The sequence below is a fragment of the Myxocyprinus asiaticus genome, chromosome 22 (assembly GCF_019703515.2).
Source record: "Myxocyprinus asiaticus isolate MX2 ecotype Aquarium Trade chromosome 22, UBuf_Myxa_2, whole genome shotgun sequence".
In the NCBI taxonomy this organism is placed as follows: domain Eukaryota; kingdom Metazoa; phylum Chordata; class Actinopteri; order Cypriniformes; family Catostomidae; genus Myxocyprinus; species Myxocyprinus asiaticus.
The window spans coordinates 26,360,212-26,504,390 of record NC_059365.1 but is presented as its reverse complement, the minus strand read 5'-3'; the positions used below and the strand labels follow the sequence as shown (position 1 = coordinate 26,504,390).

The window sequence follows — 144,179 nt, the reverse complement described above, 5'->3', positions numbered from 1 at the left end:
GAGATTTGTATTTAATTTTTTTGGGGGGGTTACGTTTGTTTTGTTGAGTGATCTGAACTAGTAATTCAGTCCCGCTGTTACGAGCGGTTACCCTCAATTAAATTGCATGCACTTTTCCTCTCTCTCTCTCGCTCTCATTCTCTCTCTCTCTCACTGATATTCACTGAGTGAGTGGCGCCGCGGTTTATGTTTGACTCAGGCTGGTGAACCAGATTCTCCCGCCTGTTTCATCAGTTCCTTTGTGTGTCAGCTCATTTCCACCCTCACGTGGTATCAGCTCCATTTTGGATCTAACCCTCCATTTTGAACCTGATCCTCCATTTTGATTCCTTTGTTACTGCATCTGGACACACACACACACACACACACACACACACACACACACACACACACACACACACACTCATACACACACACACACACACACACACACACAACACACACACACACTAGCATATAGCTCCACTGTTAGTTTAGGATTTCCTTGATATTTTTTTGGATTATATTCAGCTAGTATTTAGATTACTATTAGATTTGTATAGCAATAATTTAACTAGTTTTTCCCCTTTTTTGATTATTTTGATTAACAATTAAGATACTCAACCTTCAGGGTAGATTTTGTTTTTATGAGACTCAATCAGTAACTTGCTATCATTTTTCTCTTGTCAAAGAGTAGTGCCCCGAGAATAGAATTTAATGAGTTAAATTCTATTATTTAATTGTTATTTAATTATTCAATAATTAATAACAATTAATTATTGATTATTTCTGATAGTGAAATTGATTTAAACAACCAGTAGCAGTTGTTATGAGTAGACTAGATATGAGTCTGGTAGATTGAATTCCTCTGTTATATTTTGGAATTTGTGTGTTTCTCAGTTTCACATGAATTAAAAGTTCATGTTCAGTTTGCGACACCTGGCCATTAAAGCACCAAGCGGCCACTGTCCTTATGCATAGCAACAGCTCCAGTACCCACACAGGCACAAGAGTTTTCCAATTTAGGCTTATAAAATCTTAAGAAAAACACTTTTATGTGATATATTTCTACATTATGTATAATATTTTTGTCATGTGTAAATAAAGCATTTCATGGTTTTTAACCGTGGATTCTAAATTCTTGTGGTTAAATTAACTGTGATATTTTTAATCGTGGTTAATAGTAAAAGTGTATTATCACGTCATCCCTAATTTAATGCATGCTCTTAAATATTTATACACTGTGAGAGTCACTATGCGAGGGTTGGACGTGTGAATGGCGAGCTCTGCGCACTTTGCTAGTTTTTAATACTTTTGTGTCATAAACCGGTGAGATTTGATATACTCTGTTTCATAACTGTTCTATGCAGACAATATATCAAAGAATTCAAAATCCTCGGGCTCTGGAGACATTAAAAGACACGTACATGCTCAAGCTGATACCCCTGGCAGGGCATCAGACCGGGAAATCATTTTGGACGGTGCGGTGAGAGAGATACAGCGTCAACTGTCGAGCATGTCGGCAATGCTGGCAAAGGTCGTTGCTGTCTTGGAGGATCTTGCTGTAATACGTTGATCGATCACTGTCATCGAGACGATGAGTTGGTTATAAGAGTGGGGGATTTCGAGAAACTGATCAGTTATCTGGAGTCATCAGAGAGGGAATTAGCTGCTAATCTGCTAGTGACCAAGGTGGACTTGGAACGTATTTGGGAAAAGTTGGAAGACCTTGAGAATCATAACCGGTGAAACAATGTCCGAATTGTTGGAATTCCTGAGAACGAAGAAGACAGAGATATGGTGAAATTCTTAAATGAGATCTTCCTGAGTCTGCGTGACATAACAGGCCATAAGCTGGAAATTGAGCGAGCTCACAGAGTTCTGGCACAGAGATCCGCAGAGGGTGAAAAGCCCCGATAAATTCTGGCCAAATTTCTGAGACTATCCGATAAAGATCTTATGTTACGCGAGGCAAGGAGTAAAGGAAGGCTTTCTTGGAAGAACCACAGCATTTTATTGTTCCCCGACTTTGCAAATTCAACAACAGAGAAACGTGATCGATTCAAGGAATGCATGAAACTCTTACATCAACAGAAGGTCACTATTGCACTGATGTTCCTGGCCAGATTGAGAATAGATAATAAGGATGGCCGCAAAATATTTACATGCCCACAGCAAGCGATGTCCTTTATAAAGTCAAGGAGTACGTCATTGTGTGATGCTCTCGATGCAGCCGAGTGGACCTGACTCACTGAACATTCACTTGATCGTCCAAGAAAACTGGGCGCCTTCTCTGTTTCTTTTTGTGTTGGTTCCGACTAGCGGCTGGAGTTTGTTTTGTGGAATAAAATTCCTTCGGGACAGTTTGTGGATGAATTTGCATGTTCTTTGTGTTTATACATCCTCTTGGATGGAGTTTGTTTTATGGAATATTTCTTGCAAATCATTAGAGTGATTAGGGCATCTGTTCCACTCATGTAACGGCCGAACGGGCCGGCTCACTGAACATTTGTTTGACTGCCCGAGGAAACTAAACTGCCTTTTTTTTTTTTTTTTTGTGTGTGTGTGTGCTGGTTCAGCTAGTGGCTGGAGCTTGTTTGTGGAGAAACACACCTTCAGGACAGTTATGTGGATGAATCTAAACATTCTTTGTGCTTATGTTTATGGAGTTTGTTTTATAGATTATTTTCTGTTGTGTAAGTCTGTTTCACAAAATTTGTATGGAAACACCAGAATCGAGCAATCCAATGGCAAAATTGTTGCGGGGGCTCTCGTAGGCATTTTTTTCTGGGGAAGTTTGGGGTTTGTTTGTTGCTCTAATGTTGGAATGTGGTCTTCATAATTTTGTTTTTGACACAATCTATTTTTTGTAATATCAATGTCAAATGTTAATATGAGTGGATTGTCTCTCTCCATGTGTAATGTGAATGGGTTGGAGCACCCCATAAAAAGAAGGAAGGTTATTTATTTTCTTAAACATAAGAAATATGATATAGTGTTTCTTCAAGAAACATCGTTCCCCACAGGAAGCTGAAAAATTTGGGAAGATATGAGGTGGACATATTTTCTTTAATGTTAGATCAAGTTAGAGCAGGGGAGTCATTACATTGAAATAAATTCAAATGTCTCAAACAGAATAAAGATAAATTAGGAAGAGTCATTATTGTTTTAGCTGAAATTCAGGGGCAAAGGTTGATTTTGGCTAATATTTACGCACCTAATGCTGATGATCAGGGCTTTTTTATAGATCTTGAAGGGATGTTGCAAGCCACTGGCACCCCTCATGATATAATATTGGGAGGAGACTTTAATCTTTTTATGAACTCAGTCCTTGATTATAGTGAAGCAAAAGTGTGTAAGCCCACTAGAGCAACATTGACTCTTCACAGGATGTGTAAAAATCTTGGTCTTACAGATATTTGGAGACTTTTGAACCATTCTGGTAGGGACTATACATTTTATTCAGCAGTCCATAAGATTTATTCTAGAATAGATTAGTTCTATAGTATATATATATATATATATATATATATATATATATATATATATATATATATATATATATATACACACACACACAGTATATATCTAAGTCCCTCATTTCATCTGTTGTTAATTGCTGATTTGGAAACATTTTAGTCTCAGATCATGCCCTGGTGAGTTTAGAGGTGTTGCCACATATGGAGAAAAGGAAATCATATAGTTGGCACTTTAATGTATCCCTTTTGTAAAATCCTGAATTCCAACAAATGCTGAAGGCTGAAATCAATGTCTATATAGAGACCAACTGGACCTAAGTATCCTTTGTGGGTGTGGCTTGGGAGGCACTTAAGGCAGTTCTTAGTGGTCGGATCATACAGCATGCCTCATTCATCAAAAAATCCAAAGCACGGAAATCATGGATTTGAAAGGGAATATTAAAAGTGCAGAGGCAGAGCTGAAGTGCCGAATGTCGTCTGATGGCCTCAGAGAACTGACCCGATTGAAATACAGATATAATACTATTTTGTTACGGAAGGTGGAGTTTTGGCTATTCAGGGCAAGACAGTCATATTTTGATTCGGGGGACAAAGCAGGGAAGCTTTTGGCTAGATATATAAAGCAGAGAGAGTCTTTTTCTCATATTCCCTCAGTGAAATCTGCTGGTGGTGAAATTTTCACCTCAGCCATTGATATTAATAATGCTTTTAAAGAATTCTATCTTGATCTCTATAGTTCTACATCTTCATCTACTGATGAAGATATTAGAAACTTTGTGGAACCATTAGAACTCCCTAAATTGATGAATGAGCAAAAAAATTCTCTTGATTCTGAGATAACCTTGGTGGAGCTTGACAAGGTAATTAAGGCCTTACCTACAGGCCTGATGGTTTTGCTGCTGAATTTTTTAGATCTTTTGCTACAGAACTGGCTCCACTTTTGTTAGAAGTTTATATGGAATCACTAAAGAATGGAAAGCTTCTGCTAACACAAGCCCAGATCAGTCTGATTCTTCAAAAGGACAAAGATCCAATTTCCCTGATCCAGCTAGATGTAAAAATATTGTCAAATATTCTGGCTAACCAATTAAGTAAAGTTATGACATCTCTTATACATATAGATCAGGTGGTGTTTATTAGTCAATTGGTCTAAATCCGAAGTTTTGGCTCTGACAGCATACTGTCCAGTAATGGCTTCCAGACGGGCGCCTTCCAGTGGCCCAAACAGGGCATTAAGTATTTGGGCATTTTATTCCCAGCAAATTTGTAAGATTTAGTTTTTAATTTTGACCCCTTAATAAAACGGTTTTCAGGTGATGTGGGCAGGTGGGCTTCATTACAGTTATCTATGATTGGGAACGTTAATGTTATTAAAATTAATTGTACTAAAAAATTTATCTACCTGTTACAATCTCTCCCTATAGATGTCCCCCTCTCTTATTTCAAGCAATTTGATAGCATAGCGAAGTCCTTCATTTGGAATGGTAAGCGTCCTAGATTACATTTTAATAAGTTACATAGGCTGATTGACAAAGGTGGGCTAGGCCTACCCAAGATTTTGTTTTATTATTATGCATTCGGTCTCAGATATTTGGCTCATTGGTGGCTTCCACCTGAAAGAGCCCCTCCCTGGTTTTGTATTGAGCAGGAAATTCTTGCCCCTATTTTAATATTGGAAAGCCTTTCTATCAAACTAATCGGAGAAGTTAAGTTACACCCCGTTATCTCGCATTAGCACTCAGTATGGACAAAAGTGTCCAGAGTGTTTAATTCAAACATTTATTTAAATGTTGCCTCAAGCATATGGCTGAACCCTAAATTATGTATTAATAAGTCCCCTTTCTGCTGGTCAGAATGGATTGTGAGGGGCGTTACTGCACTCTATGAACTGTATGAGAGTGAAGTGTTGAGATCTTTTGAAAATTTGGTTCAACATTTTGGGATTCCCAGATCTCAGTTCTGTAGAATTTACAGCTGTGCCACCTGCTCTGTATTGCTTTTGGAAGTAGCACACACACCCCTAAAGCAGCAGATACTCTGGGAGAGGTGATTACTGCTTTTGGAAAAGGTCATGAGGCATCAATGTATTACTCCCTGCTAATTCAGAGTCTGGGGAACGGAGCTTCAACTTCTCTCAAGAGATTATGGGAGAAAGATTTAAATTTGGTATTGGAGGAGGGAGGGTGGGCTAGGATTCTAAAAAATGTCAAGTCTGCATCTAGAAATGCAAGGGTTCACCTTATGCAATTCAAGATTTTACATAGATTCTGTTGGATCCCCTCTAGATTGTATAGGTTTGGTCTTAAAGACACACCCACCTGCTGGCGATGCCAATCAGAAGATGTAGACACAACCCATGTTTTTGGGGGGTGTGTTAAGATCCAGACTTTGCCCCAGACTCTGTATTTTTGGTGATGGGGCGGTCATAAATTTGGGGGATAAACATATATAAAATTGGGTTCTGACCAGTATCATGATTGGCAGACAAATTATTTTAAGGGGATGGAAGTCGGATGGAGAGCCATCATTTCCGGAGTGGTGTGCGGAGATGGGGAGGGTGGCAGCTTTTGAGGAGGTGGCAAATAGAAGGCTGAGGTTTGGGGACTTGTTTGTTAGGAAATGGGATAATTATTTAGTGTTTTTGGGGGAATCTCGGAGAGGGGATGGGGAGAGAGACATTTTGTGTGTGTGTGTGTGTGTGTGTGTGTGTGTGTGTGTGTTATTTTATGTGACCATAGGGGTGTTCGTTGGGGGTCAGGGTGGGGTTGGTGATTGGAGAGGGATATTAGTGGGGGTTAAATGTTAAATGTTAATTCGATGTGTATGTGTTGTGTTTTTATCTGTTGTGTATTTTTGAATCAATAAAAAAAATGTTATTGAAAAAAAAATGTATACACTGTATCATATCAAACATTCAGAAAAAGCATTAGGGTAAATGTTTCAGAATTTTTTTTACCTTTTCAGAAAATTATAATTCTTATCTGCTTATCTGAAATGCTTTCTGCTTTCCTCACCATGAAAAACAACTGATCATTTCTATGGACGCTTTTAACATATTCACTGACTCCACATATGACTCATGTGATATATTTCATGTTATCTAAATTTATACAAAAGTTTTGTGTGGGTAACAGACTTACAGACCGAAATTGCACATTGTCAGCCACTGACTGTCTTGGGTGTTTTTATTCCTGCAAGTGCCCCGCTTGACACTATGAACACGAATCCTCCATGCATCCGCATTTAAATCTAAGAGCGCTTTATATCCATTTGGAGACATTTTACACTGAATAGTTATTTTAATAAAAACAAATAATTGCAAGGATTCGTACCTGTGAATGAAAATCTGCCTCAGCATTATCTATAAAAGCATCTAAAAAAATCCTCATCCAGTAATAATAAATGACTGTGAGTTCATGCATCTTGGCCAGCGCTGAGAAAAGTAACAGGTACCACATGAAACCGCCATCTGTTTGGCTGATACCAACTCGTACAACGGAGAGGGGACTTCAGTTTTTTGTCTCAATATGACAGACTCACAGCCAAGCAATTGCAAGGTATCTCATACGAAATTATATTCAGCATTGATAAAAATATATAAACTAGGACAGATGCATGATTGGGGGGGACGTGTGCCCCCCGTCTCCCCAATTCTATGCCAGTGTCTGCCTAAATACTCTTGCAAGCTTTACTGGCTCATCGGAAAGCGCCCTCATAGACAGGGCTGAGTTTGACTGATGACTGTGCATGATTCAGTGGAGAGGGAAGTCTCCATGTGACAGCAAGGCTGCAAAGTAACTGGTTAAGAAGCAACAGGCATTACCTGCAGATAATACATTATCAGAGACATCACAGCACTTACTGGCAGAGCAGAGTCTGTCTATCTCTCTCTCTGGTTCAAGATTCTGGAGGGGAAGGATGCAGTGATACAGCAGTACTACATGAGTTCTCAGAGGCAGGCAATGACTGGATATCTTTAAGTGACTGTGGTTGAGAGTCTGCTTGCAGTCAAACAATACCCAATATCCTATTTGAAATGTCACTGAGGATATTGCAGAAATGGTGTTGCCTGTCAAATTTTAAGAGAAGAAAGGTGATGATGCTTAATTATGATTTTGTTCCTGAGCAACAACACTGACTAAAATATACACATTGCACACATCCACAGGCTTTTCAGCTGAACTGTGACACTAAATCAGTGTGTCTTGCCAACAAATATTCTTAAAGGGATAGTTAACTGAAAAAGGAAAATTCTGTTTTATTTAAGCTTGTCGCTATAACTGCATTTTAGGTATGCATCACAAAATGAACACTAGAGGCACTAAAGAACAAATACTTTTATTCCCTTTCACACAAATCACATATAAAAGGGCAGATTATCTGTTCATAAACACTTACTTTTTGCCCTGTTCCTCACATATTGCTATTTTACGACATCTAAACACTATTTACTATAGCGCATGACTTTTTAGGTAGATTTTAATGAATTACATAACCAACAACATTTATAAGCTTGTCCTGGCACAATCAAATTAAGCATATGATAGAGCATTGAGGATTGGCATGTAAGTTGAAAGTGTCATAGAAGCACCACAAAATAACATGGTTACTTCAGCAATCTTGTTTTTCATGCTTTGTATGACACTAAATGTTAGGTTTAAGGTTTAGGGTAGGGAGGTGGGTTTTGTTGATTTAAAACTCCATAGAGCATTAAGCCTCAAAAACTCATCTTTATAGGAGAATATTTAACTCGCTTTTAGCGCCACACAGTGGACATTTCTCTTTGGAACTGCCACAATATGTGTAAGGCCTAGCATACATGGTGCAAGTCGTGTGAGCTCCCGATCGATTCTTTCCTGTAAGGAAAAATCGTGTGAAAATCGTTGGTGCTCGTGTGGTCATGGCTCGCATCATGTGAGTGGTATTACAAGTGGAGCCGAGCGGCTTATAACTTCCTGATCATTTATAAACATGTCGAAAAAATTCGGGCACCGTCAGCTTGAATTCGTGAGGTGTGTGATGAGCCGATTTGAAAATCTACCTGAAAATGACCAATCAGAAGGCAACAAAAACCACAGAAGAGCGAATTAAAGCTAGCAATACAAACAGCTGTTGCTGTTTGTATTCTGGTAATTGCTAACACAGTGGATAATGTCATATACAGTAAATTATGTCATAATGATTGATGGTGAAATGTATGTGATCAAGTCTTGTCATGTACCTCTGTGTCTGTACGATTAGCAGATAAGCTGACTCATAGCGTGTGCAGGTGCTCACGTCCTCCCGAGTCTCAGAACTCACACGTGTACGCCCGGCCTATGGAATCACATAATATTTTGCAAAAAATATTGCCTCAGCTGTGTAATTTTAATGAGATCAGGCTGGTTTTATTTACTTATCCTTATGTAATTCAAACCTGTATGGCTTTCTTTCAATGCAAGAAAAAAAAAAAAGAAAGAAAAATACTATAGGCAGAATGTTAGGAACTGAGAGCTTTAGTCACCATTCACTATCATTGTATGGAAAATGTCCCAAAAATTCTGCTTATCATCTCATTTTGTGTTCAACAGAAGAGAGAAAACCATACTGGTTTGGAACAACATGAGAGGCATGATGAGAGAATTTCATTTATAGGAGAACCATCCCTTTAAATATTTTATAACTAATCATCACAGTAAATAAATCGTACCTCTCTTTGATCATCTTGAGAAAAATAAAACTTCCTACATGAGTTACTGTCAAGCCATGGAAATAAATCAGAATAGTGCTACATTAAAAAAAAAAAGAATATGACCTTGGTTTTTATAGGTGGCAGTCAGCCCTAAGCATATATTCTCAAAAAACCCTGTTTTGGATTTTGATGTGGGTGAGAGTGCTTTTGAACACAGTCAGTGAGGGGAAAGGAATACTCCATTACAAATGGGTTGATTAAGTGCCCTCTGCAGAGCAGCATAAGTGGCCATGTGCTAATACAGATCTTAGACCTCCATCTCTCTCACCCACCCATTCTGTGAATGCTCCCAAAGACATTTGTCTCTACTCTCATTTTCAGAGGAGAAATTATTTCTTTCTCTCTTTCCCTCAGTCCTTTATTCGTATCTCAGCCCTAGAGTTGCAACGGTATGAGATTTTCACTGAACGATAACCGTCTCGGAAAATATCATGGTTTCACGGTATCACGGTATACAGTATTACACAATAATTATTATCAGTTACAATGACCTTAAAGGAGTGAAAACAAAAGTTTTTTTTTTGTTGTTGTTGTTGTTTGGTTGAACAAACACTATTATAATTGAAACTTGAAACCATTTTTTTTTTTAAATGGAAGTATGTGTAAAAAAAAAAGGTCTCCCTTTTGAAAATAAATAGAATAAATAAGAAAGCTAACAGAATTATAATAATAAACCGAATTATAAACATGATACAAAAAATAGCATGTAACTATAAAATGTTATATAACTAAATCATGTTAGTTTACATGTTATGATAGCATGTTAAATTAACTCCTAAATGAAAAATAAAATCAGCTGTGTGAGCTTTTAAAGTAATGTCCTATGATTATTAACAATTAACGTACTGTAGGAGCGTGACAGCGCAGCCAGACTACTCCTGTCTGTACCTTTAACTCAGTGGTTCTCAACTGGTTTTGCTTCAGGACCCAGATTTTACATTGGAAATCAAGTGCCGCCCACCATAGTAAAAACGTAACCTGTATGTAATGTATCCTGGGTCGCATTCCTTTTATGTTGCATAGTTTTGTTCATGGTTTTCAAGTATAAGGGTATGCATCAAGCAACATTATTTTTGTTGTTGACGTCAACAACAAAAGCTACAGGAAGTTTTCTCTCCCCCTTTTAAAAACTGAAGAGCATATTTACTTATATGAGCCCATCCCGTTTGTTTCCTAATTTCAAACATAATTCAAACAGAATATACATATTACACAGGAGGAAAGGCTCCTCATTACCATGGTTAGGTCAGTGTAGCTAGTCTTGAATAATAGTAATAATAATAACAAATTATAATTTTTATGAAAAAATAAATACTAGCTGAAACACATCTTGAAACTTTAACTACAACTGCCACTGTTGATATAAAATGAGGTCTAATAGATTATACCTTTAGATTATTTCATATGAAACTATAACATTTTGTCAAAATATAAGTTACTTTTACTCATGTAAAATCGTGAAACAATTTTGTAAAGGTGATGATGTGTAATGATTTTATTTTATTTTTTGGCGCATAGTACAGTGTTGCTCTTTTCCTCCTCAGTGCTGTTAAAAAAAAAAAAAAAAACTGTAAAGTCTTTCTACGGTATTGTGGCATGTACCAGCTTAATTTGGTGCCTGTGCAATTTCACTGACAGGCAGCTGCTGTCAAATGCTCAAAAGTATATCTGCAGCATGCTCTGCAATGAATGCCTGCACCCTGCTGTAAAAATGCTACAGGTAGCCTACATGTAATATTTTAAATTGAATTTGTTAATACGTTTGTTAGTATTTAACATTTTAAATAACAGAGTATGTGCAGTAGCATAAGTTTTTGTTGTGGTGTCAAAATTGGAATCAAGTGTGAAATTGAATTGGCATCAGTATCAACAACTGGAAATTTGTTATCGTGATTCATGACAACCCTAATTGCACCTATAAACATATAAGGGTAATTTTAGATGAATGGAAATTACTATCTAAAAGTGTTCCTAATGTACACATTGTTAAATTTCCCAGCCCTAGTATTTTTACAAAAATAACAGTTAATTTCTGCAAATAATAGTTGACTGTTTAACGTGTTAAAAAAAATCAATAAAAAGAAGTAAATGAAAACAATTAATGCAATTTTTTTTTTTTTTTTTTTTTTTTTCACTTCCTGAAACTTCACTAATGTTTTTCCCCACTTACTGTAGATAAATTGACATATTGACATATATAAAATTCCTGGAGGTACACACTCGACTCGAAGCCATGTTCTAGCACAGAAACTGATTGTGTGGAGCAGTGCATGCTTACACTGCAAAAAAAAAAAAATAAAATTAAAAAAAAAAAAAAAAAAAAAAATATATATATATATATATATATATATATATATATATATATATATATATATATATTAGTATAACATTTTGGACATTTTATGCTTAAAATAAGAACAAAATAATAATAATCTGCCAATGGGGTAAGAAAAATAAACTTGTTTTCCCTTTTAATTAAGTTTATTTTTCTTACCCTATCGTCAAATCGTTTTTTTCTTCTTTTAAGCAGAAACCTCACTAAATTTAGTTAGATTTCTCTGAAAACAAGACGAACTATTTAATGCCTTTTTTCTTGTCAAATATATGTATCTTGTTTTAAGAATGTTTAGATATTTTAACTAGAAAGCAAGACAAAAATACTGATCAAGAAAATTATTTTTTGCAGTGTATTCAATATGCACAACGAATGTTTCGGGTAGGATAAACACGGGACCGGATTTACTGTACAGAGAATGGGGACTTCAACCGCAAGCTGTGAGCCAGGTGTGGAAGAGATATGGGCAAGCTGACATATCTCTTCGCATCCCTGAAAGCGCTCACTCACTGTCACTGTCATCTCACTCACTGTCATCAATGTGCAAAACCGCACAAGAGACCCAGCTTGTGCACGGAAGAGACTGAATGGCAGCTAGAGAAAATAATAGTTTTGAGCTTTTCAACTTCAGCAAATTAAACTTCAGCATTCAATTTGGTTTGTCTCTGTATGAATAGTGTCTAACACTTGTTTTCCACCGCACACTGAAGCAGGACAGAAGCAGTGTGTATTTTTTCAGCATCCATGTTAACAAATGAGTGTATTTACATTGGAAGCAGAAGCAGCGCGTCAGAGCGTAGCAGAAGCAACGCTGAATTAATGTGCAAGTGCATTGTTTATGGACATCATGAAGATAAGCTGACACAAAAAAAAGTAGACATTGCTTGTAGGAAAAATTCAATGACACAAAAACAAAATTTTATTATTTTAATTGTTTAGCTTAAGCAGACAACCTATTTTATAATATAAAACTGGTGAAGATGGTGAGTTAACATGGAAGTGTGTCCTTTTTGTGAGGAAAGTACTCAACACTTAAAAGTGTTGGCTGTTGTTTGAACAAAAAGATATCGTTATTCAATAATTGTGCATAAGTACTTTTTCTGACTATATTATTAAGCTATATTATTAAATGTGATCGAGCCAAAACCGAGTGATCAAACCATCCTGTTGTACAAAACAACATTTAGGCTCATCGTCCTCCCCTTCCACTAAATAATGATGTTTAAAAATGACCAGACCTTATTGTGTTGGCTGTCATAACATGAAATAATTCTACAAGACTGCATAAGATAACACCAGCATCATGTAAATAAGATTTCATGATGATCAAACTTATCAATTGCTCACTCCTTATAACCATTTTAGAACTTAATATTCTGTATCGAGTGCAGCAGTTTCTGCAGCAGAAACGCTGCTGGTGTAAAAGCATTGTATGCTGCAAAATTGTCATGATGCACTGCTTCGGCGTGCAATGTAAAACAGGCATAATGATGCATTGGCAATGTAAACTACGTTTATCTTGCCTATAAAGATTGATATGAATTGAATCTGCCCATTTGATCCTATAATTAATAAAGTCCATTGGAAAACGGCAGAAGATTTTGCCAAACTTTTAATTAAAGCATGTCCACGGATTTTAGGGCATCTATACATATACTTTTATCAGAGATTTATTCCTCTAAAAATGTGTCTAATTAACTCTAAAACAGAACATTTTAACCAATTGTTTTTGTTGTCACAAAGATTTGAATGTGACAATTTATAAGAATGGTGTATGAACAGTTTACACATACATTTGTTCTGCTGTTATTTAATTAAATAGGTCCACTGTTTTAAATGGGAACTATTTTGGAACAGATACCAAATTCAATTAAACATTTAGATAATTGATTAGAAACTACGTTTACTTTTAATTATGTTTGCGTGCCTATGCATTTAACATGAAATCTAAATCTTCTGCCTTATAGGGTGCCTTCGCTGGTAACATCCATTACAGGCTGGAGTGATTACTGTCTAGCCATCTTTAAAAGAACATAACTAGTATGCATCTTTTCTTCATTTCAGCCCAGCACTGTGAGATTTCCACCAAAAAGAAAATTCTCATTTCAGTCCTAGAGCTTAGTTGCTCTGTTAATAGCTGTCACTTTAAAATTAATGTGGATATTAGTGCAACAGCTGTAAGGCTGCAGCAAATGGAAATCGGAATCGTTACAGAGCCAGACAATGACCTAATAAAAACACAGCTTCGCTAAAAGAGTCACCCAATAAAATCCCCTCCAATCAAAAAGTGTTTATTTCTCCCAGCTTCACCAGTCTCCCTCCCCTTTGTGTTTGTGCATTCGTTCAATGAAAGTCAAGCCATAGATTACGACATTAGTCGAGAATCTCTTGTGCAATCACATATATCACATTTCAGCTATGCAGCCATGAATCTTGTTCAACATTTTCATCTCAAATGCAAATACACACCTGTGATTGTTCATCAGGCAACCGTCTCCAAATGCTTACTGCTCCCGTCCACAGCATTAATATTTCATCTCGTGAACAAGTCTCACTTAAGAGGTAACACATTTTCATTCTGCTGGTTATCTCGCACTGTGCTAGAATCAAAAACACAGCTCTTAAAACCGAACCTCAATTGCACTCTTTATTCATTTGGCCAGTCAAAGCTATTTTGTGATGCAATAATCCACACTTCACTTTTTACCGACTGCGTTCTATTAGGCAGCGTTATGCGGTTGGATGTCTTCACTCTGTGAGTCTGCATATTCCCCAGGCATTTGCATTTAAACTGCTCAAAAACTTTTTGAAACAACTAGATAGAAAGTTTAAAATTGTTTGAAAGCACAAAATAGTAACTTTTTATCATGAGCAAAGCTTTTTATATATTTACACACTTTTAATATTTTAATATTGTATGCCTACAGGATCAGTCTGATTTAAAATTACAATCCCAAAAATACTGGAGAACAATAAAAACATCAAGAATATATATTCACCTATTGTACATGTATATTGAGCTAGCTTACACAAATATCTTAGTATAATGAATGAAAAGTAATTAAATTCCTGCTCTTAATCTTAGAGCACCAAACACTCTCTGGAGGTTTATACATTGCTTGTAAAGAACCATGGAGTAATTGAATGCACCTGCTTTTATTGACAGGCTGCACTATTACCATCTGATCATCTTAAAGCTGCATAGCTTCAGTTACAATAATGCATGCAACCTCTCACAGCATTTACAGTACATGAGTCCTGACCCAAGAGACATCGCCTGTCTATGAAGCAGGTGTTTGCTTGTGGAGTAATTTAGAGTGCTACACCAAGACGCAGCTTCAGCGGGCTGTCATCACACTGATCAGCACAGCATTAACACCCCACGGTAACATAGGGCAGAAACTGCCAATTGTGCACATTGTAGAGCCCCCATTCGGGCCCATAACTCATTTAGCAGGATGGCTGACAATTTGCAAAGAAGCCAAGTATGGTAGAGTGGAAATAGGTAGCCTGCGAATGAAAATGAAGTAAATCATCAAAAACACACCTGATCAGTGGGTTTGACAAGATGTTTGTATGGAATTTGTGTAGGCTACATACATGGAGTGAATTTAGCCACCTCATCCCATACAACATTTTCATACGTACATTTTTGCAAAATTATTTTAAAATGGCTTGTTGTACATATCACAGCAGTTTTCTGGTGAAATGAACACTAGAGGCACTAAAAAAAACAATAACTTTTATTCCATTTCACACAAATCACGAGTAAAAGGGTGGATTATCAGTTCACAAAACACTTACGTTTCACCCTGTTTCTCACACAATGCTATCTTATGACATCTAAACACTTTTACTATAGTGCATGACTTGTAAGACGACATATTTGCATTACATAATCAAAGTCCCTTTCAAGGCAAGTCATCTACAATAACACCATCTATAACATCATCCAAAACAGTCAGAAATCTAGGGGTAACCATCGACAACCAACTAAATTTCACCAACCACATCTCAAAAACAGCCTGATCATGTAGATTTGCACTCTACAACATCAGGAAGATAAGACCCTTCCTCCCTAATCATGCCACACAACTCCTTGTTCAGTCTCTTGTCATATCTCGACTGGACTACTGTAATTCTCTTTAAGCCGGCCTTCCTGCATGCGCAATTAGGCCTCTGTAAATGATCCAGAATGCAGCAGCACGGCTGGCCTTCAACGAACCCAAGAGAGTGCATGTTACACCCCTCCTTGTCTCTGTACTTTGGATGTGGCATAACTGTACCTCGATTATAGGCATCAATGTATGTAGGGATGATAGGGACATGTCCCAACTAACATTTGGCCAATTTTACCACACAGAAAATACTTTAACTTTATACTTTGTTTTTATATTAATTTTAACAATTATTAAAGGTCCTTAGTATAATTATTAATGTGTAAATTATTGTCCTACCTCTTCTGAAGCGGTGCATAAATGGTGTTTTCATGTGGCACCTGTTAGTTTTCATTTTGTAAGATTTTTTTATTTATTATAAATGATATATATATATGCTAAGCCTAAAGCCTACTTTGTCTTTAGAAATTATAAAAAAAAATGTTTTTAAAAAGGCTAACATAATATATGTTGTATAATTTAATTTTGAACATTAGACTTGTTATATGAGGTAATCATGTTATTTTAACTTAACATCTTCATGTTGGGAAAAAATACCTTTGGACATGTTATAAGTCATCTATTGAGCTATAAAATATAATGCATCTTTTTTAGTGCTTTCTTTCTAAATCTGCTCATCACATTTGGTTCTAAAGATGTTTTAAAGTAACGACAGTTTTCACACCAGGTGGGCGATTTTCATGATTTCACCTAAAGCCCACAAACCCACGGGCTGGCCCTGCCCATCCGCCTCAAGGTTTGATGAGTTGTGCATTCTGAGATGCTATTCTGCTCACTACAATTGTACAGAGTGGTTATTTTAGTTACTGTAGCCTTTCTGTCAGCTCGAAACAGTCTGGCCGTTCTCCGTTGACCTCTCTCATCAACAAGGTGTTTACGTCCGCAAAACTGCCTCTCACTGGTTGTTTTGTTTTTGGCATCATTCTGAGTAAACTCTAGAGATTGTTGTGTGTGAAAATCCCAGAAGATCAGCAGTTACAGAAATACTCAAACCAGCCTGACTGGCACCAACACTCACAATTTCACATCACATTTTTAACCCATTCTGATGGTTGATGTGAACTTGAACTGAAGCTGTATTTGCATACTTTTATGCATTGCACTGCTGCCTGCTGCCACACTAGTGGCTGATTAGATAATCGCATGAATAAGTAGCTGTCCTTTTCTGCATTTCGCTGCCCCCTTCCGCGTATCGCGGCGCCATTTTGTGGCGCGTTCTGCATAACACAGTGGCCCATGCGGCCCCATTTCGTGGCCGGCCCACCAGGAAAAGTCCCGGTTCTCCCAATGGCCAATCCGCCACTGGCAGAGATCTTTGCAAATAGGATGGTTAAGACTTGCTCATATTTTCACTCCATGCAAGTTTTTTGCGCCTTCATATCGGCAGTGTTTACTTCTCTAGCCGATTATTCTTTAGAAAACGTGAAAAGCCATAATGATTTGACAAGCACTGTTTCTGCTATCCTTTACACAAAATAAGCCTCAAAGACTCAAATAGCCACAAAGCTTTATTCTTCATAACTTATTTCCTGCGTTTCTGTCAGGTTTGTGCATTATTCAGCAAGATGTGTGATCTGTGTCTAATAATACTGTGAAAAGAAGCCATGCTCTAGTTCCAAGCAGTGCTTTGCGTTATTAATAAATTATGCAGATTAGTGTGTACTGCTTAACTTCACTTCTTGCCGATTTTGGATGTACTGCTGTTATTTTATTTGTTGTAACTTTCAGTTATTTGTCTTTTCGTGATTACTTAGAGCTTTATACTTAATATGTTGTTTTTAGTTTTCACTGTCATTGTGATTTATACGTTAAATGATAAGGTCAACACGCATTACACACTCTTCTGAGTATGTGTGCGTGAAAAACCATTAGACTGAGGAGAATTTCAAAATAAAAGTCATCAACTATTCTCAATCAAATGTCTTGTTCATTTACTTTGCACGTTTTCCTGGGGGCCCCACCAGGCACATAGGGGCCCTAGGTGGCCGCCTGTATCGCCTGTAGGATGGGGCAGCCCTGCGGATGGGCTACAACAGCAGAAGATCACGTCAGCATTTTATTAGGACCATAGTGTTCCTAATAAAGTGTTCAGTGAGTGTATGTCCTGACCAATTTTCAAACCAAACCTATGCCCTTGACCTCGATGGTGGAACGAGCTTCCCAACTTCATCTGTGAAGCAGACTTCTTCTCTGTCTTCAAAAAATTGCTAAATACACAACTTTTTCATGAGCTCTTGACCATACACTCAAAGAAAAAAAAAAGAAAAAGAAAATTAAAAACATTATTGTTGCACTCAAATCTCTGTCTTGTCTCTGTCCAGAAGAGCACGCATGTTGACGGTTGAGTTGAAAGTCTCTTAAAAGTACCGCAAACTGACGTGGTTGCTTCAGCAGTTGCGTTGTTCATCTCACATTTGCTTTTTATGACACTATCGTTTAGGTTTAGGTTTAAAGGTGTCATGAATTGGATTTTATTTTATAATGTTCCTTGAGGTCCACTTATAATGTACGTGTGATTTTTTCATTAAAAGTAGTCATAATTTAGGAATAATTGGTCATTTTCTATCCAGTTTTTGTGCCTCTGATTCAAATGCTCCGTATTTTGGGGCATGTCCTTGAAGACTTCAGTGTAAATGTCCACTGCTGTGATTGGGTAACATCTTTGCATGTGGATAAGTGTAAACGCCCCCACCATTACGCATGTGTGGGGTTGTTTTGAAAACTTCGGATGGTAAAAAAAATGACAACCGGAGGAAATCATCCATACATGTTTGAGCCAGAGTCTGATCCCGAATTAACCCCCTCCACAAACACCACGGTACTGCAGTCTGTGACAGCATGGTAAGTAATCACTGTAATTTACTTGTCTATATGTGTAATAGGTATTACATTTATTGTTGTTTAAACCAAGACTCGACACCACGGTGTGTATCTTGTTACATAGTTGGAGCATTTTCCAATGGTGAAACATTTCCGTGTTTTACAAATGCCGAGTAACGCATGACAGTACCAAATAAAGTGTAAATACATGGTGCTATCATGTTTATAACTGTGAAAGGATACACTTACTGTACAATATGTAAACGTATACAGGATACATTCAATGGTGTTTGTCGCACTGTTGTTCGTCATATAATCATCTTTCGTCATAAATTCAGTGTAGTGACAAACGCATACGTTGTTCATTACAATGAGTCATGTTTTCATTAAAAAGGAAATAGATTGTCTAAACATATTGATATTAATACTCTTTAGGTGCATCTGTGGCAATTGTGCCATCATGCCAACAGAACAAGAAAATATATGCTGCTTAGAGATCCCTGTGCATTAAAACTAATACACGAGTGTCTAAAATCAAATCAAATACTCAGTACACATCTAACAGTCTGTAACATCCGAAGCAAAACAATTAATATGGATACTCACACTTGTTTGTTGCGACATCACTTTCGGGTCCAGTATAGTTGGCACTGCATCAACTTTTAATTTAAGTCTCTCTGCAAAGGCTGCTTCGAACTGTGTCTTGTTTGTGAAAGAATTATCGGTAAAATGAAGCAAGCAAACAAAAACGTTCTTACCGACACGATCCGGGACTTCATTAAAAATAAACGTCAGCCACTCTTTCTTAATGTTGGGATCCTTGTGAAGCAAATGCAAGAAATCTAGTTTCCCACTACCTGGCACTGCATCATCTTGATATCTTCGTGGCCATTGTGACACCTCCTGTTGCTCCAAAAATAATCTCACTGCTCTACTCTAACTGCAAGACCGGTGGGCGGGCCTAAGCAGTGTCGACCATAAAGTAGGCATTGATCTGTTGATGCAGAGGCTGGCCTCTGCTTATGTAATACCTCACTATGACGTATTAGTGAGGAGGAAGTAGAGAACAAGCCATTTTGGCACCTTGGATTCAATAAAGCCTTATTTTGAACTAACAAAGTTTTCGGTTCTGAAATGTACAGTATGTTTTTATAGTGCTATGAACTCTTATATGTCAAGATATCATGAGAAGTTTGATTTTCCAATTCATAACCCCTTTAAGGATTAGAGCGGGGGTAGGTTTTTGCTAATTTAAAACTTGATAGAGAATTAACCTTAAAAACCTCATCTTTTTGGGAAAAAACTGAACTTGCTTTTAATGGCACTCAGTTGACATTTTACCTTGGAACTGTTGCGATATTTGTAAGCAACCATGAAATATCATTTTGCTAAAATTTTAGAATTTTCCCAAGTAAAAAACGGTTTAATATTGCTGCCCCTTCTCTTGTTTATTACATGTATTGCCAGCCAAAATCCAACAGCAGAGGTAGAAGGAGCTCCTTTACAACATATTTTTTTATATATATAGAGTAAAGAGAGTGTGGAAATTAATGATAGGCTACTGCCCAACTCTCTTCTCAGAGTCAATGATCTCCCTTCAGAATGCAGACACCTGGCCCAGTAATGAACCGCAGCCCAGAAGGGATGAGCTTAACTGGAGCAGAGACTTACAGTGGAGCCTAGCGAGAAACTGTGTCATCCATTGTGTTACTATAGTGAGGAAGCACTGTTATATCTGTATCTTTGTCTGTATTTCAAGTGTTCCTTACTAGGAAGCCAAATCTCTTTTCTTTTTTCCTCACATTTCTTCTCCTGATTATTTTACTGTGTGAATAATATCTAATCAGCCGGTAAAAAACTGTAAGAGTAATATTGCAATTTATCAGTGCATAAAGTAGATCAGGTTTGGGGGTCAACTAAATATTCAAATTGCATCTCTTTTAATTCACTGCGCCTAATCTGATAATTGAACTCCAATTGTGATTTCACAGTATCACCGCATTATATCTCTTTGCCAGAGTCTATTAATGAAGTAGAATAAGCCAAGTTGTTTCACACATATCATGCATACAAATCTACACAGATTTAAACTCATCAGAGCTCCACATTACAATTCAACGGCACTTGCGTATTATATGCATTTCATTACAAATGGGGAGCATTAAACAGCACCATCCAACGGCTGCTTGTTTAATGTACTGGAACCTTACGTTACACTTCAGCTAATTATAGAACAGTCAGCGGGAGCAGTCCAAGGTGACATGGGGGATTTGGAAGGAAGAGGGGGTGTCAGTTCCTCATTTGAGCAGCAGTTAATTAGTAAGTCACATACTATAAGTGTCCTCAGTGTCATTCCTCTTAATTGATGATTGAAAAGGAATTTTGAAAGGAAGCATATCCTCCTTAATGAAGACTGCCACCTGTTATATCTTCAGGGATTTAAACCCCATGCCTGTGGCCTCCAAGAAGGTCATGCAGCTCTTATATGTGGCAATTAGTAAAGATGACATAAGGTCAACCCCTCAAGCCTGGATCTTATCTTCTGAAGAAAGCCCTGCAGTGGAAAAATGGCTATCAACTCAGCTCACTTCTGTGTAATTTCTCAAGTCTTTGACTTCATAGCCACTGGTTTAATGGTGGTTGTGTCAAGCAACAGGCTTTGAACTGTGGAGGAAGCTAATCAGTCATGCAGTGGATGTTTCAGAGCTCCTGAACTCCAGCCATTGAATAAAATCGCTAAGGTAAGGAAAATTATTTAGTGCCCTCTGCAGCATTATAATAAATATCAGGTTTTGGAACAATTGCTATCCTGCTTGCACATGCGCAAATCCACATAAATACAAGAACACACATTCGCTCCACTGCAAATATTCCAGCAGCCAGACATAAATCCTACTAAACTCCTAATGACAGATTAAAGCTCACACACCCAAATGGAGCACAGTGCTTTCACTAGACAGAGGGTGTTAATCAAGGCCAGGCTGGGGCTTGCTCTCATCGGCTTTTGTTCCGGACAGGATTGGCCTAAGCCAATCAAAGAAGAGACAAGGAATAATAATTTGCTTGCATTGGATTGGCTAGCCCGAAAGGGTTAAACATGTGTGGATTAGAAAGCTACCAGACATTGGTTTCCATACTGTAATCCTCTTAGTTCCCACTCCTAATGTGTTTTTATATCTTTCCTATCGCTCACCGAGGTGAAATATCAGATTAGTTACCCAGCTTTGAGTATATCATATTACGTTCTTATCTAACAGTGACACACAAGCAAAATAAAAGGATATACAATGTATAGACCACCAGTCATTGAGAAATACCTGAAAACAAGCCCCTCCCACAAGCCTTTCCCTCTATAGCTCTGTTACTCTTCTCTTTTTTAGAATTTTATGGGAGTTAATCTCTAAAATAGGTGATTTACTTATGATCCCTCAGATTTACTGGCAGATTATGCTCCCCTGCTCCTTTGTTTACAAGCACTGGCAAAGATCACCCATGCCTTCAGAGAGGTGCCGGTGTGAAACACCCAGGGATTTTTTGTATATCTGTCTGAACGTGCAAGAGTGTGTATTTTCTCTGATGTTCTCCATAGGAAAAGATTTGCCGAGGAAATTCAGTCCTTGTCTCTTTTCCTGGGAGCCCACCCTGAGGGCAGAGAAAATCAGCCAGTCTGGAGCATGCAGCACAAGGAGATTAGTCAAAGCATTTACTGCAGCTCAAAGCCAGATTTAAAACGCAGCTATCACAAACACCACCATTTCAGTAAACAATAGGAAATGTTGCTGGCCTTTTGCACCCATGGTGGGAAATGACTACTGTTATGGCCTTTTTGATCAAATCCTGAAATCTCTTTAGTCTCAGTAAGGGAGTAAGACTGAAAAGAAATAGTTACAGTTGATGTCATGGCAGAAAGACTACAGCACTAAAACACTTATGCTAAAATTATGTTCCCCTTAGCTCTGTTATGCGATTTTGAATTTTCAACTTTGAACAGGTAAATGTACTGTATATAGTGCACAGTATGTGTGTGTAAATAGATAAAACATTTTATCACCCTGAAAAGGTTCTGAGAAATCAAATTCATCTTCATCTCCGCAAACTCACATTTGTGCAAACGCCCACACATATATTCACAGTAGCGGAAAGGTCATCTGTTCAACCACTGCTTCCCTTCCTACTCAAACTATAAGCTTATGGAGCTGATCCTGTTGACTCGTGCACTCATACACTTTCAACAACTACCAGTAGGTAAGTGCCTTGAGAAAACACACAAATTACAAAAAAGTCAGGGATGTGTCCTCAAAGTGGACACTCAGTGGGTGGCAGCACTTTTAGGAGAGATCATTATCAGTATTTAACAGTATTTAACTGATAATGATTTTATAATAATCATCAAAATATTAGTAACTACAGTCTTGACCAACACAAAATAGGAGTTGTTTGAATTCTTAGAAGCTCTACTTTACAATGCATGTAGGCATTATGACCAAAACTGAACAAGTGCTTTGAAATTTGCAGATAAATCAGAAGTGTTCCATTTTGATAATTTATGAAAAATGTTGCACTGTACATATTATTGTAATCAGTAAAAACGTCAAAATCATCAAACAGCCATGTGTCATATGTTTTTGGAAAGCACTCAAAGAGAAAAATACTATATTTGTTAAGATATAGTGAGTAATAGCTAAGAATATGTCTTTGACATTTATGTTTCATGTGAACAGGTGTTGCTTAACTGCTTATAATTTCACCAAAAAAAAAAAAAAAAAAAACAGGACATAAAATATCACAAACCATTACTTAGAGGAGGCTATTATTTGTCAAACAAGCCTCCAAACAAGGTAATCGGATGCATAGATCATTAGATAATTGGCACAAAGCACAATGTGCACAGTGCACACAGCATCTGGCTATTTGTCATCTAGCAATCTGGCTGAAAACACGTTAGCTTTCTTGGATCAGATGATGTCATCAGAAATGATGTAGCATCATGGAATGTTAAACCAATCGGATTGGGTTCAGATCCGTGAAAAAATCATCCATATTTGGGAAGAAAAACATGTGACTGGTTACTGTTACATATGGCCACCAGGAGATGGCACCAAGTACATGATACGTGAATTTGTATTACTAAAATTATGTCTACATGCTATGCATACCTTTAGTCATTGTTGTGTTTGCATGTGTAATTACTTCTTATGTACAATTATTATGTTTTATTTGTTTGGAGAGGCTTCTGGCCATTTGGAGACATTTTTGTCACTAGCATAAATCATTTTCACAATGCTATACATTTTTATTGCTTTGATGAATCAACACAAAATTTTATTCAGTTACAGTTGACATGATTGGGAACAAAATAAAAGCAGTTTTTCAGAGCCACCATATTTACACCCAGAAATATATAATGTCAAATCAGAAAAATAAGAAAGTACATTTTTAGCTCTTTTTTTTTTTTTCAGCAATTTCTTAGGCTGAGAGTATCAGACTTTATCATAATCTATTTAATTAAAATATTAGAAAATATTTCTTTACAATGATACCAAACTTTAATTTTGGGTATGCCACTGAAACAGGAGATCTTTAAAAACACCGTCAGAGCTTAAAGTGTTAAACAATCAATAGTACTACTCTGTGTTACTATTCCTATATTAAAAGTCTTAAAAGGAGTTAAATGTGTGTTTTATGATAGACTACCAAGAAAGGCATAGACATCAAGGATTCCTAGGGTGCACTGTCTAGAAGGGAATAACAGTTAGAGAATGTTTTTGTAAACTCCAGCGATACATTTGATGAAATGTCTTGTATATTTGCAGTATATTTCTTGATGTAAATTTCTTGACAAAAAAAGACTTTAGGAAACATAAAGCATCTTTTTCTTAGGGAGCTGCTTTTGGCATCTTTTCACAATGGGCTGTAAATAACATTTTTCATTGGGTTGTATGTTCTGAAAGATTCTGTTGCTGTCAAATAGGCATGGTGCTCGAAAGACAGCCCAAATTTCTCTCTTTTTTATATTGTGTTGGTGTGTGTTCCATTAGACTCTAGTTTTGGGAAAATTACATATGAACAAAACAAATGTTGACATTGAGGGAATTCTCATTCCTCTACACAACCCACACATTGGGACCTGGGGTCTTGAAATCCTGTGATCCTCTCTTGTCCCTGAGGGATGAGTAAACATTGGCTGCCACTGATAGTGAAGGAATTCCCATAACCTGAGGCCATACCACCCATCCGTACACACTAATTCCTGTAACCTGCAAATAAAGATAATGAAGCTAGCAGCCATCTCCAGCACAATTATTGCAGACCAAAACCTAGGGAGAGGCAGTGTTTTATTTATTTATTTATTTTTATTTTTTTATGTACTTTGCCCAGAGGATTTGCCTGGGTGGGGTGGCCAAGATAAAAATAAAAAGATCAATCAAGTATAGCCAACCCACAGTAAAATTTTGACCTATTCTCAGTGCACAAATGCACAATGGGAATTCCTACCCTTTTAAGGAGCAAATATATTCATACATGCTGTATCTGCTTGCATTATCAGGTCAAGCAGTAAGCTACTGGTGTTTGTGTGTGCAGCTACAACTGATCAAAGCTTAATAAGAATCTCATACAAAGTGGTGGAAAAGATATTGCAGAGAGGAAAATAGAGAGAAGGAGAGGGGTAGAGAGAAAATGGAAAATACGCACAAAACCACAATCAGCTAAGAACAGACTTTTCAATACTGGATGTGCAATTAGCGCACGCTAAACAGCATGCCATGCCTCTCAGAAGCTATTTCCTTAATCCTTACAGCAGGGAGGAGAATGATCCTCCCAAGGAATGGAATCTCTATATATCCCTCCGTTTGCCGTAAAGCAGCTATCTGCATTGGAAACTGCCACCTTTTCAGTGCCCCTTAAAGTACCTTAATCGCCCGAGGCATTATACAGGCTAATTTCCATTACAGTATTTCTTCTCCTCATTTCTAGACTGGTGCGAGCCTCATCCAACGGCAGGAGGGCATATATATACTGAATAGCGGGATACATGTGTGGAATCAAGAGAGTCAGTCAAGACACACATAAACAACACAGAAGTCATTTATAAGTAACTCTCCTTTGGGTCGGGGGAATTGAATTGACAGTAGTCCCAATGGACTGCTACCTTTATTGATATTGCTGTCCAGACAGAAAGAAACTGTAATTCCCTGTCACATTGCCTGGACAGGGAGTCTGATGGGGTCAGGTTGACAAAACCTACCCGGTTATGGCACATTAAATATTATGTCTGGTCTCTCTCATGGGTATGTTGTCGTCTTCTTATAGAGAATGAACTTTATGAGATCTGGAGCAAAAAGATGATGAAAGGGAAAATTTATATGTAAGTGTGTGTGTTTGGGTGGGTATTAGAGTGTGTAACACATCACTTGTCTAGTATTATTTGGTATATCAATGTTTGCTGCTGTGACAGCAGTCTGCCCTGATTGTAGCATTTAATGCATAATTAACGGCCTCTTTGTTGAAAAGACAAAATGTAGGTTTAGGTTTATACCATTCAAACCGAACTGGTTCAAGCTCAGAGCTGCGTAATCGCTATGGGACACTGTCTGAGTGTCACGCGGTCTGAAGCCCTTATACAATCATGCCAATTTATTGGCTGATGGCATTTAAGTGACGCCCCTAGGGAGCTACGTCACAGGCTCCATAAAGGCGCTCGCTTTCGCGCCATTGAGTCCGATTTTCTGTTCTTCGGTGCATGATCTCGTCTGGCCCATGTTGTTCTAGCGACTCACGTCAAAGCGAGGATCATTATTATTATTATTCTCCATTTTGAGTGGCAACACAGGATGGAATTTAAGAAGTGCACGTGGTTTATCGTAGGAGAAGATTCCCACGACATGTGCATTGCCTGTCTGGGGTTTTGCCACGCGGAGGCTGCGTTGGAGGTTTCGGATTGCCCGCAGTGTGATTTAATGAACATCAGGATGCTCCACGAAAGGCTTGCCTCCTTGGGAAATTCGGTCAAGCCGCGTGCTGGCGCAGGCCTCGTGCCTGCAAGCGCCACGCAGACACTTGACCGGTGGGAGGCCGGTGCAGACGCAGAGGAGATGGGAGCTGAGCAGCTGACCTACAGTTCTCTCTGTCACTTTCCCCGGATTCAGCTCAACATTCTCCCGTGGAATTTACATACAGGTACTTGTGTCCTAGCCCTGAGGCCCCCACAGTGGTTTGCTTCGGTGCTAAGGATGAGAACGGCATGTCTATGGTGGCATCGGATACCAAAGATTTCACCAGTGGCCAGGCTGAAGCCTTGCTTCTTAGCGGTCAGATTTCCAGACCTTCGGTAACTTATACGGAGTTGGTGGAGGTTATTACACATGCAGTGGAGAAATTGTACCTGCACTGGCCAGATGAAAAGCAGTCGGAGGACCGTAACTAATTTTTTTTCTCCCCTTTTTCTCCCCAATTTGGAATGCCCAATTCCCAATGCGCTCTAACTTCTCATGGTGGCGTGGTGACTCACTGCCTCCGCGTCTGAGACCATCAATCTGCACATCTTATCACATGGCTTGTTGAGCGTGTTACCGCGGAGACATAGCATGTGTGGAGGCTTCACGCACAACTCACCACACGCCCCACCGAGAGCGAACTACATTATAGCGACCACGAGGAGGTTACACCATGTGCATGTCCTTGTTGAGCAAGGCCTACCAGGCTTTGGGTCATTTGGTATTGTACATTGCTCATGCTGTTGGTCGGAATATGGCGGGCCTCGTGGCAGTGGAACGCCATCTGTGGCTAACGCTCATGGATATTCATGACAAGGACAAGGCCTTTCTAATGAACACCCCTGTGTCACAATCCGGACTGTTTGGCGATGCAGTCCAGTTGGTGGTGGAAAAAGTTGCGCTGTGAAACAGCAGACTGCCACGTTCCAGCAGATGCTTCCTCGCAGAGAGAGTGAAAAGCCCACTACAGCTCTGGTGCGTTCACGTTCTGTATCCTCGCAACGTCCCACCAGAGAGCCGCATAAGGCACCGGACATGAGTTTTGCACCCCCTCAGAAGGATTGGGGTCCTTGTTCATTCCCGCCATCACAGGCGCATCTGCGTAGACATTTTGATGTTGGCCCGGCCACTTTTAAATGGCCGGCAGGACACCAGAAGCGAGCCTGATGGACTTGCAGTGAAACAAAGGGCAAGCCCCAATTCAGTGAATGAAACCGGACCATACAAACATATCCATGTCATTCCTGTTTGCCCTTTGGACAGTAACGGGTTCAGTTCGCCATTTTACATGCCTCGAACACCCGACAGCCAGAATATGGTTCAGTTTCCCCCTGCAGTTTGCGCTGGGGAGCGATCATTAAAAAACCCGCATCCCGAATTCAGCCTCTGTCTCCATGACCAAAGGTCTTGACCACAAGTGGCACCACAAGTTGCCCCCCCCCCCCCCAATAAAGAATGCTGGGGCCATTCCCCACAATGTTTATATGCTTTTCCCCTTTCAAAATACCAGGGAAAAGGTTTATTCTGTCAGCTTCCCTGCTGATACATTTCATGGTGCTCATCATTTATGCCTAAATACAATAAAGGCAAAAATATTATCAAATTCCCTTCAACCAGCCATAGTATAGGAGAAGGGAAGGCTTCCCTCCACTGTGCCACTGGTTCTTGGACAGTCGCCAAAAGTAAGCCAATTGTGCCATCTAGTGGTTACAGGTAGCGCTGTAGGTAAGAGCCATGCATTAATCTCTCTCTCTGCCCACCTGTCAGCTTAGCAGCAGCTGAAGGGCATTTCGAACTGGACATTTCGAAAGATAAAGCATGGTTATGTAATTCAATTCAGGTGTATTCAGATATTTAATGGGGTTGTTCCAACAGAAGTTTCTGTTCGGGAAGCCCCATTTTTGATTCGGGAAATTCACTCTCTCATAGAAAAAGGGACAATAGAAGAGATTCCCCTTTCTCAGAAAGAATGTGGCTTTTACAGCCATTATTTTCTAGTCCAGAAAAAAGATGGTGGCTTGCATCCCATTCTGGAGATAACATGTTTGAATGTCACTTTAATGAAATGTCAGTTCAGAATGCTGATGCAGAAACGCTTCGAGCGAGATGTCGCACTGTCCCCTCTGGTTTTCCCTCTCGCCCCCGGCACTGCTGGGCATCGATGCGTTAGCACATCAGTAGCCAACAGTGCATTTTAATCATTTCCACCGATCAGTCTGCTGTATGCAGTTCTGCAAAGAGTTTGGGAGGATTGGGTTTGGCTTCTAATATTGGTGCCATTTTGGCCATCTCAAGTATAGTTTTCGACACTGGTCTCTCTCCTGGAGAAAGTGCCTTGGGAGATTCCAGTCAGAACAGACATGTTGTCTCAGGCTCGGGGCAGCATTTGGCACCCCCACAACTTGTGAAAGTTATGAGTATGGCCCCTCAATGGGGTGATACCATTCTAAATGCTAGAGTTCCATCAACTAGAAGGCTTTATATGTTCAAGTGGTGTATTTTTGCTTCTTGGTGTACAGCACGAGGTTAAAATCCAGTTTACTGCCCTGTCGGAACAGTGCTGAAATTTTTGCAGAGCTTTTCGGGGCCAGGGTTGCCCTGGCAGTGCTTAAAGTCTGTGTTGCCACTATAGCAGCTGAGCACGCACTTATTGATGGAGTCTCTGTTGGTAGACGTTCTCTTGTCTCTCGTTTAATGCGTGCGGTATGCAGGCTTATCGGCTTATCAGTGATTTGCATGCCTTGTCGATCAATCCCTTATGTATGGATTTGGCGTCAGGGTGTTCAAGGGTCATGTTGAGACCTCATTTGGGCTACTTGCCCAAGGTTATTTTGACGTCATTTCGCTCGCAGACCATTAATTTTCAGGCTTTCTATCCTCCACCATTTGAGTCGGAGGGGCATGAAAGGTTACATATGCTTTGCCCAGTTCGGATGATGTGAGTTTATGTTAACCGTACTAGCCAGTGCCTTAAGTCAGAGCAGCTGTTTGTGTGCTTTGGTGGCTGTAACAGGGGTGTTTCGGTGTCCAGGCAAAGACTGTCTCATTGGCTTATTGATGCAATTTAAAGTGCGTATGATGCGCACAGTTTACCTTTGCCTTTGGGTATTCAAGCCCTTTCTATGAGGAGTATGGCATCCTCATGGGCTTTGGCTAGAGGTGTGTCCTTGGAGGACATTTGCATGGTGGTAGGGTGGTCCTCCCGCATACATTTGTTAGATTTTATAATCTGGATGAGGATTTGACTCCTGCTTCCCAGGTTCTCTCTATTGGAACAGGAGTAAAACCATAATTCCTTCTTTTCATTCAGATGCTTTATCTCGCTTGTGCACCGCTATATGCTTGCCACACGGGCTTAGACAGTTGGCAGCTACTGTTCGCATGGCGTGAATTTATATCGTTCCCATAGCAATTACGCAGCTCATGTTCCTACGAAAGGGAATTTCTCGGTTACGTGGAATGTAACCATGGTTCCCTGAGTGGGAACGAGATGCTGCGTAGCTGGCCATACTCTCTAGCAGCTGCATAGGCTCGTGCCTTCCTGCAGAAAATCTGACTCGATGGCATGAAAGCAAGCACCTTTATGGAGCCCATTACGTAGCTCCCTAGGGGTTTCGCTTAAGCACCATCAGCCAATAAATTGCCTTCATATCATGTGACATTCAGATGGTGTCCCATAGCAATTACGCAGCATCTTGTTCCCACTCAGGGAACCAAGACGTTGATTCTTCATGACCTGTAAGAGCAAAAAAAGATGCTTTGTTCCATTCAGAATGATGACGGAAACTCTAGTAAATACATATTTTTCTGTGGATTAAGCTAACAGTTGACTGAAGAGGCTTAAAGAGATTTGTAGTAATATGAGGGATAAAGCTGGCCCAGCCACTCAATATAGATATATATTTAGATATTAGATTAGACAGCCAGATTGAGAGAAGGAAAATAAACAACAGCAATATGGTATTCACTGTTAATCCCTTGTGAATAAATAAACTTCAAGTCACATATGTTCTCTTTGCATACTGTCAAGCTGCGCCCGACACCAACTCAAGTCTGTGCCCTGTTTTCTATTACACGTCTAATGGCATTAATTTACCTGGAATGAGCTAAACCGAACACAGACATTGATTCACATGCACACACAAGCACACCAACCTTTACAAACACACAAAAAGTATCTGAAGTGGCCTAATGGCTTATATTCTCTTAATTTGTCTTGACTAGAGAACAGCTGTAAACACACACCCAGGGGGACAAAGGCTGATACACTTCCCATCCTGCTGATGGTATCAGACAAAGAACTGCTCCACCCAGATTTGTACATTTTTAGCCTACATGTTGTGACATCCATCAGATCCATGAAAAAAGCCCATGAAAACATCATACTAATTGACCAGGTGATTCTGAACACAACAAGAATATACCATGCTACTTTTGAGTGGTTATGATTTTGTGAGGTGGTCTTTACATTTGCGCTGACTACTAAACAAAGGCCACTGATTTCTGTATTATAGGGGTAATCAGGTTGGAATTCCAGTCTCTAGTGGTGTATTGAACACATGATTGTGCTCATTGTATGAGTGGCATGAGGTGAGGAAGGAATGTTAAACAATACTACTCAAATGGAAAAATTATGTACTGCAGAACTGGACCTTTCAGATTGCTTATCAGTTATTACTAAAAGCCAGTAAAAGTGTCGCTTCTATGACACTTTCATCTCACGTGTCTCACTTTATCATATGAGCTACAACAGATGTTAATTACACTGGAAAAAGTGTCTAGCAGTGTCTGAGTAATAGTGTGAAAAATACGTGTTTATAAAGTCATAATCAGTCATTGTACTCATGATTTTTGTGAAAGTGAATAAAAAGCAGTGTTGTTGTAGTGCTTCTAGTGTTCATTTCATAAGGAAACTGCAATGAAAAGTAGAATGTGGCACTTAAAAGTCAGTTTGCAAAGACTGTGTTATAATAACCTTAATTCAATGAGACTAGGTTGAAAAATATAATAAAACTGTAACAGGACCTTAGTTCGGGGCAATAGAGGAGTCAGGAGACAATGAAGCAGGTTCAAGGTCAGTCCTTTTATTGACCTTCCACACACACAATCGACAGTAACCATCGATAACCAAGGAATGATACTTTTATAACTGAAAGCACTCTAAAACATAAACAAACACGCTCTCGCTCATGCTCTCTCTCTCTCTCTCTCTCTCTCTCAGTTTTTCAGTTTTTTCAGTTTTAAAGTACTTTATTGGCATGAATGTGTTTGCATACAATATTGCCAAAGCATTAATACACAAAACAGATAATGACAAGACAACTAATAATAATAAAACAGTAACAAATAACAATAAAAATTGAATTAAAATAAGGTGCCAGGTAATGAATAAAATAAAATAAAAACTATAATAACGGTATACACTATACAATATCAAATAAAATAAGCATTTAACAACACATTATGAACATAAGGAAATAAAAATACTGTGATGACTGAAGTACATTAAGGCGTGAAGTACATGATTAGTGTCTGAGGGTGTGCATCTCAAAAATGAATTTAGCTGCAACTGATGCATGATTGTTGTCCCCCAGTAACACCTGCATTTGATCTGTTTCTGCTGAACTGGAAAACTGTGGCATTTGAGAGTTTGTCGAAGTATTTCTCTCTCACCTCTGTAAATTTCTCACAGTGAAGGAGAAAGTGTGTCTCTGTCTCGACCTCACCAGTGTCACAGTGAGCACAGACTCGTTCTTCCTTTGGAAGCCATGTTTGTCTGTGTCTGCCTTTTTCTATGGACAGACTGTGATCACTGAGCCTGTATTTGGTGAGGATCCGTCTCTGTTTTGGATCTGTAGAGATATTCTGCTAGATTATATGTTCTGTTTAGGGTTCGATAACAGTTCCAATTTGGCTTTGGTTTTTACTTTCATTTTCCCAATGGTCCAAATATGAATTTTTGCTTTCTTTTATGATTTGGTTTATTCTGATTTGGGTTTTGTTCAGCAGTGCTGGTCTGAAACTGGTGTTTGTTAGTTGTTAGTGGGTTTGTGAATTTCAGAGCCAGCTGACAAAGGGGACTGGTTTTAGGCTTTAACTCTTGGGTTTTAAGGGCTTCGTGTTGCAGTGTGTTAGGGGAACTTTAATTTAGGTGTGTCCAAAATTTGAGGGATCATTTTTCAATATGTATAATTAGGGGGTATCTGCCTAGTTCGGCCCGGCATGCATTAGTAGGTGCTCTTCTCTGAACTCTTAGAAAGTTTCTACAGAATTCTGCATGCATGGATTCTATGGGGTGTTTGTCCCATCTAGAGTAATCTGCCAGACAGAGTGGACCCCAAACCTCACATCCGTACAGAGCGATTGGCATAATAATACTATCAAAGATTTTACTCCAAATTGTTACAGGAATGTCTGTTTGGGTAAATTTGCCCTTAATAGCATAGAATGCTCTTCTAGCTTTCTCTTTTAGTGCATTCACTGCCAGACCAAAACTAGCACTGATTTTTATACCAAGGTTTCCCAGAGTGAATGTGTATCTGGTTTCCTGCAATCTGGCTTTTTTCTGGAAGATCATAATTTTAGTTTTTTTCAAATTGACTCTCAGGGCCCACTTCTGACAGTAGTTCTCTAGCAGGTCCAGGTGTTGCTGTAGCCCTTGTGCAGTAGCTGACAGCAGCACTAGATCATCTGCATAAGAAGTTAGAAAGTTACAAGGAGTTATTCTCTGCGTAAGAAATTTCTGAGAAGAAATTTAACTTCAGAATTATTTAGATTAAGACCGGGTGTTGCAGATTGTTCCAGTAGCACTGCTAACTCATTAATGTAAAAGTTGAACAGAGTTGGACTCAAACTGCAGCCCTGTCTCACTCCACGCCTTGAGTGAAGAATTCTGTTCTTTTATTGCCAATTTCAACTCTGCACCTGTTGTCCGAATACATAGATTTGATAGTGTCATACATTTTACCCCCAATGCCAGCTTGCAGCATTGTATAATACAGACCATCATGCCAAATGGAATCAAATGCTTTTTTTTTAAATCAACAAAACATGCATAAATTTTGCTTTTGCTTTTTTGATGAACATGCTGGTTGACTACCATGTGTATAGCATTATACACTAGCGTGTGAATGTGGTCAGTGGTGCGGTGGTTTGGTAAGAATCCAATCTGACTCTTACTTAAGACATTGTGCTTGGTAAGGAAGGCCTGTATCTGGGCGTTCAGGATACAGCAGAAAGTCTTCCCCAGATTACTGCTCACACTAATGCCTTGGTAGTTATTGGGGTCAAATCTGTCTCCACTCTTATATAATGGGTGTATTAAGCCCATACTCCAGGTATCAGGAAAGTAGCCAGTTTGCAGAACCAGATTGAACAGTTTTAGCAAGGCCTCCTGCATTACTGCAGGGCTGTGCTTCAGCATTTCTGTTCTAATATTGTCTAAACCACATGCCTTTCTGGGTTTTAGTTTCTTAAGTGCATCTGTCAATTCTTCTCTGCTAATCTGATAGTCTAAAGGGTTTTGGTTATTTTTTATTAACTCCGCTTATTTTGCATGTTTTTCTGGTCAGGTGTGAGATTTTCTGGAGAAATTTCTTTTAATAAGTTTTTTAAATAGCCTTTCCATAATTCTCCATTTTTTATGGCTATGTCCTGGCTATGCTATTTATTCAGACTGTTCCATTTTTCCCAGAGCTGATTATTATTAATTGAGTCTTCAGTTTCATTAAGAGTGTGGTTAAGGTGTTGTTGCTTTTTGTGGCGTATTGTAATTTTATAATCCCTGAGTGCTTCACAATAATTTTGTCTGGTTTCAGCTTTTTGTGGCTCTCTGTGTTTTTGGTTAGAGAGCTGTCTGAGTAGTTTTCTTTTAATTTTACATTCTTTATCAAACCAAATTTCATCCCCAGTTTTTAGTTTAGTTTTCTTGTTTGTATGGAGTAGGTTTGCTTTGATTGAGCAGCTTTGATATATATAATTTATTTGTTGTACTGCGGAATTTACGTCAATCTTGTTAGCCATAAACTGTGTTATTTGAAATCTATTGATTAGATTGGACATTTATTTGGAGCTAATTGCACTAAGGAATTCAGACACTTATTTTGGGGACCATTTGTATGTTGGGTTTAGTTTGAACAGGTTGCTGGGTCCTTGGTCTGTTCTATGGTGTTAGATTTTCTTCAGGAACACATTAATTTGACAGTGGTCTGATAAGGAAGACTGTGGTCTGACAGTGAATGCACATATGCAGGAGGGGTCCAGGTCTGTAATGGCACAGTTGACTACACTAGCCCCAAGAGCAGAGCAGTATGTGAATCGACCTAAAGAGTCCCCTCAGGTCCTACCATTAAGCATATACAGACCCAGGCCTCGACAGAGACACACCAACTCCTTACCATTTTTGTTGACTGTACTGTCCGGATTGTTCCTTTGTAGGGCTTTGCTGGTTGTTTAGATCAGTGTTACTATCAGAAATAATTAATAATTATTTCTGTAGTTATTAATTAATATTTAAATTAATCAATTGAATCTAACTCATTAAAACCTCATATGGGGCTCCAGTAAATGTAGTGTGCTACGTTTAGGAGCAAGTTTGGTTATTAGCAATAATTAATAATTATCAAAGATAATTATTAATGATTAAAATCAATAGAACATTGATGAGAATCAATGTTAGCTTTTTTTAATCCTTTAAATCAACAATAATCAAAGATAATCGTTAATTGTTAACATCGATGAAAAATTAAAATTAACACTAGCTTATTGATCATTCAAATTCAACAATCAAAGATAATTATCAATTATCAAAAATCAATAGAATATTAATAAGGATTAACATTGACAGGGCACCACCCTGGAATCAGGGACTAACAACCAGATAGTAAAACAGTCTCAATATTAGATTGTTTTCTTAGGAAAATCGACATCCGAAGAATATCGATTTTCGGGAAAAAAACAATGAATGAAGGTTTGAATCCGAGCACTGACATCCAGTCAGCATGACACAGGCGTATGCAAAACAAACCAAAACACTTCTCTTTGTAATATAAACAAAGTTTATTTATGCAGTAATATCAATTAATAATTAATACAATGCAGTCAATAAACTTCCGACTTACAACTACAAACTAAACAGTGATATGATTAGATATGGAAATAAAATAATCCTATAACACATAAGGTGTGTGTGTGACAGTGTGTGTGTGTGTCAGTGTGGTTATTACGAGAGAGAGAGAGAGAGAGATAGAGAGAGAGAGAAGTGACAGCCCTAAAGCCGATTTCGCGATAGTGGGATAGAAAGCAGCTCTCAGTTTATCACTCAGACACGCGGTTTTACGAGCAGGGCTCGTAAAAGTCCCGCGTTATTTGACTCTTTAATGGATGAACTCAGTTGCTGTCTCACCCGTGATGGCGAAATTGCACAACAATCCAATTTGGTTGGACCACAATACAGCAAAACAAATTTGTGATAATTAATACCCTGAGTATTAATAATGAGCGGACATGGCGGTCCGTAAACTGTACAAGCAAAAACCTTGAAACACAAGAATAACACACTATAATATTCTATCTCTGCCCAGATGTAAACCTCTTACTTGAATCGCATTAGGACACAGGTAGAATGTGTTTTCCTCCGTCCTTTAACTCTGACCCGGTTCCTTGAGGCTCGGGTGATGACGGGAGGCCATTTCCTCGCTCTGTTGGCGGGCGGTATGGCTGTTGATTCTCGGCGGGCTGGCGGAGAACTCAGAAATGTCGACTTGATTGAAGATGGAAGAGAAATCTTTAATCTCTTCACTTCTGTAGGCAAACGGATGAAGATGCGAATTGCTCGGTGGTCTCCTTCGGATCCATTAGAGTGTTCAGTTGAACACAGAGTAATTTCAACTCGTCCGGCGAGATGGAGATTGTATGGCTACAGTTTCAAGTCGGACGTTACTTCCTTGTGCCACGAGGTTGCACCGGAGAGCAGCGAAGAGCTGCGTCCACACGCTGCAAACAAAGTCACTGGAAGCGAATTCTGGAAGCATTTCAGAGGTATTTCAACTCCTGATGATGTCATGTTTGAGGGACGTTCTGTTGTGTGCCTCATCCAATAGGAGTTGAGAGTTCGATCCTTTAGTGAGCAAGGCTTCATGGATTTGTAGTCTGTTTTGGACTCCCTTTGTTTGATTGTGGTGCGATTTTTATCAGTAAGATTTACGACTTGGAAGGTGGGGGCTTGAGTTATGTTTTTACGACTGTATTAGGCCTGCCTTTGTCTTCTATCTGAATACATGAGGTCCAACATTCCCCCCTTTGTTCTGAAGAGTTGGTTGTTGTCCAGCATCTTTAGAGCAACTGAAGGGCCGAACAGTTCTTGTCGGTTCACAGTAACCTGTGGGTAACGCCATCCATGTATTCCTGATAGGAAAGAGAAATGGTTGCACAGTCCATACAGTTCATTAGAGTTCACAGAGGCTTTATCGTCTGGACAGAGATTGAGGCACATCTGGGCATAGTACTTCTAGCTAATTCTAAAACTACATTCATCACACATAAACATTTCAAGTTATTGGAAGGCACAGCATTAACCATAACACAATCCTTTGTTGTTCTTTGGTCATAACACAAAATCAAAGTAGAACCTGACATTGGTTACTAGGAACAAAATGTTAGAGGAAAGGAGGGTTAAAGGTTAAAAGGCTTATCCTTGGAAATGATGGGGTTAACCTGTGGGATGGGCTCAGACTGGTGTGTAAAATGTGGCTGTATTAGAAGTGAGTCCAGTCTGGCCTGTAGGTGTTGAATGTACCTGTACATGGTGTGTACAATAATTGCAATGATGATCCAACCACTAAGGAGGAGCCAGAGGGCAACCAAACTGATAGGGTGTTCTCGGTAAGATGACGATCTGCTTATGTGACTATGAAATATAGTTGTCAAGCCAGTCGGTTTGAGACTGAACTTCACTAATTTCATCCCTTCAGCCTGAGGCTGCTGTTGAAGGGTGTCATCAACGGTGAGGTTGTGATCTCTAAATGCGTCCATGATCTCAATTTCTGCGTCATTTTTGTCGACGTTGAGATGATGGAGGACAATATCGTCAATGTGCACGGTGGCTCTTTGGGGAACCGTTAAGAACACCGGTTGGTTTGGTAGCCTTAGTTTAGTGGCTGTATCATTGCAGTCGTATGACATTGGGACTTCGATGGCTGGTGTGTTAACGAGCCAGTGATTGCCTGCTCGCTCTACCTTTGTCTCTGTTCCTTCATCTTTGATGGACATGCTACCATGACACTTGTTCAGGGAGATAGTTAGTCACCTCTCTAACACGTTTTGACAAACCCAATAAATGTTCTTTGTCTTGGTACACATGTTTAGGTTAGAGATAAGGTAGAGCGAGGGGTCCTCATCATGGTCGGCGAGTGTTGGTGGTGTTTTGAGGTGAATGTGTGCATTACTTCTCTCTGAAAACCAACATTAAATACAGATTTTAGTCTATATATATTCTGCCTATGATGGTAGATTGAGGATAAATCCTATTTTGAGGTTCTGAGGATTTACATGGATTTGAATTTCAATGCCAAAAGTATATGCCATGTGTATCTGTGAAGGTTGCACAACGGAGATAGTAGCAGATCTAAGGATTTGTTCGACAAGGTCTAGGGAGACCAGGTAAGCTGGAATCCTTCCACCACTCAGACTGTTGACTGAGGAGCTAATTTCCCTGAGGTCCTGCATTAGATCTCTAACGATACACGCATAAGTTGTTTTCTCTAACAAAGTCCCTGAAGCATGCAAAGTATTATTGATAAGAACGGATTGCAAATTTACAGTGTCTATAGTACACTGAAGGGTTTTACCCAGGCCCTGTAATTGTTCTTATTGGAGTCGTCGTCTCTGCTGGATTTTTGACGATGGCAACGTGTGTATCTGAAGCTGGCGAACTGTTTTCTGGACCAAGTGGTCTCGGTATGTCAACCTGAGCCCACATGTGTCCACGACGGCAGTCAATGAGCGTAGCCAATCGGTTCAGTAGGTCCTGGCCAAATAACAGTGGTTCGGTATTAATGGGACATATGTAAACAGGGTCTATTAGCATCATCCTTTGAAAGGTGTCAATCCAGGCCCGTTTTGTGATTAGACGACCTATCTTGCCTGTAGCTTGTGATGCTTATGTTGCAGGTCTCTGTCTATAACAGTTTGCCAAGGGAGAGCTTTGCTTTAGCCACCTCTGCGAAGGTGTTGGAACCCATTAGACTATTTCAGAACCGGTGTAGAGTAGTGTGTGGGAGCTGAATGACCCATGTGTCAGGCGTTGCCCTTACGGTACAGATCGCCCAAGAAGGTCAGAAAAGGAGGGTGTGGCATATTAGGAGTGACTGTTTTGGGGAGCAACTTGGACACTGTTCCCCTTTTCCCGACCTACAAAGTAAACTTTGGCGTTAATGGGAGGGGGTACATCGTCTAGTCATACTGACGGGGTTTCAGTGCCGTGTTCCTTTGAGGAGGTCGCCGGACCTGGTGAACAACGGAGCACGTCAAGCTTAATTACTAACTCAGTCAAGCGTCTCCTTATATCCTCCATTTCCTCTCTCAAATCTTGTTCTCTGAGGGGATTTGAAACCTTTTCTACCCACTCACCTTCTTGTTTGGGTTTTCGTTCGAACCACGCATTTCCTTTCGGCCAGAGAACGTTTTGTCGTTTAGGCCTGCCGTGACCCTGGGGGTGTGTCTGGTCAGCACCCCCCTGGTTCTGTTGCTTACCCTGCTGGCGGGGTGATCGGCGCCTTTGGGGTCCTGTTCTAGCATTCACCTTAACGCGACACATTTTGTTGCCTTCAAGCGCTAGGTCTGCATATTCTGAGGCTTGGATCCCCAGGGCTCTGGCGTCGCCTTTGTGCCCTCGGGCAGGGCGCATGTATGTCTCCCATGCCAGTTGCGCGTACTTTCTGATTTCCTGCATGGTGGGGTTGCCCATTCTGCAGTGCATCGTGACGTCATATCGCACGCACTCGTGGAGGTTGTGAAGGAAAAGAGACTTGAAAGCTCGTTCCTCCTCCAGACCTGGTTCGTTACTTCCTTGGAAATACGTGGTTCTCAGGCGTCTATAATACTCACGCGGAGGCTCGTGCCTTCTGGGTGATGGCGAAAGCAGCTATGGTAGTGGAGGCTTCGTCAATATACAGCGAATACTCCTCGTGTAGCGCTTTACACAGAGCTGAGTAGCGGTTTCGTGTACCAGTCGGTAGCGTTTCCATGAACGCATGGACACTCCTTACCGTGGTCTTCCATATAAGCTTGAGTTTTTCACGCGACGAAGCGTAAGGCAAATCAATCAGGCAGTGCTCAATTTCCCTAAGACAATTGTCGATGTTTGAATCTCGATTACTTGGGTCAAAGCGTTCTATGTCCCCTGCGAGGGACTCGAGTTGTCGGATGCGCAAGCGTTGGTGTCGGTATGACCATGGGTCGTCCGATTCATCCGAAACATCATAGTCACTCGGATCGCTATAGCAATGAGGACGACTTTCTCCCCTTCGTGGTGGGGAAGGAGTCCAGTCGACACGTGGGGGTGGACCCCGGGTTGCATACAGCTCCCTGGCTAATGGGATCTTTGAGCCGCTTACACCACTCTGAGCTTGAAAATAATTGTCCCCCCTTCGTGGTGTGGAATCAATCGGTTTGAAACGCAAGGTGGCGTGACTGAAAACTGACTGGGGGGGCAACTATAAGGAGGGGCACCTGCATCCAACCAGCGGGCCGCTGGAGGATTTTGAAAGGTGTCTTGGAGGACGAAGTCAGAGACTGTACCACTAGGGGCAGCTCGGCTCCTAGCGTGTGTTCCTGGGTTTCTCAGGGGCACATTTCTACGTGTAGTGCTAAAAAGGGGGCCCTCTTCTATGTCAGATGTTGTGCTGTGTGTTTCAGCTGCATTTACCTGATCTGACTCTACTTTTAGCTGGGCAGCTTGAAGCTGCCTGCGCAGGGTTTTGTTTTCCTCCTGCATCCGGGTATTATCTTCCTGTGCCTGGACTTTCTCAGCTTGAGTGCACCTAACGTCTTGGTGCAGGCTGAGATTTTCCTTCTGCACCGCTTGGTAGCTGCTCTGCAGCTGGGCGAGCTGGGCCTGGTGCTCTGCGGTTTGCAGTTGGGTTTTGCGGTTTATAAATTTAATAAACATTAATTAATAATTATCTTTGATGATTGAATTTGAATGATCAATACGCTAGTGTTCATTTTAATTAATGTTTCATCGATGTTAACAATTAACGATTATCTTTGATAATTGTTGATTTAAAGGATTTTAAAAAGCTAACATTGATTCTCATCAATGTTCTATTGATTTTAATAATTAATAATTATCTTTGATAATTATTAATTATTGCTAATAACCAAACTTGCTCCTAAACGTAGCACACTACATTTACTGGAGCCCCATATGAGGTTTTAAAGAGTTAGATCCAATTAATTAATTTAAATATTAATTAATAACTACAGAAATAATTATTAATTATTTCTGATAGTAACACTGATCTAAACAACCAGTAAAGCCCTACACCTTGTTGTAGTGGTGGGGGTTAGATGTGTGTTGGCTTTCAGTATGTGGTTATTCTCATGGGTATCTATAATGTCCGATTCTGAATCTGTCCTTGCATTTAGGTCCCCACATAACATCACATTCCCCTGGGTCTGAAAATGGCTGGTTTCTGTCTGAAGCTGATCAAAATAATTGTCCTTGTAGTATGGAGACTCTGATGGAGGTATGTAGGCTGCACAGGTGTAAAGGTCCTTATCACAGTCTATGATGCCTTTTTTGAGTTTAAGCCAAACATGTGTTGAGTCTTTTTTCATGATTGATCGGTTGTTTTTTTAAAGTCTCTTTGTACCAAATGATGACACCACATCTTCAGTCTCTTCCGTGTTTCACGTTACAGTTTTTAAGTGATGGCAGTACAATTTCCCTGTATCCTAATGGGCAGTGACTGTCCACATCTGATCTGCACCATGTTTCTTGCAGAATAATGATGTCCTGGTTATAAATGTTTTTCAGAAACTCTGTTTTTAAAGTCTTGGCCCCTAAGATTGTGGAGTAAAGGCCTTGAATATTCCAAGAGCTTACAATGAAAGAAGTCATTGTGAAATAAATTGAGGTGTTTTGGTGGTCCAGATGGCTTATCCCAGTATTCTACAGATGAGATGTAGAAGATGTCTCACCTCTGTAATGTCTGAGGAGTCAGTGTGTATTTTGCCCTTCACTACGTCAGCATAAGTGAGCTGCTGTGAATGCGGGAAGGGCTGTGCTGTTCTGTCAGGTGCCTCCTGTTGTTGTGTGTGAGGGTTAATGTTTGTAGGTTGACTGGAGCTGGGCAGAGAGGTGTTTGGTTGGGTTTCAGTGTGTTGTGGTCTGGTTGGTTGCTCTCTTCTTACTGGAGTGTGTCTGGTTTGTGGGCCCCTTTGTGTGGTTGAAAGTTGGTTACTGCGATGACTGTTGTGAGGGTGCAGATTGGGAATTTCTGCAGAGTGATAAATCTTATAGGTTTTTAGCAAAGACTCTTACACTCTCCTGGCTTAGGTGCACATGGTCATATAAATCCTCAGTCATTAGACTTGGGTGGTGGGCAATGTTGATGGCTGTAAGGCTGGAACATGCAGTTGTTATCCTCTGGTTGATGCTATTGATCAGGTCAGCAGGGTAGTCCTTCCTGTGTAGCAGGGTTGAGATGGTGATGTTGGCCTGCGGGAATTCCCTGCGAGCCTTCTTAGCCACTCTTACGACACAATCTGCAATTCTTTCCCTCTGGGTATAGAGGTCGTTGGTTCCTGTGTGGATGATGATGTTCTGTGGGTTGTGCAAAGTGGACTGACAGAGGATTTGGAATGCGCTCTTTGTTGTGGGGCACCAGAATTTTCAAACTGTGTGTTTAGGGAAGAGCATTCAGTGGTGCAAAAACTTACCATTTGAGTCTATAAGAATTGCTGTTTTTGGTGGTTGTAGTTTCTGGACTTGAGGTTTCCAAGAGTGCTTTGGGGTATGGTGAGGGGTTTGAAGGTTTTGTGTTTGAGGAGGACTGTGCTGAGCTGCTGTGTGACAGTGCTGTCTCTGGTCTCCTGACTGTTCTCTGTAGCAGGTTGCTCATTGTCTGTCTGTGAGTTGGTGGATGAGCAACTGAAATGCACTTTAACTGTGGTTCTGCTTACATTTTCCAGTTTTTCATTAATGCTATGAATAAGTGTGTCTTTTTCCATCAGGTCTTTTCTCAGTTCTGACATGTGTTCATTTAAATTATTGTTGTCTTTTAGGAGATTTTTTATTTTCATCTCCAGCAGTCCTATTGTGGTGCTGTATTCTTCTTTGAAAGCCTTTAACTCCTCTCTTAGATGTTGAGAAGTGTCAGTTTCTTGGAGTTTGCTTTCTTTGAATTCAGTGATTTCCATTTCCAGTTGATAAAGGCACTCCTGAATGCACTGAATAGAAACTGTTGATCTGGGCATGTGTGGGTAGAGAGGGGCAGTTTGTGTGCATGACAGTGAAGCTGTGACCTCCTCTGCTGCTGTTGTTGGGGGGAGAGAAGACTTTTCCTTCTCAGCTAGGACACAGCAAAGTCTCTCTCAAATTGCTCAAGTCTGTCCTCTGAGCCCTGGACCATTACAGTGCCATTGTGATACAGGTTGATGTTGAACTTTGGCGTAGTGTCCAGATACAGTTGTCTCATGTCTCTTTTTCCATCCATTTTTAGATCTTTAACACTTTGGAGTGCTGAGTGCCAGGCATTTGGGTACTCTGTATAAAAGAGCAGGTCTGTTTTTACTCTTCTCTCATTTATTTCCATGAAATCTGCTCTGAGAGTTTCTGGGAATTCTCTGATTAAATTAATTTTAAATTTCTTTCTTGCAGTCTCGCTGGTTACATCGTCAGGATATGTGATGGCCAGAATGCTGAGGTCGCACCCTTCTGATGAGGCATATCTATCCATTGCCACCTTGATTGCTTTAGGCCTTTGAAATTTAGATAGGTGTGAGGCTATCCAGACATCAGAATTTGTGATTGGATTAGCTGTTCTCAGACTATTGGCCTCTCAGTGTGACATTCAGCCCTTTGTTTGACTTGGATGCTTATACACCTTCCACTTTGCACCTCTAGAAAAAATCTTGGGTTGATGTTGAGCAGGTAGGCAGGCAGACCTAGGTTAACTCTCACTTTGTTTAATTTTATGTATTAAACTTAGCTATTTGTTTCCCTTAAATTTCCAATATTTCAGACTTTTAAAGGTACTCACTGCACACTGATACCATCAGATTGTCCATGTAGCTTCTCTGTTGGCTGATGCTTTGTTTCTTGTGTGGTCTGTGGAGTCCTTAAAATGCTGAGATTTCCAGAGTGTTTGTTCCAAAATTCCAAGTTTGTTTAAAAGTAATTTAAATCCAAATTATACTGATGCAAATCAGTGTAAATATAATCCAATATGATCTAGCAATAAAATCCAATAAAATCCTGGTTGATCTAGCAAATGTAAAACATTTTTTTTTTTTTTTTTTTTTTTGTAAATAGCAGGAGCTCAGGAGTAGCAGAAGCTCTCTCTCTCACACACACACACACACACACACCTCTCTCTCGGTTCGGGCTGTCGTGCTTGACGAACACTCTCTCTCTCCTTCTGATGCTTCGGCATGCCTTTTAAGTCTCCCTCCGCCAACACTATAATGAGAGACAGGTGTTAGAAATAATTATGAGCCAGGTCATGAGCCTTACCGCTCTCTCTCTTCTGCAAACTGACACATGACCACGCCCCCCATGTCACAAAAAATATTGGTTTAAAGTTGTTGCTTATATGTATAGAAACAATACATTTTAAAATATATACAAAAATAGTCCAATCACTTCTTCTGGAATGCATATTAAAAAGCCTTTACTTTAATTGGCTTGTCACACTGACAATAAAAGTTAAAAATCAGTTGCTGCACACTGATGCATTTTGGCCAACAGACCCATCCTCAGAGTGTATCAGTCACTTTAATGTGCCCTTGAGGGTGTTTGTGTGCCGAGTTTAAATATAGTCTTTATTGTTATTCAATTATTTCAGCTTTCTAAACTAGCGATCAAAGAGGGATGTATTGTAAACCATTAAAGCAATTAGAGAGGCATGAGTCTTACAGGGATTAAATTTGCCATAAAGATAGTGGAACTACATGTATTAATTGCCATCTAAATGCTGAAATATTCAAATTAATCGTGCATACATAGAGCACAGTGCTCTTAAACACATCATACAGAAGGCAAATGGGATGTTGGGTTACTAATTATTAGTCTCAATTGCAGCCGTCATAAATTCCACAATGAAGTGTGAATACAGCTCAATCTTGTTTGGGCCTAGAGTGGAGTGAAATCTAATTGGTTGCAGCTGTGCCAAGTGCCAGTTACAGTGATGAATCCTATGATGTGACTGGTGCCACTGTGTACATTTCATCCCTCGAGTATTCCCTCTCTAGTTCTTGCTGTTAGCATATCTCTGACATTAACAGGCCAAGGAGGCCATGTTATTTTAGATGTAATGACTGTCTTAAAAAGTAGTATCAGTCTAATATCATTGCAGATATTGCTAATCTAAATCCAGCCTGATCTCATGAAAATTGGCAACAAAACTTACCCCCATCCTAAACTTTAAAGGGGTAGTTCACCAAAAAATGAAAATTCTCTCATCATTTACTCACCCGCATGCCATCCCAGATGTGTATGACATTCTTTCTTCTGCAGAACATAAACAAAGATTTTTAGAAGAATATCTCAGCTCACATAAGGCCACATAAAAGTAATCCATGCGACTCCAGTTGTTAACTCCATGTCTTCAGAAGCTGATTGGTGTGGGTGAGAAACATATCAATATTTCATTCCTTTTTTTTTTTTTTTTAACCATATATCTCAACTTTCACTTTCAAAATAAGAAAGAATGTGAAAGTGAATGTGGAGATTTATAGTAAAAAAGGACTTAAATATTTATATGTTTCTCACCCACATCTATCATATCACTTCTGAAGACTGGATTTAGCCACTTGAGTCTTATGGATTACTTTTATGCTGCCTTTATGTTATTTTTGGAGCTTCAAAGGTCTGGTCACCATTCACTTGGATTGCAAGGACAAACAGAGCTGAGATATTCTTCTAAAAATATTTGTGTTCTGCAGAAGGAAGAAAGTCATACACATCTGGGATGGCATGAGGGTGAGTAAATGTTGAGATTATTATTTTTGGGTGAACTATCCCTTTAAACCCAAACCTAATCGATAAAAAGCAAATGTGATATATATATATATATATTGATATATATATATATATATATATATATATATACTTTTGCTGAAGCAACCATGTCATTCTGTGGTGCTTCTATGGCACTTTTGTTCTCGTACCCCGATCCTTTTCATCGCAAGTGCAATACTATCAGTTGAGCTTCTAAGTGCTTGTAAGCTTGTAAATGTAGTTGGTTATGTTAAAATGCATCACATTAAAGTTCAAGGGCTATAGTAAAAGTGTTTTACAGTATGTCATAAGATAGCAATATGTGAGGAACAGGGTGAAAAGTATGTGTTTATGAACTGATAATCTGCCCTTTTACTTATGATTTGTGTGAAAGGGAATAAAAGTAAATGTTTTTGTAGCACTTCTAGTGTTCATTTCACAAAGAAAGCTGTGCGATATACAACGAGCCACATAAAAAATCATATTCCAAAAATGTCGGTATAGATACGTGATTCTGTGAGACCAGGTTGTGTAAATCCATGCTACACCAGTTTTTGTTTTGCTATAGTTATTTTATGTTACACTTTTGCATTTAATTCTCTATAAAAAGAACCATTTTCAGTATAAAAATATCTGTAAATGCATGACACAATATGCACTCATAATTGATAAATGATGACTAAAGCAAATGTTTGTTTTTTTGGTTTTGTGCCATACTTTACTCAGGCTGTGTCCACAGTTGCCAACAACAGTTAACAGCAGTTTCAATTCGCACTAAGAACAGTTTTTTTTCTTCCTAATGCAATCTTAAATATAGCCATCGCTAAAACCTTTCAGCACCTTATAATAGCTTTCAGAGGTTCCAGTGTAAACAGTTGTTGTATTTAAAGCAATTTGCCATTACACGTTAATATCGTGTATCCAAGGGCATAGATATGGCTTGAATATGGGGGGGGGGGGGGGGGGTTGCAGTGTGAAGCATGATATCATGTATCAATTGTTAAATTGTTTTCCATCAGTCTGTACAGCCTAGCTACATTAAAATGAAAAGGCAAGGCTAACAATGAAACTCTAGTTGGAGATTGTCCCTGTGTATATTTTACTGTCAATTAAACATTTAAAGATGCATGTTAAGGTCCTCATCCAGACTGACCTCAAAGTAAAATAGTAATGCAAGGTAGTTCGGCTCCAAAGACCAAATCTTTCACCATGACCTCTGCTTAGAAATGTGTACTTACCACCAGACGCAGTGAGGGGGCAAAGTATAGTTGTTAGTGAGTTACTGGAAGTGACACGCTCATTCTTTATGTGATTTGTTAGAGAAATATACTGTATGCATATAATACAAATGTTAAATATTCAGATACATTCACAAACAACATATTGGAAATGTTGTTTGTAATTCAAATCTTTTCTCAGAGTAAATAAAAACCGCCCCACTTCATTTTACAGAGAGACAAACAACAAGCATTTCGATAATGAGAGCTCCATCACTGATGCAACACTGCCCTCCCAGCTTACCAGGGGGGCTCAGATGTAGAGAGTATGGTTTTGCACAGTGTATCAAGGCACAGATAGCAGGGCAAGGAATTATTGAAGATGGGCCTGTGGATTTGGCTGTCTGTCATCCTGCTGTCTGCTTCCAGTAATGCACAATCTTTAGAGGAAATCAAACTCCTGAAATACACTACAAATAAAGACCATCATAAAATTATTCTCTTTGTAGCCAAATCCAGCCAAAGAAAGAGCCGCTATTCCAGCTAACACCTGTAATCTTAGGCCTTGTTCAGACTGCCACTAAAAATCAGATTTTTTGCGTATCCAGATTGTATCCATATGAGTTTTTGATAGTCTGGACAGCAAAAAAACACATAAAATCGTTTTTTTTTCCGAATCTGATTCAAACCACATCAGGAGGTGGTTTCAAATGCGATTGAAATCTGATTTTTTCAGATGCGTCTCAGTCCGGACACTCTGGCTGCTCAAATCGGATTTCAAATGGTCTTTTGCGTCACTCTTAACGCGACACACAACGATGACGTCAAAAATCGGAGACTGCAGCACGGAACATCACAATATTTACCAGTCTCCTCCGTCGCTGAGTTTTTCTTGTGCGACGGAGGAGTTCTGCACTGCGACTGGACAGGGCGCTTATTTGGAGAGCGAGATGATGCACCACCATTTTTCCCTCAACTGTTTTGAAAGCATCATCACGTGGGTACGCCTACGTCATTACCAAAGCAACCCATGCAAATAGGTTTGTTATATCTGAACGCGCAAATCTGATTCTCACTTGCAATTAATAGTGCGGACAGTCTGCCTGAAAAGATCTGATATGAGAAAAAATCTGATTTGCCTGCGGTCTGAACATAGCCTTAGTGAGCAATGAGCACCCATGCTATCCAGCAGAAGCAAGGCTGCAGCACATTAAGGGTAATAAGGCAGCAACATATCAGGCAAGCTCAGACACAGATATTCCTTTAAAAGTGAGCAGAGGGGACTGGCTACAGAAGTGTGCCATGCTTTAGCAGCAAAATATTGCATCAAATCAGTTATTCTCTATGTACTGTGGAAAGTGTTGGCTCAAGGCTTTGAGCAAAAAAGTGTCTTAAAGAAGTTCAAAACCACTGCATGACTGAGTGGCTACTGCTGCACAAAGTAGCTTGGGCTGCAGCCTCTGTACACCTTTGAGCTGCTTTACTTAGCAATTCATACAAAGAGTGCTAGCAGTCAGAGGGGCACAGGGCTAAGAACACTGCAGCCACAGTACAAAATAGTATTTTTCACACAGCACCAAAGTATTTTTATAGAAGATATAAAAAGTAATATGTATAAATACATTAAGTGTGTCAATAGGAAATACCAATTTTAGATTCCCAAACATTCCTTTTGCAAATAGAATAGAGTAGAAGTAGCTAGATCAAGGAGTCCTGCACACAGAAGCAATTGAGACACCCTATATATTTAGAGCTGTGGCAAGTTTTCCAAGATGCTTGGAACAACCTATCACCCAACAGCCTTGAAAAACTGTGCATACAGTAAGTGTGTACCCAGTAGAATTGGTGCTGGCATATAGATAGATAGATAGATAGATAGATAGATAGATAGATAGAAATGGACGGACGGAGAGATAGACAGATTTTTTTATTTATTTTTTTACCCTACTTATGTTTTACTTTCACAGAACTTCAAAGCATTTGTTTGATATCCTGTGTGTGTTATTATTTATTTGAGAGCCATCGCTGCTGTTTTGTGTTCTGATGCAGCAGCCATTTTACACTGTCTCTCACTGCTGGGTTGAATTCACTCTGGCTTTGATGATAATTTCTCTTCCATTACAATGAACGGAACACAGTAAGATTAAAACCTTCAACCATATGCATCACTTACTATTGCAGAATCAATACCAACCTTCTCCATGAGAGAAAACAAATGGTGCCATAATATCACCGAGGAAGCTAAACAAAAATGAAAGCAAAAGATACTGTTGAATATCAGAGAAATACTGCACAATAATAATTAACAAATTTAAACAATATCAGAAAGGCTTGTAAGTTTAATTTCTTAATCGCATATTTAAAATAGCAATGCATCAACAAAAGCAAAAAGCAATGCATGCAAGACCCAAGAAAAGTCAGTTTGAAGAGTAATGTATTCTGGTGTGTGCTAGCATTTGGCAAAACAGCTACATCTATTAACCTTGATGTCAAAGTGCATTTGCATGTCAAAACATGCAAGCTTGACTTCTGAGAGAAAACAGTAAAGACAAACAGCTTGTCACATACAGTACAACATTCAGATTTTTATTGGTGTAAATCACCACATGCTATATTTAAACATGAATTAAAAAAGGCTGAGTGGACAGACAAAAAATAAATAAATAAATAAATAAACATTTTTCATCTTTCCACCCCATTACAATTAATTATGATTAGCCATGGAACAACCAGTACCCTGCTATTTCGTCTGAAGCTGGTTAAGTTTACACAGTCAACAGAACAACAGGTTGATAGCTTTCCCTAAAGCAGTACAAGCTGGAATCAAACATAAACTAGAATTCTTAAAGATGATGACATTTGTGTTTGTTTATAAATATGACGGCTAGAGACCTTGCAAGGCAGTATGGCAAACAAAGTGCATCGTGTACATTGCATATGCCTCTGTGGTTACTTAGTCAACCACCTAAGATTTGACATGCCAACTGTGCATGCTGTCACACCTCAGACTGATACACACTACACACATATATATATATGTGTGTGTGTGTGTGTGTGTGTGTGTGTGTGTGTGTGTGTGTGTGTGTGTGTGTGTGTGTGTGTGTGTGTAATTTATTTGAGAACCATCATTGCTTTTTTTGTGTTCTGATGCAGCAGCTATTTTACATTGTCTTCACTCTGGCTTTGATGGTCATTTCTCTTCCATTACAATGAATGGAACACAGTGAATCAAACATAAACACAAGAATTCTTGCATGCATTGCTTTTTGTTTTGTTTTTGTATTGCTATTTTAAATATGTGATTAAGAAATTAAACTTACAAGCCTGTCTATATACTGTATATACTAGCATTCAGCACACTGTCTTGGTCAACACCTTGGCAACTCCTGTGTATCTTGCACATTTGATCCATTATATTGTTTGTAGGCTACTTTCTTTTTATACTGTAAATCATACATTATGTATAGGCTATATTGTGCATACTGTATATTGTAATTATTTACATAGTATATAATCTTTCTATATTTATATATTGCAATGTGTGGACCACCCAAGTTTTTCACTCATCATTACAGTTATGCAAATGATGAAGTGACAATAAAAATTATTTGATTTGAGTTCTTCAGGTATTTTAAGAGTGAAACGTGTGCTATGAAACAAGCAATGCTGATGTAAAATCTAATGGGATCCAGTTTTCCTGGAATTATAACACTGATTATATGTATCAATAAGGTGTCAGCCGCTAGGTGTCAGCCTTGTGACTTTAAACACGATATACCCTCAACATATTCGTTGTTGTTTTCATGTGTGCAGGTTTCTTACTCTTTGTGCGTGTTCATCAGTCAGATACTGAGGAATTAAAGTTTTTAAATGTTTTATTGGCTTACCTGTGTGTTACGAAGCAGGCTACCATACTGTCAGATAATTCAACATATTGATTTGCACATATTAAAATAGATGAAATAAAAGAGGTTAAAAGAGAATTATAACATAACATTTACCCCCAAAAACTCCTTAATATTCAAACGCATGAACATGTAGCCTATATAAATAAATACATACATAAAGGTTACGGATTATGCACAAGCTCAGACAAAACTAAACTATTTTCATCATCCTTGGCGTAATATTGAATTATACTGACAGATTATGGTGAATATATTTTTCTCTCTCAGATTTAAGCCCTCGACATTTCATAGTAGGCAATGTTACACCCGAGCGCGCTAGAGTGTTCGTGTGTTTGAGATATTCATTCATTGATACATTGTGATCGTCATCATTGATGATCATGGGGACGAGGGACAGCTCCCTAAAAGATTCGGAATTAGCGCAGATCAAAAAGCTGTCATTTCCAGCACGACTAGGAACAGCAGTGTTGATATTGTGCTCCCATTCATATGCATGCATGACATTACTATTTATTAACACGACTGCTGCCAGTGCTAAGTGAAAATTTCATCACTGAGGGCTCGCGGCGCAACATGTATCACCTTTACACGATTTAATGTCAAAACAGACGAGTAAATAACATTTGCCAGCAGTAAACATAATCGGTTCGCATGTTTTATGATGTGGATAATGATCTGACCGGGTTGCATTAGCAGCCTTCCCATTTCTAATATCTAAGAATAAAAATCGGCTGTTTTGTATGCGACATATCCTCTTCTTCAAACGGATGAAAAGGCTACGCCCATAAATCCACTTTAGTTCAAGAGAAGAGTTATTTAATTAATGTCGAATATATGGATTAAAAGCCTTTTGTTTACACCTAGCCTACTGTAGCAAGAGCCATTTACTTACTCGCGCGTAATGCCAGGATATTTAATCAGCAAATTTCAATTTGAATGGACATGGCCGTAAATCGTCCTGTCATTTCATTATCCGTTTCTAAATATGGCAAACTTAGAGCTAGACATTATTAACTGTAGCTATGCCCAGACACAACTAGTGCGGATAACATGTTACACTGCTGCATGAACTAAAGCTAGTTGGCCGAGTTTTTCATAGCTGTAGTTTTGCCCCACCCACCAGCAAATCCAACTCGCCAGTGTAACCTCTGATTGGCTGTAGGGATTGCGGGTCCTGAGACTGAGCGCGAGACACTGAGCTGTGCATTCGACAGTATGCGCTGAAGATGCGTGTGGTGCGTTTACCTCAGTGAGCCACATTTAAGAACTATATCAAGAATTATATTTCACTTCATCCACAGGCTGGATATTTTTGATCGGACGCTTTAATAACGGCGAGGCGAGTCCAGTTGCCCTTACAGAAGCTAGAATATGTTTCATTGATCTTTCTCTGAGCTTTTATGTGGATTTGTTTAATTCATTCTGGACTAAGACCAGCTGAAATACCTTCATATAAGAAATTTACGCCGTTGAGAGAAATCTCCAGGATCTTCAGTGGACAAGACACCCAATTTTTGCTGGACTGGGAATATCACTGAATTGCGGACTGGACTGGTACTTAATTAATTTAACTGAAATTGGAATCTGTGTGGTTTCATTTGGATATATTTATGGACATAAATGCGGATCAAGGTGGAGACAACCTAACTTCAGCTCATTACATGCATTGATTGGGCACAAACTCAAATGTATTTCAAGTGAACGAATGTTTGTCATGTATCATTCTAGCCAGACCATTTATTTTTGACTTGGATGCTTTCTTATAATTTCTTTCTTTCATTCACAAGTTGAGGACCTTTCAATTTATATTGATTTTTTTTTTCTTTCTTTCTTTTCTTTTTTTTTTTTTTTCTTTTTTTCCTCACTGACTCAAACCGGTCGATTTACATCTCAGTTACCCTGAACAACGCAAATGTTCACGGTGAAGCCATGTTTTTCGTTCAAAATGTTTTCACATAGGTTATATGAAGAATTAACCTATTTACCTTTTCCACACATTTTTCTTCTTTAAAATAACGCAAGGCATGGCCTGGCCTGATAAGATTTCAGTAAAGTAAATGGAAGTTATCAACTGCGAAATCATGAGTCAGATGAATTTCATTGCAGATATAAACATTTTCGTTCGTTTTAAAGGACAGTGTGACTGAGCGCGAGACACAGCTCATGTTTTTATTTTTATTTGTATTTTTTTATTCGATTTATTGGGACTTTATTTACGTCGTGCCGAATGAACATAGGTTTAAATGTTAATAAATGGCCATGCAAATAAGCGCTTGAAGACAGACATCAACAGGTACCTATAATGCATTCAAAGGACATGGATTTCGTACAAATGTTATTGTGCTTTCTCTTGTGTTGGACTAGTGTCGATGCTGTTTTCAATTTGAAATATTCAGTGGAAGAAGAGCTGCGTGCAGGGACAAAGATAGCCAACGTGACGGCGGACGCAAAAGTTGCAGGTTTTGTACTGGGAAACCGACAACCTTACTTGCGGGTCATCTCCAATTCCGAGCCGCGATGGGTTAATCTGAGCCCCGCCGGACTGCTCATCACAAAACAAAAAATTGATCGGGACGCTGTTTGCCGACAGACACCGAAGTGTTTTATCTCGTTGGAGGTGATGTCGAACTCGATGGAGATCTGCGTGATTAAAATTGAGATTATCGACGTCAACGACAACGCGCCCCGCTTCCCCACCAACCACATTGACATAGAAATCTCGGAAAACGCCGCTCCCGGTACCAGATTTCCCCTAGAGGGGGCAAGCGATCCGGACTCGGGGAGCAACGGCATTCAAACTTACACCATTACCCCCAATGATATTTTCGGTCTCGAGATTAAGACGAGGGGAGACGGCTCCAAGATTGCAGAGCTTGTGGTGGAAAAGACTTTAGACCGAGAAACGCAGTCGCGTTACACGTTTGAACTCACAGCCGAGGATGGCGGGGATCCCCCAAAGTCTGGGACTGTGCAACTTAACATCAAAGTCATTGACTCGAATGATAACAACCCCGTTTTCGACGAGCCAGCATACACTGTAAACGTGCTGGAGAATTCGCCCATTAACACATTAGTCATTGACTTGAATGCTACGGATCCAGACGAAGGAACCAATGGCGAGGTGGTTTACTCATTCATAAACTTTGTCTCCAACCTGACCAAACAGATGTTTAAAATCGACCCCAAAACAGGTGTTATAACCGTGAACGGCGTTTTGGACCACGAAGAATTGCACGTCCACGAAATAGATGTACAAGCCAAAGATCTGGGTCCGAACTCGATCCCTGCCCACTGCAAAGTGATTGTCAATGTCATAGACGTCAATGACAACGCACCAGAAATCAAACTGTTGTCAGAAAACAGTGAAATGGTAGAGGTCAGTGAGAACGCACCTCTTGGATATGTGATAGCACTGGTGAGAGTCTCAGACAACGATTCGGGAGCGAATGGAAAAGTGCAGTGCAGATTGCAGGGCAATGTGCCTTTCAGACTCAACGAATTTGAGAGCTTCTCCACCTTACTTGTTGATGGCCGTCTGGATAGGGAGCAGAGAGATATGTACAATTTGACCATTCTAGCCGAGGACAGCGGACATCCCCCGCTTAGAAGCTCAAAATCGTTTGCAGTTAAAGTAACGGATGAAAACGACAATCCCCCGTACTTCACCAAACCACATTATCAAGCCATGGTCCTCGAAAACAATGTCCCAGGTGCGTTTCTGCTGGCGGTGTCCGCCAGGGACCCAGACCTGGGTATGAACGGCACCGTGTCCTACGAAATCATCAAATCGGAGGTGCGGGGGATGTCTGTGGAATCGTACGTTACCGTCAACTCCAACGGTGAAATCTATGGGGTCAGGGCTTTTAATCACGAAGATACGCGGACCTTTGAGTTTAAAGTCTCAGCAAAGGATGGGGGAGATCCACCGTTGACCAGCAACGCCACCGTGCGCATCGTCGTACTGGATGTAAACGACAACACACCTGTGATGACAACCCCGCCGCTGGTTAACGGCACCGCGGAGGTATCCATTCCCAAAAATGCTGGAGTTGGTTATTTGGTTACTCAAATAAAAGCCGATGATTACGATGAGGGGGAAAATGGAAGGTTAACATATTCCATATCAGAGGGAGACATGGCATACTTTGAAATAGACCAGATAAACGGTGAGATGCGAACCACAAAGACGTTTGGGGAGAACGCGAAGCCATCCTACCAAATAACAGTAGTGGCGCACGACCACGGCCAAACTTCCTTATCTGCCTCTGCCTATATTGTCATTTATCTCTCCCCTGATCTGAATGCACAGGAGCAAATTGGACCCGTCAACCTGTCGCTCATTTTCATCATTGCCCTTGGTTCTATTGCTGTGATCCTGTTTGTCACAATGATCTTTGTGGCAGTCAAGTGCAAAAGGGATAACAAGGAAATCCGAACATACAACTGCAGGTACCCAAACAATTTTTGATCTCTTTTGGTTACACACAGCTTAGTTTAATATCATGCATATTAATATAGTATTTTCTGGAAATAATTCGAGATTCCGACTGTATAAACAAAAATTATGGCATGTTTGATGTGTATCTTACGTCAATGTTGTGTGTGCTCGCGTTGTGCACGCGCTGTCGTAGTCACCTTTGCATGTGCTTTGGCTTTGCCTTGTTTGTTCTTCCACTTTATAAGAATATGATGGACTTCAATGTCTTGCTAGCTTTGCATAGGCTTAAAATAAACACACAAACACACACACACACACACACACACACACACACACACACACACACACACACACACACACACGTTGGTGCAGCTATCATTATGAGGACTCTCCATAGACATAATGATTTTTATACTGTACGTACTATAGATTCTATCCCCTAATCCTACCCCTACCCCTAAACCTAACCCTCACAAAAAACTTTCTGCATTTTTACATTTTCAGTAAAACATCGTTTAGTATGTTTAAGCGATTTGAATTATGGGGACACTAGAAATGTCCTCATGAACCACATTTATAGCATAATAACCTTGTAATTACCAGTTTGTAACCTAAAAAAAGGTCCTGGTAAACCACTTAAACCTGCCCACACACACACACACACACACACACACACAAACATACACACACACGCACAAACTAAATAAATATAACCAGCAAAAATAATATTTTAGTTGCAGAAATACAGTCACTTAAGCTTTTCTCTAAATAAATGAGAAAAGCATAAAAGGATAGTATATTCTAAGATAAGCTATATAGTAGTATCAACATGATAGTATATTGTTTTCCTGATACATTGCAAATAACAAAAGGTAAACATAGGCCTGTTATTATCCACACACCATCTGCATTGAGATTGACATTTGCAGAAATTATTGGTGTAAATTTATGTCCTTTCTCAAATTTGTTCGATCAAAATATGAACTTGTTGCTCACGCATTTGGTTTTGTTTATGGCTTTGGTCAATATATTATGATGTGATCATAGAGGTCAGTATATCATAATACAAAAGCAAGGCCATAGCTACCAAATGTAACCATGGCAACAACCACCCTTTCATAATAGTAATTACGTACTTAAAAGGTAAATCATGCAAATGTACAGCACAGTAATTGGTGTGGGGAGGAGAATATTATTTTGTTAATCTACTGTAATATGAATACTTATCAATCTGTAACATCAGCCTCTGTGTTGATTTCCCACTGCTACATCACCACTCAGCATTTCCATATAAATTGCTTTTGCAAATTTTACCTGAAACCATTACCATATTTTTAGCTCAAATCTTTGTTGACATTTCCATCATGTCAAGAAACAGCATAACGTACCATCTTGTGTATATGTTCATCATGTTGTATATAAATGAACATCTTGAAGAATACTAGATCATGGCTTTGAGGGTTAGATGCATAAAATATCTGCCTTGCCATGATTGCAGGATGGTTAGACAGGGCCTGTGTTTAGATTGCCGTTGTTAACATTTATTTTCCTCTCCACACAGAAACCTGATGGAGGCTTTCAGCTCTCCCAACAGGGGGTTAGTGAGAGTGCTTGATATACTTTTCTTCAGCTGTGCTCACTGACTCGCCTTTCTGGCTCATCTTAGATTCTTTGGATTGTCTTCGCTATGAAGAGAGCAAAACATGTTTATTACACTTAGTAAAGAAAGCCTGATGTTATATATCACATACATTATTTTACAGAAACAAACCAATTATATAATAATAATAATACAAATAGATAAATATAATTATGTTCTGTCCATTTTTTTACCAAAACAATTAAAAGCTTTAAAATAATACTGAAATGTAAATAAAAAAGAACAAAAAAACACTCATATTCACAAATATGAGCATGGCTGAACCGGTTCCAAATAGTTCCAAAGAAATATGCTATGACTAAAGACTTTAAGAAGTAGCCACCCCACATCTTTGCACACTCATTTGAAATCTACTGTCACTCTATTTCTTTAAAGAAAGACACAAGCTTGCTGTTCCACTGACAGAATAGTGCACTTTTCAACCAGCTATTACTAACTTTTTCTCTGCTTTAACCTAAGAGAGGAAAAAAGCTTTTAGATGCCCTCCAAATAGATAAGGTCCTGCACTGTTATCATTTTTCTGAGCCAGAAAAAAAGTAAGGAGCAGGGAGACACAGGCTGAATCCCAATGAAAAGCGCAGAAGAGGAGGCTTTGTGAGGTAGTGTTGTGCAGGAAGAAAGAGTGTACCATTAAACGAAAGGCGTACTTTAAATACATATATATACGGATAAATTGCAACCCAAGCGTTCTTTGGGGCAGAATTTCAAAGTTTCTCATTTACAGTGATTAGAATCAAAACCCTCAAATCAAGTTAGTAGTAGCCACAGAGCGTAGCTTAGAGAATTTTAATTCACAACCCAACAACCAGGGAGCTTGTGTGTAATGAAAGGTGAAAAAAGCAGACAAATGTGGGTTTCACTTTGAATATTATTGCTTACTCTTGTGATGGTGTTTAGTATCATTTGTCGCTGTGTGTGCTTTTGTGGTTTGGCATGTTTGCATTGTGAATGTGTTTGTGACAAGTCTACCTGCCGAGCATGGACATGCAAACAAATGTGGGATGTCGGCTCCATTGGTGGCCAGAGATCTCTCGGGCTTGCCAATGAATATGGGTCTGACACCTAAGCCCGGGCCAGGCAGGACCTGGCCCAGCTTTGTGTAGAGTGAGAAAGGCAGAGCACTGCTTTATTGAGTCTGTTCAGTTTCTTGTACCTGCGCAGGGTGGCGGAGTACTCCTACGGCAACCAGAAGAAGTCCAGCAAGAAGAAGAAGCTGAGCAAGAACGACATCCGGCTGGTGCCGAGGGACGTGGAGGAGACGGACAAGATGAATGTGGTGAGTTGCTCGTCTCTCACCTCTTCGCTCAACTACTTCGACTACCACCAGCAGACTCTGCCACTGGGCTGCAGGCGCTCCGAGAGCACCTTCCTCAACGTGGAGAACCAGAACTCAAGGAATGCTGTACCCAACCATGGCTACCACCATACCTTCACAGGGCAGGGTCCTCAGCAGCCTGACCTCATCATCAACGGCATGCCGCTGCCTGAGGTGAGATTTGCTCCGGTCTGCTCCATCCTTCAGCCTGCCACGGCTACCAGCGGCAAGGGAGAGTGGGGTTAAGGGAGAGCTGCCGCAAGGGCCGTTAACCCAATCTAGTGAAAGTGGCTAAATCTTGTTACTGCTAACTTGCTTGAATTGTACACACAGTGGGCAGCAATTAGGGTGCTTTCTTGTTTTTAAGTTTACAACAAGACACATGGTTTTGCAGCACTTTTTGTTCTTTGAAATATGGTTTCATCTAACTATGCCTTTGGTGGTGCTTTCATATCCATGATTATTTGTTGGGTATAACATTATGTTCTTAGGAATCTAAGTATTGGTAATGCCCTGCTATAATAAAAAAGTGAGGGAAGCAGCCATTGGACAGCTGCCAAAGTGGATATTTGGCCACTTCCATTTCTGCTCTCTCTTTTTGTTGTGCTGAGCAAAAGAGCTGTAGCCTGAACATCTGCCAAATGCATTGACCTGGTTAATTGGCAGCACTGCATGTCATTTCAGGTGCAGGCATTAAGGACAGCCGTTGCTGAAACAATGATTTGCAAGCTCTTGTCTTTCATTCGTGCTATGGCTATTTGAGTTGTCAGGTGGTACACAAATATACACTGATCTATTTGCCTTCAAATTGACCGTGGTGAAAAGGTTCCAGTTCATGGACTTCACCAAGCAAAGCTTTCACCAATAGAACAGTCTATGAACTGAAGACGAACACACAGAGCTATGTAATATTGCTACATGTAATAATTAAGGCTGATATTAGTCTCCGTTCTTTGTGCCTGTGTCTTTGGAGAATGTATCAGGAGTTTTATACTACTTCCAAAATGAGAGAAATTTGCACCGATCCTTTGATTGTCTGATTCAGCTTTCTTAGCTGTTTACAAAAATTGCAGAAATTAATGGGACACTGTTAAAATAGTGCTAATATATGGACTTTATTCACAGTAGTTCCATCTGTAATTTTTGACAGGAATGTCAACAAGGCTTTGAGGGATAGACTTACAGTCTCTTCAATGGGTTGTACGGTCGTTTAACATGTTTTGGATTTTTCCGCTGATGAAAAACATTGTAAACCCAACCATGGGGTCTAGGGAGAGCGGCAGCAAAAATAAATAAATAAATAAATAAATTCAGTAAACAAAAACCTCCAGAAAAGAGTTGTGGAAAATTAGATGTGATCTAAAAGTTTTATACAGTGAAGGCCATTGAAGAGACTGTAAGTATATCCCTCACAGCCTCATTTTTGCATCAAAAATAAAATATGGTGTTACCGTGAATAATGACTATTAAATATAAATATTGCTGTCACCAGATGCTAAAGTCATTTTGAGGATATTTAAGACTGCTGGAAGGAATATACAAACAGAGCCCATCATCCAACAGGTCAGAAGACAATTTGGGATGAACACAAGACTTAAAGATTTATGCTAACCGGACAAAGGAATTATGGAGTGTAACAGCAATTGTAGTATCTAGGCACGGTAGCTTAATCCTTTAATGAAGCTACCTAAACAGCAGGATTAAAGAACATCAATTTGTCTCGACTGATGAAAAGATAAAGAATGAATGGGGAGGGGGTGGGGGTGCAGAAGCCTGTAGATTGAGTGTGATAGTACAATGAACTCTAAAGTAACCTCTGTTGTTTGACTGCAGCATTAGAGGAGCGAGAGAAACAGTGTCTGGGCCCAGCACATTTTCCAATTTTCACACAGCCAGCAATTTCCCTGATTAAGGTGTGGGTTCATTTGTATGCTGGTTTCATAAAGTGCGGTGCTCCACCTGACATTGACAAACATCTCTTTGACCGTAGTTCTGCATTATCCTTCTCTATGCCTGATGAAACGCTGACAACAACGGCCCATCCCTTCCCATCCATTGTGACATTTACAAAATACAGTGGCTCCTTTGCAACATATTGTTGTATATGGAAAGTGTTGTCAGTGTAATTGTACATCCATTTATATGGGGCACAATCAAATATTGCAGCTGTGAAATGACCGATAATAGCTCTGTCACGCTTTGCGAGCCAGGGCTTTGAAACATTTGACTCTATAAGTCAGGCTTTCCCAGAGGTCTGGTAAGGACACACTGGCTGGTACACAGTCGTGATTATCAGTGCATCTCCATCCCCAGAAATATCAAGGCCCATGGGCTGCTTTGCAGCCTTTAATGATTCAAATGTCATTTCAATATGTGGTTTGTTTGTTTACTTTACAGTCCCAGAAAGAGCTTATATTCAGAGAATGTATGTAAGGATGAGTGCCATGGCAATATTTTCGATAGGGAAGAAATATTGCATAACTTAAAATTATACACTGAATAATGAATCAAATATGCTAATCTACATAGTACATGCACGGTATTTTCAATTCAACTCAATAATTGATTGCCATGCCAACAAAGTTGTTTAGAATTTTTCATGGTGAGCTCACAACAATAATTACATACATCACACATACAGCATCAAGAGCAACAAGGGTATCACAGTAGTGCCTATAAGAATTAGCTGGTACCACTGAGTACAGCACAAAAACAGAGACCCACAATACCAAGTGTAGGGTGCAAAAGTTCAGGTACTCGAGAGGTTATGAATCTGAACAATCTTACAATATGTACTAATTAAGAGATGTTTGGACTTGGATTTAATTTGTCCTATTGATAGTTGTATGCTTTTGGGGAGCACATGGTATGCTCTTGATGGCAACACAACAACTGTGGCAGATGAACTTGTGCTCAAAAAGCCACCATTGAACAAGACACAGAAATACACATAACAAGCCTGAAAATTATAGTCCAAGATAACAGTAACAAGTATCTCAAAGGCTCCAGGTGAGCTCTGTGTTTTTGATACTGACTTTCTGGAGATGATTCTGTGCTGCCAGTCTCTGAGGATTTTGGTGCACTGTTTTGAGAAAGCTGTGTGGTTAACCTGTCTGCGGTAGTCTGTAGCATAGACATGACTCTCTAGCCAATCACTTAAGATCATTGCCGATTCTTACAGAAGAAGCACTCTCAACACTTCGCTTTGAACTGGTAATGTGCGACAGGCCTCACTCCACCTGTTACATTAATAAAAAGACAAAATCCCACCAAATATTTATCTATTTTGTGTTGGTGCTAGATGAAAGCATCTTGCTAGATTAGCATTTTAAGAAGAGTGATTTTGTTCTGGTTGTTTATTTTGTTTTGTGTTACTTGTGCTGTGTTATATTTTCTGATGGAGAATTTTTTTTTCTCCAATTTTGCAAGTTTTGCCCAACAATAATTTAAGTACTGCATGTCCAGATGCTAGCATTCTGTTAGCAAAGAAATAAGCTCATAAATCCCCCTTCTAGCATATAGTACTCAAATACAGTTTAATATGTGAGATTTGCCACTCATTAAGGACCAGTACATTGGGTACTCATATTTATCGTAGTCATATATCTCTTATTATATAACATATAAACACTTTTCATTGTAACAAAGCAAAGCTATGTTTTCTGTTCTAAATTTGTGATGATGTTGTGTTAGCCCTGTTTTACAGGGTGTTAAACTAGCATACAGAGTGCAGTTACGGATTCATGATCCTGGTAACATCAGGCCCCTCTGCAAGTGACACATTCAGATGTTATTTTTGAGTTCACAGAGCAAATTCCATGTTATGTAAACATACTACACATTTGCTTCATTTTCTGCCAATCTAATGCACCTCCCTCCATTCACTAACCCTCATTAATGTAGTTAAACCTTGGTTGGAGACAGACAATCAAAGTTGGCAACTTTTTGTCAAACTAATAGTGCTACATTATCTATTATTTGAAAACCATTCATTGCAATTATCATATTTTTTTTACATTTGCTTGTTTGCAGTCCTAAACTTCAGCAAACGTTTTCATTTCTTCACAATCATTTGGTTGTTTTGTGGTAAGAAATGGCTTACATTTGTTTCACCTTTCAGGCCAGGGTTTGAGGAGTTTTGAAAATGGATGTTAAGACAACTGAACCATTGGGGTTTTGGATTTCTCTGATTTTTGTCAGACTAAGCCAATTAATCATTCTAAATCCCATGCATGATAAGGTAAAAGCCACAGCATGCTGCCTCCCTGAAGGGCTTTCAGAAAAGACTTCATTGAACTGGGCTGCTCTGATGAAAAAAAATCTGATTTAGACAGTTTCAATTAGAGGGAAATTAATAAAAAGAAAGAAAGTGAAAGGAAGAAAGAGAGACAGACAGGCAGACTGAAAGAATGACAAATTTCCAAGACTGCCAACTACGCCTTGAAATATGTTTTTTTAATCAAAAAAACCAAAGAGCAAACTAGACCGTATGAGAGAGAGAACAAGAAAAGGGCTGAAACAGAGAAAGAGAGAGAGAGAGAGAGAGAGAGAGAGACATATCTCAAGTACCTTGTGATATGTTCTGATTGGATTCTGGCAATGAAGATGGGAAATTTCAAAGAAGGTTACATTTAAGCCAGACTCGCTGGTTCTCTGCTTTCAAGAGTCTACTAACAGGAACATTTCAGGGAGGACCACAGTCCCATTATAGAAGGAGCATTCACCATTCGCTGAACTCTGCCGTTCAAGTGAGTGCACTACAGTATTAGTGCAATATAGTCAGGGAGACTAATTTTCTCTTGGAGCTTGGAGATGATGCATTCATGGCCTCTGTAATGAGAAAATACTGTCTTTGTGACTCCAGTCATGAGCTGACATAAGCATGTCGAAAAGTACAGCTCTCATTTGATGTCTGCTCTCAAACATTGAGGACAAAAAGCTGACAACGTAAAATCCTCAGTCAGTCAGGAAAAAGATTTATGTAATACGACAGCACTTCTTGATCTCGTAGTGAGATGCGATGAAAATTGAGAAATGCAAAACAAAATGCATTTTCCATTGAATAGTGCTACCATATCCTTGTTCATTCAGGTTTTATATGCCCCTTTTCTTTGTAAACACAATTTTTAGTTTAGTTTGAGCCATCTGAATGAAGTTTGTCTCTGTACCTGAAACTGTTAAAATATTTAGTCAAATAGGTTCAGAGCAGTTATCCCATAAGCAACCCAGAGAGTGATCAGTTGATTCCAGAATTCAGAATATATATGTAATCTGGGTAACACTGTACAATATGGTTCCATTCATTAACATTAGTTAATGCATTAGGTATTATGAACTAACAAAGAACAATAAATGTTTTACAGCATTTATTAATCTTGGTTAATGTTAGTTAATAAAAGATGCAATTGTTCATTGTTAGTTCTTAGTGCATTAACTAATATTAACATATACAACTTTTGCTTTTAACAATTGCTATATGTTGAAATTAACAAAGATTATTAAATGCTGTACAAGTATTGTTCATTGTTAGTTCATGTTAACTAATGTTGTTAATTAATGTTAACAAATGGAACCTTATTGCACAGTGTTACCATAATCTGAACATTGGTACCTGGTGCATGCTTATTGCTTACTCTCAACAACTGCTTTGACAATACTTTCCAATAAGGTTGTACTTGTAGGTTGTAATGATATTAACATATTAACTAATGTTAACAAAATGCTGCCTTAAAGTGTTGTCATTGGTTTTTTTTTTTTTTGGACAGAACTCACAGATGACTGATCTTAAATATAAACATATTTAGGAAAAAATAAATATTTGGACATCATGCCTGTTAAATAACCTGCAAAGCTTTACTTGAATCTATTGAAATGGTTATGAAATATTAATATTATTGTGACTATTCAGTCACAATTCAGTAACACAATTTGTACATTTGGATCTTTGAAATGCACTTTTGTAACAAAAAAAACCAAAAACATGTTTTTTTGAAGACTGTTGAGATTTTTTTTTTTTCTCACACTTTTGCAAAGTAACACTTAATGTGTGATATCGCTTAGATCAGGGTGGTGGGATGGAACCTGTGAAAGAGGACTTTTGATGGAGAAGTAGCCAGCCAGAAACAGATACAGTTGAGACCCACAAGAGAGGAAATAACTTTATAAATGATTTTATCATCTCTTAGCCTCATCTCTCATTAACACAGATTTAGCTGCCAGCGCTGAAAATGCCTGTGGTTAAATTAATAGGATGGGAAAGGTCGGCCTACATTCTCTAACACAAAGCATACAAGGCAACGCCACAGGGAATGACGAAATATACAACTTTCTACATGGTTATCGCAATACTAGTGGATTTGTTTAATTATATTTACAGGATAATGGGCAAGGCATTGTTTCTATATTTTAACAACCAAACTGCATACAATATTCACAGTTACATGTGTAGTGCATTTTCTTACACTTTCAAGTAAAGACACAGCAAGTATAAGAAATTCTTTGTGGATGCAATTCAAACTGGTGGGTTATATGTTCAGGTGTGCAATATATCAGCTTCGCCAACTTGCCAAATAAACTACCAGGGGATCTGCACACAGATAGTCCTTTAAGGGAAATTGAATATATACTGATGTTTGATTTCAAAGGTGAATAGTAAATTAAAATAGAACATGCAGCCTACTCATTCTCCAGCAGTTGATGGTTTGCCACTCTGGATGTTAACAGGATATACCCTGAACCCTATTTTAAAGGATACAAAAGCATTCAGGGATATAGCAAGTATACATATAAAAGAATAGCAATTGTAAATATTGTTTATCAGACTAAAATCACAGGCAAATACAGAGTGACCTTTTAAAGTGGCCAAAGTTATGTTTTTGTTTTGTTTATTATTTTTTCTTTTTGTTTTCTCAAAGCCAGAAACTGCATACTGTACATCATCATAAACTGGATGTACCAAAGACAGAAAGAAAAAAAACATAACAGAGTTATACTCTTTTAACTCCAATGCTGTAACAGGTCTTGTGTGGTTTGTTAGAATATGTGTTGGTTGTTTTTTGCCTGTATTTACAGGTTAACATTGGAGCATATAATTGTTTATGTATTGATCTGCACTCACCTCACTTTTCCACATTTAAAACAAATTTTCAAAGCATCGAGTCAATTTCTTATCAGGAACCATTTACTTGTGTCTTCTCTTTTAATATTTTATAAAAGAAAAAGTCTTGAGAGACTGTGATAAAAAAAAAAAAAAAAAAAAAAGGACTATATATCTGCTGAGATTAATTTCTGTTTTCACTGAGTTTACACGAGTAAGAATATCCAGCCCCTTTGTGGGTCCATTAGTAACTGGGTTATTTGTCTAGGTAGGCAGGGTGTGCTGAGTATGTGGTGAGCTGGCTTAATGAACAGCAAGATTGTTGGCAGGCAGGCTGGCTGTATGGCTGTAGCACTGAGAAAACAGCAGGCCAACATAATTGTGCATTGTTCAGCCATAGAACAGGAGGCAGAGCATGTAATGAGCTGTAGCACCCGCTCACGTCTTTCCTAATGGGCTATGACCAGGTTCATCCTTCCAGGGGCCTTAGCCACTCCAGTCATTGCTGTCATCTATTCCCCCTTGTCTTTCTTTCCAAGACCCCAATATCACATGTTCCTCCCTACACTGTTTTGCCTGTTCTCATGTTGTTTTAAAGCAGTGGTTCTCCTTTTTTATTTGTTTGGTTGCACCCCCCTTTGAAACTAGAAAAACTAGTTTCCCCATTATCTGATCAAAAATTCTTAAAACTGAAACATTAACTGCATTTCCTTTCAGATTCATCAATCTTCCGGATGAATAACAAAAAGAGTGTTTTATCAAGTGTTTAAAAAATACACTGGAATATATACAGTATATACAGCAAATATAAACAAATATACAATTAAATACAATGAAACTCCCACATTTCTTTCCATTTTGGTGAATAATGAAAAGTTACACTCTGCATTGAAAAAAAAAAAAAAAGTCAGAATGAAATTAGATCTATATGTTTCTGTTATTTTCTGTATACTTTGTGTTACAAAAATATATAAAATAAAGCATTTTTATTGTTGACTTAAAGGTGCTGTAAGCGATTTTAGCCGTTCTAGAATTTCCACAAATTGAGCCATTAGATTAGCCACACCCCCTCTTTCCAAACCATGCACTCCAAAGATGCCAAATGAGCTTTGCTGAGACACTTTGTAAAAACAACAGCAGCAAAATAGTGCCCTCAACTGACAACTGCAATGAACAACATGGCATAAAAATGGCATTAAAGCTCAATAATTTGCGGCAACTACAAAACTTTGAGAATGTGCACAGGTTAAAAGCATCAGAGGCTGCAGCCCGTGGACACATTTTTGTTGGCTGTTTACAGAGTCTAGAGTTGTCCCAGAGACAGTTGAGTTATCTCACGACACTCATACCATTAATATCTTTCAGGGACAAGGAACATTTTTTGCATACATTTCCATGAAAAAAATCGCTTACAGTACCTTAAAAATCCAAAAATGGAATAAATAAAGTGATACTGCTGGGCAGGAGCAATGTTGAAAGAATAGCTCATCCAAAAAAAAATAAAAATCATAATAAGATAAAAGCACTCTAAAAGTTATATCACCCACGCGCAATATTTTAAGTCTTCTGAAGCCATACAGTATCAGGGTGTGAGAACAGCCTGAAATGTACCCATTCACCCATTCGAATCTGGCACGTATAAAATGAAAAGCCGGCGGATAAGAAGAAATTGTGCACATACTTCATTGGTCCTTAATTGCTGTGTATTTGTCACCACGGAGAATTTGAATGTGTGAAAGAGAACGAGATTTGAGAGGATGCACCCCATACTTTGAGAACCACTATTTTAAAGCTTTAAAACAGGCAAACAAGAAGCTTGAAAAAAAAGAATAATTTTGAAGCTAAGTGAGAATTTTTGTTGTTATTTGCTTGATATGCTGGGATAATTTTCATTTGGGTGGGCTGGGGAGTTTTGATCCTGTTCTGCATTTTAATTGCTGTATAGCGTCCTGAACAAATGGGATTCAAGGATGCCTACTTCACCGATTTCATGAGTTTTTTTTTTTTTTTCTGTTACCTGAGAGCCTGAGACATACAGTGTTAAAACGGTTTTAAAATCCAACAGACCACAAATGCAATTGCAAAATCCCTGAAAGTAAGAATGGCTATGATGCAACTGAAAATAAAAAAAAATATTATAAGCTGCCTATTTTTTTTATTTTTTTTTTTTTTTTTTTGGAAACACTCCACTAAACACAATGGAGGTTTGCTTTGACTCTCTCATCACGTCCAGCGTTTGATGTCCTGCTGCCAGAGAGCCAATGTTAATGAATAAGATCGGTGTGTTCTGATTTGCTGCTCTGTTTCTGGGCGCTGCGCTTTCAGCAGGGGCTGCGGCCTCCCTAACCACATTCTGACAAGACAGCTGCTCTGAAAGAGAGACAGAGATGAAGAATGCGAGAGAAACAGAGGCTGGAATCGCAGAGTCTCGCTTCTCAGCTGTAATGATAAGGATTTAATTTGGCCTCGAGGCGCGTGGGTGCAGGTCACTCCAAAGACGTGTTACATCGTCATCCCAAAGTTATGATACATCGTTAGCCTAAAGCGAGCCGACAGAGCCCGTTATAGCCACAAAACTCACGCAAAACCTATTCTGTAGACAACATAATGCTTGAGGGGGATGTTGATGATGGGTGTTATTCTCTGTTGGCCTCTTGTTTATTATGTCTTGGGTGTTTCATATAACAAATGGAGGGAGACAGTTTTCTCTCAGGGGTTCTTAGCTTCTCTCAACAGAGCATGATTAATTGTTGTCGTGGTCTATTTTAATGTTACGTCCTGAATCACGAAGGTGCAGCTAGGTTGATGATGTAGCTCTGGGCTCTCGCTGACAGTGTTTGTTTTATAGTATTTTCATATTTTATGGACCCTGCTGATTTAGTTACTTCAAAACATTGCTCGCCATTAGATAGAACACAGGTACAACCGAGCCCTTTCTGCCATCGATAGCCCTGTGATCCTTTTGCATTTTTTATAGAGGCACTAATGCAAGCAAGGCTGACAGATTAGGGAACCTCAGAGTGACTCAGGCTGACTTTTTATCTGCTCGTGTTTTTAATAAAGATTACTCAGTAGTTTTAAGAACAGATTTGGCCTTGTTGTGTTTGAGATAACAGGCAGGCCCTGCCATTCACCCTGGCTCACATACAGCAAATGTCTGGGGTTTAGCTGCTGGAAGGAACAGGCTGCCATGGTGGAGAATGTGAGACCATAGACAGTCAATTGTATGAGTCCTGGATGGAGATAGGGAAGGGTCTTGTCTCCACTGTTACCTGGGTGGCTTGGATCATGCTTATTGGGCTGGATAGAGAGATAGACATATTGAACTAGAAAGAGAGGGTTTCTAATTATAACATTTCAGTTGTAATTGTGTGTGGTGGGCTCCAGCTTGCATGAGGAACTGCAGAAAGATGTCTTTTGGTTTAATTTGGAATACTAGCAATAATCCAGTCTAAGTCTCTTAAAACTGCAGCTCCCCCTCTGTCGGATTAAGGGGCAGTCTTAAAAGGATAAGAGCTGCTTATCAGTGCTTCCCTCAACACTTCCTAGTGACTTCCAAAAATCTTATATATGAAACTGTGTAGAGTCAGATAATGTGGCTATTTATTAGTGAATATGTGACCTAGATAACAGAGTAGGAACAACTGAGATCAAGTAGAGGAGATTAAAACAAATGGTAGCGATTAATCTAATGCGAGACAGTATGCTGTGGAGCTTAAAGCTGTTTTTAGGCTTATAATGTTCTAATTGTCTCTATATACAAATCTGTTCTCCATTGGTCACATGTAATCTAGCTTCTAGAAAATCAGTAAGACATAATACACTTTTGTGTCACTGTTTAGACATTCATGTTCTGGGTTTAACAATAAGAATGGTCTGCTGGCCTGGGGCCAGTGTGAAAGAGTTTTGGGCCAGTTTAATGGAACTGCCACTTGCCCTATTAGGCCAGTGCTGTGTTGTGTCTAAATCTTACATTTGTTGATCTTGTAAATGTGTTTTTATGCCCTGCAGTTGTACACATTTGGATCCATGTGATGTATTGAACATTGTTGTTGATGTATTGAATATTAAATTCTGCTAATTTTAATTTGGTAATTGTACTTTGCTGGCTTACATATATGAGGTTTTGTCAAAATTTCAAAAATGAATTGTGACAAAAATGTACACAATTATCATAACGTAATTTATAGCTGAAATGTAGTTACATAATAACAGTAACATTTTCAGCTATTATTGCAAATTGAAAACCTAGTTTTTATTTTTCTTTCTTTCTTTCATTACTTATTTTAAGGAACATTAACATATAATTAAATGTATGAATATCATTTTTCAAGCACATATACAAAAGTACATTACTAAAAATAAAATTTTAAATTGTTTCATGGTGGGGCCAGTAAAAATGTTTGCAGGGCAAATAAAACACCTAAAATACTTAATTTTGAGCTCTGATATTTGATTTAGACTTTTTTAAATCCCTAGCATATTCTCAAGCACATATATACACTACCAGTCAAAAGTTTTGAAACACTTAACTGAAATGTTTCTCATGATCTTAAAAATCTTTTGATCTGAAGGCGTATGCTTAAATGTTTGAAATTAGTTTTGTATACAAAAATATAACTGTGCCACCATATTAATTTATTTCATTATAAAACTCAAATGTAATAAAAAAATTTATGACTTGGACCAAATAATAAAGAAAAGCAGCCAATAAGTGCCCAACATAGATGGGAACTCCTTCAATACAGTTTAAAAAGCATCCCAGTGTGATACCTCAAGAAGTTGGTTGAGAAAATGTCAAGAGTACATGTCTGCAAATTCTAGGCAAAGGGTGACTACTTTGAAGATGCTAAAATATAACACAGTTTTGATTTATTTTGGATTTTGTTTAGTCACAACATAATTCCCATAGTTCCATTTATGTTATTCCTTGTTTTCATGACTTTTATTCTAAAATGTGAAGAAAAAAAATTATAATAAAGAATGAGTAAGTGTTTATAAACTTTTGACCGGTAGTGTATATATATATATATATATATATATATATATATATATATATATATATATATATATATATATATATATATATATTTGTAACGTTGGTGTCTGGAGTGGAAGACGCAGGAGTAAGTACTTTCAATCATTTAATTATAATCGTAGGAGTAGAACAATTGCTGGAGTGGAAACAAACAATAAATCTTAACATTAATAATGTAATAGATATTTATTTATAACCAAAACTCTTATGATATAAACCCACATATGAATTTCTAAATAGTAAGTCATTCAAATGAAATGATGAAACATGCATTTTGAAATGTGACATTTTTTGGGAAACCATTCTTTAAAAAAAAAAAATAAAAAAATAAAAATAAAAAAAAAATACATAATTATATTATTTTTTAATTTTTTTGATTGACACAAACAGATATGATAATTTGCATTTCTGAACTAAAATGAGACGGCTTGAAGTTTTATTTACTCATTTTATGTAACGCCTTAAAACAAACATTTGTAAAGTGGCTAACTGTCAGATCTGCAAGAAAGCTGGTGAACAAAGACTGCTGTTGTCTTTATTTTTATTTTTTTTATAGAGAGGCACAGAGAAAGATGAGGCTGCCGCCAAATGGTGCCCGTTTGTTTAATGTGCCGCTAACGAAGTGTTACTTTTTCATGTTTTGTTTTTGGTTGTCTCACTGTCAGGGCTGCTTGGGGAACAAGCTCTAATACAGCCCGTCATGACACATGTTGTTTGAAATTGCACAAAAGTGAGAGGCTGCCATGTGTCTCAGGGGGTTGAAGAGCGAGAGAAATAGGACTCCGCAGGGGCAGAAGGAACAGAGAGTTGAGACAGAGACAGCGACAGCACAACCTTTTATATCTGAGAGTGCAAGTATCCAGTGGGAGACAGTCACTCAGGGAGCAATGCAAAAATAGAGGTGCGTGTGTGGAGATTCTTGTTTACAAGGTGACACCTTTCTAACCTCCTATTAACTGCATGCTCCTGAGAGAATCTGTTCTCCACTGGTAAAGATGTCTCTCCTTCCCTCTGATTTCTCCTTTAAGTCACCAAAGTTATTTTCTGAGTTTTAATTTAAAAGAATTCAAACTTGTCAGTCTGTTTCATGAGAAATAGAACCATACTTGAAAAATCCATATGGTGAGAAATTATAGGGCCTACTATATTGGTTGCATGAGGTATGAGGAGTTAGAGTAAAAGGAGAGATAATTGTTCTCTCTTTTCAAAGACCCGAAAACCTCTTTGAATTGTCTGAGCTGACCTCAACTCTAGTCCCACTAATGATCACTATTAGAGGTGGCCTGTTAACCAGGACGGTAATTATGTCACATTTGTCTTGGCAGGTTTGTCAGACCACAGTCTCTGTATGGGACTATAAAGGTAGACAGTTGATTGTGATAATTATAATGGGAATACTAGAGATAATAAGCATTCTTTTATTAAAAAAGTAAAAATCACCTTTACTTATCATATTAGTGTAATTAAAATCTAGCTGCTGGCATATTCAGACAACAGCAGTGTGTGTATCATGGGGTGTTTTCAGACAAGACAAGGAATTTGAGAACAAACCTAGTCACAGAAAGAACAGCATATTTTCTATCAATAATTACTTGAATAAAGGCCACCAAAATTTCAATCAGTTTCTCCCCTGTTAAAATCCCATTTTAAAGACTCAATTTCAGAATGTTCTTAAATTCCTTATTAACTCAGAGCTTGGGACCCCAGGTGTCAGGTTTCTGCTGTTTCTGCTAATCAGGGGAAGTGCTATTTTTCAAAGCTTGAACTGAACAACATTGGAGCTGTTGGAGAACTCTTACGTTGGCATTATTCTCATGTAATGAGTAGAAGAGAGTTCAATTATTCCACTTGCCATCAAAACAGAAGAAGATTAACTCTTCTCCACTTTGAAACTCTCCTACAGTGCTGTCTTTTTATAGATATTCACACTCTTGATCTGTCTACGCATTCTCAACTGTTGTACTGTTTGTGAGGCTAAGCTTGTCTTCTAATGAGTCTTTTTTAGTGCATTGTAGCTTCGTCAACAAGTCAAGTCAAGCCAAGTCAAGTCATTTTTATTTGTATAGCGCCTTTCACAACACACATCGTTTTAAAGCAGCTTTACAGAAAATCATGTATTAACAGAAAATGAAACTGCAATATCTATAATGTCTTAGAGTCATCATTGTGTAGTTTGATAAAATATGATTGTGAATTGTGTTTATAAATAAGTAATTAAATAATACTTTTATTTAGAGTTCCAGTGAGCAAGCCAAAGGTGACTGTGACAAGGAACACAAAACTCCATAAGATGTTGGTTAATGGAGAAAAATATCCTTGGGAGAAACCAGTCTCACTGTGGGGGCCAGTTCCCCTCTGGCTAACATCATAAATATAATGCCAGTATTACTTAATTATGTATAGTGCAAGTCATGGTTTAAAATGATTAAACTAAGTAAGTGTTAAGGGTCAACAAAGATTTTGTAAGAACTGTAAGATTAATGACTAATGTCTTTGAAGTTCATCCTGGATTAACTGCAGTAGTTCACATAGATGCATTGTTCTTTGTTAGTTGGCTGATGAAGGCTTTTGTTGGCAATTAATTAATAGTCTATGTATTCCAATATAAGAGTGTAGTCCATCTTTAGACCAAGGTGATGCAGGCAGAGATCAGTGAGGTGCATCGTAGTTCAACCGGCCGGTGATTTCAGTGAGGTCTATCCTAAATCCAATGTTCAGGCAATGGCATATGATGTATCCCATGTCTTATGGTTGGAGTTGGCATCAGTTCATCCTCTGAAGTCCATCGTAATAGACTGAAGTGATGTTTGGCTGGCACCGGCTGCATTTAGTCGTCATCACTCAGAGACACTGTTGGAGTCCAGTTTGGTTTAACAATTCCTCATTTACATAGACAAAGTGGTAGCAGTCTGCTAAATAGGACCTAATCCATGCTAATGCAAGTCCACAAATGCCAACATAATTCTCTAGCCTATTCAAGAGAATGTTGTGATCTATCGTGTCCAAGGCCACACTAAGATCTAAAAGCACTAGAAGTGAAATGCAGCCGCGATCAGATGATAAGAGCATGTCATTTGTAACTCTGATAAGTGCAGTCTCTGTACTGTGATGGGGCCTAAATCCTGACTGAAATTGTTCATTTGTACTATTTCTCTGTAGAAATGAACATAGTTGGGAGGACACTAACTTTTCTAGTATTTTCGATATAAACGGGATATTTAAAATCAGTCTATAATTAGCCAGTTCTCCAGGATCAAGTTGTGGCTTCTTAATAGGCGGTTTGATAACTGCCATTTTAAAGTTTATTGGGACATGTCCTAAGGATAGCGAAGAGTTAATAATATTAAGAAGAGGTTCTGAGATAACAGGGAATACCTCTTTTAAGAGCTTAGTTGGTATTGGATCTAACATACGTTGTGGCTTTTGATGTTTCGATAAGATTTGTTAGGTCTTCATGACCTATGACAGCGAAGGATTATAGCTGCACATGAGGAAATTTATGAGACACTGTTTTCTGAGGTACTGTGACATATGATTGCATAGTTCCAATTTTATTTCTGATTATTTCAATTTTATCATTAAATAAATTCATGAAGTCATTACTATTGTGCTGCGACAGAATATCTGGTTCAGTTGAGGCTTTATTCCTAACCAATTTAGCCACAGTATTGAATAAACACCTAGGATTGTTGTGGTTATTTTCTATGAGTTTGTTAAAATATGCTGACCTGGCAGCTTTTAGTGCCTGTCTGTATATACAAACACTATCCTTCCATGCACCGCAAAATACCTCTAATTTTGTATTCTTCCACTTGCGCTCTATTTCCCGAGCTGCTCTCTTGAGAGCATGAGTGTGATCATTGTACCATGGTGCATGGCTTTTTTCTTTAATTTTCTTTAATCGATACTATCAAGAGTTCTAGAGAAGACTGTATTTATATTTCTTCTTGACTTTGGGGCTTATAGAGTGTATGAGATAGATCTGGAAGATTATTAGTGAAGCTATCTTTAGTGGTCGAAAGAATAGTTCTACCTGAACGATAGCATGGTGTAGATTGAGTGACATTAGCTGATCGCAGCATAAAAGAGACGAGGTAATGATCTGAGATGCCATCACTCTGCGGAAGAATTTATATAGTATCAACATAAACTCCATATGACAGAATTAAATTGACAGGAGTTGGTCCTGTCACATTTTGTCTGACTCCAAGAGAGTTGAGAACATCAATAAATGCTAATCCCTATGTGTCATTTTCATTATCTATGTGAATGTTGAAGTCACCAGCAATTAAAGCTCTATCTACAGTAACTACAAGATCTGATATAAAAATTAGCAAATTCACCAAGGAAATCAGAATAAGACCCGGGTGATCTATATACTGTAGCAAGGGCAAAAGACAACATAGTTTTTTTTAATTTATATCTGACGGTGTCACATTAAGCATTATTAATTCAAAAGACTTAAACTTATATCCTGTCCTCTGAGTAACACCTAAAACTTCACTGTAAATTGTAGCAACACCTCCTCCTCGACCCTTCAGACGAGGCTCATCTTTATAACAATAACCTGGGGGAGCAGATTCATTTAAACTAATATATTCATCCGGTTTAAGCCAGGTTTTAGTCAAACAGAGTGCATCCAAACTATGATCTGTAATAATTTCATTTACAATTAGTGCTTTGGTAGAAAGAGAGCTAATGTTTAATAGCCCTACCTTGTTTAGGTAGCCTGTCACCTAAACAAAACGCAAAGAGGATCTCAAACTACTCAAGAAAAAATGGCTACATCTCCTCATCTTTCTCCACAGAGTGGCATTAAACCGCTAAATTAGAGTTATAGCCTTGCCACAATCGGGATATGGACGGGGAACCATTTCCGCCCAAGCTTAGCTTGAATCCCTGTTAAGTGTTGGTTTTTGAAGTTTAAATTGTCTAACAGCAGAGGGATTTCCACTTTGCTTTTGAATAACATCTTGTAGATTAAATGGAAAGGCCACAGCTGGAGCCCTTTGAATAAATAAAAAGAGTCCAGCTCTATAGGATATCAGTTTTATATCAGCCTGCGAGGAATGAAGTTGGCTGCTAATCAGGAGGAGCTGAATAAAAGGAGATGAATACAATTATTTGCCACTGCACTGAGACAAAAAGCAACTCTCAAAATGCATCTACACAGACACACAGTCAGCCTTATGAAATGTTGGGCTCCGATAACCGCTGTGCACTAGCGAAAGACAATCCCACACACCCGCACGCACATGTAGACAAATGCACCCAGACGGCTTTGATAAGAGACAATTACAACTCCTTGTTTAGGGAGGCAGAACAAAAGGATTTCAGCTCTTTATTTCAAGGAAGTCATGGTGAAATGAACAGGCGTGCCGCCAAATATGAACACGATCTTTATCAGTGTGAGTGCAGATGTTTGAGGTGCCGAGACCATCGTCTCTGTGGTTGGGGCGAGGTGCTGGCCGTATGTTGATGTTTTTCCATGACCCTCGCTCCATTCTCCCCTCCTCCCCTCCCCCTAAACCTGTTTACCCCTACAGACGGTCTAATACAAATTAAATTAAAGAAAGTCAGCACAGATAATCCTGGTGTGTTTCTGCTGCTGCAGCGGCATGGGGTCAAGCCCGCAGCATCTGGCCCTTCTCGTCACAGCAAGCCCACAAGCTGCTCAGCTCTCACTGGGAGCCGGAGCAGAGCACCACCCTTACTGGCCCACTTATGAATGTGTGCGCATGCATGCATGTGGTTGAGCCCAGGATGTGGGAATGTAAAACAAGGGTGTGAGCCTGTCAGCATGTATGTAAAGTGTGTTTCTGTTTGTTTGTATTGTGTTAAAGGAGAGTAGGGAAGGGTGTTAAACAACTGTTTGCGGGGGGGGGTATTGAAATAAATTGCTAATTGAAAATCAGAACGCATGCTTGAATTAGCCCCATATCTGTCGGCGGTCCCCTGTGTAACGCATCGCAAGGGGACTTTGCTGTGCAGTGGTGATAGTTGACTGTCAGCACTCTGATTACAATCTGCTCGTCAGTCTACAGATGAGGCACTGATGTGGGGCGAGGTAAAGCATTCTTCTCGATCGTGATGCTGACAGCTGCTAAAAAAAGGCTATTTGGAATATTAGGAGCAGATGTGTCTGGCGTTGCTAAATCTGAGCATTAACTACTCTTACTACATTATTGCATCATGAATTGTGCTGAAGGGGTCAACCTTGTTATGATTTCAGAAGTTTTATCTGTCCATCTGTCTATTAGGGCATTACGGGAGTTTCTAGCCGTTACCCCCCTCTGTTATACAACAGGAAATGTGGTAAGGTGCATCGGAGGTGGGAGGATAATTTTGTTTTATTTTTGCCACTTTTATTTCATAATTATTTAGCTGAGACAGGAAATGTAACGCTCAATATGGTGGCTATAGGAATGGAAGTCCCGCCTTACAGTTAAAAGAGCCACAGTCAGTTTTTATCGAAAATGCATTTTTTTTGTGTGATCCGAGCTAAAGAAGCACAATTTATAATACCATTGTTGTCAGATTTTATTGCAGAGTTGAAATATGTTATTTGCTTGTAATCTTGACCAACCATTTTGGAGATTTTCATCTTTTCCAGTTGAAGTTGATAGGAGCTGTATATAGAAAATAGATTAGGATCTATGGGAAATAGCTGCCCCGAGGCATTATGAACATGGCCGTAGGAGAAACCTGACTTGGCTTAAAGGAACGCTGGAGATGTTGCAAGTTGGATTTTAACCTTTGTTACGTGTATGAGCATCATGGCTCAACATTTCAGGAGCGTATGTGCTAACAGCTACACCATGTCTACTAAAGTCATTCAATCTTCTAGGAATGTCAATAAAGAGATGTCAATAAGGAGGCCAACTCAATCCATCTCAGAGAGAAGGAAAGAGAGAGAAAGTGAACTAGAGACAGAGAGAGACAAAGATTATATCCAGGGGGACTGAGAGTCTGTAATGAGATGCTGTAAATTTCCATCCAAAGTAAAAAGTATCTGGAAAGATGCCTTTGTGCCTTGTCATTGTTTGGAGAGGGGCCGCGCTTTTGGTTGGGAAAGGGAGTGGCCTGAAACTGTCGGCAGGAGGGCGTTGTGGTCTTTAAGACATTTCGGCTGTGCTGACAGATTTTTGGGAGAACATACCCCAAGATAGATTGTCATTATTTTGAATCAAAGTGACAAGCAAATGTATGATTTACACTCATAACAAAAGCAGCATCCAGAATGGATGAGTTGGCGCTCCCTGCTGGAGCCCAGTGCTGAATATTATACTAATGTAAAGGTGCTCACATCGCTCATCTCCTCTGCTCGCGCCCACCAAATGTGTCTCTGCGTGTATGTGTATGGTAGAGAGAGAAAACAGAAAGATGCATGACTGTGGTGTAAAATGGCTCAATGGTACTCATCCTGAGCTGTGAATGTAACAGGAAAAGCACTCACTCTCGTCAACTCGCTCTCTGCAAGCTCAAACATAACAGTGTAGCTAAGTGTTCTCTTGCTGGATTAACTAGGTCTAAAATAAAACATTTTAGAAATGTTACAAATAGTGCCGTTTGAGGATTCAGACTGAAGAGAAATATTCTACAAAACCTGTTGAATTATTTCAGTGTTTCCCTATATGCATTTTGCAGCGCCGCTGCTCTTGGGATTTCACGTGGTTAATTTAATATTCTTGACGTAACACAACGCTTGCCAGCCCCAGTCAGCCATGCACTTTGTACACTGCGAAAGAGACCCCACCACACACACACACACACACACACACACACACAAATACATGCACACACTCACAGTATCGTCACCGCATAACACACGTGTCAATCTCGCTTCATTTCAAGTGGCCTGCAAGCTTATTTCTGAAATGTAGGATGGCAGGGGATCGCAACGTTTCACTGAACAATCAGTTTGCGCTTTCCTCATAAATATTAATGAACCTACCCATCATCTGTATGTTTTGGAGCGTATTTTGCTTGCTTCAAAAGCGGAATGAAACAGCACTACATGGATCAATTATCAACACAGCTCAATCATGAATAAAGCAGCACAAGGGCAGAGCAGGTGTGGTAATTCGTGAACTAATTTCAATCAAACAACAGACTATTTAAAAATGCACTTGTGAACCAGTGAGATGTGTGGCAGTGATCGCGAAGCCCGTTTGAATAAGGTACAGAATTGTCTGTTGCAAAACTCTGATGTCTCGGCGATGAAACTAGTTTAAAATAAACAGCACCCCCATTCTAAATGGCACTGACAAAGAAAACCAGAGAAAACATACATTAGAAGACATTTCAATTCTCAAATCACAGCACTTACAAAAATGTACCATGGATTTACTGTAGTAAAACTAACTGTACTGTATTAACTATGGTAGTTGTGGTAGAAAAAGTGTCTAAATGTATTTACACTGCTGTTTTTTATTACAAAAATGTCATAGTTCTTTATATAGAAACCATAGTTACTAACCATGGTAGTGAGGAGCCATGCATGGTTTTACCTATGATTACCATGAACTATTACAAATATCATTGTTAAAACTATGGATATTGTGGAAGGACTATGGTAAATTTTCATAATTATTGTGGACCAAGCCATCAGTTTTCCATCTGTATAAAATCTGTACTCTTGTATTGCTCTCTGATTGTAGGAAAATAAAAGTTGTTTTGTTTGCCTTCAGAAATTCCATGAGATGACTGTAGTTTTATCAGAGCCTGATAAAAGGAATCTCTAAAGAAGACCCAACTTAGTCATACTGTCAGAATATTTCAATTTAGCCATATAAAAATTAGGTGTTTATATTTCCACAGATGTTACTGTTGTAAATATCATAATTTTCATCTGCATCCCAAACTCAAAATAAATGCTGTACTGTCAAATGTGCATTTCAATGCACATAACATGTAATATTTTTTGCATGGGTGCTACCAAAGCAGGTGCTGGTTTAGGTACTGTCAAATGTGCATTTCAATGCACATTACATGTAATATTATTTGCATGGGTGCTAATAAAGCAGGTGCTGGTGCCACATTTTCAATGGGCCCTTTGAGGGCACAAATAAACCCTGATGTGGCCCAGGCAGGTTGAGTTTGTCACCCCTGTTTTAAGTAGAGAGGGCACCGATCTGATACCTGGATCGGTATCGAGTCCAATACTGACGTTTTTACCCAGATCGGGTATCAGTCCGATGAGCCCGATCCAAATCTGATACCGCATGTTGGTCATTGATGTTACTGTCAAGCTCAAATAATGACATAAATAACCATCAAATCACCATTAAAGTAGTCCATATAACTCGTGCATTTTTTCAGGCTCTTATAGTCATCCAAAAGCTGTGTGAATTGCAAAAGACTGTATTTAATAATAAATAGACAGTTAGCAGGCACAGCTAAGTAGTCTCTGGCACAATGCTTTACTGAACGAGCGCCGCTTTGCTTAAACACACGTGAAGGCTTGTGATTCGTTGCTCAGTGCAATATGTGGTCACTCCACACAAACTCCATCTCTGATGTAGATGATCAATAGTTCAGTCCGCCTATTACATGCATTGAGAACGGCACCGGACAAGCATTTTACCAGATGTTGAATAAGAAGCGTATTATACTACTGTGAATTAGCCTACAAACTCAACACTCAACACTCAAACACAGAGTTATTGGAGAGCTCAGCACCAGACTTTCAAAATAAAAGCCTTAAGAAATTACAACTGAAATGTATTACCAATGAATAGTAAAATTATTATTAACATTATTATTAGAAATTACAATAAAAACAAATTGGGTTCCAAAACTTACTGTATGATTGAAAATTAGATTGATATACTAATGAAACTATAATGAAATAATTAAATAAATAGATAGAGAGAGAGAGAGAGAGAGAGAGAGAGAGAGAGAGAGAGAGAGATCAGAAAACAAGTCCAGATACAAGTTAAAATGTGTAAAGAGAACTGGCTTCTTTTCTACATAAGACTTTCACTAGAATTACTGTTATTTTTGCTGCTGCATCCTGCAGACTAATTAACAATAAAGTTTGCACATGCTCTTATGTAATTTTTTTTTCTCCCTATTTTATAATGAAATAATGTATTGTTAGAGGTTTTTGTTTCTTTACACAAAGAATACTCCAAATCAGTTCCACACAGTGAATTATAGATGTTCTAAACTCATAAAAAAAACTAAAAAAAACAACAACAACTCTGGTATCAGTTCGGGATCGGTATCAGCCGATACTGATAGTTCAGGTATCGGAATCGGAAGATAAAAAATGGTATCGTTCCATCCCTAGTTTTAAGCCATTCCCCAACTTAGTCACACAGTGTCAGAATATTTCCTCGGCCAATACACATTAACACGGGTCCGGCGTTGCGGGCTTGTGGACACGCGCACAACAGCACCGCTGCTGAAAAAATCCTAGGGGAACACTGTATTTGTAAATTAATTAGTGGGTACTTGCTAAGGCAAACATCACTATTACTGTTATTGCTCATACTGGATCTGAACAAACGGCTAGCAATAAGTATTAAACTTTGGTGCATAACTCATTGCACCGTTTGTGCGATGGACATGAATGATGCCTCAAATCCAAGGTAATTATCGTTAATAAAAACGATTAAGACGAAAACTAGTAGTGAAAAAAATATTTTCGTTAACTAAAAAAAAGTTTTCAAAAAAAAAAAAAAACGAAAACTAAACTGAAACTATAAATATGAACGAAAACAAAATAGAATCATGGAGAAAATTACTTTCGTTTTCAAATTTTCAATAACTGTTGGATGATCTGATTTAAATAATCTCTCAAAAAGAGCCAGTGAGGGGCTGGCTGACACTTTAAAACAGGGGTTGGGAACCTTTTTTAACTGAGGAGCCAATTTTTGAATTTTTGGTTGATGCATTTTTTTTTGAAAGAGCCATACCACAAACGAATAATTTACTATTTTCAAAAACAAAGTTTTTCAATAAAATAAAATGTTTATATTGCCCATAGACTACTCAAAAACGAACAAATATGCAAAAATGTATAGGTAACATGTTGCAATATGGAACTGAGTACACGTGTTTGTGTGGGTCTCCATAAAATGACTTAATTTTTACAATTGTTCATGAAAAATGTAACTTCCCTTTTGGGCTGGGCGATATGTAAAAAATATTTTAATGATAATCGCATTTAAAATATCACGATATCCGATTATATGGTCAAACCCAAGGTCGGTGAATATTTTTGCTTTATTGATTTTGCTTTAAAAATGTAATTAATTTATTGAAACAAGCAAAACTTAAACAAAAGACATTTCTAAATTCAAATTGCACTTTAAATTAAACGAAAAAAGCAATTAAAATAACGAAGTGATTAAAAAATATTATATATAACCCCCTCCCCAAATCCAAACAAGAATCCAAACAACGCAAGAATCAGTATGCGGCAACAGGTGAATAAACAATTACTAAATAAAATGTAAATAATATAAATGTAAAGATAATTATAATAATCATCATAATAAATACCCTTGTGTTCCCAAAAAATGCTGCCAAATGTGTGTTATTATTGAATGTGTTTGCATTGCGTTTTGGTCATACAGTTAATGCTGCCTAAAGAAAATAAAATAGAACTCAATTTTAGGTTCAAGGTGAACGTGTCTTGTATTACTTTATGATTTAATCACTTTCGTCTTTGTTTCTTTAATACAAAGATGCCTGTATATATTACTGAACCTGCAGAGTTGCGTTCACAATGTGTAAGAGCGAACTGCTCCGTAGAAATAAAGTGAAACTCACAGTACCTCACGAGATGATGGGTGATCATTTGCAGCATTCTCATAGACTACATTATTCTTGCAAACAGTTTACAGTTGAATGAAACAGAGAAAAAGGAGTGCTAACTCTTTACATGCGCTTGCTCCACGAGACAGGCTCGCACTGCACGCCTCTGAACAAACAGCGAATTAGACACTTTTCTTTTGTCTGTTCTTAAAATATAATAAAGTGTGTTTCTTCAAGCGCACCTTTTTGACTAACAGCATTTCTTGTTATGTGTCACTCCGAGACGTCTTACAGGTCACCCACCTGTTGTGGGTAGATGAGCAAAATTACTCGGGCATGAAAAAAAAACGTTCATAAAATCGCTTGTAGAAAATGCACTTAACCGCTAAGATCAATAGTTATTGGGAAATGAGGCCCAGAACTCTATGCATGTGTGTCTTGGCTTTCATTGCACTCGTGAACTTCGTCAAACACGCATCTTTGTGTCTAATTTTTTGTAATATATCACTCCGAGAAGTCTTACAGGTCGCCTTCCACAATGGCTGGTACATCAGCAAAATACTCTGCATGAAAAATGCACATTTGGCGGGTGTTTATTTCAAACCTTGTTCACCAGAAGTAGGCTGTACGACAAATTTCGGAAGAAAGGAAATCAAAACAGTGTCATTGACTTCAAGCTTTGCAATCGCACCCACGCTTTCTGTTGGAAAATTCTCTCTAGAAAGTTTTAAACGATCATGTGTTGGTGAATGGTTAGACACCCGGCGAGCCACTTGATTTTTAACAAAGAGCCACTTGTGGCTCACGAGCCATAGGTTTCCGACCCCTGCTTTAAAACAACCAACCACAGTTCGCCTGCATACATGATGTTTAGAGGCATGTAAATCTGGGGGAGAGGCTCTGGACGACACCAAAATAAACCAGCATATGACAAAGCGCTGACGGCAAATAATGGTGCTGCCGTCTTGAAAGGAATTAGAGCACGAACAAAAAGAGTCTCATTTAGTTGACCTCAAATAAAACTTCTCAACGTATTTCATTCCATGAACTTCGTAAACTTTGAATAAGCGACTGCTTGTTCTCTGGGTTTGACACAAGAGCTGCATGATTCCAGTCCATGCTGTGGAGATGTTAGAGTTGTCACTCCTAATTGTATCGGCAATGGTAAATAACTACTTGAATTAACAAAGAATAATATATTTTTTTAGCATTTTTAAATCTTGGTCAGTGTTAATGTATAAATTAACAGTTGTTCATTGTAGTTCATGGTTGTTCATAAGGCATTAAATAATGTTCAAAAATACCATTAACAAACTTCTAAAAAATATGCTAGTTCTGTATATGTTGGAATTAACATTAACTTAGATTAATAAGTGTTGTAAGTGTTTTCCATGGTTCATGTAAACTAATGAAGTTAGCTAATTAGCCCTATTGTAAAGTGTTACAGATAAAATTTTTTGGTGTTATAATAAAAATAAAATAATAAAAAAACTACACTAAAACGAAATAAAAAATAAAAAATGGCCATTTTCAAAACAAAAAACAAAAACCAACAAAATAAAAACGATTTATGCACCATTAAAACTAAAACGAAACAGAAATTAAAATAAAAACGAGTGAATTATAAAACTATAATAACCCTGCTCAAAATCACATTGCTTGTTTAGGAGAGGTGTGCTGTTATTTTTATAGTGAATGGACTTAAGATTTTCACCAGTCTTATAATAAAATGAGCTGAAAAACCCATTTGAATTGATGGTGCGACCCGAGTCATATCTAGGCACCAGAATATCATTGAGACTTGTGGATGGGCTTTGCTGACTCGGGCCAGTAAGTAATTTAGCAACCACCCAGAACACCCCAGCAACAAATTAAGAGCCCCTCAGGACACCTTATCAACAGGAGCAACAGCAGCATTTTATTTGAGTTGTAAAGTTGCTTAAATCATCATTTTAAGGCTTGTTTTAGGGTTTATGGTATTACATCCTTATGGATACAAAGTTGTACAATTGGAAATAAAGTTACAAGAAAAAGGTTAGTAAGTGATTTCATCATGCATTATCATGCATATTGCATACGTCTTGTGGCTATACTTTTGAAAGAGTGAGTATTTTAACGTTTACAGATTGGCCCCATTCACTTCCTTGAAAGTGCACACTGTTACCCAGATATATTTGTTTTTTTATGAAAAGAGGGACTAGTCAAATTAATTTTTAGTGGTAATTAATATTATGCCACAAATGTTTTCGATTTAGCTTCACTTGTATTGAACCCAGCGTATACCTTTAAGAACCATAACTGAAGGAAAAGCACTCAAAACAACTTATTTAGTGGGAAAACAGAGGCAGTAACTAACAGCCTGTGGATGCCACATCTCTTTATCTGAAGGCTAGCGAATCAGCATGGGTTTGTATGTGCCAAGACCATTGTGTCCAGGTGTCTCTTTTTCCATCCCAGGTGACGCCAGGTGGACATGGGGAGACTTTTGAATGTGGGGTGTGAATGCCTTTTAGCCAAGGCATTCAATTAGGATAAAATCCCATGGTATTGACTTATAGAAGTCACCACCATTTGAGTTTCATTAGATTCTAGGGCTGAAGTCTGCCTTGAAAAAGAAAAATTAATGTGATAGCCAAGCACCCCTCACCTATTACCATCACCATCACCATCACCACCACTACAAACACACACACCTTATTGTCTATTATATTACTGACCAGTCTGCTTCCTGTAAAACATCCAAGCAGATTGTGAGTCTAAAGCACACACACATAGACTTGCTGTACAATATGGATATTGTACAGTTAAAACAGCTATTTATAGTGGACAGAGTATCTGATCAATTCCCGAACACCACAAAGGCCAAAAGCAAACACTAAGTCTTCTTGTAGAAACAAAATATCAAAGTACAAAACGACATGCACACAGTTATATATACAGTAGATAAGAGAGGAGTATCACAATAATAATACTGCCATATGTTAGCAAACAACATGCCAGAACAGCCTTCCTTGCTGGAATGCACATACTGTATGCATGATAGAATGGGTTATTTAAATCATCATGCTAAAAGGCAAAGAGCTTTGACATATGAAGACCTTGTGAATTATTAACACAGTTGCTATTAATGTATGCATAATTAATCACATATAAACTGACTACAGGTGAATGGCACCTATAGTCCTTAGCAGATGTAGACTGAGTCTATTACAGGACCAAACACAAAGGCTTTCCCTGTCTTGCTCCCTGCTCTCTGTTTATGATGCAGCTGTTAATTGGGGAAATACCCATTCCTGCTTCTTTAGTTGTTTATTACACCATGGTCTGTTCTCATACTCAGTTCTCATTGGCTGGAATGCATGCAGTTCAAACCGTTGAAAGCACAGGTAGTTCTGGTCAGTTTTAATCACCGTTCGATATTAATGCGCTGTTTGTAACTATAGTAACATAACATTACAGATCAAGCAGATTGAACTATAGCAATTAAAAATATTTCCTAACCACTTTCATCAGCATAATATAATGGAATTCAGCTTGTTTTGCACGGAGTATGAGAGATTGAAATCAGGACCTATTAAATGCATCTTTACGCTGTCCAGCAAGGTGATGCAAGATGATTTAAACTGTGATGTGTTGTGTTGCTGTGCTGAAGTGCCACCTTTAGCCACTTGAGGCCCCCCGTGCTCACACATCTCTGACTTAAACGCTGAAGGACAAGCACTGTTGTTTACAAAACGCAGGTGGACCAACAGAGTCAAGCGCTACCTTGCAGGGACAAATTGCGATTTCTTTAATTCAGTCAATCGTGCAGCCTTGATGGATAGCATACCGATGTATCAAAGATCAAAATCTGCAGGTTCCAGAGTTTTGTGAATGGTTTGCCCCTTATTATACAGTAAGTGCTACTTTTACTTTCACTTCCACATTTGTAACATCGGTTTTTCCACATTAATGTGAAAAGGAGAATGAACAAAAATGAAATAATACATTTTCTCTGGAGTGCCAATCCCTCTACATTCTGTGGATATTATTATTTCTGTATTGTGCTTTTAAATTTACAGTTTTGACCAAGTGCGTGGTCACACTACTTTTTCTCTGTGTCTGATTTAGAACAGGCAGAGCTGCAGATCTAACGGCCCTTAGACAAAATTAACCTTTATTTTTTATTCTTCCAGTAAAAATTTGCACTGCAAATAATACATATCACAGCTTTAACTAATAAATTCTGGCAAGTGACCATGGTATAAGCGGGATAATCTACGGCTAGATGTGCGTTTAATGATTTTAAATGCACGATGTGGAGGCAAAGAACCACCCTCTGCGAAGTGCATTTAAAATCGTTAACCTAACCGTGGATTATCCTTTAAGTAGTGCTTTGCGATTGTTTTACTTAAAGGAAATATATCAGCTATTGTCCGCAGTGAAAGAAACACTGAACTAATGAGGTAGGAAAGGGTATTGTGTTTAATCATTTGTAACACACCATTTCGAACCCCATGGAGTCTTTCTATAGCTAGTAAAATAATGGGAAGCCGAGCAAATGCATGTAGCCACTGAGACTGCCTTTTAAAATATATGTTTTTGTCCAGTTGTTTTTTGATAATACAGATTACATCACTTTGGACTGACAGGGTGTGTTGTAGACAGTTTAAAGTCGCAAAAGCTATTAAAGCATTTACCCTCGGAAACAGCTCCCTTTCATAATAAGATGGATTTTCAATGGAGCAAGTTGAGTTGAGTGTCAATTGACATGTGATGAAGTGGAATGATCACAAGGATATGGCAGCTTATTTGTCACATGGGCTCCCATTGCAATTGATTCTTTATAATTTGTGTTTGTAGGTAGTCGACCACTATTAAACATCAACAAGTCCTCATATTCATCATGGCTCCTGCTGAAGATGTAGGGATAGAAGGGCGAGCCTGAGGCACTACTTCGCCTCCTTTATGCTGTAAAGCTTCCCCTAGGGTTCATACGGTCTGCAAGAGAAGGGGAAATCTATAATCTAGCAGATGGCAGAGGATCTATGGGAAATTCTATAATCAGGGGTTGGCAACCTAACACTGGCTCAGGTGCATTTCCACCCGCTGTGCTGTGTTTCTCTGAGCTGGTGAAGAAAGGATCAATCCAGTCCTATTCTTAATATTTTTTGTATTCTTAATGCGCAGTATGCACATGCACGTGTAATTATCTGCACTAATAAGTGGGTCCAAAAGGTGGCAACACTCACATTTGAGCCTTTGCTGTCACGAAGAAGTGCTAGAAGAAGATGTAATTGCTGCTAAACAACATGAGACAAAGGTGGAAACAACAACAGTGGATGTGCATGTCAAGAACACAAGTGTAAGGAGGTCAGGAGATACCTGCATTTATATAACTTGAGTCTGAAGGAATATAAAGACATTTCTATGGGTCTAAACTCCTGAAGAGAAATAGTCCAGCATCTCTTAGCAGTTATAGCGCACAGTCAAATGAAGTATACTTTAAAAGGTGGAGCATTCAACTACACGTTCGTGTCAAAACTGAAGCATACTTTGGGCTTTAGAGAAAAGAAAGGCTGCATGTTCAACAATGAAAAGAGGGAGTGTGAGGAAATAAATGAGGCAGGCATTGATGTCTAGGAAGAGCAACTCCATGTTGAGATTGGCTTTCAGTGTGAGACTCCCCAGATCTATTTACACAGTCAAACAGCACAAAACACACACACACACACACACACACGTTGGTGCGGCTATCCTTATGAGGACTCTCCATAGACATAATGATTTTTATACTGTACGAACTATAGATTATATCCCCTAACCCTACCCCTAAACCTAACCCTCACAAAAAACTTTCTGCATTTTTACATTTTCAAAAAAAAATAGTTTAGTATGTTTTTTTAAGCGATTTGAATTATGGGGACACTAGAAATGTCCTCATAAACCACATTTATAGCATAATACCCATGTTATTACCAGTTTGTAACCTAAATAAATTTCCTCGTAAACCACCCAACAACACCCCCCCCCCCCCCCATACACACACACACACACACACACAGTTCCTCTGCAGCCTCACTGCAGCACTACATTTGTAGACATATAGAAGTCTCATAAGCCTCCATGGAAAATGCCACCCTTGCTACAGGCTCATTTCCACTCCTATCACTAAACCCTGCTCAACAAAGCCTGCCTGGCTTTTTCAGTTTTTCATTTATTTGTATTTTTTTTTTTAACAAGAAGCCAGCAATGCATTACCTGCCTTTCCCTTGATAACCTCCACTTGGTAAGCTCCTTGTGGAAAGAGGTAAATAAACAATGGGACGAATTATGAGTACTGATTTTCTTAAAGCACTCTGGGGACTGTGTAAATAAACCTTAAGATGACTGAAGAAAAGGCTTTCCAATAAGCAAGCACCAAACTGCTATTAAATGAGTAAATGTAATGGTTTAATTTAAATGGAGGTCTTTCATATGTTCTAACTTTTTTTTTTTTTTTTTTTGGGGGGGTTAATTTAATGCTTAATAGAAAATTCCAGGTTCAATACAATTTAAGCACAGTCGACAGCATTTGTGGCATAATGTAAATATACACACAAAAAAAAAAAATATTTGACTTGCACCTCATTTATCTAAAAAAATAAAAATATATAGCTGCATGCAGCAATTATGGGACCAAGCCCACCAACATATGGCATGAACCGAAGTGTCAATGGACATCACTGATTATGACTTTCAAAAAAGCAGCATAAAAAACACAGGTAGAATTGCTAAAATGAAAATACAGCGAATTATAACATTTTGACCAATAGGTGGATCAGTCACCAGCTGTACATGGTGAGGTCAAGGTGTGGTCATTATGACACACACGAAGTTTCATGCGGCAAAGTGTTGCATAGATACATCCTCAGATGCTCTTTGGCGACTTGCCATCAAATACGTTGGTGCACTATTTGAGAACCGTTTTGTCTATTGAAAAGCATTTGACAGCTTTTTTTGTCGAGAGAGTCCCTAGATAATACACAACAAATTTCATGCAAATTGGACTTACGGCCTAGGAGGAGTTAGAAAAATTAAGTTTTCAATTCAATTAAAAAGTATGGCTGACCATGGCAAATTTGCTATCACGGTACTCAGCATGACCCATGGAATCTTCAAAGAGCAGTCACAGGACAATAGGTCAAATTCATCAAATGTTACATGCATTTTTAATCCTGTCATTATAATTTTTGGCCACAAGGTGGCACTGGAACCAAACTATATAGGTACTCTTAAGGCATAGTCTTGATGATGCACACCAAGTTTCATAACCATATGCAAAAGCATTTGTAAAATACAGCATTTTACGACAAAATTCAAAATGGCTGATGCCCCAAATGGCTGACATAAGAAAATTTGGTATCGTTCAACTCGGAATGCCCCAAGGAATCTTTAGAGTCTCATGATTTTATGTCAAACTGTTTAGAAGTTATAAGCAAAAATGTCCATTTTTTATATCTCCTGACCACTTGGTGGTGCTGTGCCGAAACTATGAAGGTACCCTCAAGTCATGATGGGTATGACAAATACCAAGTTTGGTATCAATACGCCTAAGCGTGGTGAAGATTCAGCCTCACGTCCATTTTGGCATGCTCGCTGTCAAATTTGTTGAAGCATTATTCAAGAACAGTTTGGTCTATCAAAAAGCTTTTAATACATTTCTGTCCTCAGTGTCCCTAGATGATATGTGCAAAATTAAGTGAAAATTGGACATACGGTCTTGAGGAGTTTGAAAAAGTATGTTTTTTGGAAAATTCAAAATGGCGGAAAATCTAGTCAGACAGTAATTGAAACCATTGTGTGCATTCGACTCGGCATGAGCTAAGGAATCAGAGGACATTTTTTTTCTTTTTTTTTTTATTCTAGGCCTTTGGCACTTGAAAAACTGCTGTTCGCCTTGCTCTGTGCATCTGCCCCTGTACAATGAACACTCTCGCATCCGGACTACGGAACCAATTGTCACGCTGGGAAGAAGGCAAATCAAATCTCACAGCGGCAACTAAGCGAGGAGATTGCTTTTCCTCTCCGGTGGCTGAAGTTGGTGGAGTTTGATAGGGGAATTCTAGAAGTTAGGGTGACAGGTTAGAGAGAAAAGAAGAGATAGAAACAAAATGAGGTTAGAGAACTCGACTAGGGTGCTTTGCTAAGGTGTCATCTGTCTGAGTGAAGAAGTTCTCACTTTTACTGCCCTCTTTCCAATACTTGGGAAAGAGTATGTGGGAAGAAACACAACAATAATTACAGGGATAGGGTGACTCTGGCCGCCTAACTGGGGCCACTTGGATCATAACAACACATTGTAGAACCTGATTAAGTAGCCATTTGTGGCAGCCAAACTGTAGTTTTAAGCAGCCCTCATCTCCGAGCATGAAACCCAACCTCTGGGAAAGAAATATTGATAGCCCTTACACTTTGATGGCGGACAGCAGTGTAGGCATACAGTACATTACTTTACAGGAAGATTACCGCTAATGCATGGATGCTATCTGGCATAAAGACCTTTAAGGGCCAAGGGCGCCTCTTAAATGCCCTATGGCCATCAACCTGAATTAATGAAAACACAAAAAGAGCATTGCACAATAGAATTGATATCCTCTTTTTTTTTTTCTTTTTTTCTTTTTTTTTTGGTGAGGCACGCTAATTATCACGATCCATTAGTGAATAATTGGCACACATCAATAGATAAATTTCTTGTTGAATAATGACATTTAAGTTATTTTATGTATGTTATGTTGATATCTGCTCAAATATGCTGAGTGTGCTGAACCACATTTCGCAATCTCCAGCCGTGAGATGTCTCTGTGGAATAGGCGCCACATTTGCATAACTGAAGCTATTACTCCAATTAGTCCACTCTGATAAGCAGGGAGATCAAAATGTCAACAGAAGGAAATCTGCTGAGATCTGACTGAGCCTGTATCATTGATGGCAACTCTTCTTGTAAAAGGGTCAGCGATCTGCGATGTGTAACTGCATTTCAACACGGCTCTTGTTTGTTTTATGAGTCATAGCCAAGGAGAGGGATCGTAGAGGTTCATATGTGTGGGTAAAATGGCCTTGAAACTCATTATCCTGGCAGAGCTCAGTCTAATGCAGATCCACCATTCAAAACCAATTTTGGGCCAGCCACACCCAGAGGAAATTTGTATTTGGGATGCACCAATCCGATACCTGGATCAGGTATCAGTCCAACAAGCCTAATCCAAATACAATACTGTGTGTTATTCATGGTCGTTACTGTCAAGTTCAAAAAATGACATAAAAGAACCATGGAAGTAACATTAAAGTAGTCCATGATTCGTGGAATTTCTACGGAATACTTTCACTGGAATTACTGTTAATTTTGCTGCTGAATTATCAAGTAGACTAGTTTACAAAGTTTTTCTTAATAGGCCACACATTTTTATCTATTTGTTTTTTGTATGTTATAAAGAAATAATAACGATTTGTGTTTCTTTACACATAAAAGAGCAATCCCAATCACTTTCACACAGTGAAGTATAGATATTCTAACTGATTAAGGAAAATACAACACTGGTATCGGATCGGTATTGGCTGATACCAAGAGTTCAGGTATCGGAATTGGATGGGGAGATAAAGATGGTATTGGTGCATACCTAATTTGTATGCTGTCTTTTTATTTTTCTCCTTGTTGCTCAGTCCATAGCTGTTCTTTAGTCTTAGTATGGTTGATGGAAAGGCCCTATAATGAGTTCTCAGAGGGAATAAAGTAGAGCACAGGTGGTATAAAAAAAATGCAGTTCTCTGCATACATAGGTATATTTTTATACACTTGCCCTGTTAGAGTACTGAAATAATTGCATTGCCCATGTCCATTACTTTGATTTTAATGGAGTCAAGCCGGACAGGAACTAAGAAGCAAATAACTACCTCGCGAGTTACAACGAGAACAAACAAGAGTATGTTCCAAATTGAGGTCTGCTAATATTATGTTAATTAAAATGGCTTTTTACAAATTATCTCCTTGATTACCGATGACTTAAGGTTTAATTAGATACACCAAACATCCACTCAAGCACAAGAACATACACATCCTGACACACCACCCAAAAATCTCAATTAGACGCCTGGTCAGCTATCACTTGTAATTAAAAAAATATCATGCATGGAGGTAATTGGTGAGCATGGAGGTGAGACAGTACACAGCAGCTGGTGACATAGTATTTGAATTTCTGACTGGCCTGTGGTGGACAGCAATGAGGTGGGCAGAAATGAGGCATGACTATCTATACGTCCTGATTAGGGAGACTGTGGAGACGTTTTTGAGAGACCACTCTGCTTTTTTCTTTAGATTAACATTTGGATGGCAGGGAATGCTCTAATGGTTTAAAGGAGCCAATAAACCAATTCAAAAATGAATTCAGCCAACATCAACGTCAAGTTGGTGTGGTTACGCAATTGGTGGCATGCATGCACATCTTCTATCCACTGTTTAAATACAGTGAAGGATGAAGGATATGTGCATGTGTTTTGGATCATAGATCTGGATGCTGTTAGTCCATCTCTATGATTATGACAGCTCATATCTGTCTCCGGGAAGCAAGTCTGGATGTCCCTGGCTGGTGGCATAATCATCGGTTTTGTTCCACTGTCTGCATTAACCTCCTTATCATCTGGATGAGGGGCTGATGTCTACACATAGCCCTGGAAGGAAACCATTGACTTCTTTTTCTATCTTGGTTTCAAATCAGAGAAGTTAGAGCCAAGAGAGAAGGCAGGTTTCTCCCTGTAACAAGGTTCGTTGTTGGGTGGAAAGGAGGAAGCTGAGACTGGGTGAACAATCTACATAAATATTTTACTAATGAGGTCGGACTCCCCTCTGGTGTTCTCTCCCTCTTTATAGCTCTCCCCAGCATTTCTGCAACAAGACACAGCTGTTAATCATCAGGAGTGTGTTCAGGTGTGAACCCCCTCCCCCCCCCCAAAAGGCTGTAAAGCTAGATACCAACGGGTGATCCGCGCGTTAGCATCCTTCATGCGGTGGAGCCATTGGAGTGGTGTGTGGTCAGAACAGAGGATGAAGGCCGCCCCAACAGATAGTATCTGAGGGTGAGAACGGCCCATTTGATGGCCAGACATTCTTTCTCAATGGTGCTGTACTTAGTCTCTCTCAGCAATAGCTTGTGACTAATGTACAGCACTGGCCGCTTCTCCTCCTCCACCACCTGTGAGAGCACCGCCCCCAGTCCCCTGTCTAAAGTGTCCATCTGTATATCAAATGGGAAAGAGAAATTAAGTGCATGTAAAAGCGGCCTGCAGCAAAGTGCAGCTTTCACCTGTGTAAACACCTGTTAACACTGTTTCGTCCACTGGACCGGGTCTGGAGCTCCCTTTCTAGTGAGATCAGTCTGTGGGCTGGTGTGTCTGAATAATTAGGCACAAACCTTATATAGTTGCCAGCCTGCCCCAGCAACTATCTCACCCCCTTTTTGGTCTTGGGTCTTGGACAGGTCGCAATCGCTGCGGTCTTATCAATTTGGGGACACACCTGCCCGTGACCAAAGTGGAACCCCAGATACCATTCCTCCACCCATCCAATTGCGCACTTCTTGGGGTTTGCTGTGAGTCCCGCTCATCGCAGCAACCTCAGAACAGCCCTCAGATGCTGCATGTGCCACTGCCAATCGTTATTGTATATAATGATGTCATCCAGATAGGCGTAAGCAAAGTGTGGTCTGAGGACTCGGTCCATAAAGTGCTGAAACATAGCCGTGCCCTGAACAAACCGAATGGAAGTGTCACGAATTTGTGTAAGCCAAATGGTGTGGAGAAGGCAGTTTTTTCACGGGACATCGCCATTAAGGGGATCTTCCAATAACCCTTTGTCAAATCCAGTGTCGGGTAAAAGCGAGCTGTGCCTAACCAATTCAACTCATCGATATGAGGCATTGGGTATGCATCAAATTTAGACACCACATTGACTTTCCTATAATCCTCACAGAACTGTACTGACCCATCGTTCTTAGGGACTAGAATGACCGGGCTGGACAATTATCACTGTGGGATTCTTCTATTACTCACATTTCAATGCATCTAATTAATCCCAAACTACTTTTTTCTTATGCTTGGGAAATCAGTAGGGATGACTGCATACCACTACCCCGGGCGTAGTCGCAACGTGGTGCTGTATGAAGTTTGTATGACCAAGCAGATACGAGAACACGTCTGCAAATTCTTTTTGCAACTTGGCAACCTCTGTGACTTGAGACAGTGAGAGGTGGTCCCCACAAGTGACAGGTGACATGATTGGCTTTTAAGTTCACCTCTGGCCCAAGCTCCACCCTCTCCGGAACCACCATTGCCAACTTCACAGGGACCGCCTCCCTCCATAATTTCAGGAGGTTGAGATGGTATATTTGACGTGTGTCACCTCTATCTGTTCGTTTGACCTCATAATCGAGATCTCCCACTTGTCGTGTGACCTCAAATGGTGCTTGTCAATTGGCTAGTAATTTGGAGCTCGATGTTAGGAGTAATACAAGCACTTTGTCTCCTGGTGCAAATTCCCATAGCCGAGTGAACCTGTCATACAGTCGGCTTTGACGTTCTTGAGCTTGGAGAAAATTCTCCTGTGTTAGTTGACCCAAAGTGTGGACTTTTGCTCTAAGATCAAGAACGTACTGAATTTCATTTTTACTGTTTGAAGGTCCCTCCTCCCAAGCTTCCCTCATGACGTTGAGCATGCCGCGCGGCTGATGCCCATACAGCAGCTCAAATGGGGAAAGCCCTGTGGAGGCTTGGAGGACCTCTTGAACTGCGAATAACAGAGGTTCGAGCCACTTATCCCAATTCCTAGCCTCCTCGTGCACGAACGTACGAATCATATTTTTCAGGGTTTTATTAAATCATTCCACCAACCCATCTGTTTGCGGGTGATAAACACTGGTGCGAATCGATTTAATACCCAATAATTCGTACAGTTCACAGTGTATGTGACAAATGTAGTGCCTTGATCAGTGAGAATTTCTTTCAGAATCTCCACTCGCATGCTATCTGTTCTAATGGCCCGAGGAGGTCCATGCCAGTTCTTTCAAAAGGGACTTTGATTAGCGGTAGAAGGCACAATGGTGCTTTTGGGGTGGTTAGTTGATTCACCAGCTGACATTCACGGCATGCCGCACACCACCTGTACACATCCCCGTGAATTGAAATTGAAATGGGCCATTATACGGTTTAGTGTTTTTCCCTGTCCTAAGTGTCCCGCCATTGGATTATAATGAGCCACCTGGAATAACATTTCTCGACAGCTCTTTGGCACTAACAGCTGGGTTGTATTACTTGATACAACCAATCCTTAATGATATGCAAAATACGGATATGCAAGTGCAATGTCTGGCTGGAGGTATTGACCATCAGTCACTTTCACCTGATCAAAGACGTGCCTAAGGGTCTCGTCTCACATCTTCTCAAGAGGGAAATCCCCTGCAGGGAATTCTTTAAGGGCTGGGGAAGCCGGCACTTCCCTCTCCCTTACGTCATCCTGACACGGAGCTGACTTATATGGCCATGGTTCTGCCTCCCCAGCCAGTGAATCGCAAACCACACACCGAGACACTTTGTTACAGGACCCATCCACACAAATTCCCCTCAATAAAAAAGTAAATGCCAGCCAATTCGTACCCAAGATTAGTGGATGGGTGAGGCGTGGACTAACCGCCACCTCGAATCTATGCATTTTACCCTGGAATTTAATGATGAGGGTAACCAAAGGATTATCATGAACATCCCCATGCACACACTTTACCTTCACCCACCTATTTGTGCTCAATGACTCATTTTGATCCAAACTGTAACAGGTAAGGATGGGCAAGGAGGAGGCGGGAAGCTCCTTCCCCGGCGGACGGCAGTGAGTCCTCCATCCCCTGGTGGACGGAACTGCTCCTCCCCTTTTCGGCAGAAGCCCGTGGTTCCTCCAGCTCTCAGTGGCTGGCAGCGAACCCACCATCCGCAGGCAGACGGCCATGCTCCATCATGGCCCAGCCACGCCCTCCTCCTCATCATACTCCTCCCCGCCCGATTCAGGCCGGGCGTCACAGTTTTGAATAACCCCCCCTGGGGGGTAGACACTGCCCTTCTGGCCGTTCTGTCAGCCGGTGGTCCACCCCGCCTCCTGTGAATCTGGGGGAGAGACGAGAGGAGGCGTGGGGAGAGGGCAAGGGTGAGCGGAGACACACAGAGAGAGAGAGTGGAGAACTTGCTCGCCGGCTCCCGGACACGCTGTCACCTGGTCCTCAACCGCTCCTCCGCCCTCTGGTGGATGCCAGCTAGCTCCTCCACCAGCAGACAGCAGAGAGTCCTCCGGCCCCGGGCGGACGGAACTGCTCCTCCCCTTTTTGGCAGACGGCCGTGGTTCCTCCAGCTCTCGGTGTCCAGCAGCAAACCCACCGTCCCCAGGCAGACGGCAGTGGCTGCTCCCCTGGCGGATGGCAGTGGTGAGTACTTTACGACAGCACGTACCTCCTCCCTCCTGGGTTTTGGCACCACTGTAACAGGTAAGGATGGGTAAGGAGGCGGCGGGAACCGCCTGAACAGTAAACATAAACTTTAATTATATAAATTAACTTAAAACAACATAAAACATAAGGACACAGACACACATGCAATGTGGCCACGCTCTTGAACCGGTGTCTCTGGCTGCCCCTTATCTCACTCTGATTCAGCGCCGGCCGTGCTCTATCATGTGCTCTAGCCATGCCCTCCTCCTGCCCACTGGGCACGCGGCAACTTCCAGATCTCGGCAGTTTTTTCAAACATGTCCAGGAAGGCCGGTTCATCTTCTGCCCCCATTTTCATGAGGGCGACCAGAGGCACAGTGGCGGCTGTGTCTGGGGTCACGGTCGGGGCTTTCTCCTGGCATAGTAAGCTCCGGATTGCCTGCCGGTCCTCTGCTTGAGTCTGGAGAATCACGTGGAAGCAACAATCCTGACCTTTACGAAGCTCAGGCAGGGCTTGATGTTGGGTATACTGCATATTGGCGAGGGATTGGATGACTCCAGCCAACGGCGAGGACATATCAGCATGCACTTCCTCCAAAAATCCTGGGTTTCGGCACCAGTGTAACAAATTTTGTTGTTGGGTGGAAAGAAGGAAGCTGGGACCGGGTGAACAATCTACGTAAATCTTTTATTAATGTAACTTTTCAGTCTAAACACACAAGTTTGGCTTTTCAGCATGACACACACACTCAGGTCGGACTCCACACCTCTAGTGTTCTCTCCCTCTTTATAACTCTCCCCAGCATTTCTGCAACGAGACACAGCTGTTAATCATCAAGAGAGCGCTCAGGTGTGAACCCTTACCGCTCTCTCTCTCTCTCCAGACGAATGCTCAACCACACCCCCACTTCCACACTCCTCATGGTAAATACCTGCATTATATCAACATACTAATTGAAAGGGTAGCACCTACCATCTTTCACCAAAATTTAAAAATTTTTCACTTGTGTAAGTGAATTATTGAAGACTGGTTACTACTGAATATCTGCCAATTGTTTCACTTGGTTCTGGTGTCCACCTTCGATATTTCAGTTTTTTTTATTGCTTACTAATACTGGGCGATATAGCTAAAAAAGTGCTCAATAATTTTCAGCCCTTGGGCAACATTCAGTATTTACTCACTGAGCACTTTATTAAGAACACCTGTACACCTACTTATTCATGCGATTATCTAATCAGCCAATCATGTGGCTGCAGTGCAATTCATAAAATAGTGCATATATGGGTCTAGAGCTTCAGTTAGTGTTCACATCAACCATCAGAATGGGGGGAAAAATATGATCTCAGTGATTTAGACTGTGGCATGATAGTTGGTGCCTGATGGGCTGGTTTGAGTATTGCTGTAACTGCTAATCCCCTGGGATTTTAATGCACAACAGTCTCTTTACTCAGAATGGTGATAATATTTGTTTTTTTTTAAATCATCCAGTGAGCATCAGTTCTGTGGACAGAAACGCCTTGTTGATGAGAGAGGTCAATGGAGAATGGCCAGACTGGTTTGAGCTGACAGAAAGGCTACGGTAACTCAGATAACCACTCTATACAATTGTAGTGGAAAGAATAGCATCTCAGAATGCACAACACATCAAACCTTGTGGCGGATGGGCTACAACAGCAGAAGACATTGGGCACTTTATTAGGACCATAATGTTCCTAATAAAGTGCTCAGTGAGTGTATATCTTGATATTTATGTATTTGCTTTTAATCAGAGGAACCATCATTTGACAAACAGTCGTACCCAATTAGATTAATAATGTTTGATTAAATATTTAAGTATTAACAAAGTAAGTATTTTCGTACTTATATTTTTTACTTGATTACCAGTAAATTTACGAGTTCAGTAAATTATTGAATCAGTTTTAAGTACATTAATTGAAATGGAAATAAATCAGATTTACTGACTCTAATTTTTGCTATATATAGACTCTATTAAAACATCTGTCTTAATGCTCTCATACTGGAGAGAAAAAGAGAGATCAAATTAGTATCATGAAATGTAATGGTCAAATAAAAAGCCCATTAAATTCACTGCAATATTCATGATATTGCTTATTTTATATAGCCAGCAAAACCATCACAAACATATTGTGAATATTCAGTATATCACACAGCTCTATTGTGTAGTACTAGTCATCTTTTGGTGCTATCATCTCCATATTCCTTAGATTTATTCCAAAACTGTTGACTTCCAGAAGCTTTTGAACTCTTTTTCTCAGTGTGGGACAGAGTCATCATATGCAAATCATTGAGGCCTTTTTATCTGCAATTGCAAAGTTAAAAAAATAAAAAATCCCCTGGCATACTCTTAATTTCTTCTCTTCGTTTATTTATTTCTTTGATATTCTTATATTAGCATCCACAAAAATGGTGTGAGGAAAAGAAGAACTCAAATAGAAGAAATTTTCTTTTCTAACCCTCAACCCCTCATCTATTCCCCTGTCTGGCTTAATGACATTTTGAAGAGCGTGGTCTGACTGAGGATGGGTTTGGGGGGAGGCTGGAGGAGTGACGACAGGAGCAGACTCACTGCAGCAGAACAGGCCACATGTGCTTAGAAAAAGAATGGGGGAGTTTATCTTTGAATGCCCAGGCAGCTAACTAGAGTATTTGTGTAAAATAACATTTATATTGAAAGGCAATTACAGATGACATTATTTTGGTTGCTGCATAATTAAATAAATGTTTTGTTCTCTTTCTCTTGCTCTCTCTTTCTCTCCCTTCTGTCTCTTTCCCCCAGACAGAGAATTATTCCATCAACTCCAGTTATGTAAACAGCAGAGCACATCTAATTAAAAGGTATGTCTTTATTAAGCAATCAAATTAACTAATCTCTCTTATTTTAATGCATTCTTATATAATGTATGTATGTGTGTGTGTGCGTGTGTGTGTGTGTGTGTGTGTGTGTGTGTGTGTGTGTGTGTATTATTCAAGCCACCCCTCCACCCCCACTTATAAGGTTAGGAAAGTTTTTGCACCAAAATAGTTAATTCAATTTGTTGTCCACCCTCTCTCTTTATGGCTGGGTCTTTAAGACTTCTATGTAAATGTTTATTTTTTTATTTTTTTTTTTCATGTGAAATGAGCAGCAGCACCCACACATGAGCTGTTGTACAGATGTGATGTACATTGAGTCCAATATAGTTTTTAATTGCTGCATCTCTCAATATGAGTCTCTTGGCAAAGCCTCCATTACATTGTGACAGTTTCACAAAACAATATAAAATATGTCACATGAACTGTTAAGATCAGACTGAAATGATCACGAATCAGCCAGGAACAGAACAAGGTTTGACAAACATTCCCATATTTTACTCTTATTGTTAGTGTTTCAGAATAATAGTATCTATCCTGCTTTCTCCTGCTTTAACTCACTGTGACAAGTTTCTGAATGCAGAATAGGCATCATTGACATGCAAATGTAGGCAGTCACGTGTTAATGTTACCTAAGTTTCAACAGATGGTCTTTTTGGACTGGGGAGGTAGAGTTGAGTTCTGGAAGTTACAGTATAGTACAATAGTATAATGACCTCTTTTATCTTAAAATATAAAGGAACATGCGATGCTTCATGATATGAACTCTTTAAAATTGTCTTTGACCAGAGACTTCCTTGTTATTAAAAATATAGATACAAAATATATATAAAAAAAGTGGGTTGCTCATAAACCACCTTAGAGTAGGCCATATATGGTAGGCAAGACATTAATATCCAATATGTTTATAAATGGCCAGTATCAAGTATTAATAATTCAGTATCATAAGTGATTAAGCACATCCTCATCAAGTATTTCTCGCTTCTCGTCTAATATGAATAATTCCATCAAATCCTTGCAAACGTGTATACACATTACATGTTAGAGAATATTAAAGCTTTAGCCCGGAGCGGAGGCTTGGGCGGTTAAGTTACATGTGTGTAGTTGTTACACAGACAGCAAAACCTACAATAATTTTTATCCAGGAATTTCAGAAGATTCTTCCTTTGTGCACAAAAGGAGGTCTTTGTAAGGCCACAGAGATAAGGAAAGGTATTCCTCATTGTGAAAGAAAAGAGAAAGGACAATAGATCCTTTGTACTAACAGGACTTGGCCAGCATGCCTCGGCCCACCTAAAGGAGGCTATTGACTGACATGGAGCATTGGCATGCAGACATCCCTAATAAAGGTCCTCAGCCGCCCAGGGGCCTAGCTGCTATACAAGTGCATAAGCACCATAATGCCTCTCTTACCTGGAGTGAAAGAACATTCCAGCCTACCTCAGTACTGCATTTTGCAAACCAATTACAGCAATTTTATCTTCTGAAAGAAAAGAAAAACAATTCCTGTGTTTACATAAACAAAGACTATTCAAGCATCGGCTGTTTGGCTCTGCAACACTACAAAGAAATTCCCTCTGGAGCCTGTGGGTGCACAGACTGGGACAGGTGCAATTAGACTGATAAAATCAGAGACCGCACTACCACCACTGCAGTGACATTGCTAGAATCCCCCACTCTCTCGCTCCCTTCCTCCCTCTCTTTTTCCTTAGAAAAGGCTACAGAGAGGCTTTTGTCTATGGAAGTCAGTTTGTGTTCATGTACACATGCGTCTCTGATCCTTGATGTTGCTTAAAAGGCAGAATGTGTTCCACTGGGCAAACTTTCAATATAAAGGCATATTCCATGTTCAAACAAGTTAAGCTCAATCGACAGCATTTGTGGTATAATGCTGATTATAGGGCTGAACTTTTAATCAAAATCAAAATCATGATATGAACCTGTGTGATTATAAAACGCAATGACTGCGATTTAATTAAATAAATTAATTGTCTGAATGTTCTGCTCGCTGTGTAAAGTGCTTTCTTAAATACATGTAAACAGAGTCATTGTATTACAAATGTGTTCTGGTTCTGTGCTCGAAACACAAAAATCTAACTGTTGCCCTGAGTGACAGATGTGCATTATATTTAAAGCACTCCAGATTTACTTTAATTGCACATTTGCTTAATTTCACATATGTTTGGCCACTAAAATGTACTATACAAATCTAAACTAACCCCATGACCCCTGGTTTTTGTGGAGAGAAAAGGAGATGAGAACATTTCACTGCATTAAAAGGCTATTGCCAATTCAACTACAAGCAACATAAAGTTCAGTTCCTTTAGATTTCCGCCAAAATAAAATATTTGATCAAAATAAAGGCTCGATGATTTAACTGCACTGAATAGCAATGCCATGAGCAAGTTAAGAAATAAATTACTATTGATGATTATTATTATTATTTTATTATACAATAATAAAATATTTCTATAATTTATTCTTATTCTTATTTTTCTTCTTATTATATAACAATAATATAATATTCAAGTTGACTGAGTTTTTAAAATATAATGATGAAAAGTGAGCTGATCCTTTCACAAACTGGACAAACTGTCGGCAGTAGAGCATGGGCAAACATTTTTTTTTTTTTTTACATTTTGGTTAAAAGGAATCAAATGTTTTTTTTTTTTTTTTTTTTTATGTTTATCATATTGCAGTTCAAATTGCAATCACAATATTTTTCAAAATAATCGCAAGTACATTTTTTATTCAAATCGTTCAGCCCTAGTTTTTACAAAAAAAGCAAAACTTAAATATAAAAAAATAGTGAGTATTGACGCTGACTACCACCCCTGGATTCGTGAGTTCAAATCCAGGGTGTGCTGAGTGACTCCAGCCAGGTCTCCTAAGCAAGCAAATTGGCCTGGTTGCTAGGGAGGGTAGAGTCACATGGGGTAACCTCCTCGTGGTCATGATTAGTGGTGCTCGCTCTCAATGGGGCACGTGGTAAGTTGCGCATTGATCGCGGAGAGTAGCACGAGCCTCCACATGCTGGGAGTCTCTGTGGTGTCATGCACAACGAGCCGCATGATAAGATGCACGGATTGACTGTCGCAGAGGCGGAGGCAGCTGAGACTTGTTCTCCGCCACCCAGATTGAGGTGAGTAACCACGCTACCACAATGGAAGTGAATGGAAATGCTTTTTTTAAGGTTTAAAGGCAGAAATGTGAAGTATAATTTTATAAAAGCGCTAATATACAGTTTTCCATTAAAACTTTATTATTTGAGCTGTAAAGTTGTTCAAATCATTTGTTTTACAGTCGTGTTAGGGTTTTAGGGTTTACAGCGTTATGTAATCATGGCAATATTGGATATAACTACACAGAAAAGGTTAGAAAGAGATTTTATCACACATCACATTATGTTAACATGCATATTGTTTATGTTTTGTGGCTATACTTTTGAAACAGTGAGTATTTTAACATTTACGGATTGGCCCCTTTTACTTCCATTGTAAGTTCCTCACTGTAACCCAGAATTTAATCAACATTATGCCAAAAATGCAGTCAATTGAGCTTAACTTGTATTGAACCCAGAATATTCCTTTAAGGCAGGGGTCTCAAACTGCCGGCACGCAGGCCATTTTCACCCAGGTAGTTTTTGATAAAAAGAGAGCAGGTTTCAGGGCTTTATTTGTTGTTGGGCTGAAAACAGCAAAGATGTCTCTTTCCATACCAAAAAGGAAAGTGGATGATGAACACAGACAGTTTCAATATGGACATTACAGTATATTTTGGTGGAGTTCAGTGGAAAGCTACCTGCCTGATATTCAAGGAAAAAGTCTATAATCTAAAGAATATAATCTCAAGCATCATTACTCGACTAAACACGGAGAACAGTATGAGAAGTACCAGGGAGATGAGAGAAAAAAAACGAGCCACACAGCTTCAGAGAGGGCTAATGTCTCAGCAAAGTCTTTTCCATAAAGCCAAGAAGGATGCTGATGTTGTAGTTGAAGCAAGTTATGTGGTGAGTTAATCGTCAAAGTAGGAAAGCCATTCACCAAATGACAGTTTCTGAAGGATTGCATGTTGCAAGTCGCTGATATTCTATGTCCAGAAAAGAAGAGCTTGTTCAACAATATCTCTCTATCAGCAAACACAGTGGCAGAGTGGATTAGCGAGTTATCGAGTGATATTTATGATCAGTTACGCGACAAAGGTAGAGTTTTCACTGCATACACTGTGGCGCGTGACAAAAGCACAGACAAAACCAACAATGCTCAGCTAGCCATTTTCATCAGGGGTATTAATGAACAATTCAAAGTGAGTGACAGAAGAGTTGCTGAGTTTGCATCCAATGCATGGCCGTACCACAGCCAAGGATATATTTCAGCAGCTGTGTGACACAATTGAGTGTACTGGTTTGCCATGGAACAGACTGGTAGGCATTACCACTGATGGAGCCCCTTCCATGACAGGCAAAAAAATAAAAAATAAAAAATGGACTGGTAGCAATGGTACAAAGAAAGTAGAGGAGGAAAATGCAGATCCAGCAGTTGAAATATGAACATGTCATGTCTGTTGTCCTGAAATGTATCAATTACATCAGGTCCAGAAGTTTACAGCACCGGCACTTCCGGGCCTTTTTAGAAGGAATTGAGTCAACATATAGTGATGCATTTTACTTTAATGAGGTGTGCTGGCTCAGCAGGGGAAATGTCCTGAAGAGATTCATGGAATATGGCAGAATGGATGTTCCTGAATTTGATGATCCAAAATGGGTCATGGACCTTGCATTCCTAGTGGTCATAACACAGGAGATGAACACTCTTAACCTGAAGTTCCAGGGCCCAGGTCAGCTCATCACAGCAGCTTATGAAAGTGTGAAAGCCTTCTCCACAAAACTGAGATTGTGTAAAACTCAGCTTTCTGCAAAAAACCTCAGTAATTTCACAGCATGCAGATCTCTTGTGGAGTAGGGCACAGCATTCAGTGGCATTCAGAATGTGCCTCTGCTATTGAAAACCTGCTGCAGGAATTTGATCAGCGTATTGCTGACTTCAAGGCACACCGTGACACTTTCCAGCTGTTTGCAGACCCCTTCTCTGCTGATGTGGAGAGTGTCCCAAGTGTGTTGCAAATGGAACTTATTGACTTGAAGTGCAATAGTGAGCTAAAAACTAAGTTCAGAGAGACTCAGGGAAAAGCAGACATGACTGGACAATTTCTGAGAGAATTACCTCCATCATTCCCAGAGCTGTCCAAAGTGTTCAGTCGGGTAATGTGCCCTTTTGGATTGTGAGAAACTTTTCTCGACTATGAACTTTAATAATGCAAGTACAGGTCCAGGCTTAGTGATGCCCATCTTGAATCTGTACTCCGGGTTTCAACTGTGACCTCCATCAGGGCAAATGTGGCTCAGCTGTGTGAGCAGAAGCGCTGCCAGGTGTTTGGCAATATATATAATAGAGTACAAATATATTCAGGGATTGCATTTGTTAGTTCAGAGCAAGGTTTCAATAAGTTATTTAAGATAAAATAATGGAAAAAAAGATTTGCACTAACTGTTAAAAACTAATGTAGATAAAAATGTATAGAAACTGCTGTTTGCATTTTTTTAAATATGACGAAAATATGTTAGTAATGGAAATAAAAAAGTACATTTTCAGAATATTGTGCTTTCTTGTAGTACTTGAATGTTGAAGTGGCCCTCCTATGAGATGTTCAGTGTGCTCAACATGGCCTTCCATTACCAGTGTTACAAATTAACAGGAAGTTCACAATTTTTAAAATCTCCTGCCAAGATATTGCTCCCCAAAATTGAAAAAAAAAAAAAATTATATGTATCCATGGTACACAACAGGTGGCCCACAGGCTGGAACCATCTTTCTGTGGCCCACGTGATGTTGTCATCATATAAAATTATTAAATGTACATGGATTTTAAGGAGTTAATTTTCTAAAGGATTTACGGTAATCCTCAGTATTGCTAAATTGCTGTATAGTAATAGAGTATAGGAAACATTTTTAGTGCAGAGAATTTTGCTGCAGTATATGTCCAACTATATATCAACATATATCAAAATAATTTTAATAAAATAAATTAAACAATAAAAAACTGTGCAGCCCTGGAGGCTAAAGGAATCCTCCTGTGCGGCCCCTGGGCTTTACAAAGTTAAGTACCTCTGGAATAAATATACAGTATACTGTCTAATATATATATATAAGTTTAGCTAGTATTTTGCAAAAGTCTTAGGCACATAAGATGTTTCACAAAAGCATTTGTCTTAAGATGGTTATTTATGTCTTCAGCTTTAGTGTGTCAATAGGAAATATAAATGTTAGACTCCCAAATATTACTTTTGCAAATAGAAATGATTAGAATATAGAACAGGGAGTCTGTCTGAGATTACATAAAGAGACAGAAGCAACTGAGACAGCCTAAATAGATAGAAGAACTGTGGTGAATTCTCGTGGCGAAGATGCTTGGATTACCACAGTTTGGCAAGATGCCACTGTTGGGCCCTTGAGCAAGGCCCTTGACCCTATCTGCTCCAGAGGTGCTGTATCATGGCTGACCCTGCACTCTGACCCCAGCTTAGCTGGGATATGTGAAAAAAAGAATTTCACTGTATATGTGCAAAATGTATAATGTGTGATAAATAAAATTATAATTATTATTACCTAGGAGAATTGGTGATGTTTTAAAGGCAAAGGTGGTCACACCAAATATTGATTTAGCTTTTTTATGTTTACTGGACTTTGTATGACATTAAGTGATAAATGAAAACTATTTATATAATTATTTTTGAAGACATTCTCACAAGTGTCTAAAACTTTTGCACAGTACTGATATATATATATATATATATATACACACTGAATTAAAAATTCAACATTCATGTGACAAAAATGTAAAATACTACTGATTAAAACATTTAACATTACACAATGTGTTGTTTCACATACTATTTTAAAATATACTAAATACTGCACCTGTCTCAGTATAAACTGCACAGTATGCGGTAAGAAGTATGCTCTTATTACATTCCAAAACATTCCAAACAAAACATTGACCTCCTTAAAGATAAGTGGCCTCTTCAAATTATTTCCTTTGCAGATCAGACAGATAAGTTTTCTTCTGAAACAGCCTGTAGAACCTCAAGAAACATTGACTACTGACGTCTTGGGCTATAATCCTGGCAGTAAAGAAGCACTCTGTACAGCTGCAGAGAGTGCAGACCAATGACCTCTGATCCTTTACACTGCTACATCAGAATGTGATAAAAGCACATTATTTTCAGCTTCAGCATCTGGGCGGCTAGGAGCTAAACATGGGATAAATAGAGGTAGCATGGGGTGAAGAGAGAAGAAGAATGATGAAATCAAAGTTGACAGTTAAATAACACTTTCTCTTCTTTCATCTTTTCTCCTTTCTGGCTAAAGCACGTCAACATTCAAGGACATGGAAGGAAACAGTCTAAAGGACAGTGGGCATGAGGAGAGTGATCAAACTGACAGTGAACATGATGTTCAGAGAGGGCACTATGCCGACACCGCTGTCAACGACGTACTTAATATGACTGTACCTCCAAACAACTCACAGTTACCTGACCAAGGTAAGACAGCTTTGTAGGCAGAGCCAGCCTTTCTTCCCTGGCCTGTCTTTGATATGAACATTATGGACTGAGCCATGCCTGCAGTCAGCTGCAACACAATATAAATTCCAACCTAAATGACAGCAATTAGGCTTACAAAAGGTTGAAGGTGGAAATCTACATATCACAAAGTCTTCTCATGCATAATTCACACGGATCATTTAGCAGGGAATTAATGTTGATGTTTCATTCTTGACTGCCATTAAAGACATCCGATTTGTTGGCAGGAGTCAGCAGGAGGTCATGTTCGCTCTTAAGTTCTGCCACTCAATGATACCAAGTTATAGAATGATGAGTGGCGGCACTACAGAGCATCAAAGACAAGCCAAGACCAAAGGAGGGCTTACAATGATTTTATTATACCGATTGTTTTGTGTTATCATGCTCAATCAGTCTTTGATCTTGGTAATTTAGAACAATGGTACACCTCCAGCAGAAGCTAGCTGTCAATAGTGAGAACTCTATTCTTGTTGGACAGAAATTAGTCAACCAATTTTCTGAATTATAATGAGAGCATGGCATTTGCTGAATAGGAAGAGAGCAGAATTAAGAGCATTTCTGAGTGAGATGAGGTAATTAAAATCAGCAGAACAGTCACTCAGATGGAAGTTTAAAGAATGTACGACATTGTGGATTGTTTGCAACACTTACACCAAATCAAGTTTAGCTACATCCTTGTGGACTTCTGACTCACAGCACTGCGACTCACAGCATACATTTGCTCCACCTGAGTGTCTCGCTTGGGGAAGTACAGCCTATTAAGAGAGCTAAGGAAGAGAAAGTACTGAGTTAACAGCCGTAAGATAATTTAGCTTGTTCTCCTTCATTGTTTTGTTCCTCTGCAAAGCAGGATCCTGAATTATGTGTAATTGGCAGGTGAACCAATTAAGATCTCATTTGGCACAGATCAGGTTCTCTATGGCGAATTTCAGCAGGCTAATTAACCAGTTTGTTCTCCAGACGAATCGCAAGACGTATGGCTACCTGGCAACTGCAAAGAGGGAAACAACTTCCATTTACATTTTATATGGCAATGCGTCAGATGCATCAGCAGATTTGTTTGAGTGTCGTTGGCGGGTGTTGTAGTGTGCTATGGAAACTGCTGAGAGGAATTATAAGCCTCAGGGTTTCTAAGATGGAGATTTTTGTGCATTTCTTCCACCGCCAACTTGCTGTCAACAAATAATTAACTATGATTTGGTGAGTCTCAAGACTACAGCTAAGCAATTGTAGACATCTTTCGGTAAGAGAAATGCAAAAATAGGTCTTATAAAAATGCACTCTGACAGACTCTCCAGCCTGGCACTCTCATAATTGAACACAATTAGAAAAATGCACACAGAGCAAGTTACAACTGAATAAAGCTTATCCAGGTCAGCCCTTTTATCATTAGTAAAGCTCTTATCTGTTTTTGAGCAAACAAACACTGAAAATAAATGATAACAGATAAGCTAAATGAGCAAGCAATTCAATGCCGCTGTCGTCAGTTTTAAGCAAAGCTATTAGACGGTGACAAGTATCAGATGCTAATGGAATTTTGAGACATGTCTTCTATCATATTATTCTGCAGCCTCGGCAACGGCGAGGGCCTTTTTTCCCCCAATGAAAAATCAGTGCAGTGGACAGACTGGTCTCATTTGAGTCCATTTTTTTCTTTCTCCTTTAACAGAATCTGTAACTGCATGAATGTTGATAATTATGAAATGAATTGACTGAAGGCTCTTACTTAAGCAGAAATGTAATGACACCGCAAATGGAATTCTCCCTGCATTATAGTCTTACTATGCCGCTAAAGTGTGTGAAGGGCTTGCTGACTACCAGTCCGAATTGGCACAAAGCGCAATTAGATCTCTCAAACCCAGGAAGAGATTGTTTCAGAAACATCTGGAGGACAGATTACTTGAAAGTTATGATATAGACTCAAGTGTTCAAAGGCTCTTTTAACTCACTTTGTTGCATATAAAGCAATGTGCTATGTAAGAGTTTAGTGTTTTTATAATAAATTTAGACAATCTCAGCAAACAGATTCACAAGAAACCAACATAAGAATTCCCAGCTAAGATATAAACATGCTCATTTAAGACACCGAGGCGTATAGGCTAGCCGTTGTGGTGGGAATACCTCTGATCTAACTTTAACTGTTCTAGTAAAATGAAACAAGTATAAACTGCAATTGCCAAAGGACACAAACAGAGATTCTTTTTTATTAAAACTCTCCTTTATTTCCTTTTTTGCTTTTGTTTTTATGTTTTTTTCCCCTCATTCTTCCTGGAATCAAACAGAGCCGGGAAGTAGAGGGATAGTAAGCTCCCTTCTGTCTTGTTCCCCAGGCTTCCATGCAGTGTAAATGTTTATGATTCACGCAGCTTTTGAAAAGGTAATGTTCGCACCAGGGACACAGTGTTACCTCCGATTTAAAATGGCTCCTCCCTAACTTGTCTCCCCTGCTCTTTCCATTGTGAGACAGAGTGTGAGAACAGGCTTCAGTGAGGGAAAAAAGCTCTCCATGGACTATTGTCTCATAATACACAATACACATACACTTCTTAAGGGTTGCTTTCTTCACACATTTTTTTTCTTTTTTCTATTAGCAGGATCTGTGTCTACTTCCTGCAGTGTGCATTCCTTTTCTTAAACACAGCAATTTATAGAGGCCTCTATGCACATCAGAAACATAATTTTAAGAGATGGTGTGTTGTTGCCAGTGAAGCGTGGGAGACACCACTAATGCTACTCTAGCAGGGCTATAGTGGTCATGAGCCAATAGTAATGATTTCAATAGGGCAAAATTACATGTGCTTAGTGCTTAGATCTAAGTGTAGAGAAAAGGTGATGAATAGGTAACAGTGTTAATAGTGCTGACCTAATCCTATGTCACCCTGCATTGAATTATACATCAATTGAGTGGTAAGAGACTGTTGAGGACATGGGCAGCTGACAGTAGTGGGCTATAAAATACTTACATTTACTTTTAACATCCTTTCAAAAGCATTTTTGCATGCAAAGGCTCTCTGAATCTCTGAATTTTACATAGAGATTGACTGTTGATTTTGTGTGTTGTAGGTCAGAGTTCTAGTTAAAGACTATTTGTACAGTCTCAGTCCCACCAGAGAAAATGACAGTCACCATTAAGCTCTTCTTCATCTTCTCTCTCTTTTCCACACCCCCAGAGGAGACTGAGGATCTTTGGCAGCTCAATTTGCAGCTGCTGAGTTCCAGCATGTTCCACTCAGAGTGTCCCCGGCCCTGGGAGTCTTTTATTCATCAATTCCTCTGTCCCCATAGGCCTGCATCTCCTCCTATGCCCTAGGATTTCACACTCTCTCCACCTCCCAGTGTCCCATCAGTACACTTTGGCTTCTAATTGATTTTGATGAAATTGATAAAAGAGTTTCCCTTTTTGTCTCCATCGCCCCCACCCCTCTGAAATCCCACCCCAGTCTCTTTCTGACTCTCAACCCACTACATCAGTGTTGGAGAAGCTACTTTAAACTGTTGCTTGCCAGGCTACAAGCCTTTCATGATTTAAAGTAGGTCTGTCACTATTGATTATTTTTGTAATTGAGTAATCTGACAATTATTCTGACAATTAATCGAGTAATCAGAAAAAAAAAAAAGTATTTCTCAGATTCCATAATGTTGTTGACGTGAAGTAACACTTGGCTAAAATATGTTCATTATCCTAAGTTTTGATTGCACTCTATGTTTGAATAATAAAGACAACAAAACAAATGTCAAAACAATATCTAAAGCCAAAAAACATCCAAAGCAGATCTATAAAATAAAAATGTATATAATTCCAGCTGACAGACATTGGCTATTCCAGGTTTGCCTAACTTATTTTTAAAGTGTTCAACGTGATCTAACCATTTCAGTTTAGATGGTTAAATTATTTTATGGAGAAATGAAAGCCATTTTGTTAAACTATCCCTTCTATACAACACGGAATACAATATTAACAGTAATTGCGTCATTGAGAGATACTGTACATGTTTTCACTCTCTTGCGTTGAGCTGCAGCAGTTGGAGGGATTGTTTCTCCTTGTGCTACAAATTGCCCAGATCGGAAAAGCTTGTCGTTTGCCAAGCAAGTAGTTTTTTTCTTGAGTAAACACTGTTAATCACTTATACGAAGACTAGTCATTACTCCCTCAGGTAAGCCCATTTCACATTGCATCTGCGAGCTGCGTAGCCATGTGGCTTTAAAGGACAGCAAGCTTGCGTTGAGCTTTGACTGACAGCATACAGAGCTGCTGCTCTGTTCAGCAAATAAAGTTCTCTGGATTACCACATTGAGTTTTACCTGCGATAATGGCCACAAACTATAAAATATTTATCGAAAGTGGGACATTGCAAACTATTACAAATTTAATCATCCCGAAATTTAATTTACATGAGGATGAAGATTGCATTTACATAAAAATTGTAGGCTAATTAGTTTAAACAGAATGGAACCAAAATCACAATCTGTTGAAAATAACCTTAGATCGTCTGGATTCAGTCAGATTTACTGAGCAGAATGCGGTTGTGTGTCACTGGGTATGTAAATTTAATTAAGTCTGACAGACATCTTTTACATTACATTATTTTATGTTGCTTCATAAAGCCTATATTGCAAACAAATGTGTAGCTCAATAGGATTTGAGTCCATTTTAATTAGTTTTTTGGTGATTTCATCATGTCCCGCACACACAGCAACAAAGGGCTTATCTTCTCTCCCGCATCTGGACACAGTGCAGCAAATCGCATGCAGTCTACCTAGTGAAATTACCGTGCTGTGTCTAGTGTTGTTGCATTTCAGAAGTGATGTTATGGTATCAGATGTCAACAGACAACTACTATTCAGTGTTTTTCAAATTTAAAGTGAAGTGCTCTCACAAGCTGACACTTCTTGTAGCTATGCGTACGGACCATAGTCCGTGGACTACACCTTCCACATAATTTTCAATTTGTCGATTAGGCAATTTTGTATTCAAGGAATTTTTTTTAAAATCGAGTAGTTGAATTAAATTCAGTAATTGTGAAAGTCCTAATTTAAAGCAGTTCAACTAATGTCAATCTACAGTATTTTGAAAAAGTATTTTGCTACTCTGCAAGCTGCTAACAAAAATGTATTCTATTTAAGCTATTTGTAACACTTTACAATTAATTAATGCATTAGGTAACATTAGCTAACATTGAACAAGGTTTTGTTTTTTTGTTGTTGTTTTTTTTTTAACAGCATGTTTAATCTTGCCTAATGTTAATTCATAAATATAACTTTGTTCATTGTTAGTTCAGGTTATTTCATAATGCATTAAGGTGCAAAAAAAAGCTTTTTAAGATCAATTAGCGTAACACCATAAAAAATAAAAAAATAAAAATAATAATATAACCTAGTCAAAAACATTGATGAACAGCAGCATGCAACTACACACCTACCTTTTAAAAAGATGCAAATGATTCAGTAAATCAATTTTCTTTTTTTTCTTTTTTTACTGGTGGTGACAACTAAAATATATGTTTTGCACTCAGACGCATTTCAAACTTAGTTTAGGTGAACATTTCTTGTGTGACAGCCTCTGATTGCCTAATGTAAATGCTGACAGATGTCAAAATCAAGACAGGAACAGGGAGAGACAGAGAGAGGAGAGTCAGGTAAGCAGGATGAGAGAGGTGTAGAGAGTAGGAGAAACAATGTCTTTGACAGTTTGGCGTGGTTTTCCCTGGGCTATTAACAGTATCCACAAGGGGTAGTGCATCATGATAGCTAACTTCCTCAAGAACTAATATTAATACTTGACTGAATCAGACATTGAATGTTCGTGCCAGATGGGCTGGTTTGAGTATTTCTGTAACTGCTGATCTCCTGGGATTTTCATGCACAACAGTCTCTAGAATTTACTTAGAATGGTGCCAAAAAAAATCCAGTGAGCGGCAGTTCTGTGGATGGATGCAATTCCATGCCTTGTTGATGAGAGAGGTCAACAGAGAATGGCCAGATTGGTTCGAACTGACAAAGTCTATGGTAATTTAGATAACCACTCTTTACAATTGTGGCGAGAAGAATAGCATCTCAGAATGCTATTCTGAGATGCGGGTTGGTGCTGTTTTGATGGCACGAGGGGGACCTACACAATATTAGGCAGGTGGATTTAATGTTGTGTCTGATCGGTGTATATATATATATATATATATATATATATATATATATATATATATATATATATATATATATATATATATATATATATATATATATATATATATATATATATATATATATATATACATATATACACACACACACACACAGTACTGTTGACAGATAGGATGTACCAAGATTATTGAAGAATTCGCCACAGTTCATCTATCTGTTTAGGCTGTCTCAATTGCTTCTGTCTCTTTATGTAAACTCAGACTGACACAATGTTCAGTGGGGGGCTTTATGGGGCCATGACATCTGTTGCAGGGCTCCCTGTTCTTCTATTCTTATCTTTTCTATTTGAAAAAGTAATGTTTGGGAGTCTAACATTTATATTTCATATTGACACACTAAAGCTGATGATATAAATAACCATCTTAAGACAAATGCTTTTGTGAAACATCGTATGTGCCTAAGACTTTTCACAGTACTGTATATATATATATATATATATATATATATATATATATATATATATATATATATATATATTGCATTTTAAAATGTGCTATTCATTTTCCTGCATTCAAACATATTGCTCTATAAAAAATAAAAAAAATAATTTCCAGCACTTTCAAACTGTACTGTGGCAGGTAGGCCTTGAGATCTTTTTTGTTTTTCTCTTTGAAAGTATGTCTTCCTCTCAAAACACGAAAACATCTTAGACAATCACATAACTGAATAGCATTGCTCTCCCTTGAACCCCCTCTCCAAAAGCCACTGCCTGAATACTTGGAATGGGGTTTAATCATCTCAAGAGGGGACGTCTTATCTTTCCTGCAGTTGTTATGGATAGCTTATTGAATATATCAGAGAGAAAAAAGGAGCGGTTCATTATTTCTAGGGTCTGTAATGAGGCTGATGCATCTTATTGTGAACCCTCAGTTGACAACTCATTTTCCTGACAATCCTGTCTTTGATTCGTGGAAAGCGAGAAAGAGAGTGGAATGGTGAGGAAAAGAGGGCTCAGGATTGCATTGCTTATTCAGGACAATGCTCTTGGCTGTGTGTTAATAATCTCTTCAGAAAAGCTGCTGGATCCCAATTGTTTGTTCAACATGTGTGTAACTGGGTGCAATTCAGCACAAATAGGAATGCAGGGAGATTGGCCTTGAACACAGAGGAGACGATTAAGGTAAGGTAATGTGCTGTTTGATAGTCACGGTTAGAGAGAACTGCTGTTCTTCAATCTGAAGTCAATTTGTGAGGGGGTGGGAAAGACTGAGAGTGAGTAGAGATGAGAAAGTGTGTGTTTAAGGGTTAGTTAGAGAAATTTGAGTGAGGCTTTTAGTTGGATGCTGTCAGCTGAAATGTGGTCCCACGCCACATTCAGTGCCCCAAATTGCGCTATCCTGATTGATCAGTGTTTTTGGGGAGTTTTCATTAACTCCGCTGGAATTCTTGCCCACCCACATTCAATCCTCATGTCCATCTGCTATATACCATCCTGGCTCTTCCTGACACATGGCCCTTATCCGGACCAACTGGTTACTTTCTTTCATATACACAAAATCCACAGGTAAAAAAAAACAAAAGCTCACAGGCAAAGCAGCCTCTAGGGCACAGAGGTAGAGCGAAGCTAACCACATTCCCAGCTTTGTTCTAACTGGAACTTAACTAATAGGGAGGTGAGACAAAGTCTGTCCCAGTAGAGGACTCTTGGACCTCCTCCATGTATAATGGGCTCTCTGTAACAACTGATGCTGAGGAGCCCAGTTCTCACAGTAAGCATTTCCTGCATACCACCCCAGATTCTTCTACCTGGGGCAGGGCATTACTGTGAAAATTAAAAGATTCTCAAGGCACCATTTGGGTTCCTCAACTGCCACACAGGCAGAACTCTCCAGAGATCCTCCAGACACCCTTTAAAGGAGTTTTTAATATCCCCTTTATGTACTCAGGGAACTTAAATATATATTTCAAGTGCCTCAGAGTCTTTCCCTTATGATAGGGTTTCTGAAGAAACCGTTTACAGTTCTCAGAGTTCTTGCAGGAACTAAGAGTACGTTTCTCAGATAACTAAAAGTGTGTTTTTTTATGTTCTCCAGAGGTTACACCAGTGTGGCACCCAAATTTTCCTCAAGTATCTTTTAATTTTTAAAGTGTAGGGGTCTCGTAAATTGAAGATAACATGCCAAGGATGAGAAAATTGATCCAAATCAGCAAAATATCATCAGCACCAATGCTGAGCTGAACCAGACCCTCATCCTCATAGCCCCTCCATTTGATTGGGATTGGAATGTGTGGCTAGTGCTGCCAAAAAGTGAGCCTCTATCAGTGGGCAGGCAGTTTAATAGACGCCAGGATGAGACCCGGCTGGCATACAGCCTGCAGCAAGCCTCACTCAACTCCATTAATTCCCATTAGAATAGCTTAGCTCTGCTTACTAAAACTCAACATTACGGATTTTTGTCCCTGCTAACGGACAAAACCACATGTGTGTCCACTGAAATACGCACTTATTAAAAGTGTGTACACATTTGAGGAGAGCACTCACAAACACACCCACACTTACATAAACACTCACGATAATCTGTTGCACATGTGATTTTCTTATAATAACAATTGTATATTGCATTTTTTTCCTTTGACTGTCAGGAGTTGCTCATTTAAGTGAAGATTACGCACACTCTGCAATAGTAAAGTGCAAAAAAATCAGCTGTCTTCTGACAAGTACATTGTACCTGGCAGTTTTCTGTCCAGAATACAAAGAGACATTTATCACTGCAGCTGGGTAGAAAAAGGGGGGGGGGGTTGAGTGAATGAGAGAGATGGAAAAGTTAGAAAAAAAACAGAGAAGGAGAAAAAGAAAATAAGAGGGAGAGCTGGCTGCTCTGTCACTGCGGCAGCTCGAGAATTTCTCTTTTAAACCCCTTTTATATTAACACAGTGTGCATCTGAGTGTATAGGAGCTCTCCTTTCAGAAAAATAAACAATATATATATTTTTAAAGCTCTCCTCCATTCTCTTTCCTGTTATATTTTCTTCATACAACTCTCATCTAGCATGTCATTACATTTATCTGTCCCGTATTATGACTCAACGAGAATCATTTTACACAGTGAAACTATAAAATGATGCTGCCTGCTCGTTTCAGGTAATTACATCCATTAAGAAAAGGTTAAAACCCTGCCACTCTGATCTATAGTCATTTGTCCTGATGTAAACATAAAATGATTGGGATTAAGACCTTTGATGGCAGAAATGCATACACTAAGACGTACCATCAAACAGTTAGTTATTGCACTGTAGGGAATGACTGACCGAGTTCACAGGCCTGCCTTTATCTTCTCACCCCTTCATCCTTTGGTCCTCACTGTATCCTCTCTCACTTTCCTTCAGATGATCTAACTGGGTTAAAATTCAGTTCTTCTGCAAAACTATCCTCCCTTCTGGACATAAATGACTGCAGCCAGGCCAGATTATCAGGCACTGATGAAAGATTAAAGACAGGACCAGAAAGTGAGATCAGTTACATCCATAAACCTTGGGAGGCTCTCCCCACCTTGCCCAAAGGCGCATGGGCATTATAAAGTCAGCCTCAAGATCCAGACCCCCTCCCTGAAAACTTTTATGTGCAAATACTCTCCTTCATTTCCCTCAAAGCAGTCCACTCTCCCCAAATTTTAAGCAACCGTTTTTTCCTCCGAGGCTGTTAAATTTAATGGCAGACAGGGAGACCTCAGAATGAGTTTTTTAATGATGCTTCCCTGCTCTTGTGCACAATCCATTAAAGACTAGGTTGGAATGGGCTGCTGCACTGCAAGACTGGAGATCAACACAATCAACTGGGCCAAACAGCGCAGCGGGGGCTAAGACCCTTTTGTCTTTCCATGCCAACAATAAAAAGAACCTCTTGCTGTCTCGTTATTTCTCTCACAGTAACATCAAAAATCTAAAACATCTTAATAAGTCTCCATCCAAACCTAAATTGTCAATATATGATTTATCATTAACAATTGATGTCTAATTCTATCTCCGGCCTTCATGAGATCATTAGCCCGTCTTCTTAAAAGCATGTGAAGCTCCTCTGGTGGACTTTGCTCCTGACCCTGAATCAAGACCACAACCCCATTGTGATAAATAGTATGCCAAGTCTAAGATGCCCACCCCTGCAGACAAGCACTGCCCCAGTTGGAATGGGATTGTGATAGAGCAAAATAAGTGATTGGCAATGGTCAGTTGGGCACCTTAAGACCAGTCACTTTTTCTGTACTCTGTCTTACACTCCTGTCATAGATAAGGGCATTTAATGTCATGGCCCCATGAGTGGGCACTGGGGAAATCCAATTAACTTCAGCCACAGCAACATTTCCCATATTGTGCCTTGCGCAATCCCACCCAGCCCTCTGGCACAACAGGGTGCCTCCTATCGCCAATGACCCACTGACTTCATTTGACTCAACTGGAGTCTTCACTGTCTGTTTTCCTCCAGCCTATTCTCAGAGGACTGTGTTTAAAAATATTGTGATGTCAGGGTTTTTATAGCATTCCATGCTGAGGAATACACCCCAGTGCTGTCTCTGCTCAGTGTGTGACTCATGCTTTAAGGTAAGCTTTTGCAGCATATAGACAAGCAGTCACATACTGTATGTCCCCTCACCATTGTTTTGGCTGTGAGTCAAAGCAAGGGCTGTTGCTATTTCAGCTGCAGTGCCTCTCCCTCTGCAAAAGCCTGTCTATTTGACTCAGTATTACACAGTGCAATGGATGGACAGTATTGCTTCGTGGCTGCTGAAGCCTGACGTCTTTTTGGGCATCTTTTTTTTTTTTTCCACACACCTTGGAGAGGCTTTTATTTAAAATACAAATAAAAAGGGACACTGTAAGTGTCCATATGGATGTGAAAACAAAAAGAAGCGTGGTGCCCCTGTTAAAGGGGCCAGACAGGTATCGTCTCAGAGCCGACACGGCTATATTGCACCTGGACCTGGGTTTCAGAACATGAGAGCAATGGTGACGATGTTCATAAAGCATCAGGTGAGCCAGCAGGGCTCCATTGTCATACCCCTCCTCTTGGCCACCCTCTTCATTCATGTGCCTAGACTTGATGATGATTTAAAGAGAGGCAGATCCTCCATAGCAGGTATCACTTTGCAACCCTTCCTTAATTAAGTCAGTTTCTATATGCATACAACAACAAAAATAAATGAATAAAGACAAAATTAACAATCAGACAGACATTGTCCAATTTCCCTGCTTTATCTCCAAAAGAGAGAATGAGACAGAACAGGGGAGAGGAAGAAGGGGCAAGTGAGAAATAATGAAGCAGTTGTTTAAAAGAAAGTAGGGGAGTACGAGGCAGACATGGGCATGAAGAATAGGGAGAGATAGACAAAAGACTGCAAGAAAGTGAGGGAATGGGCTAGCTTGAAAACAAGATAAAACAAATTATAAAACTCATAGCCAAAGCTGACACAGTGAACATGCCTGAATGAGAAGGCATATTGCATTAATTATGTAACAGAGTCCATGCAAACGTCTTCCAGGGAATGGCAATCTGGAGATAATAGTATTCAACTGACATATTTGGGCCCAGCTGTTGAAGGGAAGACACACTGATTTTAGGCTCTCAGGTTGCATTGTGTCCAGGTGCATTTGTGTCAGTCTAGGTCTGACAGGAACAGGGCATCTGCTTTATTCCCACTGAATAAAAAAAGACTCAAAACATTTCAATGACACAATAGCAGGAAGATGAAGCCATACCAGCCGTGGTAGAGGTTGTAAAGGGACTTAAGTTGACCCTTCTTTTGTGTTTTAACTTGCCACTTTTGCTATGACCAATCCATGAATCATATAGGCCCGTTTCCTCCTGGTATTACGATGTGTCTCGGGTGATCCGTTCAAATGTGGTCAGACGAGACACAACACTGTTTATACCTGGTCGTTTAAATGCGTCTCCTGTGACCACTTGTGTTTGGATTTGCAGGGGATGATCTCTGTTTCATGACGATATACCTTAATCACTGTGTTAGTGTGCTACTGCATGATATTAAAGCACAACAAAGTCAGAAAAGACAAAGAAAGTGTGAAAAAACAATGGCACACTGTTTCTCCCAGATGCGGTTGAAATTTAATCTAAGCACAAACGCAACATGTCAAGCAGAATTATCCATTATTTTAGTGGATTATCTGTATTAAAGGAGCTTCAGGTATTCTTGCTTGTCATCTGTGTTAATATCAGACACACTAAAGAAGATCTATGAAGCTCTTGTGATTGTGTATGTATCCACTTTTTGTAGATTTTACAATCAGACGGTTATTTCCTTTTAAAGCTGCTTTTAAATGGCAAAGTTTAAACTCGTTTTAATGGCCAGGACACATTCAGGACGGATTCGTATGTGGTTTCTGTGATCCGATCACAAAACGTTTTAGACCCCGTTTAGACCTGTATTTAGGGCTGACCACATGTGATTGGATCACCCAAAAAGCATCTTAATACCAGGTGGAAATGGGAGCTTAGCTTTTGATGATTTCTTAAAAACGTACAGAAGAATGAAGTTCAAAATGTACATAGTTCTCTGATTTAAAATGTAATGAATTAGTCTTTTTATTTTATTCAGCTCCAATCATATGCAAACAATAATTGATTGAAATTGACTGAAATATAAATTAGAGTAAAAGAAGGGAGGTCAAGAAACTCAGAGTAAACAGAAGAAAAACTGTACACTCATTCATCCACAAATCTATTTTTGCCAAACCTGCCCTGAAGCCAGTTACATTCTCTTGGCTGGATGCTTTATGAATAGCAAATAAAGCCCTAATAGAACAATATCTCACAGGCTTGCTTCAAGTTAAGAAGCCTGGCCTGCAGATTTCAGAGGGGCTCACTAACTTCGGCAATGTGCTTCTCACAGATCATTTAATTCTATGCAGCCAGCGAGTTTGTGTACCCCCACCCCCACCCCCCACCCCGCAACCCCCAAAGCCCAGCTCGTCCCCTCACAGATGTAATTTACTGTCTTTTTTGTTGCTCTTGCTCTTCTCAGACTCAAGGGTTTCTGAGTGAATTAGCTACATTGCTCGGTCAAGCTTAAACACAGAATGCAGCATTTGTTACAGAGTATTTAAAGATATCCTCCACAAACCAATCCTTTTGGAAAAGAAAAGACGGCCCTTGTGACTGTGCTTAAATGGGCAGCCGCTTTAGCGTGCGTGCCTTGATGGCTGCCAGATCTATGAGTCAGGTTAATTTGGAGTCTGCCATGATCAAGGATATGTGAAGGTCGAGTACCACTACAGTAGCTTCCTCTGTGCTTGTCCAAAACTAATGAGGATATCTGTAATTTCCCAACACATAAAGGGTGCAGAGACATAAAATGTCTGTGCTAGCACGCTATCCACTTCTCAGTCCATGACACTGACCAAAGAAAAGCTATAAGCATGCGGTGAAACAACAACAGGGAGAAGATGTCATTCTGTGGCCCTACTCAGTGGAGTCTAACCCTTTGGTCTAGTTTAACTCCTCATAGTGGCTATGAAGCATGGAACTCTTTGGCCTTGTCTAAAACCTGGAGCAGAAAGCCAGTTGCTATGGGCCTGTGCACAGTGTATTAGTATACTGATCACTGTGAAAAGCCTACATCACCATTCATGATCAACCATTTTATATTACTTTCATATGTAAACAATAGGACTGGGTAAAAATATAGATTTTCAGATGAATCACGATCTTCATTTGAATCTTGATATTGATTTTTAAATCTGTATGCTACCAAATTCCACACTTTAATTAGTCTGTAATTTACCACTGGCTGGTAAATGTTCAGATTTCACTCACCAGTGATTGAGTAGTATAGTGGAAAAGAGTTTGGTTTGACCTGTTCCGTGTTCTGTGACGAGAGCCACACAATCCACATGACAATGTAAATACTTGTAAAAAGTAAAAATTATAAATGTAAACAATGAAGATCACTGGTAAGGTCACACGTCACATGGAGGAGGAGGTAGGAAGAGCGTCATTGTTTAAAAGAGAAAGAGCACTGTACAAAGGTTTAATTGTCTTTGCTGTAGATTTGTATTTGTATAAGTGTATTGTTCAAAATGATCGTTTGGTGTGTGTATCCTGGATGCTTCAGCCTTCACAATTTTCATTTTTGGGTGAACTATTCCTTTAAGTAAATTTTTTTTTTTTTTAAATGACATTATAACTAAAATATACCCATATGAATCCATATCGAATTTAATTGAATCGAATCATGGCTTGTGAATCAGAATCAAATTGGAAAATCTGTAACAATAATTACTGAGCTATTTATAAAGATGCCTTAAAATGGCTCCCAGTTGCTACATGCCAACAGTGCGTCCAGCTTTAAGATTCAGTTGCCTTTTTCATAGTCTGAATTGAGTGTAAAATGGCAATGGATCATGATATTAAAATAATAAAATACAATCTTATATAAACTGTATTTCTATTGGTGTAGCCTTTGACTAATGGTGAAGATGTCATTAAACGGTCCCTGACGATAAAGTAAAATGATCTAGATTCTACCTGTGTGAGCCATGGAACAAGTTGAGCTCATTTCCACATCAAGCACTCCATTTGCTATCCCCCACCCCCCTCTTCTCTTACATAAAGAGGCTCAAAGTGATTCATAATATAGAACCACAAATGCCCTTTTTTCCTTGTGCAGTTACACAGCTATTAAGCAGATACTGTTTGTACCAACATTAGGCTACCGTATTGTTTGTCAGCATCAGTTTAGAAATTCATCCTTTAACTAGGTTCTGCCACGGAGGGTCTGATGGGGCGGGAGGAGAGAGGCGGGATACATACATTTGAGCTGTAGTACTAATTCACACAGATGGCAGCGGTTGAAGGAATGGTGCAGTGGTAAACCACAGATATAAGTTAAGCTGTCAGTGTGTGTTTGAGGCTAAAGTAGTGCAGAATGGATTCACTGAGGAGACTGGCTGTCAGACACACTTACCAGAGCAGGACAGACCAGACCCTGATTTACTTCCTGATAAATTGACTGGTACTAATGTTAAGTTATGGAAGCAGGCACAGGGAACTCTTGATTTGCCATCCGTGTGACAGTCCTTTACAAGGCTAAGCAGGGAGTATAATATCCTTAATAATTAATATCTGTGTACAGAGTGAAGGAAGATGGAAGATGTCAAGGTCACTTTCCTGAAGGAGCCACAGAACTGAGGGGGAAGAGAGTGAAACAGATGTACAGGGGAAAGAAGGAAACAGATGACATTTTGAGATGGTGTGGAACAGGGAGGGCTAGAGAAAAGAAAGAAAGAGTGGAGCAGATGGAGTGAGATTGTTGGAGAGCAGCTCTAGATGGCAAGGCCTCTGCACTGAGTGCCGTCTTTGTGGCTCAGTGACGCATCCTCCTCCACTGTTTGTAAAAACAAGACCATCACACTCCATCTTGTGGCCCCGCAGGCCTGAGGGCTCCCGGCTGATTTATGGTGCACAGACTGAATTGCCTGGCTGGGATGACAGCAGCACTTGGGCTCTCCCTTGTGGGAAGCCCCAGCATCTGCCTGGCTTGTCCTAGCCTGTGCATGGCAGCAAGCGATAGTGTTAGAGTGGAGACGAGGTTCCCAACGTGACCCCAAGCCTGGATGAAAGCACCGCAGATCCACCCTGGACCTCCCAAGTACTCCCTGCACCTACAACGAGCAATGTGAATAAAATGAACTATGCCTGCATGACATTTATTCAAATGCTCGATCAGTCTCTCATATAGCCAATTGAACATGGAGAGCAATTAACAATCAACAGCTGGACAGTCACAAATGCATGGCTGTGCTCCAGAGTTGCTACTATGCAGCTAAATCCAGCTTAGACCCTGCAGTGAAAAGGCCCAACTGAAAAGAGTGACCTGCAGAGGGTTAGTCTTAAAGAGATCACACGGTTTAATGTGGCACTTATTTTCTCTCATACAATGCCAGTGGCCTCCTCACCTGCAGTGAGAAGAAAGAAATAAGGCAAACGCCAGAACTGATGTGTGCCCTCTCACTCCAAGAGATTATTTCTCTCAGGATCTGGCTGTAGCTGTATTGTTTCATCAGTCGAGTACACAGAACAACAATGGAACGAGACAAAAGGAAGAAAAATTACTAAAGCCGTTTTAGGCAGAAAGTGTGGATATGATTTATACAATCGTTATGCCCAAAACTGTATCACATCAAACTGTTGTTTAATATGGTTAATCTTTAAACCAATACATCATCGTGTAGCTCAGGACTGTTTGATTTATTAGAAATGTGGTGCTCATTTTACCTTGTTCCTCAAAAGAAATGACATTTTTCCTCAGCCCGTAAATCCAAAGTGACTGAATAGTGTCACTGTGAAGACTGCAAGTCCCCGTGGTTGCAATTACATCTCTAGTTGCAGTGTGTTTCAGAGTGTGTGTGAGTAAGCCCACTCTCCCTCATACTTCTTCTCCCAGCCCAAGCCTGTCTAAAAAGGTACATTAGCGACATTTCCTCGGCCCTCTTACTGGATTACATCAACACTGCAGAGCCCCAGTGCCTATGCCCACATGTTTGGAGAGAAAAGAAAGTGTGTTTTTCAAGAAGCAGCATAATAGCTGCCACACAAGTTGAAAGTCTGGCAGTTACACAAAAGATGTTAAGATTTATTTTTAAAGCCATTGCTTTTGTTTTGCTCATTTAGCCATGTTTACATAGACAACAAACATTATTTTAATGAATTAAAACCCCTTGTTTTATAGTTAAGGAAAAGGAGGGAGTATAGTGTCACCTTTTAGCTGCACTGTCAGTCACAGTCGCCGCAGTGACCTCAGTTTTAGACATAAGTTACGGTATATTTTTGGCTCATCATGAGGGGACAGATCTGATTGGGTGCATTCTTTACTCCTGTTGAAGTAAACCGATGTGATTCTGCTACAAAAAGAGAGTAGTGGTGAGAATTCAGCCTTTGCCTTACAAGTGGCACTATTTATTATTCTATAGCCCTGCAGAATGCTGATCAGGGTACCCGTATTTAAAGGGCTCCCAAATGCATTATGTATTCTTTTATTCCCTCAGCACGAAATTAAAGCTCAATGTTTCCCATTTGTTAGTAATGCTTTCATCCCCATGACAATTTTTAATTCTGTACTTTACTATTATTACTGTTTCAACTAACATAGCAAGCTTTTGCCTTCTGCCAGAGCCAAGACCATAATTAGAAGGCTTTAAATCCAAGATAGGAAATGTTCCCACTGACATAGTGCTCTGGACTGTATTTTAAGTCTGTTCCCGGAACTGATTGGCAAACGTATTTTCCTGATGACTTTCAATAGACTTACTCTGTAGGAGGGCTGTCTGCCTTTCACTGCTCTCTTGTGCTCGACTAAAAGATCAGCTGCATCGAAGCTTTAATTGCTTCATTTGTTGGCATTATATTTCTCTATCTCTCTAAGGAAAAATTATAGGAAAAAATATTCTTGTTCTGTCAGGGGTCGACATGCTGTCATGTCTTACTGCAGTTTGTTATGTGGTTAGTACAGACCTTTGAGAGAAACATCTGTGAGTTTTGTGGATTAACCAGTGACAGGATGTGAGAGAGCTGTTAATGGCGTTTTGCTTTCAGAGCAATGTAATTTACAAGAGAATCTCTCCCCGGGAGATCCCCTAAAGGACTAAGGCTAAAAAAGACAACAACATTCAACATATGTGCTTGTCCCTTTTGTCATAAGGGAGGGGAATTGGAAAATTAGCTTTTTTATGCCTTGAGTATTCAAGAGGTGTGAATGATTTGAATCTTGTTAAAGTGCCCCTTATTGATCCACAGGAAGCAGATAAATCCATGCTTCTGTAGAAAAGCAGATTCTTATGAAAGGAGGAATTCTGGGTTGGCAAATTGTGTGTGGCAGATGTGGTGTCCTCGGTCATCTCTCGCTGTATATGTGGATAACGGTGAGACTCACCCTTGTTGCTATGGTGATAACATTGACTTTTGGTGATGAAAAACCCTTTCAAGATGTGGACTTGTGTGTGTGTTCACAGGGGCTGGTAATTACGGGCTAAATTTGAGCCACTTGAGATACCATAGTCGATTCAGAGCTTTACTTTCCAATTTATTTTTTACTTTTTCAATTTAATTTCTCTATTCTCCCTGCTGCTCGGCTGTGAGTTTTAGTGTGAGCAAGCGTGTTTGTGCCCATCTGGGTGTGTATGTTGGCATCTATATTAAGGTCAAATTTCTCCCATACTGCATCAAAGATACACATAGGCAAATATATTTTTTTATGACTTCAGTCAGGAGCTCTCATATGCTGCAGGAGATTGTGGAGAATTGTCCCCTTACTTCAGTAAGTAATCCGTCGATCTCATCAAATCCCATTTTAAGGGCAACAGTTTTGGCAGCCAAGTCCTTGGAATGCAACGCTCAAATCTTTAAATATTGATTCAGGGCCCAAAGCTGTGTTGTCCCTCAGAATCCAGGAAGAGCAGATCATTAGTGATTTTAATTGGATGATCCGTCAAGCTTGGAGTGCCAGATCTACATGTGCGAATCCTTCCCAAAATCCCTTGTTGTCACTGTGGGCTAAAAATGTTTTGCAGGGTCTCGACCCTTGGGCTGATTTACCTATAGGGAAGTTGACAAATTGTGTCAACAAACATCTGTGTGACAGCTACTCTTACTATTTTTGTTGGTAAGGGTGGGAACCTGTCCTATGACAAATTAGGCCTATTGGTGACAATCAAGAGTAACAGCTGTCCCCTTGTGTTCCAAATATGGTATGTTTGGGTAGGAGTACCCAAAAAAAGAGAAGAAAAAAAAAAAGTACAACTGAATCAGCGTATATGAAACATTATGCTCTTATTTATTAAATGTGAGCAGTGCGTGTGTATACAGCAATCAGAAGATGCATTGGAAAAGCTTTTGGGAAGTGATTTTGTTATGCAAATGCCATTTGTGTATATTAGTAAACATTTAAGCAGGTAGAGTGCCCTTGTCGTGCTGTCCACCCAGATGGCCAATAATGAAATATGCATGGAGTCAAAGGACTCTGCATGAAAAGCTGTTTTTGGCTGACTGCTTATAAAAAGAGAGCTGCCTTGATTATTACTGATGCATCTCTTTTAAATAAAAGATAAGGGAAAAGAGTCAGACAGCTCCTCAACTTGAGGGAATGAAAGCCCAGCTTTTTTGTTGTTATAATGATACAAAAAGCAGCTTGAAAGCCCTTCCCTCTGTAACAACAAAGGATAGATCTCTAGTAATACTGGCTCACACAAAATCTTTTTTCTTTATTTAACACCACAACAGCTTTAAAACATCATTACATATTTATAACTGCCAGATAGATGACAGAGACAGAGCACAATGTTCAGCATATAACAATGGGCTAATTTCCCAGTGTCCCTCATGCTGAAAACTCTGATTTCACTGTCAAAACCCTCTTTTCATCAAGCCTGGCAACAGAGTGAAACAATTACTCAAAAGATGGGAATCCACATTTGATTTTACAATGCACCTTTAATTGAAGACCCTCAAAAGTTCTAGCATAGAAACGTGTTGAAATAATAGTGCCAGGCAAAAGCTTGCGCTAAAAATGGAGTGGAAAAATTTGGCTATGCCTATTCTAGCTCTGACATGTGCTAGAAAGATGAAAGCTCCCAAACAAACTGTGCTGAAATCCATAAAAGAGAGCACAAATAAGCAGAAGCTGTGGGAACTGCACAGTTTAGGAAACAAAACTAACTCTTTCTCTCTCTCTCTCTGCAGATCAGTCTGAGGGGTTTCACTGCCAAGATGAGTGTCGCATCCTGGGCCACTCGGATCGCTGCTGGATGCCTCGCATGCCAAAGCCGGCCAGAGCGAAGTCTCCCGAACACGGCCGCAATGTTATTGCTCTATCCATTGAGGCCACCACCGTAGATGTACCTCATTATGAGGACTGTGGCACCACCAAAAGGACTTTTGCCACCTTTGGCAAAGATGGGCCGGACGAAGAGCGGGGCGAACAGAGGGGCAGGCGGCAAACAGCAGAGCCAGCCGTCTGCAGCCCCAAGACCAACGGTGCCATCCGCGAGGCTGGAAACGGTCGAGAGGCTGTCAGCCCCATTACCTCCCCTGTGCACCTGAAGAGCCCCCAGTCTAAGCCACCCTCCACCTACAACACGCTGAAGTGCCGTGATGCAGAGCGCATAGCCAACCACAGCCTGCTGCGGCAGCCAGAGGGAAAGGACAGTGAGCCGGCAATGCGGGAGATCAACACGCTCCTGCAGGACGGCCGTGAGAAGGAGTCCCCTGGCAGTAAACGCCTAAAGGACATTGTGCTTTAACTGGCTCCCATGTATACACAGAGAGCATACTCTATGCTGAGTGTGTTTTACCATGTGTGTATGTTTATTTGTGTGCTTTTGAAAGTGTCAAGCTGAATGAGCCGGGGAAGGAAGACACATCTGCAGCACATCTGCAGCACAACATATTCTCAAGAGGACGCCGTAATCCAGAGACCGAACAAACTAAGCTGAAAATGTGTCTGTGAGCTCAGACTGTTATTGTGGCTTGTTAGTAACAGCAATGCTTGCATATTTGTCGCAGTTTTCTGTCCGCAGTGGACAGGCTGGTTACTGTGTGCTGCGTGACAAGATCAATCCCGTCCTCACATCTTACCCTTAGAGGAGAAAGACCTTCCTGTGCACCGATGGTGACACCTGAATAAAGTCATGCCTTGTAAACTTTAAAGAGACTTCTTTCTTATAATGCCTTCTTTGGTATGCAGTTTTTGTTTCAGCTGCCAAACCGCTCACTGTTCCTGAAGAGAACGTGGGTCTCTCCGATGCTACAGATAGTGACTTACATTAGCAGGACTCTTGCCGTCTGACGCGCTGTCCAACTGCACTCTTGCAACATTGTCTGATTACGGGAGAGCGCACAAGAATTCTCCTGCAGATCTCATTTCATTTCAGTGGCTTCTCACTGGTCTGATAAGACAAGCCTTTTCTGTTTCCCTCAAGACATTCCAATGTCAGAAAACCGTGAGGTCATTACAGTGCTTATTTTCTATCACAGATGGAGCTAGTTGTGCTATCAGCTCAAGCTCACTGAAAAACTGGAATAGGGAGAGACCGATCCCCCAGACTTCAAGCCACATATACATCTCTTTCTCTCTCTCTCTCTCTCTCTCTCTCTCTCTCTCTCTCGCTCTCTATGTATGTGTATATATATATATATATATATATATATATATATATATATAATCAATAAAAGAAGAAAACATGAGACTTGTTGCTTTTGAAATCTCCTGTGCCCTTTCCTGATTGTAGCCAGTGGGGCGCAGTTTACTAGAACTTTGTGCTCTGGTCTTGTACTTTTTTGGTTTTTGACTATGGGGCTAGGATAGAAGGGGTCGTCACTTATGTCTTGCTATGTGAATTTCTGTTTAGGGTTTACTACTATCATTTTTAATAATCTGTTGTTATGTGACAATCCCTTTAATGTTTTGTTGAGAAAGTAAAAACTGAAAAAATAAACATTGGTGTTCAACTAAAGCTACAGTAGCATTTATACACAAACACAAAAAGGAAAAAAAAAAATATGCCAAAATATATTTTATAAATAATTTAAAATGTATAATGAGAATATTTAATGCTGTGTAGTTATTTTACTGGTAAGTTATACTTGAAATTAACTGGCTCCAACCCCCCCCCCCCCTTTTTATTTTTACTGACAATGTTATTACTTTTTGATTTAATTTTCAATTGATCTTGAATTTTTGTTCACTGTGTTACCCCTGGCAACTGTTGATTGCAGTCTACCTTGTTGTAAAAGAGTTTCTTATTGGTCAGTTCTTGTGCCATCAAGTTTCTGTGTGGGCAAAAAGACAAAAAGACAAAAAAAATTTACAAAAAACAAAACAAAAAAACACCAACAGTAGTGTGTCAATACAATGAGCTTAGAGTGAGATAGCAAAAGAACCCCCCCCCCCCCAAAAAAGGAAAAAAAAACTGCGACAACATAAACTTTCAAGATAACAGGTTGTTGTTTAATCTTAATACTCAAGTAAGGGCATGAGTAACACTACCATTTCCTGTCAGTTGAGGCACTTCCACTCATTTCTGAAGTAATATGTTTGAGAAGCACTCGCGCTAGCATCTGCTAAATGGATATAAGTTACATGTAAAGCAAGCCCTCCTGTTAAAGATACAGATGCTCTGTTATCTATCATCAAATACAGCCCTCTTTACATAATTTTTTTCGAACTGATTTAAAAACGCTGCACCAAGCCCAACCAAACAGGTTTGTTTTTCAGCAAACACGACAAAAAAGATTTGGTGGAATTGCCATAGCGAGGGATGGAGAGTCTTGAGAGATATTGCAAAATCAGCACCCCAACAGAGGATTATCGGTTTTTTTGCAATACTGATTTTACAATGTGGAAAGTACAAACAACAGCAATGTGTGAAAAAAGATATAGATCTAGTTGCTGAATGTTTTTGCTGGACTCACCAAACAGCTTCTGGAAACATGAAAAACGGAATTATCACTGAATGTATACTGCAGCTTATTATTAAACTATTAAATGTTCTCCACTTTGTCTCCTTGTCTAAATTCATCAGTATTGCATGTTTCCATCACACTCTTTTTTAAATTTTCCATCAGATGGCTCATAATGGAATAGATTCACCTTGACTGGAGAGAAAAAGAGAGAAAATGTATCGTTGGAAAGTAATGAGCACAATCAGAGTTCAGCATACTGCAATTAAACTTTCTTACGTGATATTTTTTGCAATAATTCATTCAAATCTATAATGTGATATGAATATTGACTAAGCATGTTCCTTGAAAGTAATAAGATAATGTGTAAAATGAAGGTGATGGCAGCGATCAAGATCAAATAAAAATTAGTTTTAGCTGCAGAAGTCCTCTCTTGTTATCAGAGCTCTGTGACATCTTTTTTTAGATCTCTAGAATTTGATGATTGACAAATAAAAAAGAAAAAAAAGAAGAAGAAGACGCCTGCAGAAAATACACCAATCGCTGCCAAATAAAACAGCAGTTTGGGAACTACCCAACTGAGGATTGTCAATTTCAGATGGCTGGTTGTTCTAATTTGCTGAAGTGGATAATATACATATTTTGCCCAAGTACATTATTACTTGGATCCTTTCACAGTGTAATGTGATGCTGCTTATCTGTCAAAACAATATTTGTCAGAAGATCCCAAATGACATTGTCACGCTGATGAGAGAAGGGTTCACTGTTCCAAATTTTCAGACAGGACTGAGGAATGGAGAATTATAGGAGATAGTTGTTACAGACAACCCCTCTCTCCTCAAAACTGCAAGAGAAAACCATAATCACACACGATTTAGGTACAGTTTAATGCAACAGACAACTTATTGGCTTGACTGCACAGTCTGTGTTGTAATGGTGTTCAGACCCAGAGTTACCAATAACAAGTACTGAAAATAAACTTGGTGTCATAAATATCAACAAATGCATCTTTTACACCCAATGGCAGTCCACACTGCTCTGAGCTGCAAACAAAATATAAGACATGCCCAAATGAGTCTCGTCACCTCATGTTTAATTACTCTGGATTCCTGTTGGTCAGGGTGAATTTATCCAATTATACAGAGAATTATCTCAGAGGTTACCAGGACACACATCCTAATAACATCCTATTAATGTTTCAATTATAATTTTGCAGAATGGTAGAAAGGGAGTCAGGGAACAATTTAAATGATTTATTCCTGACACAGACATGCAAAGAAAGGATCAGGAGGAGTTGAAGGGGGAAAGAGGGGGGAAGGGTGCAACTCTTTTTCACCAATACAAATCAGTTTGTACCTTATTCCTTTGATAGCCCTTTTTCACCAAAATTGCAGTGGTTCTCGTGCCAAGCCTGTGCTCCGCTGGTTCACAGCCAGGGCAATCTGGAGCCTATCGTAAACCGGCCGCGCTTTTCCACTGACCTGAGAGCTGAACGGTGACGTAACGGGTTTCTGTCTACGTGGTAGTTTCTACCTCAAACATATCAAACATGGTGCATCACAGTGTGTTTGTATACAGCTTTTACTCTTGTTTTTGAGGACATACTTAAACATACGGATAAATGCAATCCATCGTTATTACATTGCTCAACAAGATTGTCAGAGACGACATCTATGCTAAAGACGACATGTAATGGAATTACATTATATTGTATGAACTATGGCTTAACTTGCTAAGTTCTGTAAACTGTTGCAGTGGAATCATTATTACTACTGGTGCAGCAGATGTTTGTATTTGGATTTTTGCCATAGCATATAATATTGATTGAGAATCCCACCGTATTACTTAACAGACAGCCGTGATCTTCCAACTGAGTAGCTTGTCAAAAATCCCCTTACAAAATAAAACAATGCACAAAATAAGATGACAACAGTGTAAGAATAGCAAACAAAGTTGGCAAATATAACAACTTTCTGAGATTAGCTGCAGAGGACATTGGCGATTCACTGTTTATCACGAGCGTTACTGGCTGAATTCAGTGCCCCCGGTTAGTTAGCAGGCTGGCCAGTGTCCGAGTCCAAATCATCATTGCTCCGTCCACTGTTGCTTTTGCTTATGTCCTTCTTATGATCTCTGTATTCCATTAAGTGTTTTTCAATTTGTTTATGATTTGGTCAGTTGTCCGATTGAAGATGGCGTGCATCATTTCGTGCTGTATTTTCATTCTCGTAGAGTATTGTTTTCCTTTGCAATCTCTCTAGTTTATCTTGGATCTTCGTAAATACCATATTGCAAGTAGAGCACTCATTTTGTCATGTTACCTGAATGCTTTTGATGTCTGATCATTTTGCGTTTTTTTTATTGTTGTTGTTGGGCCTCATGTAGTCAGATAGAAGACAAAGGCAGGCCTAACACAGTTGTAAAACCTAACTCAGGCCCCCACATAACAAGTCGTAAATCTTACTGATAAAAACCATGACAAAATCAAACAAAGGGAGTCCAAAACAGACTACAAATCCCATGAAGCCTTGCTCACTAAAGGATTGAACTCTCAACTCCTACTGGACGAGGCACACAACAGAACGTCCCTCAACCATGACATCATCAGGAGTAGAAATACCTCTGAAATGCTTCCGGGATTTGCTTTCAGCAACTTTGTTCGCAGTGTGTAGACACAGCTCATCGCTGCTCTCAGGTGCAACCTCGTGGCACAAGGAAGTAATGTCCGACTTGAAACTGTGGCCATACAATCTCCATCTCGCTGGACAAGTTGAGATTACTCTGTGTTCAACCGAACACTCTAACGGATCCGAAGGAGACCGCCGAGCAATCCGCATCTTCATCCGTTTGCCTGCAGAAGTGAAGAGATTAAAGATTTCTCTTCCATCTTCAATCAAGTCGACATTTCTGATTTCTCCGCCAGCCCGCCGAGAATCAGCAGCCGTACCACCCGCAGACAGAGCGAGGAAACGGCCTCCCTTCATCACCCAAGCCTCGAGGAACCGAGTCGGAGTTAAAGGACGGATGAACACACATTCTGCATCCTCATGCGATTCAAGTAAGAGGTTTACGTCTGGGCAGAGATAGAATATTATAGTGTGTTATTCTTGTGTTTCAAGGTTTTTGCTTGTACAGTTTACGGACCGCCATGTCCGCTCATTATTAATACTCAGGGTATTAATTATCACAAATTTGTTTTGCTGTATTGTGGTCCAACCAAATTGGACTGTTGTGCATTTTCGCCATCGCAGGTGAGACCGGCAAACTGAGTTTATCCATTAAAGAGTCAAAGAACGCAGGACTTTTACGAGCTGTCCAACGTGTCTCTGAGCGATAAACTAACAGCTGCTTTCTCTCCCACGATCGCGAAATCGGCTTTTGGGCCGTCACTTTATTCTCTCTCTCGTACTAACCACACACACACACCACACACACACACACACACACGCGACCCCTCACAAACATTCTGGCACACATTTTTGGCTCGTAGATAGCTTCATGGTAAAGCTCAGCTTTGTCCCTAAGCTATCGTACAAGCGGATACATGCAGTAACTGGTAGACGCCATTGACTGGTTTCTCTCCGCTCACATTCGCGGCCATATTCCCTGGCCGGAAGTCTCGCGTGACATACTAACCATGAGAGTCACGTCTGCCATTTTGTGCACGTCCCTCCTTACACACACACACACACACCCTCATGTGTTATAGGATTATTTTGATTTCCATATCTAATCATATCACTGTTTAGTTTGTAGTTGTAAGTCGGAAGTTTATTAATTATTAATTGATATTACTGCATAAATAAACTTTGTTATATTACAAAGAGAAGTGTTTTGGTTTGTTTTGCATACGCCTGTGTCATGCTGACAGGATGACAGTGCTCGGATTCAAGCCTTCATTCATTGTTTTTTTTTTTTCCCGAAAATCAATATTCTTCGGATGTCGATTTTCCTAAGAAAACAATCTAATATTGAGACTGTTATACTATCTGGTTATTAGTCCCTGATTCCAGGGTGGTGCCCCATCAATGTTAATCCTTATTAATATTCTATTGATTTTTGATAATTGATAATTATCTTTGATGATTGTTGAATTTGAATGATCAATAAGCTAGTGTTAATTTTAATTAATGTTTCATCGATGTTAATGATTGGTGATTATCTTTGATAGTTGTTGATTTAAAGCAATTAAAGGATTAAAGGATTTAAAAAAAACTAACATTGATTCTCATCAATGCTCTATTGATTATTATTATTATCTTTGATAATTATTAATTATTGCTAATAACCAAACCCGCTCCTAAACATAGTGCACTACATTTACTGGAGCCCCATATGAGGTTTTAATGAGTTAGATTCAATTAATTAATTTAAATATTAATTAATAACTAAAGAAATAATTATTAATTATTTCTGATAGTAACACTGATCTAAACAACCAGTAAAGCCCTACATATCCTTTCTGTTCTTTACAGTCAGTTATTGATCAAAAACAACAAAAGTAATGTTTAATTATAATCACACATAGCATAAATGCTGTAAAGAAGCCATTCAACTAGAAAACACTTCTGTCAAAGTCCCTGCCACTGGTCTTAAAAACCCAATACCACTTTAGCACTTGTTCTACATATCACTGTTTATACTTGTAAACAGAAAACATGTAACAAAATACATGTTTTATATATATATATATATATATATATATATATATATATATATATATATATATATATATATATACGCACACACAACGATCAGCCACAACATTAAAACCACCTGCCTAATATTGTGTAGGTTGTAGTGCCAAAACAGCGCCAACCCACATCTCAGAATAGCATTCTACCCCGATAAAGACATTCTTTGTTATACCAGGAAAATCAGGTAAGATATTTACTTATTTGCAGCAAAATAAAGAAGTGAAAAGTTATTCTAGAGGGCTAAACACTCAGACACACCATTTATAGAAGCATCACAGGAGAATTTCCAATTTGTTTATATACAAGCAGGACCTGAGGTCGATCATTACCGTCAGTCACAAGGTTGATTAGCCCCTTCATTTTCTACCTACCAATACAAATCTGACAAACATTGCCTCATTTGGATGGAGTCCCCACAATATAACCCTAATCAGCCCTGCAAATGAGAAATGACACTGTTTTGTATTTACCGCTGACTGCCCAGATTCACTGTGGCAACGGGAAGAAGTCACAGCACAGTAATTGGGCTGAAGGCAGGCAGATGATATCATAACATTGCCTGATCCCCTGACAAGTCAGTCTCTGAGGAAGGTGCCCTTTAGAGAGGCCAGTTTCGAGATGCCCATTCTCAAGCATACTCACATTCTGACCCAAGCCACCCAGCTCATTCCATGGCATGCAGGACATGGGCCAGAGCTTCTAGGAAACAGCTGCCAATGACCCCCTCTCCAGAGGATAAAATGCTGATAGTAGTTCTGGAAATTATATACTGGCCTTTCACAGCCCCCATCATCCTTCATGCCAATCAGGGCAATGGATCTCTCCCACAAGCCCAGTGGACATGCATTATTGAGGAGTTTAGTTGACCTAAACTTTCTGCAAGTGGGTAGTTAAAATGCAATGCTTTTTGAAAGTTCCTAAAGTGTCCTATGGTGTGGCAGGCTTTCCTCCACCTAAAACTTTTTTAAGCAGCATTTTGCTAATTCTTACTTCGAACAGTAAAAGTTTGAGACGTAGAGTCGTAGAGGCTTGGGGATTGACAGTTTTCTGTCAGGTTATTAAGCAGCCAATAAGAATCACTCTAGTTACTGGCTAGCCACACCCTAGCAACCATTTAGAGCACCCTAGCAACCAAATCCCATTGACTTCCAATCAAAAATGTTGTGGTGCAGAGATTTAGGCATTGCAATATGGTTGCTAGGGTAAGCACATGTGGTTGATAGGCAGTTGCCAGGGTGATACTAAGAAGGCTGCTTGCTGTCCTGAGTCATACAAGCCAACAATGAAGTCTCAATGATATTCTGATCCGGAGATATCCATCTAAGCGATTTTGAATGGAAGTCAATGGGGTTTGGTTGCTAGGGTGCTGCAAATGGTGATGGTACAAATCATATATCTCTGCACCAGAACATCTATCTGTCAGTGTGTCTGTCTGTCTGCCTATAAACTTTCAGACTAGGCTTTTTCAAGCCAACCTAAAGTTTGTCCACAAACTTTTCAATCTAGTTATTATTATTCTTCTTCCGAGACTACATTTCTGACTCTGATTCCTCCTAGAGCTTTTAAGCTACATGCACCAAACTCACACAGACCTTCAGATTAATCCCGAACAGTGTTCTATATCTTTTCTAACTGATCGGAATTACGGTATGCCAGTATCAGACTTCCGAAAAGGCCTCATGTCACTTTCACTTCCATTCAAGGTATGAAAATGTTTTCCTGTAATAACTCCTTGAGAGGATTCAAGCTACATCCTATCACTCCACCACTCATACTTTCTATCTATCACTCCATCACTTTCTTTTTCTATCTTTAAATCACTCTTTTTATTCGTTCTTTCAATTTAACACCCTAACAACTGCATACAACTTAGCAACCATTTAGTGCACCCTATCAACCAAAACCCATTGACTGCCATTCAAAATGGCTTAGATGGATATCTCCTGATCAGAATGTCATAGTGTTTTCAGGTTTGACTCATTACACTCAGTCCAGCAAGCAGCCTTGTTAGTATTACCCTGGAAACTGCCTAGCAACCAAATGAGCTCACCCAAGCAACCAAGTAACAAAATATATATCTCTGCACCAGAACATCATAGACATTTCCGGTTTCATTCATTGGACTCAGGGTAGCAAAGAGCCTTTTGAGTATCACCTTGGTAACTGCCTAGCAACCAGATGGGGTTACCCTAGCAACCAAGTAACAAAACATATATTTCTGCACAAGAACATCGTAGAGACTTCCGGTTTTGTTCATTTGACTCAGGGTAACAAGGAGCCTTTTGAGTATCACATTGGTAACTGCCTAGCACCCAGATGGGGTTACCCTAGCAACCAAGGAACAAATCACATACTCTGGACCTGAACTTCATAGAGACTTCTGTTTTCATCCATTTGACAAGGAGCCTTTTGAGTATCACCTTGGTAACTGCCTAGTAACCAGATGGGGTTATCCTAGCAACCAGGTAACAAAACATATATCTCAGAACAACGTAGAGACTTCCAGGTTGGGTCATTAGACTCAGGCTAGCAAGTAGCCTTTTGAGTATCACCCTGTTAACTGCCTAGTAACCAGATGGGGTTACCCTAGCAAACGATTAGCAAAATATATATCTCTGCATCAGTATATCATAGAGCCTTTGGGGTTGGGTAATTTACTCAGGCTAGCAAGGCGCCTTTTGAGTATCACCCTGGTAACTGCCAAGCAACCAAATGAGCTCAGCCTAGCAACCAAGTAGAAAAACACATCTCTCTATCTAGCTATCTGTCTGTCTGTCTGTCTGTCTGTAAACTTTCAGACTATGCTTTTTCAAGCCAACCTAAAGTTTGTCCACAAACTTTTCAATCTAATTGCTGACTGTAGTGCCTGGAAGCAGATAAATGCTTCTTGTAAACTCAAAAGTGTTGGTTTTGCCAGATCAGTTTCACCTTCTGGTGAGTTGAGTGATGTGTCTGTGACTGATAGTTATGCTCCATTCCTGTTTACTGGCTCAGTTTCATTGTCTGAAAACTCTGACTTTCAATCCATCTCTATTTTGCGAGACACTCTTGGAGTGTTCCACCCTTTTCAGGGGAGAGTTTCACTGATTCCAATGTTCTTGTTTGTGGGGTAGAACTAGGCTGTATTCAAGTGCCAGTGCATAATGTTCCCCTCAAGTCAGATCTAGTGACTGGCTTAGTGAAGGTAGGTGTTCCTTCTGAGTTACCTGTAAAGGGAATCAGTTTAATTCTAGATAATGACCTAGCTGGTGGAAATGTGTTCCCTTCTCCAATATTTGTAGACAACCCATTTGAGCCTTGTGATGAACTTCCTGGTGACAATAGGTGTGTTTTACTTCATGCAGCGCTGCACAGACTGATTGGCACTGGACTTGAAGAAGTGCATGTCGGTTAGAAATTTTGTCTGACTTGAAAATACTTCACATACTTCTTTTACTACTTCTGCTATGCCAGTAATAAAAGTAGTGTGGTAGTATGCCATTACCAAGGTGTTTATTCTGACACATCCAGTTCAGCAAAAACTCTCACAACTCTGTGTTTTTAAAACCGTACATCATGTTTATATCATGCTATATTATGTTTGTCATAGTAATATAATGTTTGTTCATAAAAAAAATCAGTCAATCTTTATTGGTATTAAAATAATACAGGCTTTTATTGTACTTCTTATACAAACAACAGGCACTGTATTAAGCAGCACATAACCTTTTTTAAATGAATAATGTTTCTGGTTATTTTATGTAAAATTCAAACATCTGTCTATCTGAATTACACTTCTTCTGTAATAAAGAAAGCAAACATCACGTGATCTTCCATGACTTGTGTGCGTTCTGCATGCGACTGGAAGTGCAAAGTGTCTGGCTTGGCTGCTCTCTTTTCAACTCCTCCCCCGACTGCAACCGGCAAATCTCGCCGATCGGCAAATCGAGATGCAGTTCAAGTCGAACACACCTAATGTTTTTCCTTCTTGTGCTGTAACCCATGTCATTGATCTTTCTGACTCTTTTATTGTTTCCCCCAGTGAGTTGGCTGAAATGAAAGGTGAGCAAAATGCTCCTACTTTTGACACCTGGACTTTAAGTACTGGTGGTGAGTTTTCCCCAATGTTTGGCAGGGAGCAGTTAGCTGAGGCTCAGTGTTCAGACCCTTCATTGGCCCCATTAATTGCAGCAGCTGTGGAAAACGATCAGATTCCTGAAAATGGGTTAGTTTACTATTGGGATAACAATGTACTTATGTGGAGGTGGACATTTTCTCATCTTGAAGAAAATGGTTTGTCAGCTAGTAGTCCCTAGTGCCTACCGTTCTCAGGTGTTATCGCTAGCTCATGACAGTGCTTTTTCAGGTCATTTAGGGATTAAGAAGACTTATAATAGGGTTCTGAAATATTTCTTTTGGCCTGGTTTGAAGTCCTCAGTATGATATTGTCGTTCATGTCATGCTTGCCAGATAGCAGGAAAGCCTATCTAATCAATTCCTCCAGCCCCACTTCAGCCAATTCCAGTCTTGGGTGAGCCATTTGAAAAGATTATTATTGACTGTGTAGGCCCCTTAACTAGATCAAAGTCTGGCCATCAATATATATTGACTATGAGGTGCTCTGCTACCCATTTTCCCAAGGCCATACCTTTGCATACACTAAAGGCCAAGGCAATTGTCAAAGGGTTGGTTAAGTTTTGTTCTGTTTTTGGTCTGCCTACAGTCATTCAAACTGATCAAGGAACTAATTTTACCTCCAAGCTCTTTTCACTGGTTCTAAAAGAACTGACTGTGAAACATCAAATGTCTAGTGCCAACCATCCTGAGTTGCATGGTGCAATTGAATGCTTTCACCTGACTCTGAAAACAATGTTGCATACCTAATGTGTTGAGACTGGTAGTGACTGGGCTGAGTGTTTGCACTTTCTGATGTTTGCCATTCATGAGTCTGTACAAGAGTCCCTGGGCTTTAGTCCAGCAGAGTTGGTGTTTGGCCATACGGTACATGGACCTTTAAGGTTATTGTATGAGAGACTTTTGGGTGAGGCCAATCCATCAGTATTAGTCACAGACTATGTTACCTCTTTTAGGAAAAGACTTCCACAAGCATGTAACATTGCTAAGCCTAACTTGTCTGTTGCCCAAGGTAAGATGAAGCTTCAGTATGACAAGTTGTGTCAGTGTAGAAGTTTCAAACCTGGAGATAGTGTACTCCTTTTGCTTCCCATTCCTGGTTTATCATTTCAGGTTACGTTTTCTGGCCCCTATCAGATTAAAAATAAATTTAGCAAGACAGATTGTCATTCAGACTCCAGACAGAAGGCGTAAAACAAGAGTATGTCATGTTAACATGTTCAAACCATATGCTGCTAGAGTTTCCACTCTCTCTCAGTTGCCCTAGACAGTGTCTCTTGTCGTTACAGAAGGAGACCAGTCTGAGCTTCATGTTGACAATGAGGATGAACTACTTGATCTTGCCTCTCCTTTGTTTAGTGCTCGGTTCAACAATTCAGAGATGTTGTCAAACCTTGAGTCTAATTTGCGTTATCTTCCTGCTTCTCAGCGTAAAGACATCTGTGCTTTGATTCTACTCTCTTCTCAGACAGTTCCTCACAGACTCGTGTGTTGATCCATGACATTGACATTGGTGATTCACTGCCCATCAAGCAGCATCTGTATCGGCTATGTCCTCATAACGTGAGATCTTGAGGAAAGAGGTAGAATATCTCCTGCAGAATGATTTAGCTTCTCCTAGTTCTAGCGCTTGGAGTTCACCATGTTTGATTGTTCCAAAGGTAGATGGTACCACTAGAGTTTGCACAGATTATCGGAGGGTAAATAATATTACTAAGCCTGATTCTTTTCCTCTTCCAAGAATAGAAGACTGCATATATGGAGTTGGGGCAGCACGCTATGTGACCAAGCTTGACTTGCTAAGAGATTATTGGCAAGTGCCTTTAACCGAGCGAGCATCAGAGATTTCAGCTTTCGTGACCCCTGATAACTTCATGCAGTATAAGGTCATGTCTTTTGGCCTGTGGAATGCTCCAGCCACATTCCAACGGTTGATGTATACTGTGCTAAATGGTAGTTGAAAACTGTGAAGCTTATCTGGATGATGTAGTGGTTTATTCAGATACATGGTTTGAGCATGTTAGGACCTTACAGACTGCCTTTGCTCACATGTGTGATGCTTTTGAAATTTGGAGTAACAAGTAAATGTTCTCTGTTCTCGTCTTCAGGTGGCACAGTCTGATAAACCAGACATCGATGACATACCACTTGGGCTCTTCTCAATCAGTGGCAATTCAACAGATGGTTTATGGCCATATTGAATTTTGTTTTATTATGTTTTATTTATTTTAATTATTATTATTTATTTTGTTAATGTTATAATATTTTTATATTTTTTATTTTTGGTATCAGTGTGTAAAGTGCCAAGTCAGGAAATAAAAACATAAAGACTGTCATGATATATATCAATATTATAATGAAAAGTTTGTACTGTGACAGACGATTTTATCCATATTGTCCACTTCTAGAAGTGACAGTTCTATATCCTCAGGCCATTTCTCAAGGCCCTTGCACTGTTTTTGAAGAATGTATTTCCATTTGCCAAACAGTTTTTATAGTTGATGTTTGGTCAATGTTTTATGGTTACTTAATAAAAGAGTAACTTGCATTTAAATTGTCTGTTAACCTGTTTTTCAAAATGTGTATAGTTGGCAATTTTGAGTTAAAGTTACTTAAAGTTTTTGTAATCAGTTTCAAAAAAGAATTTAAGGACAATATCATAAAATTTTGAGTTGAAATTAATGTTTTCAATTATAGGGGAGTTTGTACATCTTTGCTGAATCTAAATACTTTAAGTTAACAAAGTGAACTATTTGTTACTGAGAAATTCAATATTTTATGATAAATGTAATATAAATGTTTAAGCTATCAGTACTTGATTTCTATTTGTACTGATAACCCAAAATAACTAGTAAAAATGACTTAAAACTAAAACTTAAAATTACCTAGTAAAAGCTACTAATTAAAGTTATTTATAACTTAAAATGAGCTAGTAAATACAAATGTTTCTTTATCTTAAAAAATTTAGTTAGTGCCACTTAAAATTTTCAATGTAATCAGTTTCAAAAATGTTTTGGAGTTCAATTAACTTATCAGATTTACAGTTTTTTTTAACATTATTTAAATTGTTATGCATGCAGCTTTAATTACCTCTTAATAATTTAGAGAATATTTGTACTGTATTTGTATTTGTAAAAATAACATTTTCACACTGCAGGCAGGCTTGCGGAGTAGCACGTCCCCCCTGGGCTGTCTTCCAGGTGGGGCGCCTGCTCTGCCTTGCCGCGAACCACCCTGCACAGTAAGTCCAGTCTTCCCCTTGGTGCCGCTGTCACGGAGGCTGGAGGCCTGGTTAGAGCTCTCCAGCCCCTCGCGGTGGCTCATTAGGACGATTCGCCTCGGCTACGCGATCCAGTTCACCAGACACCCGCCCAGGTTTAGTGGCATCCTCTCCACTATGGTGCGGGGCGAGGGTGCCTCCATCCTTCTGGCCCAATCTTGGATCTGCATGCCTTGAACAAAGCCTTACACAGGCTTCCATTCAGGATGTTAACGCAGAAGTGCATCCTGGCATCAGTATGACATCAGGATTGGTTCACGGCCATTGACCTGAAGGACGCTTACTTTCACGTATCGATCCTTCCTTGACACAGACCCTTTCTTCGGTTTGATTTGAGGGATGAGCATACCAGTACAAGGTCCTCCCCTTCGGTCTGTCCCTGTCCCCTCGTGTCTTTACCAAGGTCACAGAGGCTGCCCTGGCCCCACTGAGGGAAAAGGGCATACGTATTCTCTAGAAGTGAATGGATGCCTTGGTGCACAGCTGGCCTCGGGGGCTACGCAAGTACGCGTTTCCTCCTGTGAGCCTCATTGCAAGACTCTGTGCAAAGTCAGGGAGGAAGAGCAGCAAGTCCACTTTGTTGCGCCGTACTGGCCCAACCGGACTTGGTTCTCGGATCTGATGCTCCTGGCAGTAGCACCTCCCTGGCACATTCCCCTGAGGTGGGACCTTCTCACTCAGGGGCAGGGCACGCTCCAGCACCCATGGCCAGACCTCTGGAATCTCCACGTCTGGCTCCTGGATGGGATGCAGAAGACCTAGCGGGTTTTACAGCCTACGCATAGAGCTGGTTTCGACTGGAGTGTTACGTGGTAACAGCAGGTAGGCCGGGCGGCCAGTTGGGTGTACCACTTGCATTGCGCCTTTCCCCTTTTTCAAAGGTGATAATGTGCGCCTTTTGTCCACAACAGTTCCCCATACCTGGTGAACCCCGGACGCCTCTTTAATTCTTAGGCACTGTTCGGTGATGAATTCAGCGGAGGAGTTAAAGCACCAGGCCCAGTACTCATGGTATGCCCCTTTTCAGGTGAGACCGTGTGCTCGGGCTCAGTGCTCCATATGTGGTGATTCCCCTTGGTAATCCTGTATGATGAGTTTCCACTGTTCGGTTTCCCCGTAGGTGAACCCTGTGTTTCCCCTCACCAGTGCTTTCTCTGCCTCGGCCACTGTAGCTGCGTACCCTCTCTGTAGATAGGGTCCTCCGGTGGTATCATTCCATATGTGAACTCCCCCATTGGTAAGTCCATGTGAGGTATTCTCCACATGTTAACCTCCCTCCGGTAGGATGTGGTCACCGTAGAGCCCTCCATCCTGGAGAGGGAAGAGCACTTCCCAGCGCTATTCTAGGAAGTGCTCGGCAGAAATTGCTTAACAGCAATCAGGTAAGGCTCCGCCGGTAGCCTCCTTGGGTAAGTGCCTCCTCCCCCCCTTAACGGGACTAAGGAGACGCCTTACCTAACTCGCTGGAAGGTCACGACATGGCTGAGCGCTCGCTGCGAGGCACGCTGCAGCTTGCCCGTGTCCACTCTTCCGTACCTTGTGACATGGTTCAGTGCCTATGGCGTTTCCTATAGGAACACCTAGTGACACTACATCGACACAACGTCGAGTGAGTGACAGACAGGGAACATATTGGTTACTGATGTAATCTCTGTTCCCTGATGGAGGGAACGAGACGTTGTGTCCCTCCTGCCGCGGCTCTGAACCGGCCGCTAACATGGCCAGGACTCTCTATCAGATCCTCAGCATAAATCTGAATGAGTGGTGCACGCCATCTCCTTTTATACCCATATGTCCGGGCCGAAAATGGCATGCAAATTCCACTCGCCAATTCTCATTGGCCTTTTCAATTTTAAGCAAAGGTCATTGGGGCTCTCAAGATCGAACCCCAAGTGTCACTACATCGACACAACGTCTCGTTCCCTCCATCAGGGAACAGAGGTTACATCAGTAACCAAGACATTTGTTTTTTTCTTGTTTTGTTTTTTCATGCTTTTTCAACTTTTCCACATATGTGGAGTTCATGTTTATCAGCGCCCTGACACGTGAAAATTAACAGATTTTTTTAAAGCGTAATATCAAACGAAACTAGACTACTATTTACACACAAACAGGTTTCATTGAAAAAAACGTAAAGGTTGTTCTTACCAGAGGCACTTTTGTTGGTGCTGCATCCGTAGGAGCGCTTCACAGAAATCAACGTCATGTTGTTGTGTCACTTGACTCGGTGCAGCAGAAGTTTAACCCTTTAAATGGCAGTCTTGTAAACAGTATTCAGTCTGTTTTGATTAATTTAAATTATGCATTGCGTACAGCGAATCC

At 39.5% G+C, this 144,179-nt stretch overlaps 1 protein-coding gene across 5 annotated transcripts; it reads left to right on the top strand.

Moving 5' to 3' along the window:
- The first annotated feature begins 52,089 nt into the window (after positions 1-52,089).
- Positions 52,090-128,522, top strand: pcdh19 (protocadherin 19). 5 transcript variants are annotated; one of them, XM_051649727.1, is made up of 6 exons: positions 52,090-55,312; positions 56,863-56,898; positions 58,123-58,237; positions 99,452-99,510; positions 106,956-107,128; positions 127,050-128,522. In XM_051649727.1, exons 1-6 carry the CDS (start codon positions 53,166-53,168, stop codon positions 127,607-127,609), a joined length of 3,090 nt encoding a protein of 1,029 aa, XP_051505687.1. In that variant the 5' UTR covers positions 52,090-53,165; the 3' UTR covers positions 127,610-128,522. The 5 variants fall into 5 exon arrangements, with proteins under 5 accessions (XP_051505687.1, XP_051505684.1, XP_051505688.1 ...); XM_051649724.1 differs by having other exon boundaries at positions 58,123-58,450; XM_051649728.1 differs by lacking the exon at positions 56,863-56,898.
- Positions 128,523-144,179: the final 15,657 nt, after the last annotated feature.

What these genes read in the sequence shown, in the direction of transcription:
- pcdh19 (XM_051649724.1), top strand. Translation starts at nt 53,166, where the DNA reads ATGCATTCAAAGGACATGGATTTCGTACAAATGTTATTGTGCTTTCTC. An exon ending in ACGGCATGCCGCTGCCTGAG is followed by an intron (nt 58,451 to 99,451) that starts GTGAGATTTGCT and finishes TCTTTCCCCCAG; the next exon opens with ACAGAGAATTATTCCATCAA. An exon ending in AGAGCACATCTAATTAAAAG is followed by an intron (nt 99,511 to 106,955) that starts GTATGTCTTTAT and finishes TTCTGGCTAAAG; the next exon opens with CACGTCAACATTCAAGGACA.